We start from the raw sequence: 140,587 nt of genomic DNA on the forward strand, positions 1-140,587 counted from the left end.
ACAAACAAATGAGAAGTGATACCAGCAGTTCATTTTGTTCTAATACAGGGATTTCCCCAATGTGGTCATATGAGGCTTTTAAAAACGATTTTGTGCTTTTCACCACTGAGGTTTACAGATGCAGATTTAACCTGTGAACCTTGGAGCACCTCAGGGAAGTGTACTTGTCACCTTTCCTTTGTCCTCCACACACATCAGACTTCCAGTTACAGTCTTTACACCTTTCCTTCCCACATCCATTATCATTTCTAACAACCTTTTGAAGCAACATCCAAAATATTTTTGTGCATTCAGTAAAGTTCATTTCAGAAATATTTTGTTGTTTTAACCTTCACTCTGATGGGAGACTTTTTAAGAGCCGATCTGTCTTCAGTCAGAAATGTTTTACGTGTCACGAAAAGCAGAATCGAAGAACGACGACCACAAATGATGTACGTGGGAATCAAACTTCGAACCTTTACTTTGTTAGCACTTACTTCATCTTTGACATATGAGCTTTGGAAACTTGGTAATGACTTTAGTGTGTTTGCGTTTTTGACACATTGGTGTCATAACCACAGCGTTGTGTTTGACGATCACAGAAAAACCTGCTTTCAGTTCCGTTGTTTCTGATTAGGATCAAATTTAGAGCTTTTAATTGTGTTGTCCTTCTACTAGATACTCAAAACTCCCTCCAAAAATAAATATTTCAGGTTTACAGCAATTCTTCAAGACACACAAAGATAAATAAGATGAAAGGTAAACTGGAAAACTGAACTGGATGGCATTCAGAAACAGGCAAACAGACTGGATTTGGAGGAAAATTTACTTTAATTTAATTTAAATTTAATTTATCTTCTCCTGATACAAGGAGGAAGATAAAGTTTAACCCTAGCAGGTGAATATTTAACATGGACATATGAGGCGAGGTCAAATCTACAGGAAACAATAAAATTAATCCATTTCAAATAAAACAGCCTGAGACAGAAACTAACCAGAAACCAAACAGGAACTTTACACCCAGCAACACAGAACACCAAGGCTGACCTGACTAAACCACAAGATATTTACAGACCATGACATTACAAACTTGAACTTATTTATTGAGAAAACTGCTGCCAACCAAAGATTCCCATACATATATATATATTAGCTCTATATCACCACAAACACCTCATGCCAACGGTTAGGACTGATGGTCTGAGGTTATTCTGCAGCTGCTATTGAGCCGACCAAAAAAATCCCCTGCATATCGGAGCGTGGTAGAGTCAAAAGGCCGTCTACCTGAGAGCTGAACCTTGGCCCAAACAGAACAGCAGTCAACAGAACTGCTACCCCAAATACAGCAGCGTAACAGAATGGATTAGAAAGAAAAGGATCAAGGTCTTCCAACGGTCCAATCAATGTTCAGACCTGATTGGACTGCAGCGGCGGGACGTTGGTACGTCGAAAGGCCCGCCTTTCGTTTTATCACTTCAATATTCCAGGAATTACAAGACGATCACCAGAAAATTACAACATGTTGAATAACATGAACGGCGTAGCGCCTGCTGCTGTTGTTTCAACCTTCAGACCTCCCAGGTCTTCTGGTTCTGGTTCTGCTCTGCATCCCCAGAACCAGGACCAAACATGGAGAAACAGCTTTCAGCTTCTATTCGCCACGAATCTGGAACAAACTTCCAGAAAAGTGCAAAACAGCTGAAACACTGAGATCCTTTGAATCTAGAGCAGGGGTGTCATGTTTGTTTTGGCCCCAATCAACTTTATAAAAGCTCTTAAAGGGCCGGTTGTGCCAGCATGTATTGATGAAACCTGTTCACAAACTGTTAACATGTCAATAAAATTGAATAAGACTGAACATCTTTTCAGTCCCTCCAGGATTTCAATAGTTTTTGTCATGTTTTGCATTGAAAATCAAAGCGTTTGTGGTACTAATTTGGAAATATTTGTAATATTTGTGCTTATTTATGATGATAAATGTGACTTTTTATTACTCGCTGTATAAATCATGGGCTATAATCTGACATCAGTTAAGTCTGAAACAGATGTTTATGACAAGAAAAAAAGTTTTTGACAATTTTTAATAAAAATCTCCCACTTATGAGTGTAACAAAGCGTGGGGATTTGTTGATTTTGTATTAATTTCCATGATAATTCTGATTGATATAAGGGAGTGATTGATATAATTTGGCAGTAAACAGATAAAACTGCCTGGATTTGATTGATAACATAATATTTAAATACTCTTAGTGTTTAGTCGAGAATCTAGAGGGCCACATAAAGAGCTACGGCGGGCCGGATTTGGCCCACAGGCCTTGAGTTTGACAAACCCCACCTGGTTATTAATAAATGAAACATTAATCAACAATCTGATGTGTAACGATGGCAAAATGTAACATTTCAATTGTTGTATTTGTGTTTTTATGATGTAAAGCACTGAAATGTGCTGTACAAATAAAGTTTGACTTTGAATTCGCGGCCTTGTTCCGGATCCAGGAGGTTTTCCGGTGAGCTGTTTGCTCTCCACATGTCACCATCTCAGCTGTTTAATCACTTCTCAGCCTGATAGCCAGTTAATATTGGCCGTCCCTCCCACCAGCTCAGAGTAATGTGAGCTGATGGGGTGTACACACCTCTGCACCCTGCAGACCATCCCGACTCGCTCCACCTGCTCCGAGTCTTCACCGCCATTTTTTATTAACCAAGCAGCAGCAGGGCATTATTGATTTTGACAGGAAAACACAGAAGAAGAAGAAGAAGAGCTGAGTTGTTCATCTCAGAGAGAGGAGCTGTCACATCCCACTAATGAAACACTGGATCTGTTTGTTTTCCCTCCACACGCCTCACATGTCACATCCGGCCAAACACAGCCTCCATATTAATGGAGCTAATTAACTCTGCTTCTGTCAGCTATCGGCTTCTAACCGAGGTGACAGCGAGGAGCTGAAGGCTGCTAATAACTCAGGAGGATAACAATGGCTGACAGCGAGGAGGAGAACGAGACCTGTCCCATCAAATCCACTTATCTCTCTGAAGGAGGGGAGAGAAGCAGCCAATCTGCTCTCTGATGCCTTATTGGCAGCAGCAAGTGGGCCTTTATTCGCCAGAGGCTCTAATGATGAGGACCGGCCCTGCGAGGCAGAGCAAGTCCCCAGAGACCCTGAGAGCCCAGCACCCTGAATCTGGACACATTTATCTGAGCGCCGTCGCTCTGTGGAGTCAGGAGGCCCAGCTGCTGAATCAGGGGCCCGTAATTATCAATCATGGAGGAGATGGAGAGCCGCACAGGAGCCGTTTTCATAAAGAGGTGCTTAGGGCCGCGGAGAGGTGGGTGGGATTAAATCAGAACGATATGAATGCTGAGAGATCCACCCGTCACATCACAGTGTCATCCATCTGCTGATGGTTTCTGTTTTTTTGCTTCTCACCTCGACATGATTCGCTCAGAGACGACAAACAGCCGAGACCGAACGAGAGATTGAAGGGGCAGTTTTATGTGTTTTCCAGGCACATTGTGGCATTTTATAACTCAATCAAGTAACAATGTCACCATCACTTATTATGAAAGTATTAAAGAAGCAATTAAGCTACCACTGCACTGAACCCCATTGAAAACCTGCTGGTTATTCCACCAAATATTGATTCCTGATCTCTTCCTGAGTTAAAACATTCGGATCGTTGTTTCTAAATTAACTTGTTTTCTTTGCATTATTTTAGGACTGAAAGCTCTGCATCTTTTTCCTTTTTTTGACCATTTCTCATTTTCTGCAAATAAATACTAAATTTTTGTCTTCAGAAGAAGAAGAGCTGAGACATGTTGTCAGTGGTTCACAAAATGAAAGAGCAATGTTCATTTTACTCAAACATATATCTATAAAAAGTAAAATCAAAGAATCTGATCATTTTAAGTTTATATATCAAATATGACTGAAACATTTTACGTCGTAATTTAATGTCTTAAAATTGGGCCTCTGTTGCTTTAAAAACTCCTCTGGAAACTTAAACTCCGCTTCGGGAAATCATCACAACATAGATCCTCTACTGACACTTTAACAACATCTTTACGATACGCAGCTTTACGATGCACTCAGCAGATGACCGGTTCCTCCAGGTATTTGCTAATTACTGCTGACTAGTCTGAAGGAGCTGCTCTGTGAGGTGGAATCGTAGAAACTGCAGCTCTGAGGAGGAGCTGCACCTTGAAGGCGGGGCTAGGTCCACCCAGGCACTTGGAGATTAAAGGATATGTCAAACATGCGTTGAAGAATCAAGCAACACTCCAGATATGTTTCTAATTTGGGAATAACATGAAATGAAGTAAAGCTCAAAAACTTACATTTCATATGAATCTGCCCCTTTAAGGCTTTAAAGGGTTGAAGTTCTTTTATAAAGCCCGTATTTCAGGGTTAAAGAAAAATCTGCCAGCTTCACTGGCAGATTTATCATAGTGTGACTTTTTAAAAGGTGCCTCAGCGTCAGGAAGACATTAAAACATCCAGCTACAATTAAAAGTTAAAATATGTCTCAGCTCCAACACAAATAGGAAGATTTAAACGTCTTCTGATCCTCACTTGGAGGAAATTTGGAGTTCAGTCGCAGGAATCGCACTGAAGCCAAATCCTTGAACACTGATCTGTTCTCAGCACAACAACGATGTAATCTCAGCTCTCAAAATAAGAGCATCAAGTGTGTGTTTAACTGAGAGTAAACGGCTTTCCCGACTCCTGCAGCTGCATCCAGATGTGACGGATGGGAGAGAGGAGAGAGGAGACGGCTGGCAGCCGGCCTGATTAGGACGAGAGCAGCCGAGTGGAAAACTCATTAAACTGGATATAAGCCTCTTAATCAAATCAATAGCCAAAGTAACTCCAAACTGATAAGCCTTATCAAAGCTGAAGTAAAGCTGCCGCCTTCTCGCATTTTAATTATGACGAGGGAGACTTAAGAGTGAAAAACAGACCAGAATCCGAATGTTTGAAGGAGCCAAAGAGGACAATAAATACTGAGAATGACGTGCAGACGCCTTGAAAAGGAGAAAATATCATTTATACTGAAAAACACAAAAGTATTTTAGTCTAATTTCTAATGCAAATATCTTTGTACACCTGAAAAAAACAGCAAACTACTTTACAAGGAACTTTTCAGCAAGATACAGGACCTTGTTTTAAGTTAGTAATTTCTCTATATTGATGAAAAAGTTAAAAATTACTGACTTAAACCAAGTTCTTATATCTTAACAAATGATTGCTTGTGAGTTCGTTTTGCCTTATTTTAAGTGAACTAACAGTGAAAACTACAATGTTGTAAAACGTCTCCAAAAAGTTCAAATTCAGAAATACTTTATTAATCCCAAATGGAAATGAAATGTAGTAGCTTATTCATTCACATATTTATGTGTTGTTTCTATGTGATTTGTTTATTTACTTTGGGTATTAAAAATGTCTTTCAGTTCCAGTGTTAGATATTCAGTATAATGCTTATTCTTCTTTCAGAATGTGTTCTTGCATTATTATGCCATTAGAATTAGAATTATATTTAATTCTAATGGCATAAAAATACTCTCTAACTAACAATGTTATTGTTTATCACAATAACTTCTGGAACAATTTATTGTCCAGTAAAATTTGTTATCATCACAGGCTGCACCGTTGCCCTCCTACCACTTCCTGTCATCTTCTTTGTCATTTCCGCCAGTAGTAACATCCGGTCGTTGATCATGTGACTATTGCGAAAAAAGAGGGCTTTTTAAAGATTCTATATGCCATAAAAAGCCACATCATTATTAGAAAAAAGTGTTTTTTTTTTATTATAAATTTATCCCCAAATGGGCCTGTTTCAAGTAAGCAAATTTATGTTGTAATTACAATTTGCGGGATTATACAATCAATGCAAACAGATGAGCTGGTGGAGACATGCAGTCACCTCGCTGCCTGTGCAGATGTCTTGTTTTGTATTTACTTTCTTCTTGTATCACACACACACACACACACACACACACACACACACACACACACACACACACACACACACACACACACACACACACACACACACACACACACACACACACACACGACTGCAGCATCTGTCAGCTTCACCTCCATCTTTTCCCACCGTTCAGAAGCAGCTGCAGCCGCTCGGGGATCCGGAAAGCCCTCTGTGCTGTAATTAATTGAGGGGAGATTACACGCTCCTCCAACCATGTAGTCTGTCATCAGAAGCCATTACACATTGATATTAGACGCTTCTCCACGGTGTCAACAGCAATTTGGAGGGCAGCTCAGGCTGAGTGGGTGTGAAAGTTTAGGCCTGATGTGCGCTGGGGCCAATTTCCGGACACGCGTGTGTTGGGATTGAGTCTGCAGGTGTATTTATAGCAGAGAGGGGTCAGTGCTCAAAATGCCACGACAGATGGGTCAGAATAATTCACTCCAGACTAGAGATTAGAGTTAATATTCTGAGTGCATTCACCTTTTTCTGCTCTGTCAGTCTGGCTCATCTACACGCAATAAGCTCAGTCATATTTTCTGTAGTGCATGTCTTAATATATATGTCAATAATAATGATAAATATTTTGCTTTTATATTTTTTGTATTTATTTTCCTAGAATGTACTTATGTTTATTTATTCAATTAGCTAATATATGTGTATATTTTTTTAAGCTGAAGTGAACAGGAACTCAAAAAGGTCAAAGTTGAGGGCTGAATGGTCGTATGGGAAGACAAAAGTGCCCCAAAACTAAGTGCAAAATTAGAAAATAAACATAAGAAAAACTGGATAATAGTATAGTAAATGTAAAAACAACAACAAGAAATTAAACACAAAAATAAATTGATTAGATTTAGTTGGACAAATAACCCACAACCAAACAGATCAGTACATTACGTCAATGCTTAGATAAAAACCTAAATAATTTAACAGTTTTGAGAAATAAATATATCAACAAACTCATTATTTAAGTATTTAAATAAGTAAATAAATAGATTAGCTAAGATAAGCAAGATTAGCTAACTAATTATTATTACTTATTACTAATAAGTAATTATCTACTTATTATTATTACTTATTCCTAATAAGTAATTATCTACTTATTATTATTACTTATTACTAGTAAGTAATTATCTACTTATTTAGCTAATCCAACTATTAAATAGCTAGTTAAGTTAGCCATATAGATGTTAAGTAAATAAACTCATTACCTTGCTAAGTAAATAAATATATTAGCGCACTATTTAACAAATAAATTGATAATTTAACTGTTTGGTAAATAAATCAGTAAATAAATTAATTATCTAAATTTATAAATAAATAGATCAGCTAATTATTGAAACATCCCTTCTCTATGCAGAACACTAAACATCTGCACATCAAGATTTGTTGAATTAAATTCTTACATGTTTGAAATTATGAGGGCCACTGAAAAAATAATAATAATTCAGACTTTTGTCTCAGAATTTTGACTTTTTTTCCTGTTTATCTTCCATATTTGAGACAATTCTGGATATTAAAGAACAGAAAGAGCAGCTGTGTATTGTTTTATTTCTTTCAATAAAACCATTAAACAAATATTTCTACTACAGATCCAGATTATTTTACAGATGCAAACCAAACCAGAGAATCTGAGCAGAAACAATAAATCATGTTTTTCCTGCTTCCCCTCAGAAACGTGTTTGACTCCTGAAATCCTGATATGGATCTGGATAATTAACTCCAGCTGAGTGCAGAGGAACCCCGGCTGCAGGCGGTTTGTTGGCGATGTTTATCTGATTGTAACGCTTTACTTTTCGCACGCGGCGAAGAGAGAGAGAGAGACTGCAGAGCAAAAGCAGCAAAGTGACAGGGAGAGGCAGCAGCAGGGAAGACGAACGGATTGGAGGAGATTTATCTCGCAATAAGAAACAAAGAGGACTTCTTCTGTTCTGACGTTTTTACTCCTAATGAGGTGAGTGACCCTCCCTCTGAAGTCCCGCTGATTAAACACCGAAACCAGCAGAATAATGGGATTAAACCAGACAAACACAAGGAAAAGCAAAGCAGAGCGTTTCATTGTGCTTCACATTTGAATTGGAATTAATAAATTTCACAGTTTGGTTTTAATCTGCATTTAATAATCATTACAGTTTATTAAAGACGCAGAATCCCTGAGCTGTTAGAGACTCAATCTGCAGTAATTAGGATAAAACTAAATGAGTGCTTGATGGCTCAGGAAACACCTGAATCACCAGCTGCTAATTACTACAGCTGCAAACATGGCTGATGCTCATCACCATGGCAACAGCCCAACAGGAAGTTACCAACAGGAAGTTCCTCCAAGAGTCACCATCAACAGGACGGAGAAGAAGATGGACAGATGGAGGAGGGCTGGAATCAAAGCTCCATCCATCCATCCATCCATCCATCCATCCATCCATCCATCCATCCATCCATCCATTCATCCATCCATCCATCCATCCATCCATTATCCATCCATCCATCCATCCATCCATCCATCCATCCATCCATCCATCCATCCATCCATCCATCCATCCATCCATCCATCGTTAAACTTCTGCTAGATTAAAATAAATTATCAGTTTTATAATTATTCATCTTTTCCTGGTTGATTTTATTTGAAAACCTTCAGACTCTCAGACAAACACATCCTCACCTGAGCAGGTTGTTAACCCACAACAAAACCAAACATGTCACTAAATCAGTGAAATGGACAGAAGTTGAAGATCCTATTGATCTGAATATTTACCAGGAGTTTGCTAATGACTGTTTCTTGCCTTTAAATGCAGAATGAAACCCTGATTTATTCTGTGTTTATCAGTGACAACTCCTTTGATCAGCGCCGGCTCCTCTCGTACTGACGGTAAATAAAACATTAGTGAGTTAAAGCTGCGGCAGTAATTGGTTCAACAGTGATGGGAGATGGGTTTCCAACCTGACACGCAGCGGAGGTAATTACACCTGAGCGCTGCGCCGCAGACTGGCCGACATGTCGTCACGTTTCCAGCGCTGACGGCATGATGAGAGGCGACGACAGAAACACTGAGCCGCGCTGACAGCGGAGTAAACAAACACCATTCATCTGTCCTCACTGGAGGAACAAGCTGACCTTTTTAAACTCCGAAGACAATTCAGTAGGGAGCGATTTAAACATTTCAAAGTTTAATCGGCTCCAATTTGAAGTGTTTTCTTCTTAACTGACACCTTTGTCTTGTTTCAACCCTCCATCATGATCCCCAGGAGGAACAGATTAAACATTTTAGCAGCAGATTGTCTTTTCAAGAGTCTGACTGCACACTTAAAAGATGGTTTGAAAACACAAAGCAGAGAGATGACCTGCTGACCTCATTCACATACATGAAAAGCAGCGCAGGTATGAAGAAACGTCTGCCATCTTTTTTTCGGAGGAAGTGAGAAGTCTCGGCAGGAGTTCATACTATTCATGTCTGCAGACCAGAAGGCTTGACTTCTGAAAAAGACAAATTTCACAAGACGTTTTGGTGTGTGTGACTGACGGTGAAGATGTTATGGCATGATCTCACTTTAGTTGTGTGTCCAAGATTGGGCAGAACGAGCCACAGAGCAGACATGACGCTATCAGGAGCTGCAATTCTATTACAAATGTGCGCAGAAATATTCCCATAATGTTAAAAAAACCCCACAATTTTGGCAAACTGAACAAAGAAAAGCAATTTAAATCATATGAGAATAAGTTTGTTCACAGTAAGTCATTAAAATAATACTGCGTCATCATCCTCCAACTACTTCCTGTTCTCCTCTTTGTCTTTTCCGCCAGTAGTAACATCCAGTTGTGATGAGAAAAAATTGGTTTCTTAAAAATACACTGATCTTGACATGGATGCTGAAGTACCCATTCCTTTGAGTGTTAAAACATCTTGCGAAAAGCATGTGGTATTTCAAAATTTTTATGTTTCCAATAAGCTAATTTGTTTTGTAATTCCAATTTGCGCAATTTTAAGATCAGCAGAAACACAAATTCTGAAAACATTACTGAGTAATTTCAGCTTAGTTTAGTTTCCAAGATCCAGTGGAAAGAGCTGCAGAGCGGACATGACATCAGCAGTTGCGTTTCTATTACAAAAGTGCATAAACCTTTAACAATAGAAAAAAATAACAATTTTGCAAATGCAGTGTTTCTGTTAAATAAGAAATGCAATTAAAATGAACATGAATAAGTCATTAAAAACATGCAGAGTCATCATCCTCCAGCTACTTCCTCTTGTCTTCTTCGTTGTTTCCACCAGTAGCAACGTCAGGTTGTTGATCACATGACTGTTGTGATCTGAAACAAGTCTTTCTATAAAGTTTTACAAAATAATCTAATTTCAGTTCGAGGGAAAATCCACCTCATCTTAGTGCAGAAAATATTTTATCAAAATATGTGTTGTTTTTTTTGTTTTTTTTAGAAATTGGCATGTTTTCCACTACACTAATTTATTCATGTAATAAATAAAAATGCAGCTTTTGGGTGAGAAGTGGCTTATTATACTATTTAAACTACTTGTATTATGTTCTGTAACAACAGGTAAGAGTCAGTAAATCATGAGATTCTTTTGCATTGTCTCTTATTTGATTTTTGTATTTTTATTTTTACCTGCAGAGAATAAATGAACTGTTTTATGAAGCAGAAACTCAAACATGAACAATGCAGCTTTTGGAGGAGCAGACTTGTGAATGAAGGACAATGACAGTGCGATCCCCCCTGACGTTCAACTGCTGCCACCTGGCGGTGCATCGGGATATTTCAGATCTTTCTGAATAATCCAGCGCGTCACTATAACTATAAATCACTGATTTTAAGTCTTTCACAAACATTTAATCCATCAGGTCTGGTAAGAAAAACTATCAAAGCAACTTTAAAGTCAATTTTTTGCTTCTTTTAGCGCTAATACTATTAATTGTACAAATAACTGACAATTCTTTTATGATATTTATTTTATGACAAAAACGTTTTTGCAAAAAAATCCAAATTTGTTTGAACAAATAGTAAACTAAGAGCTAATAAAAATACTTAGTGTTAGTCCATACTTTTTCATACTTTTTACTTAAAACAAATGATGATTATTTGTCCAAAATACATGAATAAAAAATGTAAGAGGAAGTGTTTCAAAATTCCTGTTGGTCTTCATTGATTTTTAATCTTAAATATTATATTGAAGATTTAACGAAACAAAAAAAAAGTCAAAATATCCTGCTTTTTTTTTTAAAGCAGCATAATCTATATAATCCCCTATTTACCATTTTATGATGTTTCTGTAAAAACCTTTGAACTGCCTTGTAGCTGAAATACAACAAAGCAAATAGACTTTGAGTCTAATTTACATTATTGCAGTTATGATGGATTATGATGTAATAATTTTCCAATTCATGTAAAAATCTAGAAAACCTCAAGAGTCATCAACTTATCTTAATACTACAACATAATCTAGCAAATTAGAATATTTATTTGTATGACTATTATATGTTCTTTGTACATTGCTGTGTTGAAGAAATATTTTTCTGCTGTTTATGCAAGAAAATGTAACAAAGTCCTAAATATGAATTGCTTTGACATAGTGAACATTAATGTCACTCAAAAAGAATGAAACCCAGAGATTAAATGACTTAGTTGTAATTCTTTTTTTATTTTTTTAGTTGATGTTTTAAGCATCTTAAGATTCAATTTGCTTCCATCTCTTTCTGGTCACCTTGCATGTTTTTTGTATTGTTTTAAGTCTGTTTATGCTCAGCGATGCCTGGATTTCTCTGGATCTGCAGACACCAACATTTTCCCTCTCCAATTGAAGAGTAACATGCCCAGACCTGCATGTCTCCCTCCTTCTTGTAAATCTGAATAAACAGCCTGACGCCATATGCTTTGGGGAAATCTGCTTATATTATTAGAATATGGGGGTAGAGATGACTGTACCAAGGTCCTGCACGCTCGTCTGATCATGAACTTGACAGCTGCTCCACGGACCCGTGCATGGCCTGCTGAACACCAGCTTGGCGGGCATCATGAATATGAACGGTAGACCAACACCCTGACAGATTTCACTGCGTTACTAGAAGAGGGGAGGGGTCAAAGGTTACAGCACACTGTGTCACGGCCCAATGGAGTCTGACATGTGGAGAAAACTCATCCTTTCCAGCCGGATTGCTCATCTCAGGATGCAAAATTAGATCCATCGGAGATTCATGAGAGACGTCTGACAGCCGGCCTGTCAGACTGTGTGATACGGCAGCGAGTCGCCTCTGCATCATGCTGCTCACATGTGCATGTAAAAACTGTCAGGCTGTCATGGCTTAAACATGATGGAAATCACAGGAGATGAAGGAGATGCACAAATATTCAAAAACAAACACAAACACAGCCTCTTTGCACAGTCAGACAGAGTTTTGAACTGTATTTAAAAGAACAGTACACCTTTAGAACTACAAAACATGAAACATGTAGATTCCTGTTCGCTTCAAGAGCGTTATATCACTTAACGTCACTTTTTCAATCCTTTAAAACTGTATAAATACAAAAAAGGGCCGTGAGCCATTTATTTAAAAAAAAGACTACAATTCCCAGAAGGCTTCATCCTTCTGCGCATGCGTTCTAATACCATAGCGACATAAACGGTTGTTTTCTGTAGCAACCGCGCCTCTGAGAGGAATAAAGTCATTTTTAAAGGTAAGAAGTGATTAAAAAGTACTCAAGATAGTAAAGGCGGTACATTATAGTGAAACATACACTTATGTATGTTAAAAAGGTCACATTTGACCTTCAATAGGCGATTGAATGACACCGTTAGCTTCGACGTTAGCTTCAGTCTGATGGAGATAAACTTGAATGAACCATTTACTCTGTAAAATTTCTGGAATTTTATTAAGTTGTTTACAGATCAGGATAGATATTATATGAGAAAATATAGCAAAAGGGAAAATAAAGTATCTGCGTAATTTCCAGAAGGTTCCATTAATTTCCATCCTACAATCGTTTAATTTAATCATCCGTCCATTTATCCATCTATTGACCTGTCAGAGAGGAGTTTCTCAAGTGCATAACTCTCAAAATAAACTCGCTGTTCAATCCACAAAGGAATTGCTCTTACAAATGTGCCTCCATAAGGAAATAAGAAAACGTTTCAACGTATTATTCTGATGTGTTGTTACTAGAAAGACATGATAAGGCGAGTTTTGTGGAAAGTTTATGTCAAAGTCTGTCTGTGATGTGTCTGTAACACATTGATATTGTTCAATTTGTGGTGAGGAAGACTGCAAATTTGTACTCAGATTGCTTATTTTTTATTACAGTGCACATTTAGAGCTACAAATCATTAACGGATATAATTACATGACTATTAGGTTAATTGGTTTCTCTAAAATTTCCCTATGTGTGTACATAGTTGTTCGTCCTGTCTGTCTCTGTGTTGCCCTGCGACAGACTGGTGACCTGTCCTGGGTGACCCCGCCTTTCGGCCAAATCCTTAGCTGGAGATCGGCACCAACACCTTCCAACCCCACTAGGGACAAGGGTGTTTGAAAATGGATGGATGGATGGATGGATAATGGATGGATGGATGGATGGATGGATGGATGGATGGATGGATGGATATCCACATATCTGTGAATCCAACAAATGAAATTACATCAGTATTAGTTCTTGATATTGATTATAGTTTTCGTAATGAACAAAAACTAGTGAATATAATCCAACTTCAATTCATAAACCCTGTCATTATTAAATGTTTTAACCAACTAAAACATATTAACTCTGGAAAATAATGCACAAGTGTATCTGAAGGAGAAATGGTGCAGTCTTCTTATCAGATGTCACCATGTATGAAATGAAAAATAAATAGAATGAAGTTAGGACGGTCAAAAAAACTCAATCGTTTGTGTTTATTATAGTTCCTGAACTTGACCTGTGGTGTGTTTGTGCTATTAAGGGATGGATGATGTGGACTTAAAATCTTGTCTTAATATTTTAACATATTTATTTCAATAACAATGAAAGTGATGATAAAAAGCATTTACAATGTTTAATTCTGCCTTTTTGTGGCAGTAGTTTGTTTGGGTGGGACTGTGTTGCACTTGTGTCAAAGCCGTACAGACTTCAACAAACCAATAAAATAAAAAACTTACCAAACTACTTCAAAACAACAGTTTGAAATCAGCAAACTAGCAATAATTTTAGTTTTTATGGTATGTCGACATCATCATGGATAGCAGAGGTCTGCAACTCCAATTCTCAATGATTTGTGTGCTGCAACGCTTAGGTGTGTACCCAGGGATGGCCCAAGGCATAAGCAAACCGGCCATGTGTGTACCTGCTCTAACAAATGGCTGAAGTATCTCCTTAGTATGCAGTCAGGTTCTCCAGAGTCCTGCTAATCACCTGGTTATTCAGCTCAGGTGAAGTAGAGACACTTCTAGAAGTTGCAGGACATCTGATGTAAAGTTTAGTGTTATTGCTGTTAACTTTGCATTAAATACTTATGAAATCATGATAAACTTTGCAATAATTCCTCAAACCCAGTGCTATTTCTGCTGTTTGCTTTGCAAATCAGGTGGAGCTAGTTCAGAGGAAAAACTGAAGCTGTCTACAGAGAAATCTTATATTAATCTAAATGTTTGTGTTTGGATGATGTCTGCGACTGAAATGTGAGAATTTGAAGAAGGTTGTATTTGTTTTCAGATTGGAACATGTCGTATGTCCTTGATGAGACGGCTTCAGACCTCCCGGTCAGAGACATGACCATCAACTTGTCCCGACTTACCGCCGCTCCACAAAGTGCGTCACGACTCCTGGATAATGTGTGCACAGACTTATGTGTTGATAATAAATTAACCACATGATAAATTAAATGAGCCCAGTAATTTCTATTTCCATCAGTTATTGCTCTTCTCTTTTCTCTCTTTTTCAAACAAAAACTGGAAGACAAAAGTCATCCGTCTGATTTATTTTAGATATTTAAAATGTCTTCCAGGTCCAGTGTCAAACATTTGTTACATTTTAAAGTTTATGAGAGAATCTGTCCTTTCATTATTATAGCAATACCATCATATTACTTTAAAATGGTCTCAAAACAACAATTTTATCGTTTCTTCTGGGACAATTAATTGTCCAGCAAAATTTTTCCATTATTATAGTTAAAGGCCTACACATGTACAGTTCTTGTTTCTACTGTTAAAGTTCAACCAGCAACTGGACTTATACATCAAAGTGTATTTTCAGTTATCTCTTAACATGTCTGCTGTTTCCCTTCATTGAAATGTTAAATACCCAGGCTGAGGTCTGACGTTTGTGTTGATGTTGTTTCCACGTCTGCAGATCTGAGTGTCCATCAGCACGCCCGGGAGAAGCAGAACATCGGGAAGATGTCCAGGGATGAGCTGGAGGACCGCTACCTGCGTCTCCTGGAGGAGACACAGCAGCAAAAACAGCAACTTCACAAACAGAATGACAAGATTAAGAAGTGAGACCCGCACCCCAATCAGTGTCACTGTTTTCAAATGGATCTGTTCCACATAAAGGGGCTGACCTGGTTTTTATCTTTCATGCTTGCTAGTTATTTTTCTCAGTGTAAGCAATGTGTATGTTTTATAAAAGTGGAGTTCTGCAAGGCAGCTGCTTGGGATCTGTTTTATTTTCAGCCTGCTTTTTGCCCTCCATCAAGCCACAATGGCAATTTATGCTAATGATGCCACAATATACAGCTCTGGAAAGAATGACAAGCCCACTGCACTGAAAACCTCATAGATATTCTACCAAATATTGATTTCCGAACTTTTCCTCAGTTAAAATATTAGTATTATCCTTTCTAAATTAGTATAAACTTGTTTTCTTTGCATGATTTGAGGTCTGAAAGCACTGCATCTTTTTCATTATTTTGACCATTTCTCATATTCTGAAAATAAATACTAAATTTTTGTTTGGAATTTCAGACACATGTTATCAGTAGTACTTCTAAAAGTAACTTTTTCCCAAAAAAGTTACTCTAGTAAATGTAGTAAATCTGACATTCAGTAACACTGCGACGCCTGACCAGGTTGGGCACGAAGCTGATGAAGCTGGTGAAGGACCGCGGGCGGATGGAGCAGCTGGCTGCCGGCACAGCTCACGCTGCGACCCGATTCAGAGACGTGGAGATGGAGGAAATGGTCGAGGAGCTGCAGGAGAAAGTCAGAGCGCTGCAGGGTGAGAAGGAGGGTCTGAAACAGCGCCTCTTGGTGGCTAAACAGCAGATCCTCAACTCCTACAGCCGGAGGCAGACGCAGTATGAGCACGTTCCGTCCCGGGTGAACTCTGGCCTGAAGAAACTCAGAGACGATGCTTCATCTCCTGCTCGACCAAGAAGTGAGTCCAGGCTGCCTGCAAAAAAAAAAAAAAAAACTGAATCTGTTTAGTAAGGATCATCTAAATCTATTCATTCCAAGCCAACTGAATGGGTTCGCTTCAGATGGTTTGAATCTGTTAATTCAGAACCAGTTGAACCTGTTTAGTTTCAACCAGTTGAACCTGGTCAGTAATGATTACCTAAATCAGTTCAGACCACCTTCATCTGTTCAGTTCAGACCATTTGGTTCTATTCAGTCAGGATGACAGAAACTCACTCAGTATGTCTTTTCCCCAGGTGGGAGGAGTATGGAAGCAGGCAGGAGACCTCCGACTGGCCAGGTTCCTCGATACGGACACCACCTGCTGGAGGAGGCGAGGGCCGAGATCCGCAACCTGTAATTCCTGTTTGTTTTGCATCATTACCACAAAATCATTAATTATGTCTCTCATTCTATCATCTGAGTCATAAATTCCATGTTTGTCTCAGAGGTCTCTTGGTTGACAATGACTAGCATTGTTTCTAGCTGTCAATTTATCAACGTAACACGCTAAACCTTCAATGTATCCCTGATATGTAAAAGAAAGAGGGATGCAGTGCTTTGCTACTAATTGTCAACATCATGACAACTAGATAACAAGGGCAGAAAAAAGTTTTAATTCAGAAATAAATACCTAGTGAGAGAGGGAAGTAGTTTGGTTACGCTAGCTTGACTTTGACAACCTATTAATGATCGCAAAATAAACATCAAGCATAAAAACATAAAACTATAACGAACTGAATGTAATTTTTGGGGGGTTTTTTTGGTGTTAAATCTTGATACAGTTGCTATGGCAATGAGTCAGTGTGTAGCGCAGTTGACACAGAAAATGAGAAAAACGTGGTTTTGCATTGTTCTTCAACGGTTTTTCTGCTTTGAATTAGTAATACCTAGATCTCCAGGTTTAATTTTGTGAACAGCGCGGTTATGGACAGCATGTAAAAGAATTGTCTTTTTGCCTTCCAGCGTTGTTGCGTATTTGCAAAACGTCCGATCTAAACAATAACATGCAAAGGATTTCTTACTTTAACGAAGAAGCATCTGTGTGTTTGTTTGAAAATGTTGAGGAAAAGCTCATTCAGAAATGTTTTAGGAGCTGTAGTGAGTGGATGTTTCCTGGTGCTCCAGAGACAACGTGGTGGAGTCTCAGCGGAGTCGTATGGAGGAGCTGGAAAGAGCTTCAGATGATCTGAAGGAGGAGCTGAGGAGGAGGGAGGAGGAGTTCGAGGAGAGGCTCCTTCTGGCCCGACAGCAGCAGACTTCCACTCTAAAGTTGGTTTCTTCATGGAGGAGAGCTGCCTGACTTCAGCCGGAGCACGGGGATCTAAACACACCCTGTTTCCCTTGCAGGTCGCAGGTCAGCAGCAACGTGTCGATGATCAAACTGCAGAAGCAGCTGGCTGACAGATCCAACACCGTGACGGAGCTGGAGAACCGATATCGGCTGTTGCAGGAGGTGAGAGGTTTGATCTAGGATGATCAAACTTCATCCTAGATCATCTAGGATGAGCAAACATAGAGAGAAACAACCAATCAGAGTGAGGAGGAGGGTCTTAGTGCTGCCAATCACTCTTATGCTCACACCCTGCCCCTTTCTCTTTGCTCTGCTACATGCAAACAGAAATTAGCTGTTAAGGTAATCTTTATTTGATTGGTTTTTTTCAAAAACAACCAATGAGAGCCAGGAGTGTCTGAGCTCTGGCAATCATCCTCATGTACACACTGCTAAATGTGGCAATGAGGTTTGACCCCCAAAATTTCCTTGGGTCAAACCAAGCAGCTGAAATGTTTCTTCTCGTGAGAGTTAATGCCAGCATTCAGCGCCGCAGCAGGAGAAACCGAAGCTCCCCTGTGTTCTCCAGGCCCAGCGGACCATGAAGGCGAGTAACGACGCGGCGATGGCGAAGGTGGATGAGTTGACGGCCCAGCTGAAAGCCGAGCGCCTGAAGAATCTGGAGCTGGACAAGCAGCTGCAGACCATCAATGTCACCAAGATCCTGGTGGACCAGGTGAGATGCAGAGCCATTACCGTGGTTGCAGGCATTCCGGTGAGCGCGCTCAGTAGCCTCCGTGTTTGCCGACAGTTACAGGAGCGGATCAGTGACCTGGAGCAGGAGAGGGAGCTGCTGAAGGAGAGCAACAAGAAGCTACTGAACAGGTGAGCAGCGGAACGGTTGGTTTATAAGAGTAAAAAAGTATTTGGTAAAAAGTCCACTCAAGTACTGAGTGACTGATCAAATTATCATTTGATATTTAAAAATTACATCAGACAGATCATCAAAATTATAAAGTTAAGTGGAAATGTTGGTATTTTAAGGTCCAAAAATACAACAATTCATATAGGCAAAAAAAAAAAAACTAATTCAGGCAAGAGAATTGCCTGAAACCGAGGTCTGAGCTCAGCTGTGTCACATCGTCATCGCCTCCGTTTCTCGTTTTGTCCGCAGCGCCTTCGATGTCTCCCAGCAGCAGAAGTGGCATTTCCAGGAGCAACAGCTGAAGCTACAGATCGTCCAGCTGGAGACAGCGCTCAAGGCCGACCTTGTGGACAAAAACGAAATCTTGGACAGGATCAAGTCTGAGCGAGGTCTGTTCCCGTCTCATAACGTCAACCTCCAGGTTAAATCAGGACAATAAATGGCGTAAAATAAGTAAATCTCTCTGACTGATTTAGACAAAAATGAGCAGCTGACAGAAGAAAACCAGAAGCTTCAGCTTCAGTTTCTGGAACAGAAGCAACAAGTGGAGAAACTGAGTGAGCGTCTGAAGCTGCAGAGCAGAGTGAGTGTCTCCACCAAACCGTAACCCTGAGATTTGATCTTTCAGATGATAAATATGTTTAATCTGACGCTGCTCTCTTTACAGGAGAAAGATTACACCGCGGCTGAACTCACAGAGGCCCTGCTGCTCATTAAAGTAAGAAGATCAAACATTATCCCTCCAAAAACACAAAATATGACCAAGTCTATCAATCACATTTTCATAAAAACACAAAAATACAAAGTCACATAAACAGTCAACTATTGAGAAAACAAGTAAACATTACATCATTACACATCAAAATGTTACTTAATGTTTCATTTGTTATGGTTCAAAAGCAACTCTAAGATGTTTGGTTTTTAGCCTTGATTTAAAGGAACTCAGTGTTTCTGCTGTTTTGTAGTTTTCTGGAAGTTTGTTTCAAATTAGAGCAAATATCTTAGTGCGCTTGAATTAAGACCAAACGAACTTACAAATAACATTTAGCAAGGCACAGGATCTTGACAGTAATTTCTTAATTATGATTATAAATGAATGAATCCACTGACAGATTATTGTACTGATAACAATACATTTTTCCATGTTATATACAAAATAATCTGCTAATGGATCAAACACTTTTTCAACAGAATTAAGGATTTATTGAGCTAAAAGAAGCTCATATATCTTTCTGAAAAGTTACTTGTAAATTAGTTTTAGTTTAAGTGCACCAAGATACTTGCACCAGAAACTAGAGTGAAATTTCTTGGTGAGATTTTGTGTTTTTGCAGTGATCCTACTGATCCCCCTGAGCAACAGTAACATCCAGATCTTTTCTCAGAAGCAGAAGTGTGAGAAGAGAGGAGATCTGTCCTTCCTGGTAGAGGTGGATGAGGACGGGAGCAGCGCCCAGCAGGGCTCCATCAGGGAGCTGCGGGCCTCTCACGCTGAGACCATCCAGGAGCTGGAGAAGACCAGGAACCTCCTGAACATGGAGAGCCAGATCAGCAAAGACTACAAGGTGGAGAAGCACACACTGACCAGCAAACATAATTTTTCCTTCAGAGTTTAATCGAGTAGAACACAATAACTCTGTTCCATGTTTTCTGTTCTGCCTGTTTTCTGTTCCATCGGCCTTCAGGTGGAGCTGGAGGCAGCTTTACGGAAGATGAGCAGCGATAAAGTCGTGTTTGAGCAGAAGCTGGAGCGTCAGATTCAGCTGCTGGATGCCAGAGCAGCAAAGATCTCCAAGCTGGAAGGTATTCATGGAAACATCCATCTAGTTGGATTTTATTTCAATTAATCAGTGTCAATAAAACCAGAGGTTACTGTGTAGACAAAAGCCTGAACTTATCTAAATACAGCTAGCTAACTAAATATTCTAACTGAATATTTAGCTCCAAACTAAACATTTAGCTCAAAATTAAATATTTGCTTTTAGCAATTGAGCTAAATATTTTACTTCAAACTAGTTTTTTGTGGAACTCCAAACTAAATACTTATAGCTACCTAACTAGATATCTAGCACCAAACTAAATGTTTGTTAAATTGCTTACTAAATATTTATCAACACACTAAACATGTAGCCTTATAACTAAATATTTTGCTTCAGCTAGCTAACCAAATATTTAGTTTGCTAATTAAATATGTAGCTCCAAACTAAATAATTTCTAAGCTTGCTATCTAAATATCTTGCGAATATTTAGTAGTTATTTTGTAAACTACTTATTTAATTGGCTTATCAAATATTTAGATTGAAACTGGGAAATTTATAAATAAATTACTAATGTTGGCAAAAAAAATATTGTTTTAAAAATGAGCCTCTTTTATTATTACAGATTAAAAAAACTAAATTATTAAAGAATCTGAATTTCTAACATGAATTTTGTTCTCAAGTTGCAGTTGTATCCTTAAACAATGTTTGTTTGTTTACTAGAAGCAAACAGCTGATTCTGATCGTCTCCTCCTGTGCAGCCTTTCAAACTTCAGGTTTCAGTTTCTGCTCCTGCAGCTTCGATGATCCTCCAGCTGAGTCTTTGTTCTGGTTCTGCAGGTCAGCTCCGAGACATTGCTTACGGCACCAAGACTTTTCCCTTCAAACCGGACATGACGGCTGCAGATGAGGCGGACTTTTCCGATGAAGACGTCCATCTGGACCGAGGAGAAAACCTCCTGGAGCTACAGATAGTCGGCGCCTCTCTGACTCCTCCGGCGCTGCAGGCTCTGGGTGACGCAGAGCCCTCCACCTTCTGCACCTACTCCTTCTATCTGTTCGAGCCGCACGCCACTCCAGTGGCGACGGGCCTCAGCCCCAGGTACGGCTTCACCTCCAAGTACGTGATGAACGTGGACGAGCATTTGGTGGAGTACCTGCGCCGCAGCCCGGTGAAGGTGGAGCTGCACCAGGCGCTGGGAGTGGAATGGAGGACGGTGGCAACGGCGCAGCTGCGGCTGCAGCAGCTGCTGGAGCAGCAAGGGAAGGTTCACGGCAGCATCCCGTTGGTTGGTGAGTGACATTAAAGATTTTAATAAATGTTTCCAGAGGTCATGAGAGGTCAACCAGCCTCATCCAAATTCTTCAAATCAGACAAAATGTATCTAATCAACTCGACTATGTTGGGCAGTAATAATTTTAATTTATGCTGCTTTTGCTTTGAATATGTTGATGACCTTTTCATGAGCACAAGTCAAACTTTTTAGTCAGTTTGGCTTTTCTGTGTAAAAAGTAAAAAATATTTAAAGTATTTTTACATTTTTATCAGGAATTCATGAAGATGCCCGAAGCTTCGGGTCCCTGGAATACTGGCTGCGACTGAAGAACCCGATAACAGAGACGACCAGCGCCAACCGAGACAAGATGAAAGCTGGAGACCAACCACAGGTCATCCATCAGAACATCCGTCCGTCCGTCTTTCCTTCCTCCCTCCCATCCGTCCGTCCGTCTAGCTGTTGTAGCTTATTCAGTAATTTTCAGTATTTTTTCTCCTTTCTTTTATTTTTCTAATTCAGTCACCGACCGGCGCCAGCAGGAACGAACTCCTGATCTGCGTCCAGCGATGCCGAGGCCTTCGGTCCAGGAGCTCCAGCTCACCGAGTCCCTACATCGTCTACAAGTTCTTTAACTTCCCCGATTATCCGACGGCCACCGTGGACGACAGCAGCGAGCCGGAGTTCAATGACCTCAAGTCCTACTCCGTCCTGATGGACGATGACCTGGACCGGTTTCTGAAGACAGAGGGGCTCCAGTTCTACGTGTTCGATTACAAAGAGGAGCAGCTGGATGCCTACCTGGGGAAAACCCGAGTGCCGCTGCTGTCCCTGACCCGAGGTCAGGAGGTCTCAGGTGAGATTTATGAGGGATTTACTGGAATTCAGGTAAATAAAACACTTTAATAATCCTGAGTGGAGTTACTCAGGGTTACTGGGCCAGTAGCGCAGGGCCCCGATTTATGTTTGGTGGAGCCTGAAAATATTTTCCTTTTCTTTTTTAACAAATACGTGTTTTCCAAATATTTTTTCAAATATTAAGCCGTATTATTAGTAGTATATCCAATGTTCACGCATGTAAAAGTTATGAAGCTATACTAGATTTTACACTGCAAATACACAAAATCTTAGCAAGTATTTTGGATTTAGTTTCTTGTGCAAACATCTTATTATACTTGAAATAAGTAACTTTTCAGCAAATAGGAACTTGTTTTAATTCAGTATTAATGAAATGGAGCTAAATGTTTTAAGTTTTTCTGTGGGAAAAGTGAACCAGCCTTGCTTGTTGTTGCTGCTCATTTTGGTGTGTTTTTTTTTTTCAGGTATGTTTGAACTTGCTGATCCCTCTGGAAAACCCGCCGGCAGCTTAGACGTAACGCTGAGGTGGAAGTCCGCCTACTGTCCCTCAGCGGGGATCACCGGAGCTGCCGAAGAGCCCAGATTGTTCCCAGAGCATCAGGCTGGAGAGCCGGTCGATCCTCATCAGGAACAGATAAAAGTTGAGGTGGAGAAGAAAGTCGGATGGCGGGAAGATGTTGAAGAGATGCTGGAGGAGGAGATGGAAAGGTTTAGGAGCTCTGACTCTGACGCTGCTAAGGTCAGACATTTACCTTTAGCATCTTTGAGTTCACAATCAATGTGCAGAGTTTCAGACAGAGAAAGGTGTTATGCTCTGTTTTGACATTAGGTGGTACTGTCCACAATCAGAGGACAGAAGACGCTGGAGCGGGTCGGATCAGGGGCCAAACGGGTCACGTTTGTTGATGGGACACCTGAAGAAGAAAAGGTGAGCTCTGTGGTATCCGTTTTAACTGTTTTATCCGCAAAACTCTGATTTGTTCATGAAGAACCAGAGAAACAAACAACTATCAAAACAGAAAAAGTACAAAATTTGGTATGTAAAGGAGACTTATTACTCAAAATTCACATTTTACAGGAAGTTTGTATTTCCATTTGGGTTTCCACTGCTTCACTCCAAACGTTTTTTGGCAGTAAGTTAATGTTTTTGGTGTCTGGAAAAGAGCCATTTAGACAACCTCCCAATTGTTAAGTCACATTCAACGGAAAATACCTGCTACTTAGCAACCCACATTGAGCTACAGCCCGTTAACTAGCAACCCACGTTGAGCTACAGCCCGTTAACTAGCAACCCACGTTGAGCTACAGCCCGTTAACTAGCAACCCAAGCTGAATTCAACATAGCAGTAAAGCGCTGTACAATGGCTGCTGGAAAACACAAGTGCCTATAGTTGTTGACCATCCAGAAACCACTTGCTGCTTTCATATTGGTTGTGTAGGAGTCTCTGCTAATGCTTTTCAAAGATGTATGGTTGTATAATTGTGCATCTGTTCGCATCCAGTTTCCTGCGATTGTAAATGTTGAGTTTTCCATCAGTGAGTAATCCTAATTTAGATTTAAAGTGACAGAAAACCCTGAAACAACTCTGAGCAAACTAAAATCTCATTATCTACAGAAACATAAAATAAACATGTTTATATAGACCCTATACATATCCTAACCTGTTTAAGGAACCGCAATAGGCCATCTTTATTGCCTAAAGTTCACTTGATGATATCGATTAAGCCACATTTTGTTTATCACAATGCTCCCATCGCCGTCTGTGAGCTTTAGCATCCTGGCCAGTAAATCAAAAACAGCCCAAGCATAGTGTTGGGATGCAGGATTGAATTTTAATTGGATTTTATTATAGCTAAAGTTTGAAACACATCCACCCTTTGCAGTTTTGATATTGAGCAAAGAGTCGGATATTCTTTGCTCTTCACGAGGCTTCAGGCCTTCGTCTTTTATTTTCAGTGTATAAAATAGTTTTCATGTTTCTTTCACAGTTTAATAAGCAGAGCTCAGCAGAAAGTCTTCCAGAGAAACAGAAGACAATGTTTTCACCTGATGTTCAGGTAAACCCAAACATGAGTTATTCTAACAGTGGCTGTTGTGAATGACTCGTCCTCAGCCTGACCTGTTTGTCTGCACAGGCGGCGCCCAAAGCTCCTCACAGGACAGCAGAGGAAGGCGACGATGAGGAGGATGAGTCTCATGTTTCCGAAGGGCAGCTGGTTCAGGACGCGCAGTCCTGCTCTGACGACTCCGACATCTCTGAGGAAATCATCGAAGGTTGGAATGTTGCTCATTAAAAAAAGACTGAATTAATATTTTCCATATTTCAGGATGAATTTAGTTTGCTTTTTATTTATAATAACTTCCAAATAAAGAAAATACAGCGATGGAGCATCAGTCTGAGAAGAATTCAAGGGCTTCGTCTTACAGAGCAAATAAAAGCCAGAAAGTTTGATGCTTTGCCATGTAAATAAAAAAAATATTCTGACTTATGATGCAGAAACACGAAATCTTACCAAGCATTTTTGTTTAGTTTCTAGTGCTTATTACACCTGAACTGAAACAAAACTAACTTACAAGTAACCAAGTAAGGCAGTTATTTGTAACAGTTTCATCAGCTCTTTTTGGCGACTGTGAAGAACCGATGGCAGTAGAGAATCATTCATTAATTCCCCTTATACTTGTAATTTGCACATAATTTTGACTATTTTTTTTTCCAAGGTTGCCTTTTTTACTTGTAAATTTGTATCTAAAAAGAATTCCAGTCCATGTTAGACAGATATTTCCATGTGAATTATTTGCAAAAAATCTTTGCATTTTTATATAAAATATGCAATTTTCATTAGTACATTTCTGTCGTGATACAAGTCTTAAATTTTATTTATAATGGTCTGAAAAATGATAAAATTTTAGTTGGTGAAACCTACAAAACTCTGTTTAAGCTTTTTTAAGCTGTTTAAGCTTTTTTTCCCCTGATATTTCCTCAGAATAAATTGAAAGCATAAAAGTTTTTTGTTGTTTTGATTTGTTCCAGATGTGGCAGAAGCTCCAGCTGCTGCTGAGCCGCAGGGAGCGTCCGACAGTGACGACTGCATCGTTCAGGGACATGCAACACGGAGGAAGGTCAGTGAACGCCACATGATGTCATTTCACTAAGGACGTCCAAAATGTGGCCTGGCATCCATTTGTAGCTTTTTAAATATCTTATTCTGTCCTTTTTTTTTCAGGAAGCAAATGTCAGAATTTTTAAATAAAAGATGTGGAAAGATGACGCCGTTTGCGTTTTAATTTTATTGTTAATGATCCAGGTCTTGTCCCAGGTCTTGTTGCTATGCTAAGCTTATATTAAAAATGTTTCCAGCCACAAAAAAGCCACAAATAGCTCAAATCTTAAGCCTGACTTGTTAAAGGAATTGTCCAAAATATGGATCCACCAATATGAAAATTTGGCCCGATATCGATACCCGATATCAATATTGCTCTGAAGGCTGATCACCAATATTTACAGATATCATAGGTATTTTTCTACTGTTCTGACACCTTCTGGAAAAAAACTACCAGAGACAGATGACAACAATATGGGCATAGACATTGATTGTTAATTTTGGCCCAGTTTTATTTATTGTGCCGATACCGATATATTAAAAATGACTAATATTGGCTAATACTGATGTTAGTATCAATATATTTTTTGCATTCTTAGCCCAAAACCTTTGTTGTTACATTTTGGACCTACAGTTGCTTAAATATTAGTTCCACTATGACATGTTTTATTAATTATTTTAAAAAATGTCAAATACAATATGTTTTTGCATTTTTATTTCCCATCTGAGTGTTAAGTTCACAGACTTGTGATTTAAAGGATTAAAGATGTCTTATTGTTAGATTTTATTCTGTTTTCTGACATTTTAAAGCACTAAACTAACATGAACTCCAGTTTTCTTATTCAATATCTAATTTGTTTTGCTGATAACTTCCATGACGAATTTTAAACAAAAACATATTTTACATGTAACAGCTTTAGTCTGTGAGTTTGTGTTGCAAACTGAACCATATAGTTAGTTTTTAAATCCAGCTGCAGCTTCTTTAACCTGATTCGGTGAAATGATGTTTGGTTTTCAGCTGTGTGAGCGAGTCCGGGTGGAGGTGGTTTCTCTCAGCTTGACGCCTGAGTCTCGGCTGGCGCGGGACGACGCCGTGGTGCGTCTGTTTGTGGAGTACAACTTCCTAGATCTGCCCACCGAGGAGACGCCGCTGTCGCTACCCAAACCGCCGCTGGGCCGCAGCATCAACTTCAACTACAGCAAAGGTCTGTGACTCCTGGATCATGCTTGGTTCTGTTCAGAGACTCTTGAGTTTCAGTTTTCTTTTTGAGCCAAATTCAAGTTTCTGATGCTGAATTTAAACAGGAAGTTTGTTCAGTTAAAGATAGAAAATGGATTTAAGTCTACGTTCACATGCAGCCTGAGGTGACCCAATCTGACTTCTTGTCAAATCAGATTTTTTGGGCCAAAATTTAAAATTAACTTTATATTTTGGTCCATCTGATGGTGTAATTTTTAAATATTAAATGACAGTGGACCTTTTACCAAATACTGTTTTACTCTAGCTTGAGTAATTTCTTAGATGACTACTTTTTACTTTTACTTAAAATGATATTGAACTTTTGTCTACTCTGCCACCTTTGACTAAAACAGACTGTAAAACAGATCTGTACTTTGCTAAAATCAGTTTATTTTGGTTGAAATCTGCAGCTGTGCAAATTGAATGTGGACAAATCCAGATAATTTTTTTTTACTGACATAAAATTCTAGTTTGTACTGATAACCAGCAGTTAAACTGGTTTAAATGTACATAATTTTACAAAAACAGATAAAGCCAACTTGTTTCACAGTTTGAGAGCGTAATTACAACCCCAGAAGAAATCCCGTTATGCTTGTTGTGTGTCTGTTTGTAACATTTGTTTGTTGGATTGTTTGTGTTTCCGTAGTGATTCTTGTAGACGCAGAGAACCACGCAGCGAGGCGACGGCTGCTAAAGGAAGTCCTGCAGGGCCGAAACTCTCAGATGGAGAGGTAAGAAATATTATTATATTTAACTAAAACCAACAAATAACAAAAACAGGAATTGAGAAAACATTTCAAAATAAATGAAAACAGTAATTAAAGGGGAAAAAAACTACCACTAACTGGAACAATATTGTGCATTTATAAAACTTCTGTCGAGTATTCATTACCCATTTGATGTAAACATAATCACAATACTTTGACCTTTTAACCAAAGTATGAAAAAACTAAAGCTACTACTGCAGCTAATAAAAGCTAAACTAAAACTAAACAAGATGTAACTAATAAATCCACTCTAAAAACTAATTAAAACTAACTGAATGAGATGAACAAAAGGTTACAATAAAATAAAACCGTAATGAAAAACCCAAAACTATTAAACCCATGGCGGTCAGGAAGTGAGAACAGTGAGACAGGAAGTGACATCGAGATGACTACCCAAGTCCGCTATCTCTAACCAGATTACAAGGATTGTAGTTAGAATGGAAATATGTTTTTTGCGTTGTATATTATGACAGAATGTATACATAATAATAACAGCATAAATGTCTTCAGGGAAGTGAACATTTATTGATTTTAAGTCTGTTGGGAGGAGCTTTGAGTTTAAACAGGTTCATCTCCATATTATTGTGTTTTTCCAGGAATATTCCTGTTTTGCTCTGGAAGTGTTTCATTGTTCAGTTAATGTTTTTCTTCTTCGTTGAGTGAATAAAACATGATTCCTTGATTTGGCTGGATTTTCCTCCAGCGGGATCCGGAGATCAGATATGAAGGAAGGAAACCAGAGCCAGCTGTTAGTCTGCCAACGAAACAAAAGAAAAATCAACAAACCTGCAGGCCAGCTCCCAAGGAAGCTGCTTTGCCAAAGAGATTGATATTTAAATATACAATTTAAAAGTTCCTCCAAACAAAAAACAAATCATCATGAGTCTCAGTTTGATCAGTTTCTAGTTTTAATATGAAATTAGATTTTATATCTTCATCCAATAGTTGAATGTATGGAAATTTGCCCAAATTATACACTGTTCCATCTGACACTGTTGAATTTCTCTAGACAACTGTTTATGATTTTCTACTACATTTGAAACCAATCCCACATTTCAGAAAGGGAGAGACAAATGTTTGTGTCACTCGCTGCATTTCTGTTACAAATGTGATCAAAACTTTGTTTATATTCTCCTAAAGTAAAAAAACCCCAAAACTTTGCAATTGCTGTGTTTTCATTAAATAAGAAACACAACTAAAATCACACATGAATAAGTTTGACGATGATCATGATGATGCATCTGCCAACAGAATCCGGTTCACGGTGGTGAGCGAGCCGCCGGAGGAAGAGGAGCAAGAGAAGGAGTGTGAGGATGTGGGCGTGGCCTACCTGAGGATCCCAGAGATCCTGGAGAAACAAGCAGACATGATGGAGGCCAGCCTGAGTGGTGAGCACACACACACACACACGCGCACACGCACACATACACATACATACATACACATGCACACACACACACATACATACACATGCACATACCCACACACGCACACACACATACACACACACACACATACACACACACCCACACATACACACACACATACACACACACACACTCAGAGTAAAAGGACCATCATATTCAGCTCCATCATTAAGATCTACCAATTACAATTTGTAAAGTGGACTTGTTTCAATATGGCCGCTCTTTGCCTCAGCGGTAGCAAGATGTGGTGAAAACATGTTTATTTTTACAGGAAGTCACACGTGTAAGAGTTCATCTGAAATCAGAGTTACATGCAGCGCCTACAGCTCTGAACTGAATAAATTAAAAATGGTGTTAGCTTGTGGAAAGTAGAAGATAAATGATGTCTATAAGAGCTTTTGAAAATGTTTATGGGTGCCGCCATGCTGAAATTCCGACTTGCTAACTAGAACGTTGTTATGTCAGGTCTGATGTCAAACCACTTCCCAGGTTTACTGGAAAGCAACATGACTCAAAGATCTGTACATTTTTATATTCAGATGCCTGCTTTAATAAATATTTTAAAGATTTTAAGAAGCTTGCAGATCTTTTTTCACCAACAAACTGTATTTCTTCTTATTTACTGTTTTTTGATGCAAAATCTGCAGATCTCTCAGTTTCTTTGCTTATTTCTGCAGCTGTATTTCCCCTCTGCTGCTCATTATCTCCATGTCTCTGTGTCTCTGCAGTGCTGGACGTGGAGGACAACAGCCAGGTGGTGGGACAGCTGACCGTGTCCATGGAGGGCCTCCAGGCTCTACGGGCCATCATGGAGGACCAGGACCTGGAGTGAAGCCGCAGCGACCCAAACAGGAGGATTCGGGTCGCTGTTCTGTTGATCCATCAGAACAAACAGAGAGTAAAGCGTCCTGGTTTTAAAACATCCAGGAGAGACTTTGAACTGCACAGTGGGAATCAACCAGTGATTCTTTCAGCGCCAGAGCCTCAGCTGACAGGAAGCTCTTAGTAAATACAATCACTCCTTAATTTGTTAGAATCTCTGGTTCGTTTCCCGTCTTCAGATCTCTTGCTGCCAATCAGACGAAGTCAGGACAGGATAATGTCAAACACGGCGTTCTGCATTTTCTGCAGTCTGTCAGCTGTTTGAACTCAGGTTAACTGCAGAAGCTGCTATTCTGCAGGTTGGAGCAGCTCCTCTGGCAAGTCACCGACAGGTGAGGAAACACTTGAATGTTTTACAGTTTCACTTCCGATGACGAGAAACAAGCAAAACAATGACTCACTTCATTTCATGTTTTCATACCAGACTTGGCAAACAGTCTCACTCTGGGCCTTAAACTACTTTGAAAATAATTCTTCTAATAAATGTTTCTTTGGAGTCCAAACATGTCTGTTGTGGGAAATGTTATTCTCTTTATTTCAAGACAAAGCACACAAGTTTTAAAAACCTTGTTGAAAGTAAGACTGGAGGACATTGGCTGAAAAACCTATCAGTTGATATCAATAATTACTGATTATTCTATTTGTTTTAAACATCTGAAATATTCCCAAACTGGCGATGTGAACTTTCCTCTTTTATACAGTTTTCCTCCACGCCGTTGTTTTTATTTTTACCGTTTTTGAGGAATGGTGGTGAAACCTGAAACTGTTGCTGCGCAAGTTACTCCACAGGTTGTTGCTAGGCATCCAAGGAGTGAGTGAGTTTTGCTAGGTCACCAAAGAGGAAGTGAGTTAGTTGATATCACCAACCAGCCTACATCTCCCAGAATGCTGTCGGTTCTGGATCAGAGTTCAGTGATTATTGCATAGATTGAATATTCAATCTATAGAATTGGATATTTTTCATATTGTGATAGACATATTTATTATATGTCTATCACAATAATTATATGTCTATCACAATATATATTTTTACTGATTTACTGTCCAGCACTAAGTTTTAGCTAAAGAATTTAAACATTGAATAGTTTTTCTGGGATTGTGGGAAAGTTTAGTGGAGCAGCGTTTTCTTTTCCTCTGTAGAAAGGGAGAGTTGCAGGTTGGGTTGCGCGCGTGGGTGTGTGTGTGTGTGTGCGTGTGTGTGTCGGGCAGCGGCGGCTCAGTGGGCGGCAGGATGTCGGCTCCAGCTGACCAGCATCAGAACAGCAGCAGGAGAAGCAGAACCAGACGAAGGCGATCCGGAGCAGCGGCAGAACCCGAGCCGGACGGAGCCACTTCCACTGCAGCAGGTAAATCTGACCTGAGAACAGTTTCCCTCTGAGAATAGAGAAGATTCAGTTGCTTTTACTGCAAAAGACACGACATCAATTAATAAAAGACTGACTTTATGTTTTTAATTCCTACAATAACAAGACATAAAATACAGAGAAAGAGTTGAATAGTTGTGGTACATTTCTGGTGGGTTTGGTCCAGAATAAAAATTACACCACAAAGTGTTTGGAAAGAGTAACTGAAGAAAATGTTCTACTAGATCCACTGTGGATTTCCCTGCAGCTCTGAAAGAACTGTTTGTGATCTGGAACTTCTCATCGGTAATCTTTTGTCATTTTCAGTTAAATCTGCATTCAGTGAAGTTTTACAATAATGTCATTATTATTAAACATTTCAGATTCCCCAGTTATCATAAAAAAGTCAAAAATATTCAGAAATGTTTTAATAAGCTATAAATGTATCATAACTCCAATAACTGCTGTGCACAATATTAATTACTCTGGGTTCGTTGCTGTTATGAATGAAAAGTTTGCATGTAAGAAATTAATTTAATCTGTAGTAGATGATCCTGCATGACTTGGTTGATAGTGATAAGAATCAAAATATTTGATAAGAAAATAAGGATATATTTCTATATTCAACAGGAATGTGGCCCCACCTTAAGCACAGTAAAATCTTTATTTTCCTCCTTTTAAGCGTTTCTCCAAACATCTTCAAAGGTTTGTTTTTTCTAATTAGCGCTGTTGCAAAGCTGGACAAAATCAAAAATGTGATGTTTTAATACAGAAAAATGAAAACTTGTGAATCAAATCTCTGATTAAATGATAATTTCAACAATATTTCTCTTTTCCAAAGCAAATCCATCAGTCATCAGTAAACCTAATCAATTGTGTTGATCGGAGTTTTTTGGACATAAAACATGAGCTTTCCCGGTTCTGGTGTCAATGATGGCGGTGTTGTCTGCAGCTGATGTTGCCATGACAACGACCCGCTCTTCTTTGGTGTGGAACCAGCTGGTGCTGAAGGCTGAATGAACCGCAGCAGCAGTTTGGAGTCGGGACGCAAACAATCAACCAATTCACGATTAACTGTCGATTGCTGGTTTATTGATTTAAAATTAGTTCCAATATATTAACTTCCGTTCAGACCGCCTTTTAGAGTTGTAGTTTGTCATCCTTAAACGAAGACAGTTGATTCATACAGAAACAAAGATGGCGGCCAGAACAGGAAAAAGGAACGGCCCAAACTGAGTCCGGCGTTTGATGCAAAAAGCACTTTATGTGGTTCTGTTTAGAAATATAAACACTCGGCAAGCTGCTTAAGTGAACTTTGATCTTAATATCGCTTAATATCTGCAAACTCCCACAAAACACTTTGATCAGGAGTCATTCACACTTTTCTGACAAAAACAAATGACTGCAATTTTTCTGATGAGTGTCTAAATCACTTCACCAGCCCACAGTAACTCCTGACCTGGTGGATGATCATGACTGAGTGGTGCTGAAAACCGCCTGCATTATGTCATTGACTTTAGAGCAGAAAGCTTTTGTTTGAGGCGCAGCTTTCTAACCTACATGTATATATTTGATCCTACGCGGATTTCAGAAAATTATCTTGTAACTTTCAAAGCATCATTGGTGAGAAATAACCAGTCAGGAGTGCTGAGATAAACATTTGCTGTATGAGAGACGAAACAAAAACTTTAAACATATGCCAAATTTGAAACTGACAATATATTGTCAAAAACTGTCTGAAAGTAAAAATAATTAAAGGGGACCCATGATGCAAAATGAAATTAAATATCATTGTAACAAATTTAATAAGTTATTTTAGAATAATAATTGGGTCTCAACTGCTGCTAAAAGAAGCCCAAGCACTTAAAAAATACCCAGCTATTTTTTAGTATAATAAGTCACCCTATAAGCAGCTTTCCCACCAACAGATCCAGAAACATTCTAAGGTTTTCTTTTATTGTAGAGCTGACTTAGTTTGTTTCTGCACAGCTGCAGCCTCCCTTCAGACACACAGATCCACAGATCTCTGTTATCCAGAACAGAAACGTTCCTGTGTGATCTGGCCCTGAAACGCTGAGTGCAGAGCAAAGGCCCAGCGGCCAGCAGGAGAAAATGCTACTCTCTCAGGATGGCGGCTGTGTGCTTTGGACTGTATTCAGCTCTTTACTCAGTTCACATGAGAAGAATTTGTTCTTCAAGAAAACACATTCAGATCCAATCACATCCTTAATGTTCCCATGTTCCTTAAACTACTGAATTTCTGTTCATTTTGAAAGAAATCATTTTATAGCTGCTCTGTTCAAACACTGAAAGAAAAGCAAACAGAAGAAATCATGTTAAACAGAATCTGATATTTTTTATCTTCAGACTAAACAAACACCTTATATTCATTTTGGAATATTCAAATTCAAACTGTACTGCTGATAAATTATAATTGAGCCAGTTTCAGTTTTTTTTTTTTTTTTACCATTCTTACACAATAATTCATACGCAAGGCAACTTTGAATTATTGTATATGAATAAAAAAAATTCAACTTGACATCCTTCAGGATGTTTTATCTGTTTTGACAAAAAACATCAACACAGATTTAGATTAAAAAGCTTTAAAATTAAACAGTTTTTTTTAAAACCCAGTAGTGAGCCGCATGAGAGTGTATTTCATCAGCAAAGATGTTTAGTATTTTATACTTTATTTATGTAGCAATTAGTAATAAAATAAAAGTGTCCTGAGACTGGTGCCTTGAGGGACCCCACATTTGATTCCTTTTTGGTCATATTAGCAATTAGCAACTGGTCCCAGCCGGCCAAATAAAATCTCACGCACTTTTCCAGTCTGGATCAATTTAAAGTGGGTCACCAGTGAAGAATGAGATGAGCAGATAGTGATGCCTGATATGGTGGATAAACCTTTCTCTACACTGAAGGGTTTTAATCATGAGTGTGGATGAAGATTCCCGCTGGCTGGAGTGGGTAACCAAACAGTTTGAGACCATCGCTGGAGACGACAAAGAAATCGACATCGACGAGTTTAAAACTGCGCTCAAAGTCAAAGAGGTAAGAAACAACCAAAAGTTTGATAACAAAACTTGTTTTACCACAGGGCAAAAAGAGGCTGGTCTTTTACTACCAGATGTAATCAGGGTTTAGATTCACAAAAAAACTGAAAATACAACAATTATATCCAGTTTCTTTCTTTCCCTGTAAAAAATAATTGTAAAAGTTGCGTGGAATACACATCAAAGCGCAGATATTTCCGTTGACTGCAGGGAAACTCATGGCGCTGTTGAAGGTCCTTCATGTTCATGCTGCTTTATGATTGTTTCCAGGAAGCTTCGTGTTTTCACAGTTTGTTCTGATTAAACTTTACTTGTTTCCAGTCTTTCTTTGCCGAGCGTTTCTTTGCTCTGTTTGACTCGGATGGCAGCGGATCCATCAGTCTCGATGAGCTGCTCAAAGCTCTGAACCTCCTCATCCACGGCGACGAGACCGACAAGCTGCGCTTCCTGTTCCAGGTCTACGACGTCGACGGTGTGTTTGCACTATAACCGTAAACAGTGAAGGAAAGGCAGAGATGTACAACGGCGTATTAAGGCCTTTGTAGATATTCATAAAGGAGGTGTACATTTTGGACAGGGTAAATCCCAGCAGATTTAGAAATGGATAATAATGTGGAGATACCGATGAACATATAATAAATATCTACAATGGCAAGAATTTGGATGGAAAAGTATTGTAAGATTCTTTATCACACCTGCACAGAAATGCCACTATGATGGAAATCCTCCTGCATGTTGGAGAAAATGTAGAAATCAAAATGCAACCCATTATCACGTCTTCTGGGACTGCCCAATTATAAAAGATTACTGGAAAGAGACAATAATCAATAAAAATAAAATTAAAAAAAGAAGAAAAAAGGAAAAACCACCATAGTACATAATAAGCCATGTAGTGCGAAGTAAGCGGAAATAAAATAATATTAGCAACAATGGTTCCCATATGTAGTTTTTTTAGGAAACAAAACACATTTTCTGCGTACTTAGTGGTAATTTCATTCATCCACAAAGACCTTCGCCTTATAACAAAAGATGAAAGAAAGAAAAAGAAGAAAAAAGGAAAAACCACCATAGTACATAATAACCCAGGGAGTGGCAAATAAGCATAAATAAAATGATATTAACAACAAGGGTTGCCATATGTAGTTTTTTAGGTTAGAAAACTAATTTTCTGTGTCCTTGGTGGTCATTCCTGCAGCCTTAAAAACGGTTTCTGTTTTCCTTGCACCAAGATCTTGTAATAAAACTTCAGGTGGGCAACTTTTTTCTTTTGGAAGTTTGACAGATCGTTCACTGGGACTGCGCTCTCTTCCTGGATACTGTCTCCAATTGTCGTCTTCTTTAAAACCAAACATAGGTCTTCAGAATCGACCATCTCTGTTTAAAAGCAAACTTCTCCAGCCGGGGAAGGATCGAAAGGAAGAGAATCCAACTCGTCGTTACCAGGGTCTTTCCCAGCCGGGGAGGTTTGCTTCTTAATTGGAGACAGATTGAAAAGAAAAGAATCAAACTCATCGTAACCTGAGAAGCAAACTTCCCCAGCCAGGGAGGTTTGCTTCTCAGTCAGGGAAAGATCGACAGGAAAAGAATCAAACTTGTTACCAGTGAAGCAAACCTCCCTGGCTGGGGGACAGATTGAAAGGAAAAGAATCAAACCCATCGTAACCCGAGAAGCAAACTATCCCAGCTGGAAAGAAAATTGTCAAAAAGATCGTACCCAGAAGAAGTGCTCTTGTCTGTCATGTCTTGATCCTGAGAGCTACCTCTTTCGTCTTCTCTGCCAGGAAATAACTTATCACATATTTTCCTCATTCCAGTTGTAACTAAATAGCCAACACCAAAACCGAGGGGAAATCACATGCCGACTAACATTTCTGCCATACTGACAATCCTTGCGATAAAACAATGCTGAGGTTTGAAGAGCTAGCTAGTGTTTTGAAAGAGCTAGCTAGTGTCAAGCATTCATAAACTCAGGAGTTCTTTGATGTAAAACCACATTTTTTTCTAGAAAATTTCTAAGATTAATCTCAAATTTTAAATGTTTTTCTTTTTTTCTAGAATGATTTTGAGGTTAATCTCAATTTCTGAGTTTTTTTTTTAATTCATAAATTGTCAACTTTCAGAAGCCAGAAACTCAGACCTGATTTATGTTTGCAATTCTTCTACTTTTCAGGCTCAGAAAAGCCCGTATTTTTCAAGACAATTTCTAAGATAAATCTCAAAATGTAATAGTTTTTCTTGCAAAGTTTTGACTTTCAAGCTTATAAATGTTCTTATTTTTTCTAGAAAATGTGAGTTCAATCTCAAAAATTTCGATTGTTTTCTTGCAAATGGTTAACTTTTGGAGTTCATAAAATTCCTTGTTTTTTCTAGAATATTTCTGAGTTTCTTGGCAGAAATGTAAAATGTTGTATCCTTTTTGTGCTAACAGGCAGCGGTTCCATCGACCCAGACGAGCTGAGAACGGTTCTGAAGTCGTGTCTACAGGAGAGCGCCATCTCTCTGCCAGAAGAGAAACTGGACGACCTGACACTGGTTCTGTTCGAGTCTGCAGACAAAGACAACAGCGGCTCCATAACCTTCGAAGAACTGAAAGCTGAGCTGGAAAACTTTCCGGAGGTGATGGAGAATCTGACCATCAGGTGAGCGCGTTGTTTTCCGCTCTGTGATGTCATAAAGATGGGTGTTAACAGCTGTCGTCCACAGCGCCGCTAACTGGCTGAAACCGCCTGATCAGGAGCAGAAGAAGCCTCAGACGCCCCGGTACCTGACCCGGGCCTACTGGCAGAACAATAGCCGGAAGCTCCTGTTCCTGTGTGGCTACGTTCTGCTCAACCTCATGCTGTTCATCGCCGCCATGTTGTACCACCGCAAAGGCGGCGGCTGGTTCATGCTGGCCAAGGGCTGCGGCCAGTGCCTGAACTTCAACTGCACCTTCGTCATGGTATGGCGGAAATATCGTCACCAGTTAGCGCCGTTTCTACTTAAATACAACAAATACAAACATTATTTCTGCTAAGGCTGGTAGGTTAGGTCAACATCTGAAATTATTGTTTCAGACTGCATAAAATGGAAGAGCATTAGAGCCACTGAAAAAATAAATTACATTTTGATTGTAAGTCTGAATTTTGACCTTTATAGTGAAATTCTTCAGAATTCTGACTCTTAGTTTTATAAATTCGAATATTTCCTCAGAATTATTTTTTCCTGAGTTCTGACATTTCTTATCAGAATTCTGACTTTTTACATCAGAACTCTGTTTTTTTGTTTTGCTTTTTCAAAATTCTGGTATGTTACCTCAGAATTCTAACTATTCCCCTGAGACTTTTGACAGTTTTTTTTCTCAAAATTCAGAATTTTTTCTTAGAATTAAGATTTTGTTTCTACAAATTCTGACTTTTCCTTTCATAATTATGACTTTTAATCCCAGAATTATGAAGTTAGACCCCAAATTCCTATTCTGTGTCCATATATATCAAAATCCCCGCCCCCCCAAAAAACCATACATTCTTATGTGTATGTCAGATATGTTGCTTGTATATGAAAAATAATTACATAATCTTTTCTTCCGTGTTACAGGATTTGTAAACCTTCACGTTATCCACACTGAAAACCCATTTCAGATTTAATTAGTATATTTTATGACTAGATTTGTTTGATGGTGCAAAAACCGTTTTTATTCAGAGAAAAGTCGGGATTATGTGATTAAAGTCATATTTTTTTCAGTGGCCTTAATCGCTTTTCTTAAAAAAAGATTTGTTTTTCTTCACCTGATCATCGGGGGTCTGGAACCTGCAGCTTCAGACCCTCCAGTGGCTCTTTGGACATTCCACAATGGCTCCTAATAACATGGCTGAAATACTGAAGAACTTACTCATGTTTTTTTACTACCAAAAAGTACACTTTAGGAGTATCTAATAGAACAGTTGCATTGAATTTCCACAAAACACACATCCAGTAGGTCTGTCTAGGTTTAGTGAGCCTCCACGTCATCTGAATCAGTTGTCCCATCTCGTGTTTGCGTGTGTTCAGGTGTTGATGCTGCGACGCTGTCTTACGTGGCTCCGGGCCACCTGGGTGGTCAGAGTCCTTCCTCTGGACCAGAACATCCTGCTGCATCAGATCGTCGGCTACGCCATCCTCTTCTTCACACTCGTGCACACAGCGGCACACATCATCAACTTTGGTACTCAGCATAAACACGACCTGATAATCAGTAACGAGTTTTTTCAGGGTGTCCTCACATCCTTGTAAAAAGTCTAAAATGTATTTATTCTAAATAAATGATTTAAGTTGATTTTTTTAAAAGTAAGTTGTCTTTTAATATGTTAATCACGGATCTTAAATTTTGTCCTGACATGACAATTTAATCCTGTATTTTGTGTGTATTTTTTCTGTCCGGTAGGACGAAATATTTGGGCCAAATTAAGGAAATAAAAATAACAAAATTACAAGAAAAAAGTGATAAGACAACAAAGTCAAAATAATACAAGAATAAAGCAGTAATAATAGGAGTAGTAAAAACACCAGAATAAAGTCATAGCTGGAAATTTTCAATCAACCTTGTTTCAATTTGAAAATAAGATTGTAGTATTACGAGAATAAAGTCGTAATTTTGCGACGTTATTCTTCTAATAGAACTTTATTCACATAATATTGACATTATTTTCTTACTTTATTCTCATTATTTTAAAGTTTGAGAGGCATTCAGACATATTTATTGCGTTTTTATGTGGCTGTGAATCATGTTGAGTTCAGGCGACCGTTAACTGACTGCTAGCATACACTTGCTAACTAGCTCGATGGCTAGCTTGTTAGCTCATTTCCGTTTATCTCGGGAAAGTTCGAATTTATCGGCAGTTTGCTGGACAACGTTCGTTCATTTCAATTGATAGATCTCAAATTCTACTCATAATTGTCTTTAAACGTTTTAAAATGTTACATTTGAGTTTGTGAACCCTGCAGAAACCCTGTTTTTACAAAAAGCTAATTACACTTTGACGCCTTGTATCTCAGCCCGGAAGTCGCAGAGCGGGGAGTTCAGCCTGTGGGAGTACCTGCTGACCACCAGGCCGGGGATCGGCTGGGTGAAGGGGACCTCGTCGCTGACCGGGGTCATCCTGCAGCTGCTTATCTGCCTCATGGTTTTCTGCTCCAGCACCTTCGTCCGTCGCAGCGGACACTTCGAGGTCTGAGTCTGTAGAAACTTACCCTGACCTTTGAACTCCTATTTTACTCGATTAAAATTTCGCTTCACGGACAGCTCGGGCTTTCTTCCGTTTACAAGGATTCCCTCCAGTACAATTTTTTTTTCGAGCCAATCAGCGAATGGAAGAAGAAAATTGTGACTCATTATGACTTGATTTTCTTTGTCTGTCTGTAGTTTTTGCAAGTTTTAGCTGTTCACTTTGTGATTGTCATACTTCCAAATATTGAATTAACATTAACAGCCATCATGGAGGATGGTTGCTTGCATATGCAATATGCAATTTCTGGTAAGCTTCATGGCATCCAAATGGCCCTTTACACTCATCATAGTCAAAAATTATCTATTGGGTAATAAGGATGGGCGATGAGGACTTAAAGTTTTATCAGGATACTTTGTAGAAATATAAGGGCGCACTGATTTCAGTTTTCTGGCCGATGATCAATTACGATCTTTAAAAAGCCTCACCTGCCAATTCTGATTTTGGCCAATACCAATTTTTTTGTTTCAAATGTTAAATATAGAAAAAACAATTGCTGAGTTGGTAACAGCCCACTGTTACCAACTCAGCAAACTATTGTTAACTACAAACATGACCTGGTGGGCTGGTCCTAACAGGAGAGCAGAAGAGGACAGAGATTGATTTTTAGACCTTTGCCAAATGAGATAAGATTGGGAGATAAGATCAGTTTCACATTTCAGAATTGGCCGAGCATCAATCTCCCAAAATAAAGGAAATCAGCAAAGACAAATTGGTGCACCCCTATTATAAACAATAAAATATAAAATATCCTCATTAATTCATTCATCTGAACCCTAGTCATACAGATTAATGTGATTTGTATCACTGAACTGCACACAATGACTGCATTGAATCATATTTTGATTCAACGTTTTTGAACAAACAATGGAAAAAATAGGAAAAATTTAAACACAGAGAACACGGACATTTTGGAGATTTAACTGGGATTTACTGTGAAAAACCTGTTGTGTTTCTTCCAGGTGTTCTATTGGACTCACCTGTCTTACATCTGGGTTTGGATCCTCCTCATTATTCATTGTGCAAACTTCTGGAAGTGGTTTGTGGTTCCAGGCTTCGTCTTCTTGCTGGAGAAGATCGTGGGAATCGCCGTGTCTCGTATCGGAGGCCTTTACATCGTAGAAGTCAACCTGCTGCCATCCAAGGTGCACAAAACAAACGTCCACTCCAGTAGTGTCCTGAAGTGATTGCAGGCAACAGAAATAAGATTTTCTATTTTAAAATCATGAAATTTGTGATTTTTTTTTTTAGAATCTGCCCATGCAATATTGAAGATTTTCCTCTTATTTACATTTTTCCCCATTCCTTTTTCCTGATTTTCCTTTTCTATTCTTTTTTTAGCCATTTTTCTTTCATTGGGGGATAATGAAAGAAACTTTTCCCCCTTTTCCTTTATTTTCTTTTTTTTTCATTTTTATCTTTATTCTTTCTGTTTTTTTAAAGGCACAAGTTGATTTGACACATTCTGATATGTTTGGTTAATTTTAAATACATAGCAAATGTTAACCACATAAATCATTTTTACTTAACAATATAATATATTTTGCATATTTTTATGTAGCAGAGATCAGACTGATAATGTTTGAACCAATCTCTTCTTGCATTTTTCTGTATCAAATCTGCTCTCTGTTCCTGAATTAACCAGGTGACTCACCTGGTGATCAGGCGACCCCAGTTCTTCCAGTTTAAACCTGGAGATTACATCTACATCAACATCCCAGTGATTGCCAAGTACGAGTGGCACCCGTTCACCATTAGCAGCGCCCCCGAGCAGCCAGGTGTGAACAGACATTCACCTCCTTTCTCATTAAAATACACCTGAATCCTTTCAGGAAGTCAAAACTTTTCTAAAGTTTAAATTCTCAGCTGGTCACATTCAGTTTTGAAATTTGTTTGGATTTTGTCACCAATAAAAGTACCACTTTGTGACTCAGAAAGCATAATAACATGACTTGTCTGTTCATGACCTCTGACCTGCAGACACTATGTGGTTACATGTGCGCTCCATGGGCCAGTGGACCAACCGGCTGTACGAATACTTCAGACAGCCAGAGAGCCAGGCGGTTTGTCCCAAGCGGCTGGCCACCAGTCTGCGGAAGCGGCGCCAGGAGAAGAGACAGCAGGTAGGAACGTCTGGACGCTCTGCAACTGGTTCCAGTTGTACCCAGAACTGGAAAATTCCAACTTCCCAGCTGGGAAAAAATTTGGAAAAATGACACAAGTGTACATCTTTGAAAAACAGAACCAACGAGAATGGAGTAAGTGGTTTCTGGATGATAAGTCAACAACAAAACATCTGCCTTTTCCAGCAGCCATTGTACGGCACATACACCAGCAAACCCAGCTGACCAAAGGAGCTGGAGCTCACTGGGTTGCTAGGTGACGGGTGGAACTCTGCTGGGTTTGCTGGGTAACGAACAAGGCCTGCTGATTTATGACGTTACATTATGGAGGTCTTTAAAACAAGTAAACAACAGCAAGATGATTTTTTAATTGCTGTGGTGTTTTTAGAAGCAATTGAGACCAAATTGTTGTTATTCTACAATAACTCCTTAATTAAACAAGTTATAACAATATTTACTGTCCCTTTGGGATAATAAAGTATTTTTGAATTTTGTTTGAATTAAATTGGACAATAACTGAAACACAGTATTTATCACTGACATCTGTGCTCCTCAGAAGGACCAGATGTTCCTCTCCTCAGAGTCACAGAAATCTGTGGCTTCGAACCAGGTTGACACCATTGAGCTGACGATGTTCCGGCAGAACGGGTCGCAGTCCGGATCGGCTTCAGACCCAGAGATTCTGGTGGAGTTACCTCTGGAGGAGCCTGAGCTGACAGAAAGAGGAGAGGTCACACCGCTCAGAGAGGTCAGAGCTGCTGACTGGCTGGCTAGATAACAGTACCGGTTCTGAGACAGATCCGAAGGAGAGGAGACGTTATGCTAGAGGGGCGTGCCTCTAACACCCAAAATTACACTGAAACACTGCAGGTTTTTAAAACGGTTCCTCGTTTAAAAGCATCCCTCTGTCAGAAAATCAGCTGAGTGCAGCATCGCTGTTCAGAGAAGATCTGAACTATCGGTTTTCAATCAGACTATCGGATGAAATCTGATAAAATCTGATTTCATCTGAAGTTTAAATGTAAACAAGTGAAAAAATATATTTGGTTTATTTGTATCAACTGACATCCATCCATCATCATCTTACAAACATGTTTTTATTACAGCCTAATAATCTGTAGGGAATCAGTACAGTGTATTGTAAATGTAAACTGTAAAATCCTCTCTGTTTAAAGATATTTTAACTCTCAGGTCTGATCCTCTGCTTCTTGTTTTACCTGCAGGTTTCTGCCAAGGCTGGTGAGAATCACCGATTCTGCAACATAAAGGTACCAGTCTGATACCTGATAAATATCTGCACTGTTTATGTCGATTCAAAGTGTGAAGATGGTTGTGAACCGACAGAAAATATTCCTCCCTATCTCTGTTTTATGATGTTTCTGTTTGGAGTTTAGATGGCTTACATCATTATGCCGAACTGTTGCATAACAATCCGTTATTTCATTTTATTTCAGCCAGAGACTTTTAGATTTTATATGATGGAACAACACAAACGGCTGAATAACTGTGCAGTGATAAGATACGGTGATGTTGCAATATCACAAAAAGTGTATTTGTCAGGACTGATGATTCTGAGGAGAGATGCGGCTATACGATATTCATATCTGTATCGATCTTAATATTGAGAAAAATTCTAGATCGAGTATCAGTGACGATGTTCCTGATCTATAAGGGCAGATCTATTCAGTCTAATTCTATGCTTTGTGTTCTGAGTGGCGCCTTGCTTTATTTATTTATTTGACTTTACATTTAAAATTCCTTATTATACTTTCTGAACCATTTGAAGGAAGATTTGTTGCAGTTTAATTTTACATGTTTTACAGAAGTAAATAATATTGTTTTTGTCAGTTTTAGTTGCTTAAAGAAAATAAGCATTTCAAGTCAACTCAGTGATGTATCGGCGATACCAAACCTCAGCTATCGGTATCAGATGTGAAGAAAGTGTATTGGTGCATCCTGAGTTCTGAGTGTGTTTGTTCTATGCGTCAGTGTTACGTAGATGGACCGTACGGGACTCCGACCCGGCAGATCTTCGCCTCGGAACACGCTGTGCTAATCGGAGCAGGAATAGGAATCACGCCTTTTGCCTCCATCCTGCAAAGCATCATGTACCGGTGAGAAAACCCTCCAATGCTCAGTCCATCCCCAGTCCTCTGGTCCATTAATCCAGGTTTAGAGTGGAGTAATCACATTTCCTCTCTGCAGGGCTTCCTGTCTGCTCTGATTTTAATGAGAGCCACCTGTCTATAACCTGGTTGTTGTTCTACCTCAGGTACCGCATGAGGAAGCACACCTATCCCAACTGTAGCTCCTCAGGGTGTGAAAACGTTAAAGACAGCGACATGAGGCTGCGTAAGGTGAGAACACGTCGTCCTTCAGTCTGTCCTGAGACATTAACACGTCCGATCTGACGTGTTTCCATCTGTTTCCACTCTGCAGGTCGACTTCATCTGGATCAATAGAGACCAGAAGTCCTTCGAATGGTTTGTTAGTTTGCTGACTAAGCTGGAGATGGAGCAGGCGGATGGGGAGCCGGAAGGTGAGAGTAAATACCTGCAGCTGGTCACAAAAAGATGAGCTGATTGAGAACTACACTGCAAGGATGAGGAAAGAATGGATACAGATGTTATCATGTTATGAAAACAACTAGAACACTTACAATTAATTGTTGATTAAAGATATAATAAATTAAAATTAGTTTCAATCCATTGATGTCTTTTAGTCTTGCAGTTTGGACGCCATCCAGCAGAGGGCGTCAATGGTCATCCTTATTCTCAGCCTAGGAACAAAGATGGCGGCCATACCAGAATGTGAAAAAGAAATTGTCCAAATAGAGTCCAATTTGGGATGAAAATGCACTTTATGTTATCCTGTTCAGAAATATAAACATTCAAGAAGTTCCTTGAATGTTTATTTTGGCTGAATGAGTGCTATTTGTCACCTTAATAGCGCTCATTCAGCCGACGGGTTTCAACTTCTCAACCAAAAACTACTGACATGTTCCAAAGATTAGAATATGATGATAGAAAAGCAAAGTAGATGTTGGAGAAAAAAAATTAACATGATGGAAAAAACACAATGGCAATAATCCAGGATTTAGCATTCCTTCAAGGCCAACCACAGTTCTGTATGAATATTTCTGTTCATTGGGGAATTAAGTGTTTCATATATTTTATTCTTTTCATTTTTATTTTTCTATTCAGTAATATAACAAGTTCCTGTTTTGCAGTTACATCACAGCAGCAGCTCAGCTTTCATTGACTCATAAATGTCCATGTTGTTGCATCGTTTTGTCATCTCCTCAAAAAGGTTGAAGTCGAGTTTATTAACACAGCTGCTGTTTGCCAGGTCAGTTCCTGGAAATGCACATGTACATGACCTCAGCGCTCAGCAAGAACGACATGAAGGCCATCGGCCTGCAGATGGCGCTCGACCTTCTAGCCAAGAAAGAGGAGAAAGACTCAATCACAGGTCTGAGGACCAGAACTCAGCCAGGCCGACCCGAATGGGAGAAGGTGAGAATCCATCAGAGGATGATGATGATTCACTTATTAAACAAACTATTAGTTCATGTCTGACATTTGTTCATTTATCTCAAAGGTGTGGTGCTGAAAAAGATTGAAAACTTAACTTTTAAAATGCTTAAAAAGTTCTTGAATTTTGCTGAGGGGAAAGTGAACGAACCATCTGTCTGGTCTTCAGTTGTTTGTTTTTCCATCTGTCAGGTTTTCCAGAAACTGTCAGAGGAAAACAAAGGAAAAGTTCACGTGTTTTACTGCGGCGCTCCGGCTTTGGCTAAAGTCATCAAAGCTCAGTGTGAACACTTCGGCTTCAACTTCTACAAGGAAAACTTCTGAGGATGTCTTTGTTCGTTTGATTTTATATTTCTATTAGCATAAAACCTGACAGAACACCAGCTAAAGGAAGCAAACTGCAGTCCCACTAAAGATTTAAGACTTTTTTACTTAGAGTTAAGTTTTAGGGATTAAGTTATAATGCTTAAAGTCTGCTCTGTAAATGGAATATGCCTAAATATAAATTATGGTTGTTGGAATTAAAAGTGATGTTTTTTTTTATTTAAAAAAATAAAAACCATAATCCATAAATCTCAGTTATTCATTTTTTACAGATAGTCTTTATTAAATTAAATAAATGGATAAATTACACACATTGATTCAGTCTACTTTAAGCATTTCTTTTCCTGGTATAATGCCTTGCCTCTCATTCCTCGCAAACCTGTCATCATTCCTGTAAGCTACGGCTCTCTTCCACACTTTTTCCTTCCACTCAACTTTCTACCGCTATGTTACAGCACAGTAAAAAAACAACTTCTTGAGCAATGATCTGTGGTGACTTGTGAAAGTCCATAGCATAATTTTGTAATCCACAAATAGTTTGAGTTTATTTCTGATTAATTTTATCACTAAAATGAAGGAACTTTTAACGCTAATCTAATTATTGGAATTAACCTGGTTCTACCCGTATGTCTGTTAGTTAAGATAATTTTTTTTTTGCTAATCTTTTTTTTTTTGTGACTTATTTTTAGATTACATCAGTCGATGATGTGTAAACCGTTTGACTCTGATTTTATGCAGTCCATTTAAGGAGCGCCAGTCGACTAAAGAGCAGTTTCTCTGATTAACAAAACAGCCTAATTTTCTGGTAGCTTTATTGTTTGAGAATTCGTGCCGACGGCATACACCAAGGTCAACGCTAATATTTCAGATTTGGGCCTTACGTTGGTGATTTATATTAAAAATATCATCCTTACATTAGTAGAGTTCGATTACTCGGCGATCTGGGTGCCAACCTGCGGAGTTAGCCTGGTTAGCCGTTAGCTGGATGCGCAGCAGCAGAGTGCCGTCTGGCAGCTATCAAACCATCGGACCAATGTCTAATAAATTAACCTGGATTTGTTTTACCTCGTTGGAGACGAACGTTGGCCGCTAATCTTCACGGAGCCTGCCCAGCCGTGTGACCCGAACACGCGGATGTTTCTGTCTGACGGTTTATTGTTCAGCGGCTAACCGAAGCTAGCCTGTTAGCAGCTAACCCATTAGCAGCTGATGTGAAGGTAGGCCGAGCTCCGATGATTTGGCTTTAAATGCGATTTTTCTTTCATTCTGTGATTTAAATCCTGGGTTTATACTTTAATCTTTTACTATAGATTTTTATAATCAATATTTAGAAACACTGGATATATTTAAACATCAATTAATGTAGGTTTTAACTACATCTAAAGGTTAGCTGGACATATTGAGCTAACATCACCAGATTAACGATTACTGGTTTGTTAGTGTCTCTTAGATTAGTTAGTGGCTTTGTTGTAAATAAACTATGCTTGAGTGACTCGGTACATTAAACTCCAGCTGATGTTGACATTTATAAAGTTTTTAGGTATTAGAGAGTCGAAGTTAAACACAAACAGTATGCAAAATGGATTTATTCAAACCTTATTTCTCGGTATCACACAAGAATATTCAAACAAAAGACCAGCAGCAGTAAATAATATACAAATTCAACATTTTTGCGTAAAACTATAACTCTAAACAATAAAAAATATGTCTTTAAATACTGTGAAATGAGATAATTTCACATAAAGGAGAGTTTTTCTTCAGGTCAACATCCCAGCTTGCAGAAACTGTTCCTGAATCAGATTCTTGGAATCTGGAACCTCCTGTTACTTCTGCCTCATGGCAGGAGTAGGAAATGATCTTCTGCTCCAACATAGCTCTCTTCAGAAATCCTGGATGGCTTCAGATCTCTTCTGGCATCATGCTGAGCTCATCAAATCATTGTAGCTGCCCCACCATGATGCAGAAGTTCCTGGAGCCCTGATGAATCTGTGATCAGAATCAGGATCCTTTGTTTCCAGATAAGAAGTAGGACATATAATTTAAAAAAATAAGACATAAATTAAGTGAAGAGGGCAACACATCCATCTCAGGTAAATCAAAGTCTGTCACCATAAGTAATACATCAATAAATTGCATAATAAATAAAAATAGGTATGATACAGTATTTTCCATTTGCGTGTATATTTTGTAGTTTGCCTAATGGTTAATGTAATGCTGGCCTTTAATATTGAAAAGCCACCATTTTGAAAAATCCAGCAAACTTTTGACCCGCAGTACAATATGGTTAGTTTGACTCTTAATTTTGTTACAAAAGTTCTGACTGGAAGTTTTGCTTGTGTTTTCCGGTCTGAGCTTAATGATTCCTATGTTGTTTTGTTTAGACGTCATAATCTATTTTGCTTATTGTTTCAGTGGTTTGGTTGATTTATTTTGCATATTTAAAATGTGTTCCTGTTCCAGTGATTGTGTTCCTTTTATTAATACTGATATGTCGCTCATTTTTACTGGAAACTGTTTTCTTTCCAGTTAACCAGGAATTTTTGCTGTTTATCTCTGATTGACTGTAATAGTTTGAAGCCTAGATTGAAATCAGATCTTTGTTATAAAATGGCCGCTGTTTGGTCTGATTGGTTCACTTTGATTTATGAAGTAAGACCGGTCATAAGAATATGGTAGTTGTTGGGAAATGTAAAGTGTTGGCTCATTAGCTATTTTTTAAATAATCATAAAGCTCCATGTCCGAGTTATTACTGCATTTTCTCAGCTATAATGGGAGTTCGGGTTGATTATAATTTCTTGTGACTATTGTCCTCCTGATCAGATTTACTTTCTTTGTTACCGGAAGATGCTGGGAATGTTGTTTGCTGATTTCAGTTTTCATGGCTCACTTTGACCTGCAGTCCTCAATCCAGACATTTATTTTAATTGAAATAAAAAGTGTCCAGTGTTGTGCGTTTTAGTCATGCATCGACAAGTGAGAAAAACGTCATTATAACTAAAGGAAAATGCAGATCGTCCATTAACTCGGTTTGTGCTTTTCAGATGGGATTAGGAAGAAGTTGGAGAAACTGAACAGAAGGTAAAAACCTTAAAGTGAAAAGCAAAGCTACAGTCTGGCTAGGATTTAATTCAGGATCTTCCTGCTGTTTCTCTCTGTGTGAAACTTGTTAATATTATTATTACAGCACCTAAAGTGGAGGAAAATTCCTCCCTTAATGTGATTTACAGTCACATTAAGGGATCTGCACTGACTACTCATTCAAATAGAGCAGTGTGTTACGGACAAAAATGTTATATTTCCATTTACGTTATATTTCTGCTATTTCAATAATTACATAAGCCTGTCACAATAAGCTATCCATTAATCACCTGATCATTTAAAACAAACTTAATAATTTTCATTCTGATATGTTTTGAAGGGTAATATTGATAATGTTTAGGAAGGCCAATAATCCATTTTATTTATGGTTTCTATTGTGTGTGTGTTTTTTAATAGTTTCATTGTTTTTATGGTTTATTTTGGATACATTTTACAAAATCAAAATGTATTGGTTTTTGAGAGGGAAGACTTGTATCATTGACATTGACAATTTACGTAGACATAAAGTCTTATATTGCAATATTTTATTGTCCAGTAAAATTTATCATGTGACAGGCCTATTATCACAATATGATTTCAGATTAGCACTTTTCATTACAAACTGCAATGACAAATTAAAATAAACCTTAACTACTAATAACATTAAAAGTTACAAACCTTTCCATTAAGCGCTGTAGATCAAAAATAAACAAGATTAAAAACATATATACTTCCTAATCTATTGGTTTGATGATGAACAAAATAAATTTGCAGCTGTTTAAGCATAATGTAATTATAATTTACACAAACTGGTTGCAAAATATGTCACATCACATTATGAATGTGTTCTGCATTCACATCACAAATAAATCGTTTTTCTCTTTTCTCTTTCAACCAAAAACTGGATGACAAAAGTTCTTTGCTTTCAACGAGTCCAGCTTTTTTTTTCCTCTTTTTTTTGGAGGACATTTTGTTTACAGAGATTTCATAACTTATTTTATTTAATATATGCTTATTTATTTTGGATATTTGAAATGTCTTCCAATATTGTCGCAGTAACGTCTGGAACAATATATCGCCCAAAAATGTATGAGTTATCAGGCCTAAATATATTGATATTGCAACTGTTATGCTCAGTGCAATATTTTCTCATATTCTGCAGCCCTGCTTCTCTATCTTGTAAAAATACTTAAATGTTTTTAAGTATTTTTCTTAATCAACTTCTAAGCTTTTTTTTTTTATCATTTCTGTCATTTTTTTCCTCAGTAAAATATTTTACTTTTACTTCCTTCCCTCTCCTCTGCCTGAGATTGATGCTTTAAATCCAGGTGTTACCCCGATTCGCCCCGCTCTCTGAATGAAACCCATATGCTTCGGCGGGGTCAGCGAAAGGTCACGCATTAACCAGGTTCAGCTGTGTGGCTTATTCTGATCTTAGGCGCTTTATACCGACGTGTTTACTCCTTAATCTGGCGGTGACACATCATCTGGCGACACTGTTCATTCCTCAGCTGATACTGAGTGGTAGCGGTGTGTGTGGGTGTGTGTGTGTGGACAGGAGTAAGATATGCCACTCTAAATAAAGCTTTGTGTTAATTTCAGATGGGATCAGTTTTAGAAGTCAGGTAGGATCTGTTCGTGTGAATTATGTCAATAATCAATAAATCGCTTAATGGCATTTTGTTAAAACAAGCTCAATAATTACCATTTGCATGAATTTTTGTCTCCTCTTAATTTTTCTCTTGTTTCTTCCAAAAACTGGAAGAAAGTTTCAGTCTTATGCTTTCATCTCAACTAAACCTTTTAATTTTTAAGGACAATTTCTGGATATTTAAAATTTCTTCCAGTTCCAGTGTTAAATGTTCCTCAGAATTTAAAGTTTATTGGCTTTGAAAACGTGTACTTTCATTATTACATCAATATCACAGGGTTTCCCCCAGAAGACTTGCTAAGCCTGGTGGCCCGCCAGGCTTATAATGCACTATGGCCAGTCCTGTATCATTATATTATTTGAAAATGATCTCAGAACAACAGTGTTGTTGTTTATTTCAATAACTTCTGGGACAATTTAGCTGTAATATATTTCTTGTTTTTACATGGTCAATAAGCAAAACAAAATTTTATACTGATTCTGATAAATATCAGAATGTTGTTTGTTTTAATAACATTCTGATATAATATTCTGATGAAAATGCTTTCACATGTTTGCCACATTTGAGAAGAACAAAGTGAAAATGCCTTGATTCTTCATCTTCATGTAGATTATCTCAGCAACAAGAACAGGAAGTGGGTCAGTCTTGAGGAAGTTTTGTCTTATTTAGCAGAGTTTATCACTGGTTCCATGCAGGTCTGCTTTTGATGAATCTGTGGTTCTATTTACTCTAAAACAAAGTTGCAAGTGAAAAATGTGGTCAGAAGATTTTAATTTGTATCAGTTTTGAAAGCTCAGGCCTTTAACAATGAAATAACAAAACGGTATGCCTGAATCAATCTACCTGGACCCGTGAAACGAGTTTATTTGGCTCACAAATGGCCCCTGAGCCACACTTTGGACAGCCCTGAGCTAACATTATTTTTACAGCTGATTTTGAACTTTTCTCCGCTTAGGATCCTATTTTCTTTTTGGTTTAGAAAAGAACAGAATGAACATATTCAGATTTTTTTTCTCCTTTTTGTGAAGCTGCTGAACTTTTATATCTTTTTTAAATAAAATTTTCCACCTTTAATCAAATATCTGGAGCATATAGATAATAGAATTATGGTGAAAATATTTTCTGAATTGATTTGTTTCTGTCATAGCCTGGCTTCTGCATGGCGACAACAGACTGACGGCAACAGGAGAGAGCAGCCAATCAGCTGAGGCCCGCCCCTTAGCAACATGGCGTCCCGTCAGAGGAACTCGGTCCGGATCCTGTCGAGCCGGGAGCGGGGATCCCAGACGTTCGGCTCGCAGCGGCTTCTGCAGCTGCTGGTGGAGGAGAAGGTCCGCTGGATGAAATGGCAGAGTCAGGTGGGTTAAAAAAGTTCAAGTCCCAACAGCTTGGATTTAATTAAACTGGACATCCTCAGCACATAAATGCTGCAATCAAGTGCAGCCTTCCACCAGACTCCTAGTGTTCTCCTCATCATCCATTTTGAATGGCAATAAACACAGAAATATATTAATGGCTTCATAAAGTAATCTGGGCATCCAAACAAATAAAAAAATACTTATTTTATTTGATCACGCAGTGTAGCAAAATGTATATTATTTTAACATGTCACTGTTTAAGTTTAAATTTTTTTTATATCATTTTTGTATTTGACTGTCAGATTTTATTTTAATTTTTGTTGTTTTTTTTTTTCTGCATATTTTGTATTTCTTTACCCTCGTATTATCTTTCACGTTTTCACGAAGAATCAGAACGAAAAAGAGAAAATGATTTTAAAAAATTAATCTTCAAATAAATGGAAAAAGAGAGGAGGAAAAAATAAATCAATGTATAATTAAAAAGTGACCAAAAATAAAGTACAAAATGCATACAGATAATAGATAGATTAAAAAAATTACATTTATAAAATGAAAAATGGAAATGAAATGGAAAATTTAATAATACAAATCATTTTAAATTAATACTGTTGAAAATGATAAACACTGATTCACTTAAATAAACAGGAAAGTGAAATCAAAATTATTTTTATCAAGTCATTTATTCATTTTTATGTTTATTGACCGATTTTGTCAAGATCAGTCCTCCACAGCCACCTGTAAAGGTCTCATATTTTTCAGCCATCTTGTTTTTTGTTATTATTAATAGGCCATTAATTTAAAGAGTTTGAAATAACAGATGTTTTAGGATTATTCATTTATTCTGGATTGAGTTTAAATGTTTTGGTTTGTGTCTCTTCTAGAAAGTGGAGCTTCCAGACAGCCCTCGATCAACGTTCCTGCTGGCCTTCAGCCCGGACAGGTCACACACACACCATGCATGGACACACACACACATACACACGCATGCAGACACACACACGCACGCCTTCAAAAGACTTTTGTCTGCACTACAAAAATGCTTTTAAAAACATTAGACCAAAGCAAACTCTTGGATTTTAGATTAAAATATTAAGCTTTTAAGCTTTGATTGGCTTTTTATTTCTACATTAGCATCCTTTGTCAATTAGATTTCATCTGTCAGAAATTAAACCTCTTAACTTCTTCCTCCGTGGTCAAGATGGGCAGCGACAGAACGAGTGAGGTGAATCAAAGAGCCGTCTTCTGGCAACCCAACCAGAAGATTTAACCCTCCAAAACGCTGCGTCACACTGAGGCTTTAAATAAAAACATGTTTAGTTTTAGTTCAGACCTATAGGAAAATATGAAATGGCTCTGAGTTCCAGAATAATGAATAAAGTCTCCATGTTTTCGGTTATGCCGACTTAAATGTTAAAACCAAATGGATCATTAATGATTGAAACTGCCTCATTTGTCCCTGCAGGTCTTTAATGGCCTCCACACACGTCAACCACAACATCTACATAACGGAGGTGAAGACTGGAAAGTGCCTCCATTCCTTAGTGGGCCACCGAAGAACCCCCTGGTGTGTGACCTTTCACCCCACCATTCCTGGCTTGGTGGCTTCTGGGTGCCTTGATGGGGAAGTCCGCATTTGGGACCTGCATGTGAGTGCAGAATAAATTGAGACTGTTTCAGGAAATCTCTTCGTCTTTGTCCAGAAAGAAGTTAAACTAAGAAGACATTCAGTACGACTAGAAGGAATCCTGAACCAAATAAAGTAAAACTTTTTTTAAAAAAAGTGAGAAATGTTGCAGTTTGAGATTTGGATCAGATCAGATTTGGTTTGGATCATCTAAAGTTTTACTTTTTGCTTGCAAATATTATAACAAAAAACAGACTTATTTAATTTTGGGCTGAAACGATTAATATGATTAATTGATTATTGAAATAATTGTAACTAATTTACAAATTCATAAATATTGACTGGAACATGTATGTCAGAAATGGCTATTTGATGAAAAGCAGTACATTCAGAGCAGGAATAAAGCCAAATCTGTGCAAAAATATAAATATGTTGTCTGTAAGTAAGTTCTACCCAGAACGTTTCTTGGAACATAGTTTTAGCTTCACCGCTGCAAATTCTGTTGAAAATAATCTCCTGCTGAGCACTTTTTGTCATCCAATTATTATCGAATTATTAATAATTTAATCCAAAAAATAATCATCAGTTTAGGTCTGTGTTGATGTTAAGCCAAGCAGAAATGACTGAACAATTTAGATGTTCATGTTAGAAGTATTTTTGCTTTAATCTTCAAGCATACAGAAAAGAAATGCAGTGTTATTGCATTTTAGGCAATAAAATGTTTCTTATTTAAAAAAGAAGTTGAAAAAAAATACCAAAGGCACCATTTCTTTTATCTAATTAATCATTTTTTAAAATAATCTTTAGTTTTATTCTTCTCATTATCCAACAAAAGTCTTAATTCATAATGTTACATTTAAAAATTCATGACATTATTCTTACATTGAAAAACAAAAAACTTGAACTTCTCGTATCGTACCTTTAACATAAAATTTGTCATAAAAAACAACAATATTTCAACTGCATTTATTTAAATCAGAAACGTCTGAATTGTGACTGAATGAAAACGGGAATAAAAGCATTAAAAACATACCAGTACAAATAGTTTATTTCCATTCCTTTATCTGGCTGAACTGGGTGATTTGCTTTCAGGGCGGCAGTGAGAACTGGTTTACGGAGAGCAACGTGGCCATCGCCTCTCTGGCCTTCCACCCGACCGCCCAGCTCCTCCTGATCGCCACCAACAACGAGCTTCACTTCTGGGACTGGAGCCGCCCGGAGCCGTTCGCCGTGGTCAAGACGGGCAGCGACATGGAACGAGTGAGGTGGGTCGCCACGATGCGAGGCCGGGAACCCAACCGGAAGATTTGAGCCTCCAAAACGCTGCAGCACACAAAGGCTTTAAATAAAAACATGTTTAGTTTTAGTTCAGGCCTTTTGGACGTGAGCTTCTGTTCAGTTTTAGGTGAGCGCAATATTGCCCAGAAATGATATATTTTTTAAAATATTTTGATAAGAGACAATATTCCACATTTTCTGCTTATTCTTTTTTTTGGGAGGGTGAGGAGAAGGAATTTTATAATATATTTTTATTTTTAATACACACATGATATATTTAATCAGTAAAAGAAAATAAACTAATTTGGCTAAAAAAACCCCATCCTGAAATAAAAATGCATAAATTAAACAAACTGTTGTGGTTCAACAGAACATTAGTTGTAAATTTTCTGTTGTGATGACAAAATCATAAAACCCTTCATTAAACAAAACGACAAACTATCCCTTTAAATAAAAGTGTAAAAAATAAAAGTCCTGTTTTGTTGTTTGTTCCAGGTTGGTGAGATTTGATCCTCTGGGTCACAACCTGCTCACCGCGATTGTGAATCCGTCCAATCAGCAGGTGAGTTGTGCAAAAATTCCCAAATCTTCTGGCATGTTGCAGTTTCACCGAAAGACGTCGACTTTTATACTTTTCAGTTTATTTCTGACCCTTTAGCTCAAATCGGCAAGAAGGCTTTCATTCCCTGCGCTCGCTCTTAATCAAACTCCTTACCTTTAGATTGACTGAACTCGCCTTGTTGAGTAACTTTAAATATAAACTAAAATGTCTTGAGGCAGATTGTTTTTTTTAATAGCTTTTCATTTTCTCATCTCAATGGATATTTTTATCCTGGTAAAATAAAAATTAGTTCTTAACATTTTTCTTGTAATTTTTCTCCAATGTAAGATGGGAAAAATATCATGCTTTAAGTGAAATAATCTTGCAGATGAATTAGCACTTTTTCATCAGTATTAAGGAATTATTGGCTTAAAACAAGTTCATTCCTTGCTGGAAAAGTTACTAATAAGTTAGATATTCATTGTGCTCTAAGATATTTGCCAAGTCCAGAAATACTTGGAAAGATTTAGTGTTTTGAAGTGAAGTTTTAAATTGGTGTTGATCGGTGTTTTTTAATTTTAAAGAAAATCTTCATGTTGGTCATTTTCTCGTTTGATGAGTCTCTTCTGTCCCAGAATGAGGAAGACTCTGAGGTCCCGATGGACAGCGTGGAGATGCCTCACTTCCGCCAGCGCTCCTTCCTGCCTTCCCAGCCGGTTCGCCGGACGCCAATCCTCCACAACTTCCTGCACATCTTGTCATCTTCTCGTTCCCCGGGACCCAACGTTGGAGCCGAGCAGCAGCCGCCGCCGCCGCCGCGGCCCGTAAGCGATGGCGGCAGCGGAGACAGCGAATCGCCCGGCGGTCCAAGCGGGCCCTCGCTCCCCGGCTGCACCCAGCACCTGGGCATGATGTGCATCTGCACCCGCTGCTCCGTCAGCCGGAAGCGCTGCCTGCAGACCGGCGCCTCCACAACGACACCGTCGGTTTCCACGGAGACGCCAACGCTCTCCATGGCCTCCACCTTCTCTTCGGCCCGCACGGAGCCGCGGCAGCCCTCGGAGCGGCCGTCCGCCTTCACCTCCGTCTATTACAGCGCCGGCGCCTCCCTGAACCCCATCATGCCGAACATTATGGAGCCGCTGGGCTCGGCTCGGCCCGGCCCGGATTGGACCCGCAGCCTGCTGAACATGCGGGACAGTGCGGCCGGCCCCGCCATGCTTCCTCCCAGAACCTCCTCCTCTTCCTCTGTCAGCCTGCTGTCGGTGCTCCGCCAGCAGGATGGCTCGTCCCAGTCGCCGCTCTACACCTCGGCCTCCGAGGGGCGGGGCTTCCCCCAGCAGGGGGAGCCGGGGAGCCGGGACGGCGCCGGTACGAGCAGCGGCCACCACCCGTTCTGGGACGGCGGCCGCGGCTCCTCGGCCTCCTTCCGGAACGTTCTGCAGTGCAACCTGAGCCGCTACTTCCTGGAGATCGACCGCATTGACATCGATCCGTCGCTGGGCGGCAGCATCGCCGATGGCAACCAGGAGCCGAGCCAAGAGCTGCTAAACAACAACATGGACCCGGACCGGCCGGGCCAGTCCTCCTCTTCCTCACCAACCATCATCCACTACCAGCCGCCAGCACCGCCGCCCGCCGCCCACAGCCTAGAGAACAACGTGCCGCCACCACCGCCGACCTCCAGGGGGCACCACCTGAATCGCTGCCGGGCCTGCCACAACCTGCTCACCTTCAACCAGGACTCCCAGCGCTGGGAGCGCACGCACCAGACGTCCTCCACCACCTCCTCCTCTTCCTCGCTGGATCCTCCCTCTTCTTCCTCCTCCTTCCCCTCGCCTGCCGCCGCCTGGCAGCCGGAGGAGAGCAGCAGGACGCTGGAGACCCAGGAGAGGGAGAGGAGGGCGGCGCCAGAGACCAGCGAGCAGCCGCCTCTTCCTCCAGGAGGAGGAGCGGTGACGTTCCCGCTGGCGCCGCCGCCCAGCCAGGCCGCCGAACAGACAGTGGGCCTGGTGTACAACCAGGACACGGCGCAATGGGAGAGGGTGTACCGGCAGGCCACCGCCAGCCGGGCCGTCGAGCCGCCAGAGGCCTTAAGCCAAGAAATGCCTGTTGACCCGCCGGACGAGGATTCCCTGAGGAGGTATGGCGCCGCAGTCGGCTCCAGTCCGGGATCAAAGTTATCGATTAAAGGGGCAGTATCCTGTAAAATTAACCTTTTTGAACTTTACATCATAATATGATGTTATTTCCTCAAATCATACCTGGAATGTTGCTTTGATCCTTTAATCTCCATGGGTGGATCTAGACCCACCTTCCAGGCGCAGCTCCTCCTCAGAGCTGCAGTTTCTGAGCTTTCATAATGTTCTCGATTAAAAAGCAAAAGCAGGTATTTATGGGGTGCTGATTGTAAACAGTCAAACATTAATAGCAAGCACTTGTTCAGCCAAAGAGGAATAAAAAAATCATTTGTCGACTTATATTTTATAGTTGTTAAAAAATCATAAGTAAATTTGATCTAACTTGAATTAATAAAAATGTAAGTCATATAAAAAATACAGTATCATTCATAGATGTATAAATGTCAGTTTCAAAATAAAATTGTATTTTAGTTGCAAACAAAATGTCAATAGTAGACGCGGGTTCAGTAGCTGTAGATGGTCTCTAACCTAATATCAGGAAAAACAGATATAAAAATATTATCGGCCCTTTCAGTGTCATTATGTTGTGGAAATTTTTCCATAAAACTGCTTCAAAACAGCACATAATTTCTTATATCTATTTTTGGTTTTTATTGAAGTCATTCAGAGCCATTTTGAAAGGTCCAAAGATCCACTAGATTTAGTATTTGAGGAAGGCCAGAAAAAGTCCTAAATCCGTCCAATTTTCTATTTTAACACTGAAGTTCCTCCACGCTGCAGAAATCCCGTTCTAACAACGGTCTGTTCCCGACAGGCGGCTGCTGGAGTCATCCCTGCTGTCGTTGTCTCGATACGACATGTCCGGGTCCAGAGACCATCCCATCTACCCAGACCCGGCCAGGTACCACACAGCTCTCACCTGCCAGACTTTTATTCTCCAGCGGGATAGAGCTGTTTATCAACAGGACTCTATCCAGATAAACAAAAACAAAACTGAAGTTATTATCTTTGGACCTAAAGAGGAACGATCTACAGTCAGACACAGCTTTAGTTCTTACAGCTGGAAACAAGAAATCAGACTCGAAATCTGAGATTGAGCCTTCAGAGACGCATAAAGACGGTTAAAAGTTCAGCCTTTCCAGGATTAAAGGACTAATAGAGAAACTCTTCACAGGGCTGCCTAAAGAATCAATCAGATCCAGAACACTGCTGCTGGTGTTCTGACTAAACCCAGAACATTAGAGAACATCACCCAGTTCTAAAGTCCTTCCACTGGCTCCCTGTTGTTCAGAGAGTAGACTTTAAAGTACCGCTATTAGTTTATAAAACCACTGAACGGCTTCGCATCAAAACAGATTAAAGATCTGCTGTTGTCTTCACAACCTTCCAGAACCTCTCAGGTCTTCTGGTTCTGCTCTGCATCCCCACAACCAAACATGGAGAAGCAGCATTCAGCTTCTATGCACCACAAATCTGGAACAAACGTCCAGAAAACTGCAAAACAGCCGAAACACTGAGTTCCTGTAAGCAAGACTAAAAATTAGGGATGTAAACTTGCATGTAAAACTGATCTTCTCTACCTCATCAAAGGTCTAAAAATCAGCCGCTGTCCCTTCTGCCCTGCAGTGAGAGGCCTGGCTGACTGACCGGGCCCACCAGCTCAAGTCTCCATGTTTACAGTTAACAATAGTGACCCCACAGTTACCAATTCAACAACTTTCTTGCTATATTTAACAACTTTTCAGACTAAAAACATCGGTATTGCCAGGTCAAAATTATTGAAGATGGGCGATTTGGCCAGAAACGCACCCCAACTAAAAACCCACCTGTTTAGCTTTGCCTTTGATTAGTAGTGACTGGACCATTGGTTAACTTATATGATGTGTGTCACGGATTTTTATTAACTGCCTAGTTGAGCATTTTCTATTGAAATAAACCTGACTGTGTTTGGCTGCAGAGGAACCAGTCTGTGACCTGAAGCGCTTTGTTTGCTCTGCAGGCTTTCTCCTGCAGCCTACTACGCTCAGAGGATGATCCAGTATCTGTCCAGGAGGGACAGCATCCGTCAGCGCTCCCTTCGGTACCAGCAGAACCACCGCATGCGGACCATGTCCACGTCCTCTGATAGCCCCACCCCCAACCCGTCCAGCACCATGGACAACAGCGACGTTGACTTCGAGGAGCTGGAGTTAGTGCTTACTTTGTGTTTAACTTTGCCGCAAAGTCACGATTCCTTTAGGCAGGATAAGAATCTGGAATTTAAGCAGCAGCTGTAAAATTATGCTGCAGTTTTGTGTTTTATTAGGCCTACAAATAACAAAAAACGAAAGTTACATATGTAACTACGGTTCTATGAATCCCGGATGACCGCCAGAGGGCGGTGCTGAAAGCACTGAATGTTCCCTTCGCGCATGCGCCGTTCGAGTAATAATGCCAAAAGAGTCACACCTGTGACATATCGGATGATCAATCAGAGGCTATATAGCATGACGTCATCCGATGCTCTGTTCCTACAGAATCTTCTCGCGAAATGCAAGGATTCTGAGTGACAGAGAAGCTCTGGCGGTCATCCGGGATTCATAGAACCGTAGTTACATATGTAACTTTCGTTCTATTTCATCCCTACTGACCGCCAGAGGGCGGTGCTGAAAGCACTGAATGACGAATACCAGCGATGTCACAAGGAATCCGAGCACGCACCTCACTGAGAAGGCCCAGAAGACCCTTGCAAGAGAACCTGGTCCAGAGGATGAGAGGATGCCACATTCACGTTGTAAAACCTAGTGAATGTGCTCGGAGAAGCCCACGACGCAGCAGCACATATAGCTTCCAGTGGAACTCCTCTCAAGGCGGCCCAGGAGGTGGAAACGCTCCTGGTAGAGTGCGCCGTCACGCCGACTGGCTGGGGATGGTGCCCCGCAGCGTAGGCGTGGCAAATGACATCCACAATCCAATGGGAGACGCTGTTTAGACAGAGGACAACCCAATCGAGGGCCCCCATAGCACAAGAACAGCTGGTCTGAACGTCGTAAGGCAGCAGTGGCTGCAAGATAGGCCTCCAGTGCCCTCACTGGGCACAGCAACTCAGGACCATCACCAGCGTCCCCTGAGATGGGCCGGAAACGCGCCAATTTCAACGGCTGGTTACAATAAGAAGGAGAAAACACCTTTGGGGCAAACGCCGGTTCGGCCACAAGGTGACACCAGAGCCATCCGAACTCCACCTCAGCACGATGGACTGACAGAAAGAGCATGTAGCTCACTGACCCTCTTAGCTGAGACAATAGCCAACAAAAAGGCAGTTTTACATGACAACCATTTGAGGTCCGCCTGAACCAGAGGCTCATGGAGGGAGGGGGCACGAGCACTGAGGACCAAGGACAGGTCCCAAACTGGTGCTCGCGGGGCCAGTGGAGGGCGCAGCCTACGAGCACCACGCAAAAAAAGAGAAACAAGATTATGGCTCCCCACTGTACGGCCATCAATCTCAGCATGACAAGACGATATAGCTGCCACATAGACCTTAAGTGTCGAAGGGGAGCGGCCCTCATCAAGAAGGGACTGAAGAAACTCCAAAACAGTGGGAACCGCACAGGTGACCGGATCAACATTACGGGCAAAACACCACCGGGAAAACAGACGCCATCTGTTGTCATATTGCTGACGAGTGGAGGATGCCCTCGCACTCAAAATAGTGTGCCTGACAGGAGCCGAATACCCAGTCAGCTGCAGTTCAAGCCTCCCAGTGGCCACACCCACAGCCGGAGGCGGTGAGGATTGGGATGCCATATCTGACCCCCCAACTGAGACAGTAAATCCCTCCTGGGCGGGAGACACCACGGGACACCGTGACACAGACTCCGTAGAAGTGGGAACCACGGTCGTGCCGGCCAACACGGAGCTACCAGCAACATCCTGTGGCCCTCCTCGAGCACCCTCCGAAGAGTCGGCCAAATCAGGGAAAGGGGTGGGAAGGCATATAGGAGGACCCTGGGCCAAGGATGGGCCAAGGCATCCTGGCCCAGGGCACCGGCGGCCCCTGTAAGGGAAAACCACAGAGGGCAATGAGTCGAGGCCTCTGTGGCGAACAGATCGACCTCCGCCTGACCGAAAAGGCCCCAGACCAGGCGGACCACGTCGCTGTGGAGGGACCACTCTCCCGGAGCCGGCGCCTGTCGGGAAAGGGAGTCTGCTACCTGATTGCACAACCCCGGTAAGTACACCGCCTGCAGGGTGGACAGGTGAACCGATGCCCATACCAGGAGATCCTGGGACTCCTTCAGAAGCTGCGCTGACCTGGTGCCACCTTGGTGGTTGATGTGGTAGACAACAGAGGTGTTGTCCGACCGAACCAGGACATGTCTCCCCTCCAGGCGGGGCAAAAAATGCCTGAGAGCCAAATGTACAGCACGCAGCTCCAACACATTTATATGCCTGGAGCGATCCCGCGGACACCAGCGGCCCCGAACCGCCTGGTGTTGCCACACAGCGCCCATCCCACAGAGCTGGCATCTGTCGTGACCACCTCTCTGCGACACACAATCACACCCATGGACACACCCCTGGACAAATAGGTCCTGTCTCGCCATGGACTCAGGGCGCGAAGACACAGCCATGTCACCACGAGCCTGCGGTGCCTGTGAAGCCTGGGATCCAGGTTCCAGCTGTTGACCCACCTCTGCAAAGGGCGCAGCGAGAGCAGACCCAAGGGCACAACCCGAGTAACCGATGTCAGTTTGCCCAGCAGCTGCAAGAAGGCAACGTAAGGAAGGGCCCTGCCCAGCCTGAATCGACTCACCAGCTGGAGAATGTTGTCCACCCTCTGGACAGACAGGTAGGCCATCATGGAGGGAGAATCCAAACGCACTCCAAGAAAAGTGGTTGTCTGCGATGGAATCAGACAGCTCTTCTCCAAGTTCACCCGGAGGCCCAACCGGGACACATGAGCGAGCAGGCGACTCGTATCGTGAGAAGCCTGCTCTCGAGACGGGGCGCAAAGAAGCCAATCGTCGAGGTATGGCATAACCTTCATGCCACGGGCCTGCAGAGGAGAGAGGGCTGCCTTCACGCATCGAGTGAACACCCTCGGGGAAAGGGAGAGGCCGAACGGGAGCACACGGAACTGCCAGTGGCGACCCCGATAGGCAAACCTCAGAAAACGACGATGATCTGCCGCAACAGGTACATGAAAGTAGGCGTCCGTAAGGTCGATTGAGGTAAACCAGTCCCCCTTCGTCACGGCGCGAAGAACCTCTGCCGTCGTGAGCATGTGGAACGGCAGGACCTTTAAACACTGATTGAGACCCCTGAGGTCCAAAATGGGACGAAATCCACCAGTCTTTTTCGGCACGAGGAAGTAGGTCGAATAGTAGCCTCTGGGTTGCCGCAGAGGATCCACCGCCTCGAGTGCACCCTTGGCCAGGAGGGCGGAAAGCTCCTGGTCCAAGGCCTGAGCTTTCACCGGGTCGGTGATGACGGTCTCCCTGACCCGGCGTGAGATGTGAGGCCGCCGTCGGAACTGTAGCCGGTATCCATGGGTCAGAGTGGCAACCACCCACGGATCCACAGCAAGAGCAGCCCAGTAACTGAGCTGCCGATGAGAAAAACGTCCGACGGCCGGCCCGGTGGAGTCACTTTCTCTCCCCAAGGCCCCTAGGGGCTCTGTGGGTGGGGCGGCCAAAGTCTGCGGCCCGGGAGTGCCTGGCTGGTTGACGGACCGGCCCACGAAAATCCCTCCTGGACCTCTGCTGCACCGCATGAGGCCGAAATCCACCAGGCCGATCACACCCCTGAGGCGGCGGCCGAATGCTGGGGCCAGCCGACGGGCGCCTCGGACCATGAGGAGGAGGGGGCATCCCCCTGCTGAGGCCTGAAAGCTGCTGCCTAGTCTGCCGCGCCTGAACAGAACGTTGCAGTGCATCCAAGGCAGCAGAACCGAATAACTCCCCTGGCACCACAGGAACATCACGGAGGGTCCTACGGCATGGTTCAGTCAACGTGGACTGAGCCAGCCAGACCTGTCGACGAGCCTGGACTAGAAAAGACATCACACGCCCAAGCTCCCTGGTCATCAACGCAAAGGCCTGAAGCGCTGCATCGCTAAAGCCAACAGCTGCATCAGCCCCACTGGCATCCTGAAGGGACCCAGAAAGGGCAAACATGAGGTGCGCCAAGGAATTGCCAAGGCGGCCAGCACGCGCTCCGGCATTATATGCTTTACAGAGGAAGCCATCCGTAATACGACATTGAGCCCGCGGGCACCGAACATCATCACGCAGGGCCTCGTCAGGGGACACGATGAGCGAGGCAACAGCAGGTTCGACTGCCGGCATGCGATCCAAGCCTGCCGTAACCGACTCGTGCATAGCTGCCAACACCCGACCATCGGCGGAGAGACGTGAAAAGGCCCTAGGGTCCCGCCAACAAGCATGCAACTCCCTGAGGTACTCCTCCGATGGAGGGACAGAAAAGGGGGTAGGGGCACGTCCGCGCCTGAAAAAAGCACTGCCAGGAGCGGACTCCGTCATCTGCGGGACATCCAGCTGCAACTGCCCCAAGGCCATACGCATGACGTCCTGCATGGAACTGCCACCAGAGCCACTAGCCGCACTCTGAGACGAAGAGCGTGAGCCGGTCTCCGAAGCGCGGGATGACTGTGCGTCTTCCTCCTCATGCCGAAAGTGAGAGGCAGAGGCAGCCAAAGACAGTACATCCTCCTCCACGGCCAACTCCGGCATAGGCGGGGAAGAGAACCCATCCATGGAAACATCCACCTTCTGAGGTGCCTGAAGAAGGGACTTCATCTCTGCCAATTCCGCAGACAAACGCTCAACCATCGTGGAAAGACCCTGGTCAGACTTAGCTCGCCTCTTCTTAGGAGGAGCTACGGAGGCTGCAGCCTCGGTCCTGCGCTTAGAGCGCCTAGCCGTGGCAACCTGCCCAGAAGGTGGAAGGTCACCGTCACGCTCTGGGCGTAACTGGGCCAGACGAGCAACCCTCACAGCATGGGGCATGTAGCTGCAGTTCATGCAGGGATCGCCCGACAGGGCCTCAGCCAGGTGATCATGCCCGAGGCAGGCAGGGCACCGGTCGTGCCCATCATCCGCCTGAAGCACAGCCCCGCAATCCGCACAACAGTGGGAGCTATCCATAGCGCCGCTGTCCCACCACAGGCAGACAGAACCGACCACGATTGGGAGAGGGGGCGGAGAACGCAACCGTCACCAATCACAAGAAAAGAGCAACAAAGGAGCTGACACCGTCAGCTATGCCCAGAACAAAGGGCAAGGAAAAAATCAAATCGGGAGAGGGGGCGAAAACGCAGCCGTCACCAACCAAACCCGGAGGGGCAACACGCAGCCCAATCCAGAACAGGAGGCTTGCTAAGATCGGGAGAGGGGGCGAAAACGCAGCCGTCACCAATCAAAGCAGCAAACGAAGTCAGGTGAATCCCACACAAAACTACAAACACAAGATCGGCTGAAACTGGGAGAGGGAGCGAGACGCTACCGTCACCAGTCACAGAGAGATGTTTTAATAATAACACAGACCAAGAATGGGCGAGGGGGCGTGAACGCCGCCGCGGACCAAAATCCAAAAACTCGGGAGAGGGGGCAAAAGGGCACCCGTCACCAATCAAAGCAAAAAACAAACCGGCCGAAAGGTTCGGCTAAAATTGGGAGAGGGGGCGAGACGCAACCGTCACCAATTAAAGCCAAACGGCAAACTGAGAAAGGCTAACACCGTTAGCGTAGCTCCAACAAACAGTACCGTGAATCGAAGATCCGTCGCAGCCCTAGGAGGGCGACACACCGCTACTCCGGCCAACAGGCAATCGGGCTTCCAACGACGGCGAAAAGATCCAAAAGGCCGATGCCATGCAAAGCGAACCGCACGCGAGAAGAAAAGAGGAACAGAGCATCGGATGACGTCATGCTATATAGCCTCTGATTGATCATCCGATATGTCACAGGTGTGACTCTTTTGGCATTATTACTCGAACGGCGCATGCGCGAAGGGAACATTCAGTGCTTTCAGCACCGCCCTCTGGCGGTCAGTAGGGATGAAATAGAACTATTGTTTCGGTTAGACATATTTGCATATTTGAATCGGAAATCTGCAGACAGAGGTAAATTAAATTAAACCTTGGAAAGAGCAGCTATACTTCAACATAATTTTACTCAAGTAAAAGTAAAGCAGTATTTGGTTAAAAAAAATTCAATTACTCAGTAAATGATCAAATATTTAATATTTAAAAAGGACATAATCAGACAGACCAAAATATAAAGTCGTGACAATTTATATAAATAACAAAATCAGGCAAAACAAGCATTTCAGTAAAAAGCTGCAGGTGTGTGTCTGATGAGTTACTGGTTAAAACTAGAGCTGAAACGATTCCTCGAGTGATTCGAGCAGCTCCATTATTAAAACTTCTCAAAAAAATTTTATCTGACTCGAAGCTTCGTTAAATTATATTTTATTATTTAGCGCCCCGTGTTCTGGCCGGATTATTACTTGCGCTGCGCAGCTCTCTACTTCCGCCTGAGTTATTGGGGAAGCTAACTGTTAGCAGCAAACCGTCCAGTTTTCGGCCTGAGAGGATTTTATTGATTGATGATGATGTCTGGGTCTTTGTCGTTTTCAGGGGATGAATAAGCCTCCTTAAAATAAAATAAATACTTCATAATAAAATTACTTATGTAAAAGTAAAAAGTACAGTGTAGTAAAAATACTTCTAAAAGTAACTTCTTTTTTTTTCAAAAACAAAACTGCTCAAATCTAAGTGAGTAAATGTAACTAGTTAATAACATAATAGGACTACAGTTGTAGTTTTTAGATGAAACAATTGGAAAATCCTGTTTTCTAACGGTACAAATGCTGACATGAATCCAAGATTTTATTTATTTGTCATGTTTCTAGAACATAATGAGTCTCTGTGACAGATAACGATTATTGTAGTAAGTTAGAAAATAAACATTTTATTTTCTGGAATTCAACAACACATATTTCTTTAGTGTATGCTTAATTACTGGCAGTTAAAAATATTTCTAACATCAACATGTATAAAGTTTCTCCCTCTCTGATTGACCTTCAATCAGTGCAGTGTTGGACTTTACTTTAATAATTAGATTTAAAAAAAAAGGTGCTTAATTGCAGATTTATTTATTCTTACTAAATTTGTACCAGGTGAAACTAAAACGTCTGGGTAGAACACATTGACAGCTAAATACAACATATATAGATTTTCTGTACAGTTTTGGGTTAATTATTGCTCTAAATATTTTGTTTTTCACCAAATGAAAGTGTTTCAGTTCTTCACAAACAGTTTAAGGAACAAATACGAACCTTTCCTGTTTTCCTGCAGTGATAACGGAGACAGAGCGAGACACAGGACACCACGGAACGCCAGGATGTCGGCTCCGTCGCTGGGGCGATTTGTCCCACGGTGAGTCCGTTATACCATTAATCCCGGGTTGCATTTGGTTTCCACCAAATGCTGAAATAATCTGGTTTGGTCCTGCAGCCGCTTCCTCCTCCCGGAGTATCTGCCGTACGCCGGGATCTTCCACGAACGAGGACAGCCGGGTCTGGCTACACACTCGTCTGTCAACAGAGTTCTCGCTGGTGAGGGAGGTTAATCTGTTTAAAAATTTAAAACATTCGCAGATGAGTGATGCATTTGAACCGCACCGCTTTAACCAAACCGAGACCTGGTTTCTAGACAGACCAGAGTTTGATTCACACCTCACCAAACAAACCAAACGTTTTAGATAAGCAAATTAGACTTTGATTAAAGTGGATCAAGCAGACCTTGATCTGTTTTCTACTCCATTTTTAGGAGCCTCTATTGGCGAAGGTCAGTCTGCGGTCGCCAGCAACATCGCCAACACGACGTACCGCCTGCAGTGGTGGGACTTCACCAAGTTTGACCTCCCAGAGATCAGTAACGGTACGAGAACTCCTCCATTCCTCCTCATTCCCCTCATTTCTTCTGATCTCTTCATATTTTTAAAACTTGTTAAGAGTCCAGTACCAGGGATGGTAACTTTTTTCCTCACACTTTTGTATGTATGGAAACGTCAGTCTCTTGGCTAGAAGTTGATAAAAAGTATTTAAGTTTATGTCAAAGGGCAGCAGCACAGATGTTAGTGGCAAAAAATATTTTGGTGTTTTTTAATTTAATTAAATTTGTATCGATTTATTCATTTGCAGTTTAACATGCATTAAAATAATTCATGATCCTAAACTGTGTCTGGTGAATTTCTGGTTAAAATATGTTTCTTTCTCATTCAGTGGGAAGGAAGTCCAGAAATGATACTCAGGATTAGAGATCCTTCATAATAAAATCACTCAAGTAAAAAGAAAAAGTGCACCGTAGTAAAAATATTCGTAAAAGTAAATTTTATTTATCTATTTATTTTTCAAAAAAGTTACTTGAATGTAATTGAGTAAATGTAATAAGTTACTACCCAGCTCTTGAGTTTGAGTTAATAAATGTTTGTGTTTCTTGTTTACAGCCTCGGTCAACGTTTTGGTGCCAAACTGTAAAATCTACAACGACGCCAGCTGCGACATCTCCGCAGACGGTCAGCTGCTCGCGGTCTTCATTCCCAGCAGTCAGCGGGGTTTTCCTGACGAGGGCATCTTGGCCATCTACTCTCTGGCGCCGCACAACCTGGGAGAAATGCTCTACACCAAGAGATTTGGTACGCCGCCGCCACCAACCGCCACTTCCTCTTTCCTGACTCCGCCCCCTGGTTAAAGCTGTTGTTCCCCCCTCAGGTCCCAACGCCATCTCCGTCAGCCTGTCCCCCATGGGATGCTATGTCATGGTGGGCCTGGCGTCTCGCAGAATCCTGCTACATCCCTCCACTGACCACATGGTGGCGCAGGTGTTCCGCCTGCAGCAGCCGCACGGTGGAGAGACATCCATGAGGGTGAGAAGAAGAAGGGCGCTCCGCTAATGAGGGCGGAGGAATGTTTTTATGCATTTCCTGATACAGACAAACTTAAAACTTATTTTGAAAATATTTTCTGTTATGTTTTTTTTGTTGTTGTTTTTTTTTTAGAAAGAAAACGAGCAACAAAAAAAAATTAGACCTCCTTCTTTGTTTCAATCTTTGGGATATAAAGTTTATTTCCTGAAGTTCAGGATGTTTGTGGTTCTCTGCCTCCCAGATGGTCTTTAACGTGGTTTACCCCATGGCTCCGGACCAGAGACGCCACGTCAGCATCAACTCGGCCCGGTGGCTGCCGGACCCGGCCATGGGTCTGGCCTACGGCACCAACAAGGGAGACCTCGTGATCTGCCGGCCCGTGTGAGTCCAACACCTCCAACTCTGCCTGAATGTCACAAATCTGAACCAGAAAACACAAAAATTGTTGAATGTTCACATCATAAAGCAGGTGAAGAATGGTTCTTCCTGTCAGAAACTAATTCTGACCAATCAGAACCAAGGAAGGGCGTCATTTCCTGTTCCATGGAGAGAGGAGGAGATCAGATTGTTTAGTATCCTCAGGTTTGTCTGTAAAATCATTCAGAACTGAAGGATTTTTTATTTGTTCCAGGTTCTGAATATTTCTGAAGCATTTTGGGATTAAATATAAGCCAGATTTTGAAAAGTGTCGGGGAATAAAATGTAGAGTCAAAATATAAATGAGAATTTCCAGGTTTTATTCTTTATTCACTGTCATTAGCATCCTTTACTTTCTTTCCTGTCTTCCTTTTTTTAATCTGTCCTTCGTTTCTGTAATCGTTCTCTTCCGTCTTTGTTTTCTTGTTGTTTCTATCATTCCTTACATTATTCCATATATTTTCATGTTTTCTTATTCCCTCTTCTGCTCTCTCGTTCTTTTTTTTAATTTTCCTTTTGTTTTCCCGTTTTTGTTTTTTCTATATTTTGTCCTTTTTTCTTTGTCATTTTTCCGTCTTTGCTTTTTCCTTTTTTAAATTTTTTTTCTTTCCGTTTATCCCTCTTCCTCTCTGTTTTTCCTTTTTCTCTTTTTCCTTTTAGCTGTTTCCAGTTTTATTGTTTTTTGGTTTTTTTCAGTTTTTTCTCTCTCTTCCCATCCTTCCAGATCTTCAGTTTCATTTCTCAGACGGTTTTTTGTCTCTGCTCATCATTCGCTCTGACCTCCATCATCTCGATGGAAACTTAAGCATCATGTGACCCCGCCTCCTCGTCTCCTCCATGTAACCTCGTTATCCTAATGAACGCCCTCACAGGAAGAACTCTGAGTGGAAAAGCCCATTTGGATCCGCTAACGAGGCTGTGAACGGAGTGGTTCCTTCCTCCACGCTGCAGACTTCCTGACTGGACGCGCATTAACCCGGGACGCCTTTCCGTCTGTTTGTGTTCAGGTTCTACAGAAGCGACGGTGAGAGTCCCACCGAGCCCAGCAGCGAACCGCTGTTCTCCGTCAACAACAGCGGAACCAGCCGGACACGAGGTTCTGACAGACCAGGGTGAGCGCTTCAGAGGCCGAGTCGTTCTGGATGTTTATGTGGAAACGGGGGCGGAACACACACACACACACACACACATATTCTCATTTTTGCCCCCTCGAGATAGCTTTGGCCCCCCAACTTTAAAAGTCTAGCTCTGCCACTGTGTGGAAATGAATATGAAAATTATTTTATTTTCACTAAATTATCTAATTATTCAATCCCTCCAGGAAGCTGCAACTGCCAGTGTTGACGCAAATTCTCTCATAATTTCCAGAATTTGTGTGGACTTGGATTTTTTTTTTTCTTATTTTTATCTTTATTGATTCCCAAAGAAGCAAATTTTACAAAACAGTGATAAAATCACACACTTGATGGGAAAAGACAATTAGACGTGTGCATTGATAAACAAAACAACTGATACTTTTACAGAGATTTTAACAAACAATTAAAAATAAATAGTAAGAAATATGAAGAAATAAACTATAATACAAATATTAATATAGTATTCAATAATGATGGGTGTAGGCTTGTCACAATAATCAATAAGTCAATTAATATTATGACAAATAAATACAATTATTTTAATTTGGAGGATTTTATAGTTTTTTTCTTTCTCTTTCTACAAAAAACTGGATGATAAAAGTCCTGAAATAAGGGACAAAACACCAAACTGAAGACTTTTCCCATCCAGATTTTGGTAGAGAAAAGTGGAAAACAACAAATAATGCAAATGTAAATTATTGAATTTGTTTTTATTTTTATGCGATTAATTAATTTGTTGCTTATTGTGGCAAAACTTTATTCTGGTCAATCGATTCTTTTTTTTCTCTGCTTTGCTGTAATACTCAGTCGTAGAAAATAACATGATGTTTGTGGATTAATGAGACAATGAAGTATATATTAATGTGAAATAATCTGAAGTTTATGGAACAGATTCAGGTTGATCCTCGGAGTGAATGAGTGAATCCTCGGTTTGTTTTTCCCCCAGACCAAACCGCTCCGGCTGGAGGCTCGACAGAGACATGGGACTGATGAACGCCATTGGTCTGCAGCCCAGAAACCCCGCCCCCTCAGTGACATCACAGGGAACGCAGACGCCGATCGTCCAGCTGCAGAACGCCGAGACGCAGACGGAGAGAGAGCTGCCGGAGCCCGGCGCGTCGCAGCAGCGCCCCAGTACGAACCCACTCTACTTCCTCATCCCAGCACTTCTAACTCACCTCAAGTTTTCAGATTAGTTTGTGTTAAATCGTCCAGATGAACCGATTCTGTCACAATAATCAGTAAAATCAATCGCATAATAAATAAAAGCTCAATTTTCATTAGCATGTTTATGGTTTTTTTCTCTCTTTTTGCAAAAACTGGATGATAAAAGTCTTCAGTCTGGCGCTTTAGTCTCAACTAAACCCTTTTTGAAGGACAATTTTGTTTCATAATTCATTTTATTTGTTCTTTCTGTTATTTTATTTATTTTGGATATTCAAAATCTCTTCCAGTTTTAAATGCTCATAATTTATCATAATATTTTATCTCAATTTCAGGGAAAGTTTATCGTCCAGCATGATGGCCGATCCGTTCTCCATATCTCTCAGAACCGGCCTTCGGTTCTGTTTGGTCCTGATGGAGTTTTTGTCTCTCCTCAGGCGCTGAAGCTCCATCTACGAGTCGAGCCGCTCAAGCGCCTCCAGAGGTACCAGAGAGCAGCGCCGGCCAAGATGGAGTCCGGACCGAAACGTCCACCGAGTCGGGCGGCCTGGCAGCCGGTAACTGACTCACCGTCTGGCTTTACTGTCTCATGCTCTGGAGGATTGTTTTCATAAAGCCACATTGAATTTAAGTCGTGTTGTCAGGTGTCTGCATCTTTAAAACATCTTAAATGAATTTCAAAAAATGTAAGTTGGACCTAAATTCTTCTCCAGGATAGTTTTTGTATTTTATTTGTTTTTGTTTTTTTGTTTTTCTCCAAGTTTTTTCTGTTATTTGGTTTTTTCTGTTATTAATATATATTTATATTTAAATACATATGTAATTTGAAGAATTATATGACATTAAAAATGTATGTCTTTATATAAAATTAAATGTGTGTATATATATACATAAATATATTTCACTGGGTTTAAGTCTATGCTTAAACTCGGTGAAACCTGCAGGAAGAAACGCAGCGAACTCAGATCACGTCGGCGACCTGCTGATGGTCCGCCGGTCGTGATGGAGGGATGAATTGAGTCGTTTCTCTTTCAGGTCCGGCCGAGTCCGCCGAGTTTGGTTCCGGAGAGGACGCCCTGGCCCGGATCCGGCGGCTGATCGCCGAGGGCGGCATGACGGCCGTGGTGCAGCGGGAGCAGAGCACCACCATGGCGTCCATGGGCGGCTTCGGCAACAACATCATCGTCAGCCACCGCATCCACCGGGGCTCCCAGACGGGCCCCGGGGCCTCCAGGGCCCCCGCCGACCCGCCCCTCCTCGTCCCCCAGCCCTTCCCGCTCCGCCCCCTGCCGGCCGCCGACCGTCTCTCCCCCATGTGGGGCCCCCAGGTGCTGCGGGGCCCGGCGCCATCGGGGCTCTCCGTGGCGGTGGACATGGACGACGTCTTTGACGGCGGACGGAATGACGACGACGACTCGCTGCCCGGACCTTCCTCCTCCTCCTCCCTGCTGCTGTCCCCCCCTTCTTCCTCCTCCTCATCCTCTCACAGCCCGTTGCCCGGCAACGGAGGCAGGCCTAACAGTTACCCTGGTGACCCGTACAGCAGGTAGTGCTCTGATTGGCCCAGAGGAGTAGAGTCCGGCGTGCTGCTTAAAGCCTTAACTCTCGCAGAAACAGGTGCTGCTTTGACACTGAAGGCCCCTTCCTCACCCTGCCTCACTCCTCTTCCTCACCCCTCTTCCTCACTCCTCTTCCTCACCCCTCTTCTTCACTCCTCTTCCTCACCCGTCACTCGTTTCCCTCCGCACTTTTCGATCCAGGCTGAAGCTGAACTGCGATCATTCCTCCCCAACTTCTCCGCTTCGAAGTGCCAACTCTGAGGCGGCGATGATGAGGAAGAGGCGGCCGCTCACCTTCCTCACAGATTGTCCGCCGCGCTCGGCGCCGTGTGACGTAGAGGCTTAAAGCGGAGACTGAAGTGTCCAGTGCCGAGTTTTTGTTGTTCACGACTCTTTGGATTTTGGTTTGGGGAGGAAAGTGGGAGTGGGGAAGTGAGTGGGGTCAAAGGTTATGCGTAGACACTCCTGACTGCAGACTGATTGGACAGATGAGACTGAATCTGCTGCGGATCATGGAAAAAAAACCCTAAAAATTTTGTTTTCTTTTTCAAAAGAAGGAGAGCAATCGTTTTCCCGCCAACGGGGGAAACCACAGGACTGTTGAAGCCCCGCCCCCCCATCCTTCTTAAAACCCAGTTGCACTACGGTGTGTTTTGGTGCTACATGAGCCTGAACAGAAGTGTGTGTGCGCGTGTGTGTGATTTTAATGAATGACTGATTTCATCCATCATGTCTGTTTGTTCACGGTTCTGTTCCAGAATCCGGTTCGTCATCCAGACGAAACCGAGTCAAAATCCACAGCAGGATATCAAAGCCAGGCTAATAAAAAAATTAAAATTACAGGAATAGTGTTGTAACATTATGAGAATAAAGCTGCAGTGTCATAACTTTATTCTCATAGGACCAGACTAGGTGAGAGAAACAAGCCCATACCCGAAAAGTCGCAATATTGTGAGAAAAAAGTTGTAATATTACTGAAAGTTGTAGAAGAATAAACCCTTAATATTACAAATAATTACCATGTGCGTTACTATAACTGTCTACTACGACAGATAATGCTACTATGGCGTTATCTGTCGTAGTAGAGCGACTTTAGAGAATCATATTACAAGAACTTATTCTCGCATTATGACTTTATTCTCGTTATATTACAGTTTTATTCTCTTGTTACGACTTTATTCTTGCGATAATTTGAATTTATTCCTGTAATATTGCAAACTTTTTCTCACTAACCCATCACTGAATTGTTTTTTCTTATCCTGGCCCTGATTCTACATCATAAAACTCATCTAGAGTCCTAGCAGAACCTCATCAGGAGCAGAACCGCAGACCCGGTCCAGGAAGGTCTGTATCAGGAGCAGAATTGGAGCATAACTGCTGATCGGATCCGGGTTGAAAACTCGACTTCTGTCTCCTTTTAAAAAATTACTCCTAACAAATCCTGTGTCCTGTGAACCGGGCTCTGGTTCCGGACCGGGTTTGTTTTTGAGTCAGAACTTTCAAAGGCCCAATCAGGTTTCGTTTCCCGCCCTCTGAGAGCCGGCCAATCTAATCATGGACTGACTTTGTTCCTGATCATGTGACTGATCCGGTTGTTTCTGCAAAGCAGCGCTGAGTTCTCCTCCTCAGCATCCGGTTCCGACCCAATCAGGACTGTGCTGCAGGAAATCCGTTCACGGCAGCATCTTCCAGCGGTTCTGATGGACTCTGGACGTAAACAGGATTACAACCAGAACTTCTCCTGAATTGATCCCACCGAGCCGGCTGGTGTCGTCAGTGTTCAAACTGAACTTGGACTGTTGAAGTTCTGGTTCTAATCGGATTGGAGCACCAGCCGAAGCTCTAAGCGTTTACCAGCTGATCTGGAGTCAGATTCAACGTAAGAAACTGGAGAAGTGCCCTCAAAGCATCATGGGATTTGGAGTTCAGTTCATTGAAATTAGAGCAACTTAACGCCTCCAGGCCTTCATCCTCTTCCTCCTCTGCTGTATTTTGGTACATGTGACGTTCGGTACTGATCCGCGTGATAGTTAACATGCCTGTTACCAGGGCGACAGCAGAACCTCCTGAGCTGACTTGATTGGTGAACGATTTGGACCCAGTTTCTCTGTGTGTGTGCGTGTGTGTGTGTGTGTGTGTGTGTGTGTGTGTGTGTGTGTGTGTGTGTGTGTGTGTGTGTGTGTGTGTGTGTGTGTGTGTGTTCAGGTTGCGGAGGGATGAGTGTAAACGCTGAACGGTTCTGCTGTGTCAGGATCCCACTGTGGAGTTCGGACGGCTCCGACGCGACTCTTTGACTTTTAGACGTGATGTAATTAAAGAGCTTTGAGAGTTTCTCTGTGATGTGACGAATGTTTGTGTCTTATCCACACGATTCGACACATATTTCATTCATAAAATACAAAAACAAAAAATTAGAAATATGCCTTTTTTTTCCCCCTTTCTTTTCAGCATTGAATCAGTGGTGTTCAAAGTGTGGCTGCGGGCCGTGTGTGGACCTCGGACTGAGTTTGTGTGGCCCCCTAAACTGCCGCTCAGTGATGATACAGAAAATGGAAACTTTATTTGCAACCAGGACAAAATTATTACTGACATGGAAACTTTTAAGTACGACACAAAGTTTGTATCTTTTTTATAAACAAGCTTTTATAAGTAGAACCAAGTTTATCCAGAGACTTTTCCTAAAAAAACTGTTTTGCTGCACATAACTCAGCTTTGAGTTTGTCTGACTGCAGCTGGCATTTAGAAAGGAGGTGACGAGCAAACATACTAAATCTTTCTCTTTTTTGAGCAAAGGTGAATCCTTTTCTACAAAGGTCATTTATTTCATTTTGTTTTTTTTTTACTATTTCCTTGACCCAGTTATGCTCCATGTGACAAAACGTTTGTCTTAAACAATGGAGTTCTTTCTCTATTTTGTCCCAAAAATCCCTCACAACTGATTATTTCTTTCTTATTATTCCAGATCAGGCCAAATTCATTTCAAATAACTGCATTTCTTAAGTTCAGATTTAGTCAAACTCAGTTTGAGAATATTGCGTATCTAAATAATCTCAGCTGATTTCACAGTCATTGACGCACTAGCAATTCTCTTCTAGATGAAGCATGTGGGGAAAGTGGAGAGGAACACTCCGCTTGTAACAGGAAGAGACACCCATCAGAATCCAGCTGAGATTCGGGGTTGAGACAAAAATCAACAGGACTTGTAATGTGTAAAATTTTGCCATTATCGCCAGTATTTACAGATATTTTTACAAATTTCTTTAAAAACTGTAAAAGCGCGTAAAATTAAATCCAGGTCACACCTAAACGTGTGTGAGTTTAGAAATATTCCTCCGATGATAAAAACATTCTATCTCAATTTCTTGTAGTTATGTCAGAACTGTCAAATCAGAGTGATCAGACGGTCCTTTGGATGTTTTGTCCGGTTGGGGAACAGAATCACAGCATTTCTTACGTTTTCAGCTGCTGTAGTTTGTTTTCACAACAATCCAAACCGTTTGAGAAACTTTCAGCAGGAAGGTTCTGTAGCTGAAGGCGAGTGAAGAAGGCATTCCTGAGGTCAAAGGGTCAAACCATCAGGGCTTGAGAGGAGGATGTGAGCTACCCTCACCATGGCAGCACCTGCCCAACGGATCAGACAACGGCTTGGTCCTTTTTTTCAGAGACGACTGTCCATGAAAGATTTCCTTAACAAAAAGAAGAACTGTTGGATTCCCGTTTGGCAGAAACCCGTTAAAGGAAACCTATTTTGGGGTTAGTGTGGATCTGTGGTCTATTCAAAACATGCACAAAATCATTCTTGGTGACATTTTAGTTCTGACAACTTTGACCTCCTTTGAGGCCTCCTGTCACTTTAAACACTAAATCCAAATAAGCTGCTGCTGGCCACGCCCCCCAACTCAACGTTTACACTCGCACATAGAAAGGGCTGTAACTACATCTTTGAAAAGCAGAAGTGGAGCCTCCTATGCAACCAATAAGAAAGCAGCAAATGGTTTCTGGATGCTAGGTCGACAAAAAACATTTGTCTGTTCCAGCAGCCATTGTACAGTGGCAGAACCCGCTATTATCTAGCTTGTGTTGCTAAGTCACAGTATAGTGTGACTTAGCAACCAGGAGGCTTTTGAAATGGCTCATTTCCCAAAAACATGAACTTATTGCCAAAAAAACCCTGTTTTTTAAATGTTTGGTCTGTTTTTAAATAGAATTATAAAAATGCATAATTGTGAGTTTTAATTGATGCGTCCCATTTAAAAAGAAGATGGAGGGTCCTGGAAATGTGCGTTCTGGACCAGAAGAACCAAGCTGAGGAGTTCTTTTTAACACGGTAGTGGCCGTGTTATGGCACGGGCCTCTGTGACTGCACTGTAAATATCACTTGTTAAAGTTACATAAATATATACAACAGCTTTGCAGAACTTTCTCATTAATTTCATAGGATTTAGTCACTTTTTATCAATGATCAATGATATTTCCACTGATCAGGTTTTATATTAAAGCTTATTCAACGTTTGTCTTTTTTTATGTGTATTTCTATAAACTTTTCATGGCCTCCTGCATGAAGCTGCCTGCTGCTGCTGGGCAGTGATGAAGATGATGCGATGAATCCGCCTGCCGTCGGCGTCGCGGCCCTCGTGAGGCTGATCTGAGGTCAGATCAGGCGGCGGCAGCAGAGTCCGCAGGGTGAGGCTCTGACGATGAGGAGGGACGGACTCTTCCTCGCCTCCTTATAAGCGGCTCTGAGTGAAGGCGACGCCGATCAGCCTGAGCAGCTGCAGCAGCTTCAGAACCAGGTGAGATTTTCACTGATTTATTCCATTTATTTAAATTTCCTGCATTCAGAAGAATCAGGAAATGTTTTAACTACATTTATGTCTTTCTGTATAATTATTAAAATGCCACTTGACCAGAAATTATTTAGAAATGATCAACTTTTATTTAACCCGATCAAATATGTTTTTTAAATTGATTTCCTCCACTTAATGTGGACGTAGCTCTCCTTTGGAGTATTGAAATAATGTCTGTATTTGAAACTAAATCAGCTTTCAGACATTAAAAGTTGTGAATAAGAAGATTGTAGTTATATTTAGCGCTAAACATTGTGTAAGAAGACAAATGAAAATGAAATCTTAGCTGGAGGGATTTTGGAAAAATAACTGCAGGAACTATAAACAACAACAAAAAAAACTCTGATCAAAGTTCCTGTTGGATTTTAATTCAAATTAAATTTAATACTTTTTTGAACCCAAAAATAATTTAATTATTGGGCTTTGTGCATCTTAAGGTGCTGAAAGATGGTAAAGCAATTGATGTAATTTGGCACTGCACAGATAAAAACAGCTTTAATTTGATTGAGAAAATAAAACTTGCAGTTGTTATTTTGAAGTTTCTATTTATGTTTAGTGGCCTTCAATGTTAAACTTTGACTGCACAAAGTTTCACTCTCACAACAGCAGAAAGAACCTGCAACGTTTCCGATCATCCTGTCGATTAATCGTATTAAAATGGCACATTCTGCAAATCTTTCATTTAAGCCTTTTTATGCACTGTTACAGTAAAATAAATCAATTCCTTTTCTTAAATCAGAAAATGTACATTTACTAACTGAAATGCGGTGTCAGAGCATTTCTTTAGGCGATGCTTCGTCCTGGATGCAAAATACTAACATCAACATGTGAAAAGCTACAAAACTTTATTTTAAACGTATGTGTTTTATGTTGCGTTCTGGTTTAATTTCTGCTCTGAGTGAGTTATTCTTTCACCAATTGGCCTTTATATGAGGATATATTCCAGTTAACGTAATCAATTACTAAATTAGTTTTCAATTATTGAATTAATCGATTGATCAAAATTAATCTGATTAATAAATTCCTAGTCAGTTTCCTTTTCTTGTGACCTCTGACCCTGACGTTGGCGCTCTAACAAGCCCCTCAGAGGCTCTGGAAGAGGAAAAGGTCCTCAGAATCACAGAATACTTCAGTTAACGATTAACTGATTGGCGATTAAACCGATTAATCGTTTCAGCCCACATGAAGGCAGCATTATGCCTGGGCTCACGGTGCCTGTGCCTGCAGGAAGCCTTGCCCGGATGGCTGACCCCGCCCCCAACGCCTCCGCTTGGCCCCGCCCCTCTGTGAACGCCTCATCCCAGGATCCAATCAGAGCCCACAGCGCCGCCGGGCTGATCCTGGTTTTCATGGTAACCGTCTCCCTGAGCATCCTGACCGTTGTGGGCAACACGCTGGTCATCCTGTCCATCAAGGTGAACCGCCATCTGCGGACCGTCAACAACTACTTCCTGTTGAGCCTCGCGGCCGCCGACCTGTTCATCGGCCTGCTGTCCATGAACCTGTACACGATGTACCGCCTGCGGGGCCGCTGGCCGCTGGGGGCCGCGCTCTGCGACACCTGGCTGGTCCTGGACTACGGGGTGAGCAACGCCTCGGTGCTGAACCTGCTGCTCATCAGTTTGGACCGCTACCTGTGCACAACATGGCCGCTCAGCTACCCGCTGCAGCGCACGGGCCGCGTGGCGGGGCTGATGATCGGCGGCGCCTGGCTGCTCTCGTTCCTGCTTTGGGCGCCCGCCATCTTGTGCTGGCAGAGCGTCGGCGGCCGGCGGGTCATCCCGGACGGACAGTGCTACATCCACCTGCTGGCCAGCCCGGCCGTCACGCTGACCACCACGCTGACGTCCTTCTACCTGCCGGCGCTCGTCATGGTCGGATTGTACATCCGGTTGTCGGCCGCCAGCCGCCGCAGGCTGACTTGCCTTCAGGCGGAGCTGGGGACGCCCAAGATGGCGGAGCCGCGGGGGAAACGCTTCACCTGGAAACGACGCAGCTGGATGACCAGGAACCGGGGCTCGGATCTGACTCTGAACCAGCAGGGGAGTCCGGCCAACAGCTGCAAAGGCCTGGTAGGTGATCCACCTTCAGTACCACACTCATAAAATCTACATTAAAAATGAAGCCATATTTCCATTACAAATTAATAATTTCAAAAAGTCAAAATGAAAATAAAGTCATACTATTATGAGAAGTGATAGGATGATAATTTCATAATAATATGAGAATAAATTCATATACTGGAAATACATTTGTAATATTTTGAATAAAAAGTTATAGTTATAATATTTTAAGAGCAATGTAATAATGTTATAATAAAATCATATTTCCAGAATAATGAGAATAAAGTAATGACAGTGTGACTTTAGTCTGCTAATACTATGAGTTTATTTTTTTAATTATTTCCTCTTTATTCCAGTAATATGACTTGATTTTTGTTTTTTTGTTGTTTTTTTTCTTTGGATGGCTCTAAAACTCAGACCAACTTTGTATCACATCAGTCACTTTTTAATTAGAAGTTGATTCTGCTCCCCTATTAAAGTGAAACTTAAGGGGCTTGTTGTGTGTTTTCATTTCTAAAGAGAAGCATAAAGTGCATTTTCCATCCCAAACCAGACTGGACCGTTTGTCTTTCCTGTCCATCTTTGTTTCTGTATCAATGGCTTCTCCAGCAGCGCCCTCCACTGGATGGCTGCCAAACTACAACACCAAAAGAAGGCCTGAGCGGACTTTATTGGTTAATCGATTGGAACTCGTTTTAATTTATTCAACAATTAATCAACAATTGTTTGCTGCTGCCTGTCAGTTTGAAGGAACTGTGACTTCACAAATCGAACCGTCTGTCTCATCAGCAGCCGCTCTCCAGAACCTCCTCATGTGCAGCGGGAGACGAAGACGCCTTATCGATCACCGACCTCCATAGCTCGGCCTCCGCGGCGCTGTCCTCCTGTCCCAGCTTCCGGTCCCAGGAGCGCAGGAGGCGGCGGGTGATGGCGCGGGAGAGGAGGCTGACCAACACCGTCCTCGCCATCTTGCTGGCCTTCATCATCACCTGGACGCCCTACAACGTCATGGCGGTCATCGCCGCCTTTCGTCACATCCGAATCCCCGACGCTCTGTGGACTATGGGCTACTGGCTGTGCTACGTCAACAGCACCATCAACCCCTGCTGCTACTCGCTGTGCAACGTCACCTTCCGGAAGACCTTCTGCTGCCTGCTGAGCTGCCGCACCTGGAAGCTGCACCAGCGCTGACACAGGTGAAACAGGATCCAGGTGTTTACCATGGCGCACTAGTAGATAGAAGATGGAGTTAACTTCTGCTAAATGACTCAGAAAATGTCAGAGTCTAAAACTTTCTTCTTTCAAAACTCTAGAAAATTTCTCTGAGCTTAATCTCAAAATTTCAGAATTTTAAATTCTATGTAAATTAGCATCATGTATTTTGCCACAGAATATTATTAGATAGGAAAAAATGAGTAAATTCTCTTGAAAGAACTAAATTCTCCAAAATTCTTACATTTTTTAGTTATTCAATTTAACAGACCATTTTGACTTTTAAAACTCTAATGTAAAATTTCTGAGATTAAAGTGAAATTGAGTTTTTTCACGCAAATTAAAAAAATGTCCATTGTTTTTCTAGAAAATTTGTGAAGTCGATCTCAAAATTTCTGATTTCTTTCTAACAAAGTTGCAACTTTTCAAAGTCAGAAAGTTCTAAGAATAATCTGAAGAATCAATCAAATATAATTAGAAATTTGTGCAGAATCTGTTCAGTCAGGAATTTGTTCAGGTTCAGGAGCTCATGAAGAAAACTTTTGTAATTAATTTAAAAATCCTTTCGAATCAACAAGTTGAAATTTGAATCTGTTCAGGTTTGCATCTGATCCGTCAGCCTGACAAAAATCACGTTGCTTTAATAAACAAACACACAAAACGTTTTCACCAAAACAATGTACAGCATTTATTTGTTCATTTGTACAAGTCTTATCAATAATCTGTAATTCCAAAAATAAACTTTCCCTCAGTTCAGATGTTGAAGCATCAAACTGTGGATGATCTGCAGGATCAACTTTTCCCCTAAAAACTTTTAAAACTACAAGAGGGAGCATTAAACTACCAGCTACCGAAAGAAGGTTATTCTGATCAGCTAAAGCTTAAATCCAAGGAAAACAGGAGAACATCAAATCAGAGCGGGAATCAGCGAGTCGGACGGGTCAGTTTGAGGACAGGAAGTCTGTTTTGGAGTCTCTGGTTTTAAATTTGAAGAACGGAAGACGATTGTTCAGCTGGAGGAGGAGGAGAAATCCTGTCGTCTTCTGGTTCGCTCTCCCTCCTTCAGTTTGATTTCTTCTCCCCTGAAGACGAAACAAAAGTTTAAAGCAGAGCCACGCCTTGTTGCTAGGAAAGGGTAAAAGCATCGATCATGTGACCAGTTGGAAGGAATCGCGATTTAATGAAGTCTGAAGGTGGCGAGGCTTTTATTTCTAAAAAGAAAAAGGTTTTCACTTTTAAATGTGAATTTAGTTTGTCATAAGTTTAAAAAGAATTGTTTTTAAAATAACAGATTTTTTTTATTTTAACATGTCAATCATGGTATGTAAATTTTCACCCAAAAACTCAGAAATTTTGGTATTAATCTAAAACTTTCTGAGCTCAAAGAGTCAAACATTTGTCAGGAAAAAAATCCCAAATTTTTTTATTTATCTCAAAAATGTTCTACGAAACATCAAGACGTTTATGGGCTTAAAAAGTCAACAATTGGCAAGACAATATTTTGGGTTAATCTCAGAAATTTTCTGGAAACTGATGGAAATTTCTGAGATTAAACTAAAAATTTCTCGAGTTTTTGTTTTGCACGTTTTTGACGTTTAAAGCTCAGAAAATTCCAAGATGTTCTGTAAAATTTCAGGAGTTAATTTCTCACTAATTGCTTTTTACTTTTTTAGCGCCCAAAAAAGTACTACTAATCTACAATTTCAGATTTTTTTTCTTTTGCCCTAACACAACGCTGCAGTTTAGCAGTAAAACTGTTTTTTTCTCATTGAAAGGAAACTCAATATCCTGAAATGTGAGCAGATCTATAAGCTGGCGACCAAACGAGTGATGAAACCGCCTGGCTGCCGCTGCAGCTGCTGAGGCCTCACCTCTGGTCTTCTTGGGTTTGTGGGAGCAGGGCTTGGACACCTTGACGGTGCTCTGGCAGTCGGCGTTGAACAGAGCTCGTTTCAGCGTTCCTGACCGGCTCTTGGTGTTGGTCCCGGCGTCGCAGGAACTCCACGCTCCGAACTTGTACTTACAGTCGCCTGAGAATAAGAAGATACAATTACAGACACAAAGTTTTCTTGCAATCAAAGTCTAAATGTAAAGATAAATGTTCAGTTTAGTGTGTGATGATGTCACACACTGATTTTATTTTTAATTAAACTGCTTTATGTTCACAGGTGAAGCTCCACATCTACAGTTTGTACATCAAATTGAAGTTTTCTGTTCAATTGTGCAGAAACTAAAACTTTAATTCACTCCCAGTATTATATTTTAGCTTTGACATTTTCTTTCCAAACTAGAAAACCCAAGTTTGGAAATCTTCCGCATAAAAAATGTTGTTGTTTTAATTAAGAAAATGTTTTTTTTTTAAATCTTTTTAAATTTCATTTTTATAATAAAATAAACAAAAAGGCTACAAGAAATTTAAATTTTCAGTCATAATTATGCGATTCAAAGTCATAATTTTCTAATAATCTAATAATTATGATTTTGTATATTATAATTTTCACTTTATATCTCATAAATTAGATGTTTAAGGTTGAAATCTTGACTTTGTATCTCAAAAGTATGACTTAATTTTAGAATTATGATTTGGAATGAATATAGTATTAATTAATTAATACAAAGTTTTTTCAGTTTTTTCTGTATTTTGCGGTTTTTCACTAACAATGTATCCTGTACTTTGATGTAAAATAAATTTCTATTAAAAAAATTCAGACTTTTATTCCTAAAATTATTTTGACTCAAACGTTGACCACCAGGAGGCGCCATCCTTCACTTTACTGATCTTAACTTCATTTCCAAACAAAGGACAGTTATTAACAACATTAAATCTGTTTCCTGTCCCCATGTGGAGCTCATCTCCTCCATTATTCCCGCCCCCTTGCGCTGGTGACCCCGTGACCCCTGAGTGTGTGAGTCTCACTGATGTCCTTCTTCCAGTTGCAGGGGATCTTGCAGTGGATCTTGTCGGTGCGATCTTTGCAGGTCGCCTCCCTCAGTCCGTCTCCACAGTCTCCGTTATCCGGTACACATTTCCCGTACCGGGTCTCTGCCGCGGTGCATTCAGAGGCCGGTCGGGATTTATCAGGTTTCCCACCTGCAGAGCGGAGAAACATGACATCATCATCATCATCATCTCCTGATATAAATGTTTCTACTTCCTCCAGGCAGATTTCTTGAGTTTCTATGTATTTTTATGCTCTGATGTTTTCATCCCAAAGACAGGGGTGTCCAAAGTGTGGCGCGGGGGCCATTTGTGGCCCTTGAATGGATTTTTTTTTTTTTGGTCCCCAAGCATCCTAGTTTGGGGTCTTTCATTTTAGTTAAGTTTTATTTCATTGTGACTTTTTGTCAAATTCAATTAGTTTTAATTAGGTTTTAGTGTGTTTGCTAGTTTTTATTAGCTGCAGTAGTTTTGGTTTCTTCACACTTTGGTTAATTTTTAGGTGAATAATTAATGAATACTCAATAGAAGAAACCTTTTTCTAAAAATGTATTCAGTTATTGTTGAACAACCAGCCGACTGTTGCCATAGAAAGTTTATTATCCTAATCCACAACTTCCAGGTGCCAGCCGCCTTTAAGGTCAGAATTTTGATTTTAAAAAGTCAAAATTCCTACAAATTGTTTTTTATTTCCTGTGAAGCGAGAACTGAACTGAGCAGAGCAGGACGACATTTAGAGCCGATTGCGGCGGCGTTTTGTCTCACCTTTGTGGTGTTTGGCTCGTTTGTTGGCCTCGACGGCGAGCGTGAGCGCCAGGAGCAGCAGCAGCGTCACTGAGAACAAACTTCGCATCCTGCAGAGACTAAAACAGGGAGGGAGACGCAGTCAGGGTGATCAGCCACGGAGCAAAACAGGCAGAGATGATGGGGTCGGGGGTCGACTCCCTGCAGCTTACTGAGCTGCAGCTGCTGGATGCGTCAACACAAACACAGACACGTGCACAGATGTACAGTCAGGGGGAGATGCCCCACTGCAGGGATTACTGAGTGGGCTTAGTGGGCCCAAAGGGGGTCAGGGGGCCCGAGTCACTCAGATTCACAAAACAGCGAGAAAGAGTTCACAAAGAGACAAAAAGCTTGTTTACAAACTCAGAAAAATGGATTATAAAGAGAAGAGGCTGGCAAAGAGCGACTCGATACGCCACAGAAAACCTCAACAAGAGGAGACAAAAACAAAGAGGCAATTAACTCCTGAAAAACGATTCCAAAAGAGTTTAAATGAACACAAACAGGGCTGGATTTCACTGCATAAACAGGCACATAACATAAAGCTTAAAGGGGGAAAAACGCTGCATTCAACCCAGTTAACCTCAACAAGACGACTCCAAACAGACACAAAGAGATGGATGACAACTAAACACTGACTCAGAAAGCCTAAAACATTCTGCAAATATGACAAAAACCTGAGAAAACCAGACAAAAAGAGATGGATGATAACTAAACACTGACTCAGAAAGCCTCAAAAGAAACAAAACTGCAAAAAAACAAGCAAATCTGACATAAAATGGAAAATTAAATGATGTGAATCTCGTTATGTTTTATAAAGCAAAACAATGAACTACAAACTGAAACAAAGGAAGAAATATCGCAGACAATGGAAAACGTGTCTGCAAAATTCACTGAAATACAGAAGCAAAGCAACAGAACAAAAAACAACCTAAAACAGCATTTATTACAAAAAAAATATCATGTATAAAACATTAAATAAAACCAACAGAAAATACAAAACACAATAAGACATTCAAGGAGAAATTAGAAACAATCAAAAGTTTTTGCCAAATAAGAAAAAAAGACTTCTACAGTCTGGATCAGAGGAAACCTAAAATCAGCCATGGAGACAAATTATTAACCAGTTATTGATCAGAATCGGGATTTTAGAGCTGAAATCTGAGTTTTATCAAAGCAAAAGTTCATGAAATAACTGGATTAATGAGATTATGGACAGATTTTGGAAAAAAATCTGGATCCTGAACCAGGTTTCATTGGAAAAACAGCACAACTACACAATAAACATAATTTATAAAATTATAATTTATAAAACATCAGTTTATTGAAGGTCTCACCTTAGTGAACTTAAAACTTATTTAAAAACACAGTTCAGCCATAATATAAGCCAAAACGAGACACTGTTATACAAAGTTAAAAAAAAAAAAAAAAACTAAAGAAATTGAGGAAATAGTAAAAATTTTGAAAGAAACTGAGTTGTTGAAATTGTGAGATTTTCAGAGCGAATCCTTTCATTTTACAACAGAACCATAAGGAACCAATCAGAGCTCTTTAATTCATCACATGACTTTCAGGAAGATAATTTCAAACTAGTTTCGCTTCAATGAATATTTTTGAAATTAGGGTTTTTTTTACACAAGCAGCCAAAAGAAAAACAAAAACAAACTTCAGACATGAATGTTTCTTAGTATGCAACATAATAATCACCCCTGAGGGTTAACAATGACACAAAGCAGCAGAATAAATGAAAACAGAAAATATTTATAAAATATTTAAAAGAAATACAAACAGAAAGACTAGAAGACACGACAAGTGAAAGGAAAACCTCCAGCAAGACTCAAGAGTGAAAATAGCATGAAGTGTCGCATTTTTAGAAAATTACAGGCATAAATATTCTGTATAATTCATTTGTATTTGCATTTCCTACATTAGATTTAACAGCCACCAAACCAACCAATAACAAATATTCCTCCTGCAAAAGATGAGGAATCAGGACTGTAAATAAAACACACACTGTTTTTAGCATGTCTTAGTTTAAACTGGTGTCTTGGACCAAATTCAGAACAATAAATGCATTCAGGGTTATTTTTAGGAAATATTTAAAAAAAGTAAAAGTTTTCATTAAACGACAGTGAAAACAGCTTCTCTACAGAGAAGGAATTTATATTAAAACAGATTTATGAGAGACTTAAAACTCAGGATGTTTCTGTCACATGGGAGTCTAAGCTTTGGTTATTATTAAAAATATTTAATCATAACAAATCCCAAATTTGTAACGTTGAAATGGCAAATTTGGGTTGTAAATTTGCGATTTAGAAAAGAGACAAAATAAAAACTCGGACAGAAAATTTATTTTTCTACTTTTCAAACAGTCTGATCAGTTTTGTTCTTGTTTGAATTTATTTTCCTTTCCATTAATGCTTGAAACAAATCAATAAACTAAAACTAAATTATTCACATTAAAGTGGCAAAAAGACAAAATAATCCAAACAAAATCTGTGAGGAGATTCGTTTCAGTAACTCCTCCCTGAGTTATCAGAAGAAATGCATCGTTCCCGACCAAAAACAACCAATCAGAGCCAAGACGAGGGTCTTACCGCTGTCAATCATCCTAGTAAATTAGCTCCTAAATGAGCTAACGATAGAAAAAAAAAGACTGCTACAGGATAACTGGTTAACTGCAGTCAATGGTAGCCATGGCACCATTAGCATTCATGGCAGGATCTGCACATAGAGGTTGATTGACAGCACTAAGTCCCGCCTCCTGGCTCTAATTGGCTGTTTGTAGTTTGCACTGGGAGAAGACGAAGGAGTTTGATTTTTTCAATGATTATCTGTCTCATACCAAACCGTGACAGCAGTTTCAGCAAATATGGAAAAAACATAGTTTTTATAAAAGTGACATATTGCAGCTTTAAGTCAATTATTTTAACATATTTATTGAAAAACAGAAAACTTTCGAGATTAAAAGTACAGTACATTAAAAATACTCCAAAAAATACTTTTTTTTTCTTTTTCAAAAAAGTTACTCAAGTAAATGTTAGTACCTAACTCTGGTACTTTTTACTTTTGATTCAGTAATTTTATTATGAAGTAAAATTTCTGTTTTCTTCCCAATGAGTGAAAAACAAGTTTGTTGTTGTTTTAATAAACAGATTTGAATTAAATGTTTTTTTGTTACTTATATAAATTATTGTTATTTTGGTCCTTAACATACCAAATTTCCATTTAATTTGATATTTTGGTCCTGATAATGTCATTTTTAAATATTAAATGACTGATCATTTGTTGCTCAGTACTTGAGCAAACTTTTTGCCAAATGTTTTTTATTTGAGTAATTTTTTGTATTTTACTTTTACTTGACTGATGTATGTTGAAGTAATGCTGCTCTTACTCTGTACAGGTTTTGGGTATCTGCCCCCAGAAGTCTCCTGCTGATGGTTTCTAACAAAATAATCTTATTTTTCAGCTTGAAGCCTCCTGTTGTCACTCTAATCTGATGAGGGCTCCGTCCGGCCGGACCAGATGGTCCAAACTGGGACCGGGTCAAATCTCCTCCTCCAATCTGAGGCAGTTTAAACCCAATAATCTGAGCGCGGGGGTGGCTGCAGGATTATGGAAGTGGGCTAATGTATGCAGAGCGTGTTGCGCCGCCAGCACACGTCCTGATCCGTGTTTCTGCAGGACGATGGATGCTTCAGATGTGAGCAGGCTCTTTGTGCTGGGAGATGACAGACTCCTCTTTCATGAGAGCTCTGCTTCTCTTTCACATGTCAGCTGGCCTCCTCTCTCCTCCCGCAGCCTTTCATCGAGAAAGAACCGGCTCTCAGCAGGCCTCCAGTCTGCTCCGTACCAACGAAGAAGAGGAGGAGGAGGAGGCAGGGGAGGCTGAAAGAGCCCTTTAGATTCCCCCTCAAAAGAATACTGATTCATTGGAGCAAAACAAAGCCTCCTCTTGCCTGGTTTCACTTCTCTAAAGCTCAACACAGATTCCACGCCACCTCCGAGGACCCCAAGCTCCCCCACTGGTCCTGGGGCCTTCGCCTTCGTCCCTGAATGGGGGCCGATTAGCATGAGAAAACAATCAGATCTTCACATGAAGAAAAGGAAACGGGATGCTCCCTTTGGTTGGAGGGCAGGAACAACATTTAAAGAACTTCCTTCTGGAATTTCGAGGTTCATGTTGGAGAAGAAAAAAAAAGTGCCCCCGAATAAAAAACGCCACAAAAGTCCCACGTCCCTGAAGATCCTGATCCAGGATGCTCTCGAAACACGTCTGATTCCAGGAGCTTTATCATTCCCGATCTCCTTCTTCTTCTCCAGCCAGAAACTTGAGTTTCCGGAAGGAAACTGTGTTAGTATTAATCAGTTTATGATTAACTGATTAATGGTTCATTAGATTAAAATTTATTTCAAAAGAGTAACCAAAAATGTCCACTTAGACCTTTTGTTAGTGTTGCAGTTTGGCCGCCATCCAGCAGAGGGCGCCGCTGGTCACCCTGAACACACTTTAATACAGAAACAAAGATGGCGGCGGTTCTATGCCAGAACGGGAAACAGAAACGGTCCAAACAGAGTCCGATGAGAGCTGAAAATGGACTTTAAGCGGTTCTGTTTGAAATATAAACACCTTAACTCTTTACGTTTCACGTGAATGTCGCTTATTCAGCCGTCAAAAAGTTACTGATGCGTTACGAAGGCGAGGAAGTGGAGAAAAACAATCAATATGCTAATTAACAAATTCTGGAGCAACCAAACAGCATGAATGTCTCTCATGACGTATTAAGAGCTTAGCATATTTTATTTTTTCCTCTTTTACTTTTCCAGGTAGCAACCTATTTGGTTCCTGTTTTGTTATTTTTTTAGGCATGTTTAACTTTAATAATGCAGCGATTTTCAGTTTTTCAGTTAGTATTTAATACAGTGGACACAAAATAATGTTAAAATGTAATTATGTATTTTAAATTGAACATATTATGAAATCTGTGGCTCTATGTGGTGGAAAGACAGTCGGTAATCAGAATTTTAGGAAAATGGCCGCTTATCAACTAATCGTTAAAATGAACCGATTAATTAATTAACTGGACTTGCATCCTTATTTAGATCTTTATCTGATTAAAAGAAAAACAAACCAGGTCAATTTAAAACATTTATCTCCTGATTGCTCATAGGATAGTGCAGGCCGATGAAGTTCTGCATCAGATCTTAATAACTTTGGCTTCAAATTACAAAGAACCAGTTAACGTTTTTATTAAAATACAGATAATAATTTTAACCAATATTTTTTTCCTGCAATTTTGTTCCGAATTTTCACACAAAAATTACATTAAAAGTAATATGCTTTTATCTGAATGTGTTTTAATATTCATACTTTTATATATTTTATTTTTTTTATATATCTTTTTTTACATCCTAAAAATAAAACTTTAAAAACTATTTTTCAAAAGTAGGAATGCTCTAAACGAGTTTTATTTTCTGTCCAGAGAGGAAAATGGCTCTTTAGGAAGGAAATGTTTTATATTCCTGATCTAATCCAACATTTTCCAAGAGTTTTTCCAGAGGAGCAGCTGCTCAGTGAGTCAACATGCACCGTAAACATTTCCATCCGGAGAGAGAAACCCATCCCCACTTTGCATTCCTACTCATTTATAATCATTACTTTTTTCTTTATGTCCATTTAATCGCCATTCTTTCTGTTTTTTTCCCTATAAATCACCATAAACATCATCAAACTGGAACCAAACCAGGAGTCAGAGACACATGTGAACAAAAGAATCAGCGATTAAAGCAGAAAAACTCATTAATTCCTCTAAAATGAAGCTTTTCCCCCCTGTAATCAGAGACATTTCATTAAAAATGTCCCTGTGATGAACTGAGTGATAAACGCGGGGATGAATCCGGAATGAAACCTGAATCCGGATGGAAACAGACTTACGTGTTCAGCTCAGAGGAGAAGCCTGTCGGGCTGTGGAGTTGTTGCTTTCTGTCTCCGATTCAGCCGCAGCTTCTCAACAACCCCTCGGACGCGCGCGCGCGCACTTCGTGCACGTGCACGTCGCTGAGCGCCGACCTCGCGGTGACGTCACCCCGCTGCAGCGCAGATATAATCTATGTTTGACGGGAACGCCCGCTTGATACACTGAAGCGGGACTAAGTTCACTAATGATCCGGAACCGGGATCCGGTTGTTCTACCAGACCCCCAGCAGTCCCGATGAAGATCTAGTTCCATTGATTATTTCACTATAAGATGGGAAAATTCAGTTTAAAGGAATTGTTGAGTATATCTTGTTGAGAAATTACATCTAAGTTAGTTTTGTCTTATTTTAATTGCATTAAGATATTACCACTAGACTATAGACCAAAAACACTTGGTAAGATTGTGTACGTTTGCAGCGCGTGAAGCATGGAGGTGGAAGTGTTATGAAATGCCACTGAAGTTGTTTCTGAGATTATCTGTCTGGAATCAGGAAAACACTTTTTTTCATCGATATATTCTTGAAATTAGTGAAAAAGCATCAGCTTTTCCTACAGGAACTGGTTTCCTGAAGCTGAGAGTGATCTAAGTGAGTCATTTGTGTAGTTTTGTTGTTTCTCAAATGTTTGCTGTTGTGTCTGAAGGATCTTGTCCGGTTTTCCGGAGCGTCTGTCTCGACCCGGCCGGATCCCGATGGCTCAGTCATGCGTTCGGCTCTTTGTTCCCGTCTGCAGCTGGGAGCAAAGCGCAGCAGGAGGCAGCCGGGTCATTCAGCCCCGCAGGAAAAGTTGTCATTATTCATGTCTCCTCCTCTAAATGAATTCCTGAAACATTCCCTCTAAAGTCCCAAACAGGTTTGGACCCATCGCCCACCCTGCAGAACCCTGGATGTTTCACCCAGTAATCCCAGTTTCATCACAGCAAAACATCAAATCTTACCAATTTGTTGTTTTGTTTTTTCCACTGCAAATATCTTTGAATGCTATTTGTTGCTGAAAAGTTACTTGAACGTTAGTTTTGTCTTATTTGCACAGAAGAGAATTAAGGCGACTAAAACAATTATTGATTTTAATGTCAAAGTTAATTTGAGATTAAAATTCTTTTTATTCTCAGAATTTATTGTTTCAGAATTTAGAACTTTTCCTCAAAATTTTGACTTGCTTCAAAATTCAGATTTTTTCCCCCTCAGAATTAGAAATTTGACTTTAATTTCAGAATTTTTATAATTTTTTCTCAAAATTTTGACTTCAGTCCCACAATTTGAATAATCTCAGAATTGTGTACTTTTACACGTTTGTTTCTTAATCTTGGGCATTTATCATTTAGGCTGAAATAGGGGAACGTTCATCAGTTTTGCTTCATGAAAACCAAATAATTTTGTTGCCGACATGCTTTATTGCAGGTCACTCAGAAATGGATGAAACCAAACAATCCTTACATGAATATCTTACAGTGATAAGAGTCTCCTGACTGCCATAGAAGCTCGTAATCATTCGGCTGCAGACTCTGGATTCGGCTTCTTTTTAACAAACTAATGGCTTTGCGGGTATTTACAGTCCACAGACATCAAAACAAAAGCTCTCCACTGTAACAGACAAGTAAAACATTAAAAACTGATTACAGGCAACGTGAGTTTATCTCTACAATCTGATCATAAATATTTAAATTCATCGCTGTCTACATTAAATATCCAAACATTTATTTGTTTGCAGTGAACATCCAAAAGGTCACTAGAAGCTTAACAGAAGACACGTTTTGCTTTATTGGACATGAAAGCTGCAGAAACATGAATGCTGTCGCTGTTGGTCGCCAGCAGCTGCGTCGCTCTCTGTGCTTCCTTGTGGCTGGGAAATAAAAACTAGTTTAAGTTTGTTTTAGTGTCCACAAGCATTTTGTGTCGGGTCTGAGCTTCCTTCAGGCAACCGGATTCATCAAGACGCCTCGTCTCTCATCAGTTAAAGCACAAAAAAAAAACAAAAAGAGAAGAAGAATCCATCTGGCTCCGACAGCAGAGAGGATCTGTTCAGTTTGCATCCCGACAGACGGAGCTCTGTGTAGAACGAGAACCAAAAAACCCCAACAGAGCCGGGAGGAACGAGGCGTCCGGGTCACACTGCTGTCTCCTGGTCCTCTCTCTGGATCATCTGGTAATGTTGGCAGTTCTCCAGGTAGTTGGCCAGTTCCTGGTCGTCGGCCTTGGCGGCCCGATGTTTGGGAGTGTCGCCCTGAAAGACGAGAGCAACGGGTGTCTTTACTTTAGCTTGTTTAAGGATTCCTATTAGTTTCTACTGTAATATTCTTCTACAGCACAAACATTACAATAGAAATCACACTAGGAACATCCTAAAAAAAGGAAAATAATTAAATTATGAAGATGAACTGGTACTAGAATAGTCAAATTATGAAAATAAAGGTGAAATAATATGAGGATAAAGTTAGAATATTACGAGTAATACTATTACAAGAATAAAGTTAAAAGTTGAGATAATATTAATAGTTGAGAATAAAGTCATAATATTATGACTATATTCTTATAATTCTATGATCTTACATATACTTATTATTTTTGATATATTCTGAACTCTATTCTTGTAATGTAACTACTCTCTTAATTTTTTGGGGAAATATTTCTGTTTTACAACAAAAAGAAAAAATGTCCCAAGATTTCTTAAAAACAAAAAATCAAAAATACAAACCAGTCACCTCAGCAGTATTACGATTTAATTTGAAAGTATTAAAAACAAAAAATAACCAAATTTTTTAAGGGTCTTTTTAAATATTACATGATCACCACAATGATTTTCTGGGAGCCTAATTTCTAGGCCGTAACAATAAAGGCTCTTCTAATTTAAAACCATGAAACAGATCCGTCTCCAAACAGCAGAGCTGGTTTGGGACTTCCTGGGCTAACCTAGCAGTTAAGCCAACTACTATGACAGGAACTGGTGATTTACTAGGTATTGGCTAGGCTAATGGCTAAGCAAACAGCTCGACTCACTGCTATGGTAAGAGCTAACTATAGCTGACTGTTAGACAAAATGGCAGGCTAATTTAATAATGACTTGGCTAATAGCTGTAAAAAACCCTAAGCTAACTGCTATGCTAATGGTTGTGCTAACTGGCAGGGGAATGGTGAAGCTTTCCAAGGTTCTGCAACCAGGTGGATAAAATGCTAGGCAATAGCTAGCCTAGGCTAATATCTGCAACTGTAGTTAGGCTAACTGCTATTGCTAGCTGAACAGTTAACAACATACTTTAATAAAAGATTGAGTGATTAACAAAATATAATGTAATGATCATGCTATCTAAAAGGCTAGCTGTTGGGATACTGGCTGAGCTACAAGCTATGCTAACAGGGAGGTTAGCAGCAGGTGAATGATTAAAGATAAAATAAGAAAGAAACTTTAAAGCTTGCATTCATCTGATTTATTCAAGTGCAGGAACAGTAAGCTAACACCCAGGAGCAGGGAACCGTTCTGAACTCGAAAGTTAAAGATAACGTGACAAAATCTGATCTGTTCATCTGAAAAAGTAGCATGAGGACAAACGGATGGAGGGATGGATGGAGGGATGGATGGAGGGACGGATGGACGGATGGATGGTGTGAGAAATGGAGGAGGAAAAGCCTCTCAGCCCGTCTGAACTCCTGCGGTGAATTCCCGCTCAGCACCAACTCAGGACTCTAAATAACACATAAACTCTTTATTTGTGTAGCGGAGGAGAAAAAGCTCAGATTATGGGCTGTTTCCTGTTACCACTGGCTTCACCATGGCGACGGTGAGCCAAGGCTTTTGTGTGTTGAGGATGAAGGCCGGGGAATCCTGCAGAGCTTCGTTTCTCACTGACACACAACATTAATCACTTTATAGAAGTGGGTCAAATACTGCTGGAGACCCATTTAAAGTGCGGAGGCACGGATCGGGCTGGTGGCCGCCGTCCTGCCAGCAACAAAAAAAGAAAAATGGCTTCATAGAGCAAGAAGCAGTTGCTGAAACACTTAAAGATTTTCAGAAAAATTATCAAAAGAAGACAAAAAAGGAGGAGATCATCTGGCCAGAGACGAGTAAAAAACAACTACATTAAATTAGCACAAAGTAACCAGAAATTGGATCAACCAGAACTTCGGAAAGAGGAAAAATATTTAACAAAATTAATGCCATGTTTTTTTGTTTGCTGTTTTTTCCCCGTCTTTTCTTCTTCTACTAAAAATATCTGTGTGATCCCAGATTAATTGAAACAAGCAGTTTTAGAGAAAATATTAATCATAAAAATTAGAAAATAACTGCCAAGATTAAACAAAAAATAAAGTATCGTTTCCATTTTTGCTGTGACACCACTTGGTTATGTTTTTTTTTCCTTGTCGTAAATGTACCAATTTTAATGTGCACTTCTTTTTGATTTGTTTATTTTTATTTAATCATTTTTGTTGTTCCTTCTCTTTCTAATTGGTTGTTATTTTGTCAATCAAAAAATCATTTTACAAAGCAGAATAAATGTTTTGGTGAAAGAGTCGTGTGGTGAATCTCCAGGTGAGTTTACCTGCAGATCCGTCTTCATGAGCGACGCCCCCGCCTCCACCAGGAAGTGGCAGATGCTCCTCTGGCAGAGAGTGGCGGCTTTATGGAGCGCCGTCTCCCCTCTGGAACAAAACCGGGAAAACCAGATTCACTTGGAACGTTTGGGCTTCGTTTGGACAGAACAAATACGAAACTTCAGAACAAACTCAGACTCACGTCTCCGTTTCTGCGAGGTCCAGGTGGGAGGCGGGAACTGATGGGAGACGAAAACAAACTCAGAAACTAAAGCTACAAACTCTTCAAAAATAACGATGAGCGTTTGATGAAACGGAGGAGAAGCGATCAATTGAAACTGATAAAGGCAAGGCGAATTAAAGAGCTAAGTCTTTATTGTGTCATTCAGACTGAGGTGAAAAACCTGCAGATGTTTTACTGGAAAATTATCAAACATTCCTGCTTCATTTTTATCCCATCACATCTATGAAGTCCTCAGAAAGTTGGAGGGAAAAAAAAGGGGAATAAATAATCAATTTTACATTTTAAATAGCGCCCTGGGCAACTTCCCATACAGCAGATTTAAAGCTGCCACTCAAGATTTCCTGACAGCTCAAAATAGGAGCTGTGAAGCAAATACAGCAGACATATCCTGCTTTTGTTGCCATTGTGACCTCCCAGGGCTAAACCCAACCATGGCCGCCAGTTTTCTGATTCAACAGCAGCTTTTGGAGCATCTCACCGTTTTCAATGAGGTACTTGACGACGTCTTTGCTGCCAGTCTGGACGGCGTGATGCAGCAGCGTGCAGCCGTCTGCATCCTGCAGCGCCAGCTCCGCCCCCTGCTGGTGGAGCTCCGTCAGCTGCAGGAGGAAACAGACATTTAGAGAGAAATCTGCATCAAAAAAAAGCTGCTGAAGCTATGCAATGAAAAAAAAACTTCAGGTTAGATTTTAATGGAAGGAAAATATTTTGTGTAATGTTTAGACGATACTTAGCTTTGAAACTGCAGACAGGTGAAGCCTAAAACTCTGATCTAATTTCTGAATCCAAGAAAACCAATAAAATACTAGAGAAACTACAAAAATGTATCTTTTTTTTATTGATTTACAGTAAATATTAGCAAAAAAACAAAACAAAAAATATTTTTTTGAATATGTATGCGAAAAACAAAAATAATAACTATGAGATTGTAATTAAATTTGATCCTTTCTAACTTTTTAAAAATTAGATATTTGCACAAAGCAAAGAAAAACTTATATTTTTTAAGTTCTGGATCTACAAAATCCAGTAAAAATGCATTTTTTCTTCACTCCAAAGCTAAAAAAAGAAAGAAAAATAAATAAAGAGATTTGATACTTTCTGTTTTGTTTTTTTCTTTTTACACTAAATCTTAGCACATAAAAAAGAAAAAAAATATAATTACAGAGAAAAACTATCAAATTGGTGAAAATGTTATAATTTTTAATCTTTCTAAATAGAAAACAAAGTTTGAAAACTTTTTTATGTTGACAATAAGTTCAAGATTTTACCAAACAGTTTTTACCAATCTGTGTTGAGCAATAAACTTTGAAATACAATATTAGCATTTGTGTTTCTCCTTGTGGGAGCTTCAGGTCCCGGTTGCATCAGTGGAGGAAAAAACTGGAGGATCAGCAGGAAAAAGTCTCAGTATTTCCTGGTTCCTCCCAGTTTCAGATCCGATCTGAGGTCTGCAGACTCACCCTGCTCAGGTTCTCATTCTTCACGCAGCTGATCAGATCCGCATCTAAAAGCAGAAACAGATGCAGCCTTGAAAACCAAAGGAATAGCGCCACCTAGTGGTCACATCTAGGACATACGGTATTTAAAAATGTTTGCTTTGTTTTTGCATCATTGATAAATGATTCCTCTGGACTGATTTTGTGAATCAAATAAATTCGGACAAAACTACGACTTTTAAACTAAAATCTATTTACAAAAATGTTAGATGGATTTTTCCGGTTTTCTCCTGTTGTCTCATCAACTTAAACTATGAACAATTTGTTTCACCCAATTCTGTATTAAATTGCTTTATTAAACTTTAACTAAACATCACATGAAGACTAACCTAGATCTTGTTTTTATTTTCTATTTTTTGCTGAGAAAATACTACAAAATATTTATTTATTTTTCCTGTTTTCATCAAGCCCAAAATAAGTAGAAAAACATGTAATTTTTAGATCTGCGATCCTTTAAACAACAACAAAAAATCTTATGTTTAACTGTTTAATTTTTAAAAAAGTACATGCCTAGTTTATTGTTGACTATGTTAAAAATCCATTTTTAGTTTTTAAAAATTATATTTATTTGAACCACAGGGCTTTTGGGCTGAAGATTTTGGTCCAGGTGACAAAACGTTTGGACGTCCATCGTCTAAAGTAATTCAAGCGTTAATTTAAGACCATAATGATAAAGACAAACAGATGGAAAAAGCACTTTATGCGGTTCTGTTTAAAAATATAAAAACTCTTCAAGTAACGTTTCACCTCATCAACGGTCATTCAGCCAAGCAGCACGACGAAGCAGCATATTATTCAGAGTGTAGCCATTTATCTTATGGAAAGACATCAGCCCTCTTGATACTAGAGACAATTCTGGATTGTCAATTAATCCTTTAATAGACAAGGACGTTATCGATCCTTTGTCGATCAATAACATCGATCAACCTTAGATTAACTCACCTTTTTCAGGGTCCTGTGAGGTAGCAGTGGAGGTTCTGTGAGGAGACAGACAGAATCAGAACCAACCCGGATCAGAGTGAGAAGATGTCCAAAGTTGACCTTTGACCTCCATTGAAAAGTCAACCAGAACTCCACCCAAATACCACAGTGAAACCCTTTAATACTCAGGTAATCCCTGTTCCCACACCACAACATGTTAGAGCCAAAACACACAGACTGCTTTGGTCTGAACCTTCCCAGCGTGCATTTGGTCCATTATTTTAAATAATCTCCAGAGTTTTTATAAAACTAAGACGCCGTTTTCCCTGCGAATATCTTCTACAGCCTGTTCTGTTTCTGTCCAGAAGGTGACTCTTAAAATGTATCAGAAAAGTAAACATCTGATTTTTAAAATGTATTTTTCCCCAAATTTAAAAATGAATTAAATTAATAAGAAATAAATTATAATAAAAAAACTCAAGTATTTTAAAAAGCATTTTTCCTAAAAATGTATAAATCAATTCAATATAAATATTTTAAAAATGCATTTGATTTCTACAATAAATGAACAAATTTTGTTTCAATTAATTAATTAAAAGATAGAATACTGAAAAATATTTATAAATAAGTGTAAAGATGAAATAAACATTAAAAAAGTATTTGATTTCTCAGGAGTTGCTTAAATCTATCCTGCTCTCCTGTTTTCTGGAGTTTCTCTGGAAGCATTTTTGTCTGCAGGACGTCAAAAGCAGAAACTGTGAGAAGTTAAAACCAGAATCTCAGTCTGACGCATCGACACACAAACACATCGTCAGAAATGAAGGCAAAGCCGCTTCGCCACAGCATCACATCATCTCCTCCTGCAGAGCTCAGCTTGTCTCGCAGAAAGAAGATGAGACGCAGAAAGCAGAACCCAGAGCAGAGGAGGAAATGGGAGGAACCAGGAGGAAACAAGAAGGAACCAGAAGGAACCAGGAAGAACCAGAAGGAACCAGAAGGAACCAGGAGGAAATGGGGAGAAACCAGGAGGAAACGGGAGGAAACAAGAGAAACCAGAAGGAAACAAGAGGAACCAGAAGGAACCAGGAAGAACCAGAAGGAACCAGAAGGAACCAGGAGGAAACGGGAGGAACCAGGAGGACAGAGACAGGTTGGTCCTACCTAACAGCTGGTCTGAAATCAGCCGCGGTCGAAACGGAGCGATTGACACTGATTATCTTTGCTCCTCTCCTTCACATCACAGACAGGAAACAGCAGACATGACAGCGGGAGAACGTTAGCGGGACCGGCAGGCGGCTCTTCACTTCACACACGACACAGACGGAGCCGCTCCAGCAGGGGGCGCTCTGGACTCACTCTGCAGACGGTCAGGGCTGGAGGAAGTTCTCAGAAACTGATCTGAGTCCGTTTGTTTGTAGAACTGGTCTGGATCAGAACCACCAGATCATATCTGATGGCTCATTTTCTCTAAATCAATATTCAGTTTCTCTTCTAGTGATTAGGAAATATTGTCAAGGTGAACATGAGTTTATCTTTGCTCATCGTTTGAGCTGCAAACTAGGAAATACAAACAAGTTTTAAACTTTAAAACTTAGATTTTTTTTATAAACAATATTTAATTTATTTAGTTCTAGTTTCAGTCAAACGGTTCTGGAGCATTTGGACTTCTCAGAGATCGGTCAGAGTTTTTCTCTGGACTAAATCCGACTGTTGTGTGACTCGGACCAGACTGCCGAGAGAGAACCAGTCTCTAGTGTTGAACAAGTTCTGGTCTCAGAACAGAACCAAGACTCGAGAACCAGAAGCCAGACTTGGATCAGAACCATCACTCCATTTAAAGACCAGACCAGAACCAACGATCCAGACTAGAACAAACGGTCCACATCAGTTCAACAGATGACAGCAACTTCTGACTGCTTGGTCAGGAAACTGTAGCAGAAACGGAGCCTCTAACAGCTCCAGGTACCAGAACATCGGACACAAAAACTTCCTCCATCCCAGCTGTCCAGAGCGGCGGTGGTGTGTGTGTGTGTGTGTGTGTGTGTGTGTGTGTGTGTGCGTGCGTGCGTGTTTACCTTTGCAGAGTAGTTTTAGGTGAGGTCTGGGTCAAAGCCCCTGACACCGAACTGTCACTGGAGATCCTCTTCCTCTGCCTGAAACACAGACACACACTCTTCACTGTGTGTCCTCCAGTTGGTCCTCGGCGGACGATCGATCATGACTGCGTGACCAGCGCAGAGACAGATGAGCGTCTCTGTGGCAACAGCACTCCAAACAGCAGCTGGAGTTCACTTCATCACAGATCTCTGCATTAAATGACTCCCCCTCCTATTATCGGAGGCGATGAGCTGCTACAGTACCAACTTCCTCCAACAGGAATATTTGGATGGAACTGCGGTCTACAGCGGTGGAGCCCGAAGTCGGTCCAGGAGTGCCGGCGTCCTGCATGTTTTAGTTCTTTCTCTGGTGGTAGCGACAACCTCCTCAGCAATAAAGAGACTAAAACATGCAGGATGCTGGCCCTCGAGGGCCGACCACTGGCCTATACAAAGCATGGTCATTACATAGAAAATCATTCTGAGATCATGATAAGAATGCTGTTTGGTCTGAACTGTTTTAGGACATCTTATCACTTTAAATCCGAATAAGTTGCTGTTGACCCCTCCATCCCCCCTCGAAACTCAATGTTTACAGACCTACATGAAAACGCGCAATTATACGGCCGTACATCTTTGAAAAGCAGAAGTGGAGCCTCCTGCTCAACCAATAAGAATGCAGCAAGTGGTTTCTGAATAGTAAGCCAGCAAAACACTCGTCTTTTCCAGCAGCCATTATAAAGCGGTCAAACTGGGGTTGCTAGGTAACGGGCAGGACTGTGCTGGGGTTGCTAGGTAACGGGCAGGACTGTGCTGGGGTTGCTAGGCAACGTCACAGTGCCTGATGAAATGTGACTAACGGGAGACGACTCATTTTCCAGGCACCAAAAAAACACTGACTTATTGCCAAAGCACATCTGGGCGTTTAGAAGCAGCAAAGACCCAAATGGAAGAACAGAATCGTGCAAAACTTTGAATTTTGGATAATAAATTCCCTTTAAAGGAGTTTTTAAAATAAGTTTAAGATACAAGTCTGTGTTTTTTCAGCTTTAATCTTGATAAATGTCAAACTAAAATGACGTTCCTGGACATGTTCTTAGATTTCTGCAGACGAATCAGAAAGAGACTCACCTGGGAGAGGCGGGTGACGAGGGGGAGGAGGGGTAGGAGAACTGGTCCGGCATATTGGGGGAGGTTCCCACAGTCTCCTTCGCCACCAGCTCCGGGTCCAGGATGTAGAGCTCATCCTGAGAGATCTCCGTCACGTAGTTCAGGTGTTCCTGGGGGTAAAAAGTGAGAAAAACATCAAGTCTCACATCAACTCAGATTCAATTTCAATTTTTATCATCAGGAAAATTGTCTTTAATTAAAGAAGTTTGGTAAAAACAAATATATATGTGTACATAAATGTTACTTCTGCACTGATGATTTGGTGATATTTAGAAATATCCAATAATTAATGGAATTTTCATGACTAAATTATTTGCATATTTTTTCTAAGAGGATATCTAAAATATTAATCTTGGGAAGTTGAAATGACTCGGCGTAATGCTGCAGTGCAAAGTAGCCAATCAGGGAGCGCCATTCATTCTCCTTGGTGCTGATTGGTTGAAGAGCAGAAATTGTCCGACACTGTATTGATACGTCCAGCAGAAAGAACATTTTGGCGTTTCATTTAAATTGGAGAAATTAAAATGAAAGTATTTTTAATCAGTCTTGCTCAGAGTGGACTGGACTCATCCAGAACCTCCACTGGGTTCTGGTTCTGACTGTCATGGACCAGAATTAAGTAAAAATATAGAGCTGAGTCTTATTTAACCTCGTATCAGTAGCTGGTTTGTGATCCGTTGAACAAAGAAAACACGAAGGTCATGAAGGTCTCAGAGCAGAAACCTCTGGTCCTACCTGAGCCCGGTCGATCCTGTAGAACCGATCTGCAGTCGTACCTGGAAACAGAAAGGCCGGTCAGGACGGGTCAGGACGGGTCAGGATGGGTCAGGACGGGTCAGGACGGGTCAGGATGGGTCAGGATGGGTCAGGACGGGTCAGGATGGGTCAGGACGGGTCAGGATGGGTCAGGATGGGTCAGGACGGGTCAGGACGGGTCAGGACGGGTCAGGACGGGTCAGGACGGTCAGGACGGGTCAGGATGGGTCAGGATGGGTCAGATGGGTCAGGACGGGTCAGGATGGGTCAGGACGGGTCAGGACGGGTCAGGATGGGTCAGGAATGGGTCAGGACGGGTCAGGATGGGTCAGGATGGGTCAGGACGGGTCAGGACGGGTCAGGATGGGTCAGGACGGGTCAGGATGGGTCAGGATGGGTCAGGACGGGTCAGGACGGGTCAGGATGGGTCAGGGTCTCAGGTGAGATGTTGTGTGTGAGGCTTACAGTCCAGGAAACACCAGTTGATGGAGAGTTTTTGTGACGACAGACTCTCTCCTTTCATCTCGTCTCCGTCCTGCAGGAGCAGAAAAAGAACCAGGATGAAACCCGGTTCTTCCAGACTCCTGCCGGATCTGCTCCACCACCACCAGGTACGCACCTGCTCTACTTCCTGGTCCTGGTTGTCCTGGAGACGCTCGATGTGCAGCCGGCACATCTCCAGGTCGCTGTCGCCGGGGACGACGATGACTCCCAGCGGCGTCGCTGCACAAACGATCGTCAAATTGATCATCTCTGGGTTTGGATTGGGGTGTTCAAAGTGAGGCCTGGGGCCATTTGTGGCCCTCGGAACGAGTTAATCGAAATCGAAGACTGACTGAAAGTTGGTTTGCCAGGCTGTCGATGTCGATGCGCATTTAGGGGGGACAATTTTCAACCTCTTTCAATAACGATACCGACAATTTAAAATCCTAAAATGGAAATTATAATGTGCAACACAAAGTATTCATTAAGGTTTTCGTTTTTATTTTATTTTAATAGTGAAAGTGACAAAAACATTCATTAAAATGCAGATTTGTTCCTAACAGTTTAATAAACTTAATTGTTTTTGCTGAAAAGATACAAAAAATATCAAGAAAAAGGTAAAAACTACCTAAAAAGTTTCAAACATAAATTGCTGGAGTTTTTTTTTGTTTTTTTATCTGGCAAATCTGAAAGACCCTTTTTATGGTTTAAAGGTTATTTGTCGACAAAATTTGCTTATATTTGCTTATTTAATTAGACATTCTGTGCATGTTAAGCAGGTACAAATAAAATGATTTTCCAATTTTAAACGTGACATTTTTCAGCCCTCGTGCCAAAACGTTTGGACGCGAATAATTTAAATTCTTTAAAATGAATTGTTTTAACAAAAAAAAATTTCATCTTAAATGCAAAATGTATATAGTTTTTACTGCTCTGAGTGAGTTTTTCTTTCAGCAAACAGCATTAGTCTGTATACTAACGATTAATTGATCACTAAATTAGCCAGACGATTACGTCAATAATCGATTAATCGCAGCTAAGCGGATTAATCGACTTCAGTTTTAAAGTGAGAGGAGAATAAAGCCAGCACTCACAGGCCTCCTTCAGCTGGTCCTTGTCGTAATGCAGAGCCTCGTACGCCGCCATGCTGATCCGGTTCACTCTGATCTGCAGCTTCTCAGGAACCGGCTGCTGGCTGCGCACAAACACACACACACTGACATTTACACACTAGCCTAAAGAGGACACACACACACACGCACAACGTTTCAAGAACACAACACGGACCGAGACAAGCAAGAGCTACGCCTCCGACTCTCATGTTTAAGAAAAAACCTGCTGATGTCCAACTGTGCACTGCAAAAACACTAAATCTAATTTTGGTCTAATTTCTAGAGCAAATATCTTTGTAAGTTAAACTGATTTGAAAGTAAATTTTCTGCAAGAAATAGACACTTGTCTTATGTAAATAATTCCTTAATATTGATGAAAACGTACTCACTCCACTGGCAGATAAATTAACTTGTAACATGGGGGAAAAAAACTGAAACAATCTGCCAGTGGAACTAGTATTTTTTTAATCAATATTAAGGAATTATTTACTTAAAACAATCTCCTACATCCTGCTGAAAAAGTTATTTTTAAGTTAGTCTTGGTTCAAGTCAACTAAGATTTTTGCATTAGCAATTACATGAAAAATACTTGGTAATATTTTGTGTTTTTGCATTGTACTCACTGATTTTTAACTTTAAAATGATCCATAATTAGTTACAATAGACTTTGTACATTTTAGATGTAAACACAATACTGTAGGTTTTTTAGTTTTTATGAATGTTAATAAAATATTGTCACACAAACGTGTTGTTCACGCTGCAATGCATTATGGGTAAATGACTCTACAGGTCCGACTGCGGTAGCTCCGTCCAGCCCAGCGATGAGTAACGTTGTTACTCAACCTGAGCTGGTTGAAATCGATCAAATTCCAGTACAGAACAGACCAAACCGCGTCATGAACCCAACAGGTGCAAAAGTGGGTAAAAAATATAAAAAAAGAAAATTTTTTTGAAGTAATTATAGTTTTGGTGCGTCACAAATAGCAATTTTTTAGTTAATAGGAAAATTACGACATATCTAGGCCAACATGTTCAACTAATCTTGGATCCCTTTAAATTATTTGGGGCTTTGGAAATGGGCTAAGAACATAGCCCTGAGGCACTCCGTTAATAACACATCAACTCCTCCTGAGTTTAGCACCGTTCAGTCCCGACTCTTACTCGTTCAGATGCGGCATGGAGATTCTTCTCTTGGCTTTCTGGACCATGTTGGCCTGGTTCCGAAGGTTGATGCGGATGATGGACGGCGCCAGCTTGCAAGGCTCGCCGTCCACCTGCATGGGGATGGACTTGAAGGTGGTGAGGGTCACCTCTTTGCATTGGTGTAGACGCTCCCCGTGGCCGCCCACCTGCAGCGTCGCCTTCACACAGAACACAGGGAAACATGAGCGGAGTCATAAAGCGATGACACTTAGAGGGGCAGTATTATGCACAGGATATGTAAGCTGTTATAAGTTGTTATAAGAATACTATATATCAAATATGACTTACAAGAAATTTGACTTTGCAATTTAATGCTTTGAAATTGGGCCTCTGTCTCTCTAAGAGTTCCTGCTCTTTCTGAAACTCCACCTTCAGGAAGTCATAGCAACATGGCTACTCTAGTTACCCATAAATAACATTTTATCAGTGTTGCACTGAGAAGTAGCTCTTAAAATGAGTTCAGCATATGCATAGTTCCACCAGCTGTTTGCCAATTGCTGCTGGCTAGTCTGAAGGAGCCGAGTTGCAGGACAGGTTGCAATCGCAAGTTAACTTTGCAGTAAATGGTTAAAATGCACTGGTTTGATTAATAAAATCATATTTAAGCACACAACAGTTATTTTGAAGGATCTATTTATGCATAACTCTGGAGTATAGACGGCCCCATAAAAAGCTGTGGCGGGCCGGATTTGGCCCCCAGGCCTTATGTTTGACTGAAGAGCTTTATGTTTTTATCTAAATTAAGGGGATTTTATTGTTCTTCTTTGCCAAATCACATACCAGAAGCATTTACACCTAAATTGAAAAATTTGCAGCCAATTCTATGTGATCGCAGTGATTGAACTTTGACCTCACCAGAGAAGTCATGGTGAACCCGATGACCTCTATGCAGCCGTCATCGTGACGCTGAGGTTCAAAGTCTTGACTCTCACTGGGGTTTCCCCAGGGAGTGGTGCCGGCGCAGTACCTGCAGAACAAAACAAGAACGATCCGAGGAGTTTAAACGACAGAGGCAATGCTTTAATGCACTGTAAAAAATATTCCTCTCCTGTTCCACAACCTGGGAATGTTGAGGAAGAGGAGGCACTGCAGCTTCATCTCCTGGACTTTCGTCGTCAGATCTGTCCCGTCACACTTTGAGAAAATACAAACGGGGTTAAAGGTGAGACGGCCGTAATTAAAATTGCGACCAGAACACAGTGCAGATAAATAAAATCACAGCTCAGCTGAAGTATGTCAGGGAAATAAGCCTAGAAATATTTCAATAAAAGAGGGGAAATGACTGAAAAACAAAAGATATTGAGCAAAAGACGCTGGAAAACACAAAGGAAAACCTGCAGCTTCAGAGAAAATCGTATTCCAGCTTCTGCATCCTTATTTTTTCCATTTTGCTGCTTCTAAAACATCAAATTTCAGGACAAAATTTTCACTTGCTGTGAAAACTTTTACTAATCTGCTAATCGCAAAGCTAACGTTTTGTTTAGCCAACTTCGAAACCGTTTGGTGAATTTTCAGTTGAATAAAGTTTGACGTCTGTGTTGTTTTTTGAGTAATGAGTAGTTTATAAGCATGCTCTTATTTTGAAATGTGTCAACATTGTTTACACTGCAGTTCTGTTTCTACAACAACATATTAGGGCAAAGTAAATAAATACATTCCTGCCAAAAAGCAAACATTTTGAGATTATTTTTAAGCATTTTCAAACATAAACAAGACAAGCTCTCAGTTCCAAAAACACTTGCTAGAAAAAAAAACATGAATTTTCAGATTAATGTCTGGTAATTTCTGAGTTCAGAAATTTAGTTTTGTTTTGGACTTTTGAAACTCAGTTTTTCTGAAAAATTTTTGAGTGTTCTTGCAGAAATTTAACGGCCTGCCATACGTTTCTTTTCCTCATATTCTCGCTAATTTTTTCCCCCCAAATAATTTCATTTAAACATGTATTTGTACATACAGGAAGAAAATAAACACAGACAGCAGAGGACAAGATATACACATGAACACAATAAGGTATGTAAATTATGTCAAAATTAAATTTGCGGTTGATGGTTGGAGTCATTCAAGTTCATGTATTACATTAGCAATTATAGGTTAGTTAGCAGTTATAATTTGGTAACTGAGGTTTGCACTTTAGCATTAACTTCACCACAAAATGAAGGTGCAGCTCTATAGCATTAGTGGAACAAATGTTTACAATTTTGAAGAGAAATACTCGTTATATATCCTGTGGCAGCAGTGGTTGTGTCAGAGCGAACATGAAGCTGGTTAGCTGGGATAATGCATCTCAGAGGCTATAAAAAGGACAAAAGAGATGCAGTAACAAAGCCTGCTGATGTTATTGAAATGAATGAAACTTTGTTGTATCTCGTCGGATACAAAAGGCTCTGCAACGTCACCTAAATGCGTTTTATTCTCTCTGAATGCGGGTTTGTTCAGATGGAAATAAAACCAAAACCTGCGTCTGCAGCAGCGTGTCAGACCTCAATCTGACCCGGTGATGGAAAATGATGCACAGAGCGAAACACTGGTTCTCTGAGCTTCAGGAATGAAAACCAGTGGCTATTTTTAAATGCTGCTCAGTTCTGAGGAAACGGCATAAAGGAGAACCTGGTCGCTGCCAGCACTCACCACCACTCTGATGTGTTTGGCCAGGTCTTTGGAGCTGCCGCTCAGGAAGTCCGAAAAGGCCGTCTGAAAAAAAACAAAACACATATGAATGGATGTAAGACGTTTCCGAGGGGATGGACTGAAGGAAGCCGGACTCACTCCAGCGTAGAACATCTTATTCCTGAAGCGGCTGTTGAACTTCTCCGGATTGGCCTCTGAAAACACAAAAAGGAGAAAATGGGATTCTTGGTAGGATTATAGTATATTTGGTATTTTATAAAAAAACAGCCAGCAATTAAAAAATATATTGCCAACAACTCAATCTTTAGCTCAAACTGAAGTTCTGTGCTTGACCAAACTGACTGCTGACCACAGATGCTGTGTATAAATCCTGATATTAACACCAAACATTTCCCACACAAAAAACACAACATTCAGTCCATATCATTATCATGTTTTTAGGCTTGATGTTTATAAGTGGAGGTTAATTAGTTAATTTAATCAACTGATCTACTGATGATCTGTCAGAGACTTGGTGTTTAGGTTCCCATTTTTTATTTTTTAACCGTCATCAAATTCCACAGCACATCTACATGATAAAGTTGTCAAAGTCATGCTAGCTTAGTTGGTCTGCTTCTCTCTCTATTTTTTATTAAACATTTTCCTGACCTTGTAATCTAGTTGTTGTAGTGTTGACAATCAATAGCAAAGCATTGTCCCTTTTTCTTTTATATTTAAAATATAATACATTTCAGAAATAGCGCGCTATGTTGACAAGTTGGCAGCTAAAACGAAGCGCTAGCCTGCAAAAAGGTGACACCAGTTGATTGCTCAACAATAATTAAGTATATTTTTGTAAAATTGTCTCTTCCTTTGAATTCTGCACATAAAATGAACCAAAGTATGAAAATAGATCATAGAAACTAAACTAAAACTAACCAATAATAACTAATAATATCTCATTGAAAATTAGCAAGGAGACTCCTAAAACAAAAACTAACTAAATCAGACACAAAGAAAAACCCCAAACTGCATTAACCCTGGGCTGGACTGACCTCTGGATTCATGGAAGCCCAGTGTGACGTGAGCGTCGAAGCCCAGGCTGAAGTAGTTGTTGAAGACGTCGATCGGGAGCTGAAAAGCAAACGAAACGTGACGCAGCTGAGGGAACGCTGGGTTTCATCTACGCCGAACCGGATCTGACCTTGTCGGTCTGCTGCTCATCTCGCTCCTCGGGTCGAGCCTCGGCGTTCGGTTCCACGTTGAGGTTCCACCGATCCAGCTGGACGACGTTCCCGTCCTCCACGTGCGACAGGATCTTGGTGATGGGTTCGTCGGTGTAACCCTGAGGGCGCAGCACAGCAGGATGACTGGAAAACATCTTCATTTATGCTCAACCAAAGTTCACATTTCTAAACAGGGCTGAAATGATTAATCGTGATTAATTCATCTACCATCTTAGAAACTAATTGTTAAATTAAGCACACAGAGTGAAAAAAGTTATTTATTGAGAGAACAATAAACTCAGATGAGCAATGAAATCAAAACTGTAGAAAAAATAATATACATTTTGCATTTAAGATTAAAAACCCGTTTTGTCTGTAAATATGTTCAGACAAATTGCAATTTCAGCTTCACCTGGTTCAAATTTTTTTTTTTACATTTTCCTATTCAATTATTAATTCAACATTAATCAGCCCAACACTGTATTGATGTGAAGTCAAGCAGGTTTCGCATTTATTTTCAGCTCCACATTCAAACTTTTAAAGTTGCCGATTAATCGATCATTCGGATGATTAATCAAATAATAAAAATTGACACAATCTGCAGATTTGTTATTTAAGCCTTTTTTATACAATATTAGAAATAGATTAAGGTGTTTCTTTAATGAATCATTTGCAGCAAAGTACAAGAAAGGTTTTTTTTTTTTATCTTAAATGCAAAATGTATATATTTTTAGTTCTATTTTGCTTTAATTTCTGATCCGATTGTGTCGTTCTGTCAGCAATGGCCTTTTTGGAGTCTGTCTGCTCCAGATAACGATTAATCAAATACTACATTAGATGATGAGTATTTCAATAGTGGATTCATCGCGATTAATCGTTTCAATCCATCAGCACAATTGATCCAATGTTCACTAAAGGAATACTGTAACTGCATTTTAGGCAATAAATTGTTTATTTTATTATTTTAAAAAGGAAATGAATTATTTGCTTATTTACATCTTTTGATATATTTCTAATATTATATAAAAATCTGCAGAATGTGCCATTTTTAATCAAACTAATTGATTAATTATCAGAATAGTTGGTAACTAATGATCATTAGATAAAGAATAAAGAAAATAAAAGCTGAAGCGACTGGACTCACCCCTCCCCAGTTCAGAGTCCTGGCCAGGTCGTTCCCCGTCCCCAGAGGAAGGATGGCGACCGGAGGCTGGGGGCGGAGCTTCAGCTGGTCCAACACGGACAGGATCCATCCCACCTGAACGGACAGAGGTCATGTGACCACAGGATCCGTTTCATCCACAGCTCTGTTTTATTCACGTTTAACTCACGGTGCCGTCGCCGCCGCAGGCCAGGATCCGCAGGTTGGGAACTTTGGAGTACATTTCCAGCCTGCAGAAAACAAAGAAACGGATCTGGATTAAATGTTTGAGGTTCCAATGAGGAATTACGACGAGTGAGGAAGATTGTTTACCCCTCTCTGGGCCCTCCTTTGGTCAGGTCAAACACCTGCCGAGGGTTCAGGTACCACATGAAGGACTGGATGATCTTTGCTCCCTGAAAAACAAAAGAACACAAGAAGAAGACGGCAAGTCAGCTGCTGAGTTATAATAGTTTTTGGTGGCAAAAATCAGAAAAACAAACAGAGGAACAGATCAATGTGTAAAGATATTACTTATTTATTCATCTTTTAACAAGTTGTTAATGAGTTTTATCAATACATTTTGGCCCGGCTGGTTCCTGAGAACATTCAGGATCTTGATATGAACCAAAGTGAAAACTACCTGATTCCCGCCGCTTTTCGGATTAACAAACACCAGCAGAGGCTTCATTAGCTGGGAGGGCAGGGGCTTCACCAGGAAGGGCTTCCAGCGGCCATCTTGGAGCTGAAGGGCGACCAAAAGATGGGAAAGGGAGCAGAAACATGATGCAAAACGCTGCGTTCAATGACTGTTTCAAGCTGCATTCAGAGTCGCGATTAGCGGCTCTTTGCTGACCTCTGCTCCCTTCTTGGTCGACTTGTTGCACTTCAGCGACGTCCGTTTCTTCTTTTTACTGGATTTCAGAGACGTCTGCAGAAAAACAGAAACTATCAACAACTGCAAACTTTTCTCTAGAGCAACTGATCAGTCTTTAGCACCAGCCCTCCCACTGATCAATAAAAAATGAGAAGATTTATGGTGGAGGTTAGACTAGAAATTCAATTTAAAAAATACTTTATTGATTCCAAAGAGAAATTTAATAAATTAATATAAAGTCAGCTCTAATTTATTTATTTATCTTGCAGCAAGAACAAAATAAAATCTTCCATGAGATTTCAAACTGGCCTGGAGATCCAGACCAGTTTCAAGGATGATGGTCTGGATCCCAGACAGGGGAAACAGGAAGTAGTTGGGAGGTGGGTTTGGAGTTTAAAATCCAGGAAAACATTTGTGTAAATACCTGCGGCTTGCGGACTCTGATGATCCATGTTGGAGGGACGATGACGGCGGCGTGGGCCCCCAGAGAGCAGCACTCCTCTATCTGCTGCAGCATGAAGCACGTCACCTTGTTGTGATACTGAAACGGAGACGGAGCGTCAGCTGGCAGGAAGTCACCTGCTGGAGCTTTGCGTTAACGACGTTAACTCACCGCCTGTTTGCACCACGAGCAGCTGATGGCTACGATCTCTTTGCTGTGAAATGTAAACTTCTGCTGGAAGCCCTGTTGGAGACAGGAACAGTTGGAGGAGCTGTCGATCTGAAACTCGCACGTTTGATTCCAGTTTCCTCTCCTTGCACAAGTTGCCCGTTGACCGACGGTCAGTATGACTAGAAAACTGCTAAATTAATTCATTCTTTGATTTAGATTCCCATGAGTTGCAGTTTTCTGTAGTTTAAGTCAAATAAATGTCAGAGCTTTTCTTGAGGTTAGAATCTACAGTGTGTGACATTATTACTGTCAGCTCATTATTCTGATGGAAAATGGAGAAAAAAACCTCAAACTGTTACATTGTAAAACCAGAAACAAGTTGTTTAAAGTTTGAATGGTTGTTTTATAAGTTGAGGTGGGAAATGTTACACTTTTTCCTACATTTTTAAGCATCTGCCAAAAGTCAGACTGTTCTTGTTCCTGAGATGTTCTGATGAACTTTTGGTTTTTCCAGAAATGTGGAAGGAGCAGAAAACGGAACATTCATTCACTGCTAAATGTCCCCAAACCAGCGATTTTATACGAAAAACAACTGTGAGAAGAAGAACTTGTGAAGAAAATATGTAAATCTGGTTTAGAAACAGAATGAAAACTCATCCCGTCAGAGACCAACCTTCCCACACTGCCGACACTTCCCTGTCTGCCGTCTCCTGTGGACCCAGTGATGTCGAACGACGTTGGCCTGGAGAACGAGACGTTTTCAGAGCGTTATTTACCTCAACGTTACGTCAACAGTGAACACTTTCAGATCGTGAAGACGCGCCGCTGACCTCCCTGACGGCTCGAGACGCCGGCTCCCTGAACGACGGTTTGCACCTGAAGTTAATCTGGGCAGAGGACAGAAACCTTCAGCTGAGGAGGAGAGACGTCTGAGACGACGTTCTGACCTGGAGCTCACTTACCTTCTCTAGCTGCTCCATGCACATGACGTGCACCGATATCTTACAGCCAGCACATTTCATCCGTGGTACGGACTTTTGCTGGAAAAACAGATCGAGTTCACGGTGAGTCGGGGACGTTTTCCCAAACCATGCTTAGGGCCCCGGAAAGGCTTGGGCCGGCCCTGATAGAGCCGCTCCTCTTTTCCCGCTGGGACCAAAAGCAAACCAGTGGAGGTGAACTCACCAGAGACTTGGCGACGCAGAACTGTTCTCCAACGTAACAGAAGTCTCCAGAAACGCTGGCTTCGAACCAGATGTGTTCCCCGTACTGGGCGTTCTCCTGCAACCCAAAATACACAAATACTTTTCAGGAAGTGAAACTAATGTTGTGTTTTACTGAACACAACTCAGCTGTGTTTTATTTCTGAATGAAAAGTGACTTACGCTCCAGTCGATGGTGCTGTTGGGCTGCTGAGAGTCCGTCTGTCCGGACGCGTTGGATTGAGTCGCAGCGTTCTGCAGGCCCGACTTGGCGATGGCTTTCCTGCAAACAGCAGAAGAAGAAAAAAAAACTCTGAGAAAGTTTCTTTTACATCAGGCGTTAAAGCAATTCAATATGAATTGTGAAAAATGTTACCAGAGCTAACGTCATTTCAGTTACATAGAAATGTCTTCCCATCATTACGAGATAAAATAAAATGTATGAAGTAAATTATTGGAAAAACTAATTACTACAGAAGTAGTGATCAGTAATGTGCTGTGCTAAACAAAATGTACCTGCAACTGATTTAAACAAGGCAAAACTCTTCTAACAACAGTGAAATAGTCCTTTAATTTAGTACCGATTTGAACAAAAACTATCATGTTTCTCAGTTATAATTTCACACATTTTTGTGAAATTCTAACCGAGAAGAAACATTTTTGTTCATACACCTTTCAAAATTTTAAACTGTTGAGCAAACCTTTGAGCAAGATTTTATCCATCCTTACAGCATCGCTACATTTAGAGATTACATCATCACATATAGTCATCAGTCCAAGTTTTCACTCCTCGGTTTTCTGTGAAATAGCAACCAAGGCAAAGTTCTGTCAGTTACCTAGCAACCCCGACAGAGTTCCGACCGTTACCCAGCAACCCCGACAGAGTTCCGTCTGTTACCTAGCAACCCCGACAGAGTTCCGACCGTTACCTAGCAACCCCGACAGAGTTCCGACCGTTCCCTAGCAACCCCAGCACAGTAACTGCATGTTTCCTCATTGTGATTTACCTCACAAAATTTTGTGGGGTAATGATCATGTTTTCTATAGACCGATCCTTAACTGTTCAATCGTAATAGATCACCTTTAAGTTCTTAAATATTTGGGTTTTGGTCACAGAGCTAAATTAGTGTGGACTACATACAGCAGGAAGGCACTCAGACTCTCCAGGCGGGAGTCGTAGCTGTGGGGCCCCAGCGGGCTGAGGGGCCCGGGGCCCCTGTAGAAGGCCGGGTGGTTGAGGTAGTAGACGGAGCTCTTGCGGCAGGGCAGCGGGTGGCCTCTGCCCGGCCAGGGGCTCCCAGCCTTGGAGATGGTGGAGATCTTCCTCCTCTTCCTCTGGCTGGAGCCGCGGTAGCAGACGAACGGGGACAGGTCTCCGGCGAACACCTGGGAGGAGTTCCTGCGAAGGCAGCGAGGGGCCCGGATCAGGGGCCGCGACTGGGACAGAACATCCGGGGGCTTCCTCTGCACTAGCAGGGCGGAGGTAGAGAGGGAGGAGGTGGAGGCTTCGTCCTCCTCTTCTTCCTCAGGCAGCTGCTCCGTCTCAGACAGAATGCTGCCTTCTGATTGGCTATTGCTGGAGTAATCGCTGCTGTCGTCGTCTCGGTCCGATTGGAGGCTGCTGGAGCGGGAAAATGCCGCTCTGTTGTTGACTCCGCCCCTCACTTCCACCTGCTGTTCACCTGCGGGAAGCCCCGCCCCCAGACCGCCCTCCTCATCCTCCTCCGCCATCTGGATGAGGCTGGCCAGCAGCATGGACGGCCCCAGCAGGTGGGTGTCAATGGTCCGCAGCTTCCCCACCTTCTTCCGGCACACGGCGAAACGCGGGTTCAGGCTGGGCGTGGTGGTGCTGGACCGCCGGCGGCCATGTTTTCTCTTTGGCGCCGGCGGCTGGACGGTCGAGCGTCGGCGCTGCGTCAGGGCGGAGGATGGGAGGCCCACGCTGGAGCGGCGGCGGGCCTTACTGGTGGGGATGGCGACGCTGGGCCGGCGCTGGCGGCAGGCAGCGGCGGTGGGGTCCCCCTCCAGGGACGCTTCCTTCCTCCGGAAGTGGCGACGGAAAAATGTGTCCATGTTGGTTGCGGACGGGTCTCTTACGGCTGTTGGTGTAGAAAATTTGCTGAGTTACCGGAACTGATCTCAGTGAGAGGTAACGGTTGGCAATTATCATATCGTTTATCACGATAAATGATACGATTTTGATTTATCATTAATGAGAATTAAAACTCCTAAACTGTCTGAATTGTTGGGATTGTTAATGTACATCAGTCTTTTGGACCACTGGACCACCTCTTTCAGTCGCTGCGTTTTCATTACAGGTGTGAGCAAAACTTTGTTGGTATTTCGTTAATGTCAAAAGAAACACGATTTTTCAATTCCGGTGTTTCCATTAAATAATAAGTGCAATTGAAATCACGCGAATATGGAAAACATGCTGCGCCATCATCCCCTGTGACTTCCGGTTACTTCCGGTTGTCGATCACATGACTGGTGTGATGCGAAAAAATTTTTCTATTACAATTTTGCAAAATACACCAATTTCAACTCGGCTGAAAAACTGCTTCATCCTGGCACCAAAATGTTTCCTGAAATGCCATTTCTATGAAGCAAATTTATTTTTGTATCTCCAGTTTGCAGAAATGTAAGGATCAGAGGTTAAGAGCGGTTGTAAACAGCATAATGGAGGAGCATTGTTGTCAGAAAAGTAGAACCTCTTAAAAAGACAGAGGTCCATTTTCAAGGGGTCTAATTGCAACATCAAGTTTCTTTTCATTTATTAACCACTGATCGATTAATCAAACTAAAACTTTTATTTAATTGAACCATTTTTCATGCAATATTAGAAATGCATTACACAAAGCCAACTGTGTTTTTATCCTGAATGCAAAATGTATATAATTCTTAAACAGCTTAATTACTGCTTTTAATGTGTTGGGTTTTTTGAATCTGTACACTCCAACTGTTAATCGATTACCAAATGAGTTGACGATTATTTCAATAAACGATTAATCCGATTAATCATTTCAGCCCTACTCGATTATGCTTTAAAATGTCACCAGTTGCCTGGAAAATACGTCACGCTGTCCCTTTAAGGCTGGCTAATCCACAGGTAAATGACCTGACATGTTTTTGTCCAACAGGTTCGCGTTAAACTCACATCTCAGCAGAATGCAGGACCAGGCAGCTTCTTTCTCTTTTCTGTTTCTTCTGCTAAGGAAGTTCGTGTGGTTTGGTGAAACCGGACTGAACGCCATTTATCTGAATTTCCCCTGAAATCTTTGAACTCCTTCCTGTGGAAGCAGAGGACAGTCTGCTTCCTCCTGGTGGCGACAGCAGCTCTCTGTCTGCTCCGTTCATTCAGGCTGAATAAAGGTCTCCTCATGTTACAGAAGCACCTGATCCCTGTTCACCTGGAACATGAATTATAAATTGCTCACGGGAAGTGAGGCTTTCACTCCTCTGGAGAATCAGCACGACGACAGGAAGCTGTCATCGCCTCAAACCACAACTGTAATTAAAGCCACGACAACCTGCTGCTTTCCAGGCCTCCGAACAGAAAACATCAGGAATCTGAATTTGAAACGCCACCGTTGGCGTTCTGAACGCTCAGGCTGAGGCTCGATGATCCACACATCATCACCCATCACCGCAAAAACAAAAACTCACCAGTTACTCTTGGTTCTAGTATTTCAGTACACTTGAAATAAAACAAAAATAACTTTTAAGTAACTTCTCAACAATATATAGAATCTTGTTTTCAGTAAATAATACCTTAAAAAGTACTTATTCCACTATCAGATTATTTTTCAAAACGTCATAAGTGAAATAATCTTCCATTAAAACTAGTGCATTTTATTAATATTAAGGTATTTACTGAAAACAAGCTCTTGAATCTTCCAAAAAACATTACAGGAGCTCCTGTATTTCAAGTTATTGAACTTGAAATAAAGGAAAAACTAAGATTTTTTCACTACACAATAAACTGTGAGCCTCTGTACAGATGTCAAAACCTCGAGAATCAAACAGAAATCTGTCAGAAAAAACTCAGAAATGGTGAAAAAATGATTAACAGAAGAAAAAACTGCAAAAAGAGACAGTAATGGTCCATAAAAAACAGCAAAACGCCCAAAGAACCCAAAAGAACCAACCCAGAAAGAAGCTCAACAAGCTCCAAAACAATGCAAAAAGATGCATCATGAAAAAGTGACAAGATGGCAACAGAACAAGTCGAGTTAAAGAAAACAACCCAAAGAAGTAGAAAAGAGAAAAAACAAGATGTGAAACAAACTAAAATCAAGTTAAAGAAAACAAAATAATCTGAATGGATTATCTTTAAGAGGACAGAATGAACAAAAAGAAATAAACGTCCAAACAGACGAGTCAACTGAAACACGGGAGGAACCTGGACGGCAAGTCGCTACTTCCTGTTCTGCCACCCTTGGTCCTCATTTAGAGAGGGTCACCAGTATCACCAGTGTTCCCAGTATTCCCAGTGTGTCTGCAGCAGTGGGTGTGATCCCTGATCCCTGCTGGGTTTCCTCGACTGTCGGTTCCAGCAGATTAGCAGGAAGACGTTATGTGAGCGTCTGCCGGCAGATTATCAGGGACAGCAGATATTAATAGGCCCTCGTCTTCTTCACTGTCACTCTGCAGCCTCACCTGCCCCCCCCCCCCAGTATGCCCCTCTCGCCTGCTGCCCCCAACGTGTGCCCCCGTCACGCCTGCCCCCCTCCACTCCCCCGTCTGCCCCCTCTCGCCTGCTGCCCCCCCCGTCTGCCTCCTCTCGCCTGCTGCCCCCCCTCGCCTGCTCCCGTCACGCCTGCTCCCCCTCTTACCCGTCTCACTTGTTCTTGAACTCGTTATCTGTGTCACCATCTAAACCTGTCACCGTTTCACCTGTTCCAACCATTACCTGTCTTACCTGGTCCATCTCACCTGCTACCTATCTCATATGATAATCATCTAAACTGTCATCTGTACTTCTTGTTCGCTTCCTCACCTGGTAACTGTCTCACACCTTACCTATTTCACCAGCCACACGTCTCACCTGGTAGTTTCACCTGGTTTAACTCTCACCTGTTCCAACAATTATCCATCTCACCTGTAAACTAGTTTTGATTCGCATCCAAAACTGCAACATTTGTTACATTTTCAGGTGGTGCGGTTCACTTTCACATTGCACCGTCAAATAATCCAAACTTATTTACAAAGTTGTTTCCATCTTTGCCAGTGGGGGCGCTATGCCAAGAACCACTGAAGGAAACCAGATAAAAACCTCAAAAGAAGACACTGAGCGCAACTTCCTTACAGTTTTGAGACGTTTCTAAAAGCGATTCTAACTGGTTATAATAAATATGAAGAATGAAGAAAAATGAAGAAATGAAGATTTTATGAAGAAAAATCTTCTAAACTAATTTATAAATACTTTTACAATAATATACCTCAAATTGTGTTTGTATTTATGATATCCAGCTTCATTTTTACATATTTCACACTCACTGTTTAACATTTTGCATTGCTGCCTTTGTGTAAAACATAAATCAATCCTAAGATTAATAATCTGTAGTGCAATGAAATATAAAGCCTTGAATTCTGCGTCATGTGGGAGATTTTTTCTGCACCAGGCAGAGCTTGTTTTCATACATTTGCATGATTCACAGCGCCTCTCTTGTTTTCTGCCTCTGTATTAGAAAGCTCCGCTTTGCCTCCACGTTTTTCCAGGCGTCTGGATCGTTATCTGCAGCAGCACGAAACCAAACAGTTTTATCAACAGTAAACTAAACGCCGGCTGCTTTTTAATTATAAAACCATTGTTGCCACTGCAGCTGATGAAGCGTCTGACGCCTGATGTTGAAGATGCAACAAGTGAATGCACTTTATAAGTTATATTTTACATTAAATCCTATACTTAAATGGTTATATTTTTATTTCAACTGTTTTATAGAACATATATTTAAGTTTAGGATTTTTTTATCTTAATTTCTGTGTTAAAATAACCAATAATCATCTCTCTCTGCAACATTTGTGAACACAAGAAATTTGGTTTTGGTTCCATTTTGCTCTCATGAAGATATTATGATAAACCAGGAGGAACTGTTGGTAAATGCAACAGTTTCCACTTTGCTCTCAATTTTAAATCTAAATATATAAGAAGAGAAACAAATGAAAAACGTAAAAATAATTCAACGTTTTCTTTTATCATTTAAAGTTTTTAACATTTGTACCATTTGTTTCTTTGGAAAGGACTTTCCGCTCTGAGTTTCTGTTTTCTTGTTTCTAAAACAATTTTCCTACAACACCCAGAAATAATAAATTTTAAAGCATGAGACAAGATCTGAAAGTCAAACTTTTCGATTTTAAGCCAATATTTTGTCTCCTGCTTCATTAAAATTAGAAATTGCAAAGTTGCAGGAGCAGCAGTGACGGTTTTAAGGGTTTGATCGTATCAGGAATGTTATATGGCAGCAAACAGGAGCATCAGAGGATCAGGAGAGGAAATCTGCCTCATTAAACCCGAGATCGATCTGCCAAGAGGCAGAAACACCGGCTGAGATGGTCCAGTGGTATTAAAATAAATCAAAACACCAAACAACAACAGAATAAAAGGATCTTCGCAGCTGAATACAACCTGACAGGCGGTGGAGAGACGCTGGATCCTGCGCAGATGGAGACCAGAGGCAGCACTGCGTGAACGCACAGCGAGCGGCCGGTTTACATAAACTCTGCGGACTGAAAGCTGCAGCTTCACCTCAGCTTCCCTCCGCTGAGCCGAGCCGCTGATCCAGGACCAGCTCCCTGCTTCACATGTAAATAACCCAAACTCATCCCGATTTAGCTTCCTGGCGGAGGAGACCAGAGCTGATCCAGGGTCAGGTTTATGTTTGAACCCAGAGCGGTAAGCAGTTCACCAAGAACTGATCCAGGGTCAGTTCACTGTGTACCAATAGAAATGATCTAAACTAGGCCCAATTAAGATCCTGATCCCGAATGTTCCCAAAGGTCAGAGTTGATGAAAACCCAGTAAACTGTACAAATATTAAACTGTCAGTGCCTTCAAATTAAAGGTGACCTATTTTACTTCCTTGAACAGATTAGGACAAAATGCTGGTGGTACAAAATATCTTCATTACATTTTTTTTTTGCATAAAATCATTTTTAGATGATCAGATTTTAGTCTAATCAGTTCTGCCTAGTTTGAGTTGTTTTAGGGCGTCTTGTCTCTTTAAATCCAAATAGCAGCTGTTTGACACGCCCCCCAACTCGACTTACACACACATGAAAATGGCTGCAGACAGATGTGCAGCTATGCAACCTTTGAAAAGCAGAAGTGCACAACCAACAAGTCAACAACCAAACCCTTGTCTTTTCCGGCAGCCATTGTACAACAATAAATCCAGCTGAACAAACGTGCTGGAGTTCAGCTTGGGTTGCTAGGTAACGGATGGAACGCTTCTGGGGTTGCTGGGCAACGGCGCAGCGCTTGCCGATTTGCTGTTTTATTGATTTAATTTTCCATGAACTTATTGACAACAAAAAGGCTAGATGTTTTGTTTTTTAAGTCCCTTGACTGTTTTTAGAATCAGTAGAAACTCAAATATTAAAACATGGAAAACATGAATTTTCAATAAATATCCAACATCTTTTCACATTAATCAGTCCCTCCAGGATTTTGCGATTGTTTTTGTGATGGTTTTTTGTAATCACAATCCCAGATTTTGTGGTGCTAATTTGGTGATTTAAGTAATTTTGCAATATTAGCGCTCAGATGACAGTAAATGCAGCTTTTTGATAGAGTCTGGACTATAACTGGACATCAAGTAATACTAAGGCAGCAGTGCAGTAGAAGAAACACTGCCACCTACAGGTGGGAGTTGGCCTCAATTAAACTCAAAGTTTTGACCATTTGTGAGGAGAAATTGTAATAAATTCACAGAGATTTGTTGATGTTTTGTGAATTTCTCAGCGGCTGATCCAGGACCAGCTGATCTGCAGCTGCTTTTTATAAATCGCTCTTCAGTAAAGATGAATGGAGCCGCCGGCTGCTCCAGCAACTCCTCATTAACACTTCAAGGCCAAAGCTCGCTGCTGCATTATGGATCCAATTAGGGAGAAAAATGACAGGAAGCGAGGCTTCATGTTAATCTGTCCAAACACGACGTCTGACTCAGACAGGACGCGCGGGTTAATTAGAGGCTCTGGTTCTGGTTCTGCTTCCAGATCAGCCAATCTGATGGTTTTAAGGCAGAAAACATCAAACTGAGTTCAGGATGCTGCGCGATCAGACCATCATATTGATTAGTTGTTTTTTTGTTTTCCATTCTTCACCAATTCACTCCTTGGGTTTCAATGGTTAAAAATGAGCCGCCATCTTTTACAGCTTCGCTTTACTTGGACTTGAATCCAGTTCAACTCCTGTTGGGTGCCTTCAATTTAAAGGTGACCTATTTTACTTACATTTTTTGCTCAAAATCATTTTCAGATGATCAGATTTTAGTCTCATCAGTTCTGCCTGGTTTGAGTTGTTTTGGGATGCGATTTTACTGAGTCGCCGTTCAGTTCAGTAAAGTTCGGTTCTGAGCCGCCGTTTGTTTTTTCTGCTGCTGATTGGCTGAAACTCCAACAGACTGCAGTTTCTGCTCCCAGTGCTTTGACTATTCCATTGTGCATTAATGCATATTAAGGTAAATCTGCTGCTGGAACTAATAAAATATTTGCATTTTTAGAGGGTTTTTCATTTATTCTTGGACTTTAGCTGTTTCCAGGCTGCTGCAATTCCTAAAATAACAGGGACTAGTTTATTATTATTTTTTAAAAACAAATTTCTGTTTTTTAAAGAGAGGTTACATGTACTTTCCAGGTATATTCTGCCTTTTTATTACACAATGTATATATGAATGAAAATATGGGCCTGTCTCTCTGAGGAGCTCCTATGATTTCCCTTTAGCAACATTTTTAAACCAGTTTTATATGTTCTGTCTGCAGCTCTGCCCTGTTGAACTGATGATAAAACCTTCAGTTCTTGCATCCTGACCATAAAACAGCGAGCGCTGCTTCGTCCACAGGCAGCAGGAATTCATTTGAGACTCTCTTCTCGCTGCTATGTTTCAATTAGAGGACAGATTTGAAACCTGGAAGAGGCTTAAAAGATCAGCAGCTCCCATTGGGTCGCCTCCTTCTGCTGCCTGGACACATTAGCGTCAGATGCTAACAGGAAGGTGTGACTCTCGGATCTTTTCCTGAGCAACGCTTCACTGGGAAAAATGGGAATTTACTTCTTACAAGACGAAAATGTTTCAGATTTCAAACGATAAAAACAACACTGAAGAAACCAGGATTAGAAATAGTTGTTTCTGCTCGTTTATTTTGGATATTTAAAAAGCTTTCCAGTTACAGTGTTAAAAATGTTCGTTAGAATTTAAAATTTATTGATCTTTGAGAATGTTTTCCTGCGTTATTATTGTGCCATTATCATGAAGATGGTCTCAAAACAATATTATCGTTTATCGCGATAATTTTTAGGACGATTTATTGTCCAGCAAATATGTCATTATGACAGACGTAGTTCAGCTTAAACGTTTTAAAACATCATCTTCAACGTTCTCAAAATGTTCATTCCTCATGACGCCACCTGTTTTTGTTAAAGCGCACCAGTCCCTCCTGCAGTAAAACACTCCCACATCATGATGCTGCCACTCTCGTACTTCACTGTAGGGATGGTGATCTCCAGAAGCAAACACCAAGATGCTGCAACCAGTTTTTATTTTCCAGGAAACAGCATAGCAGTCGAAACACTCAGTTCTAAATTTGTTCTCATTTTTTAGAATTTACTTTGACTGTTCCATCTATCCAATTAATTGAGAAATTATTCATTTTAGTCTGTAGTCCAGCTTACTAATTCATATAATCACTTTATAAATGACAGTTTTATGTCTTTGTCATATAAAGCGCTTTAAATGATCTTTTTCTTCTAATTTTTATGCTTCATTTCTTATAATTTATGTCCAATTTGATAATTAAAGGGACATTTCACAACTTTTAAAGCTCGAGATCAAAATCTACCACAATAAGTTTTATAAAAACGAGACAGAATTATCCAAAACAGACACTTTAGAGCAAATTTGTGAACTTTGAAACCTTCATCCTGCCTTTAAAATCTCAGAAAGTAGCACTTTCTGAGATTTTAGAAAGTCTACTTACTTACTGATCAGAGATCAGCAGATAAAAGTTCATCACAATTACAAATTTTGCTGGATGATAAAATGTCCCAACATTCATTGCACTAATAATATTGTTGTTTTAGAAACAATTTTCTACTGATATCATGGCATAATGCAAGTTCACCCACTAAAAGATTAATAAATATTAATTTTGTATAGAACACACTACAGTGGAAGTTTTCGATACAAAATAATAAAACCAAAAACAATAAATAAAAACACACAAAACTGAAAATAGATTTAAGAAACAAAATTATGTCAGAATAGAAATGATCAAGTTTATTTTAATTTTCGATTAATGGATTGCTTAAGCAGAAACACTTAAAAATGTTGATATAAATTTTATTGTAAAAATTATTGTTTATATCAGCTTAAAACAAAATGTAGAGTTTTTTTCTTTAAGGATAAAGAACAGTGGTGAAGAGTATAAATCTAAGCACTTCTTAAAAACTGCAGCACAAAAACAGTAACACAGTAGAATAAGTTGATAAAAAGTGAAAAAAATCATAATACCAAAAAGACTAATAATAATTAAATAAAATGAAACAGAAAGGTCACAGTATCAGGCCTCAATAAAAATAAGTTTTGAGAAGTGATTTTGATCCAGGCGGCTCTGATCCAGAGTTTTAAGACGATGAAACCCTTTTCCTCACTATTTCAACCTCGTCAGTATCCGGTTCCTCGTAATGCGGCTGCATCTAGTTGCAGGGAAACTGATCCCAGATCAGGTGAGAGTGATGGATCGGCTTTCTGATCCAGTCAGACGGGAGACAAACCACTGAGGAGTCAGTTCAGACCAGCAGCTATATGGGTTTAACCAAAACAGGACCGGCTTTCTCCTTCCTGCCTCCCAGGTTTGTTTTGCAGTTTTTGTCCCTGTGCTGCCATCTAGTGGTCAAACAAGTTACAGCCCATCAGCTCAGAGCGTGGAGGTGTTCCTGGTTCCTTTCCATCCTCTCCTCCTCGGAGTCTCAGCCTCCCCTCCGGACCCGGCTATTTTTAGAAACAGGGCAGCGAGTGACAAAGATAGTCCAGGAAGTGGGCCTGTGTAATCCCTGGGTTCTGACGGCCTCACACACGCTGTAATGGGGTCAGAGGTCGTTCTGCGGGTCCGTCCCGCTCTGACGGACCTCATCTGCAGAGACGGTTCTGACTCTTATCTCAAAGTGGCGCGTTGCTGCAGTAACCCAGTTCCTCTTATAGCAGAGAAAACCACCAACACACACACACTTATATTTCTGACCGTATTAGGAAATTACAGTAACCTCCATTTGCTTTGGTAACTCTTTGCTCTTCACCATGACTGACACTTACCCTTAATAGGAAGGAAGGAAGAAAGGAAGGAAGGAAGGATAAGAGAGAAAAGGAAAGACAGGAAGGTAAGACAGAAAAAAGGACAGAAAGAAAAAGACAGTAAAAGAGAGATAAAGTCAGAGAAAGAAAGAAAAAAATAGAGAGAAAGGAAGTAAAAAGATTGAAATAAAGAGAGAAAGAAAGAAAGAATGAAACACACAGAAAAAGAGAGAATCTGAATCTGTTTTAAGTCAGTAATGCATCTGTGAATCTGTTCAGCCTGGAAATTTGATCAGGAAATGATTCATAATTGGAAATCTGTTCATGAATCACTTCAAAGTCTAAAATCTTGCCGGGAAAAGAATCAGTTTGCAAAGCCGTTAATGTTAGAATATTGATTAGATTCTGCAGTCAGTTCATAGTCAGAAATCTGTACGAAGTCTGAAATCTGTTCAGGAGTCTATTCAATGTCCTAATTTTGATCAGAACCTGGAATCAGTTCAGGAATCTGTTCAAAGTTGGGAAATTAATCAACCCAGAAAAACAATCTGTTCAGAATTTAGGATTATAATCCATCAATTATCAGCTTTCAAATTGTTCAAGTTTAAAATCACTTTCTTACTTTGTTTTTCGTCACATTGTCCTTCTATTGACAAAAGTTCACTTTAGAAGATAAAAGTCAGGAGCCGTGAGCTTCCTGGCTGTGATCAGAACCAGATCAGAACTTGTGGTCCATTTAAGCCTGAACTCATAACTTCACACACAACTTCCTCACATGTTTAGCAAACATCTGCCACACAAAACCTCTAAAGCAAGCCGGACCCGACCCGAAAGCGTCAAGTTCCTGCAGCGAGACGCCGGCGTGCGGCACAAGCCCTGCTGACTTCTGGGTCTCAGGGTTTCAGTTTGTGACCTGAGAACTGGTTCAAAGTCGGAGCGGCGGGAGGAAACAGGGCGGCGGCGCTTTTATTAACCTCCAGCTTCTGCAAATATTTACCTCAGACAGAGTCACTCAGCATGTGAGCCAGGCGGCCTGGAAAATCTCCCAGGATTCATTTCTGCTCAAAATGCAGAGAAAACGTTCCATATTTCAGATTCTTCATGAGTTTATGATCAACTCTGGCTGGTTGCGTTTTCTGTTCCCTTCGTTAATGAGCTCCAACGTTTTTCAAAACGCAGCTGCACGAAAACACGGCTGTTGTGTATTTATAGAAGTGAGCTGCTTTTCAGTGGAAACACCAGGGGAGCGCAGATGGTTCATCAGATCTGGATACAAAACGGACAGAAAATCCTGAAAATTACTGAAAATCCTGAAAGTTTGGGTCAATTTGCCCTTAAAGCAGCAATATCTGACTTTGACCAGAGTGAAAAATATTAGTTGAAACTGTCATCATGTCATGAAGATTTGATATGAGACAGATCATCTATTAAGAAAAATGTATTAGCCTTCACAGTGCTAACTTTAAACAACCAATCAGAACCAGGGGGCGGGTCTTGGTGCTGTCAATCATGTCTGTTTACCTCTCCCTGTCGTGAAAGATAAGGCTAGTTAGCATCGTTACCAAAGATGGTGGATAAACAGTTCCTGTAATGGTGAGTCGTTTCTCTGACATCAGCACATTTAGCAGCATATAAGCGAGATTGATTGACAGCACTAAGACCCGCCTCCTGACTCTGATTGGTTGTTTTTGGTGCATTTCTTCAGACAGCAATAGTAGCTCTGGGAAGAGGTGGAGCAGATCGATTTTTTAACAGATCATCTGAATCATAGTTTATGATTTAGATAAAGTTAATAAACTTTGCTGGATGAAAAACTGTCACAGAAGTTTTTGCAATAAACGACAATATTCTTTTTTTGAGACCATTTCCAAGCAAATGGTCTCAAAATGGCATAATAACACAAAAACATTATCAATAAACTTTAAATTTTAATGAACAATTAACACTGGAAGACATTTCAAATATCCAAAACAAAAACAAGAGAAACAACAAATGAAATGAACTATAAAGTCAAAAAACAAAAATGATTAGTTGAGACTAAAGCACCAGACAGTTCTTGGTAGAAAGAGAGAAAAACAATAAATCATGCAAATAGAAATTATTGAGCTCAATTTAATTTATCACAGATCTAATTGATTTATTATTTATTACGACATAGCATCTCCCAGTCATAAATGCTAAGGCTAGCTACCATGGCCACAAATGATGGCAGATAAATGTTTTTTCTGTATCTGCAAGTTGTTTATCCGCCATTAGCAGCTCATTCACCATCTTAACTGACAGCACTGAGACCCGCCTCCCGGCTCTGATTGGTTGTTTTTGGCATCGATCGTTCCGCAGATCATTTATCTCACATTGTCACAACACAGAGACCAAATATGTGTCTTTTATAAAAGCTACGAACTGCAGCTTTAAATTCTAAACTAAGCATGGAAATCATTTCCAGGATGGAAGAAAATCTCAGTCCCAGTCACACCCGTCTTGCCACCTGACACACAAAGTCCAACAAATTTCTGAAAGCATAGCCGTCATGTTCCCGTATATAAACAGACGAACCTGTAAGACACAACTCAGGGCATAAAAAAAGACATCATGTCTGTTTTTTTTAGCGCTCTGTCCCCGCCCCAAGCTGTGACGTCACAGCAGGTGTTTTCCATCAGGTGTGAGAGGTCGAAGCCCTGCAGTAGTATGAGAGAAGCCAGTGGCAGGGATTCGGTTTCAGGCTGAAAGAGTCAGAGCTCAGAGAGCGAAACCCGATCCGCCTGCGGATCAGAGTTCATCTCTGAGGAAACATGGCAAACCCTCAAACATTCACACAAAGCACACCTGAAACGATTAGCTGGATTAATCGTGATAAATAGATTAAAATCAACTAATTTAGTAATCGATTAATTGTTAACCGGAGTATAAAGACTCAAAAAAATCAGTTTGATAAAAAACAACTAATTTAGAGCAGTAACTACTACAAAATAAATATACAGTCAATGCAAAAACCTTTGACTTTTAGAACAGAATTATCTATGACAGTAAAGCTGCATCTGGTTGCAAATACATTTAAAAAATACAAATTGTGTCTCAGTCTCACAATGAAAACTATGATGGGAACAATAACTGAGAAGAGAGAGAAAACAGTCATTCAGACTTTGAGTCAAGCTGCTTTCTTGTTATTTTATCTTGGTGATTTTCAGACATTCACAGTCATATTTTCAACTGATTGTGGTCGATAAATAAAAGAGGGAATAAACGTCCGAACAGCCTGGGGGTAAATGATGGAAATATTCAGGTTTAAATCAGGAATATCTATAAACAAATCGCTGAGACTGACTCACATCTAAACCAGGCCAACAAACTGACTTCTTAACTCGGGTTTCAATGAAGAAGTAAGTTTGATTTTCTTCAGAGATATGACAGAAACCAGCACAGGCCAGACTATTAATTTTATTAGTTGTGAAGCAGTTTTTCTGATGTCAGTATCACATTTCTTCTACAATCAGCTTTTAGAAATGTTATTTGTTCACATAACAGCAAAAGGTGACATAAAAACAAAGAATGCATTCCAGTCAGGCTTTTTAAAGATCGGTAATCGGTCAAAAAACTGCATCGGTGCAGCTTTAGTTTGGATCATTGGACAGAAATCAATGTGAAAGTGAATCGCAGAATCTTTGTCCCCTAGATCCGAGTCCACTGGAACAGAAAACACCCAAAGTGTCACGTTAATCCCTGATTAAATCCAGATTGATGTTACTGCTCAACCTTTTCAGGTTCAGAGGAAAGTCTGTTTGTACCGTAAACACCATGAATCTACTGAAAGGCATAACAAACGCCTGTTTGCAGGCAAACAAGCAGCTTCAATCAAAAGGGCAGAAACTTCTCAACAAATTGAGGAACATGGCCGCTTCTTTCCTCTTCAGACAAGAACTTCAATCTCATGCAACACAAAGTTACAAAACGTCTCAAAGTGTAGCTGAGATCTAAGAGCTCAGCAGCAGCCTGTCAGTCTGCGATCAGTGGAAACAGCCCAGAGTTTTCACCTGCAATCAGGGGGAGACAGACACGACCTCCACCTGACAGAGACGAGCTCCTGCCGAAATCCTTCAGGATCACAGCGAGCGAAGAAGAGCTGCACTTCCTCCAACTGTCAGCAGACATCAGCCAATCCACCCGCGCTCCAAAACAGAACAAATATCCACCAGCACAACTTCACACAACCGTTTCATTAGAATTGGCTTTTTAAGCAAGAGCAAGTTGTTTTCGAAATGAGATTCCAGAGAAATTGGAGGAAAAGAGAAATCAGAATCAGAAAAAAAGATCAGTTTTAGGGCTGAACAAAGCTCTGATGGCATCAGTGAGAACAGAAACCAGCCGTTTGGACGGCTCAGTGCTCGTCTGTTGAACAGGTGATGACAGAACAGGTGAGATGTGTTCACAACGCAGCATTTTGAAACCCAACTTATTCATTAAAACTGAAAGCAAGCAGCTTATATCCAGTCTGTCTGATCATCACTGATAAACACTCCGAGAACTGCCGGTGATTCAAAAATGAGGAATGAAGAAGGAGAGCAGATGAGAGAGAAGAACCCTCTGTTACTATAAAAATTAGATTTATTTTGAGTTTAGCAATAAACTCCAAATTAAGGAAATAAATCTGAGTGTCGTCGACGTAGAGCGTGATCAAAAAAAAAACAAAAAAACAATCATGCAAAGAATCTTAAAAAAAGGGACACAATGTTTTACTATTGAATGTCAAAACTAGTTCAGCTAGTGGAAGTGAACAGAACCAGCAGCGGGACTTGTTTATAGGTGTCCAAACGTTTTGCTACTTGGGCCAAAATGATCAAATCAGAGCTACTTCAGCGCCAAAAAATTTTTAAATAAATAATAGAAAGACTAAAATAAAATTAAGAAGTTAGATTGTTTTTTATAGGAAGATGTTATTTTCACTGTAGATCCAAAACTTTAAAATAATTTTACTAGGGTTCTGGTTGTTACAAGAAAAACATTTGAGTCACTTTCTTTCAAAATTGCTATTTTTAGCCAAGTTTATCATAACTTATTATAAAAACCCTGGTTATAAAAAGACAAATACTTTGTGTTGTACTTAACATTTTCTATTGTAAGAAACAAAAATTGGTTAGAATTTGGCCTAATTTGTATTATTCTTAGATTGAAGTTTGGGGTCACAATAAAATCCCTCCTAAGGCCAAGTGTTTATTAACAGATCAATAAGACCTCGAAGAACCCGTAGGATCAGCGCCTACAATCTATAGCACCATGTTTAAAGAGAAGTGGGCCGGGAACGCAGCCCTGAGGTACAGCACAGATCAGAGAGATAAAAAAAAAAAAAAAAAAAAAAACTAACCTGCAGATAAGCTGAGATGAAAAATACCCTCAAAAACCAACAAATTGATAGACAAAAGAGATAAAGTAGAAAATGTCAGATGAGCTCAAACAAGCCAATAGGCAAGCAAATACCCATTCATACAAAAACACAGAAAACATGTCAATATCATCAACATCTCTGCTCAAAACAAGAGATTATTATTAGTTTAATAAAGATTTTTGTTTATCGGGCAGTTTTTTTATGTGCATTAATTTAAGACTCCAGACAATGATAGAGCATCATTTGGGCCCATCTGGTCACTTCTACTTTCTGGAGGCGCCGCTGCAGAATGAATGTGAGGAATGACTAACATGCAGTCACGCAAAAACGTGATGTCAACTCACAAACAGTTGAAGGTTAACATCAATATGGAGATAAATGTCACCGTGTTTAAACATCAGCAGCTCCTTTCTTTACTAAACTGTGACGTCTGATCGTTCAGAGTAAGGACAGAGAAAGAAGAAACACGGAAAAAATTGGAGATTTTCACCTCATTTGCTCAGATTGTACAATAATCTCAATCAGTTTTAACCAGTTTGTGTCAGAAGTTTCAGCCTAGTAGCTTCAGATTTCAGGAGTTTATGTTTTTTATGGGGATGTTTGTTTTCTGAAAGAAAAAGTTTTGAAATTCAAAGTCCTGTTGCAATAAATCAATTAATCGCATAATAAATTAAAGCAAAATCAATAATTTGCATGATTTACTGTTTTTCTCTTTCGACCAAAACCTGGATGAAAAAAGTCTTCAGTTTGCTGTTTTGGTCTCAACTGACCTTTTTTTTTTTGTGAATTTTGCTTAGAGATTTTATGATTTATTTTGTTATTTCTGTGGTTTTTGTTTGTTTTTGATATTTAAAATATCCAGTGTTAAATGTTTCCAAGAATTTAAAGTTTATTGATATCTTAGTATGTGTTCTTACATTTTTATGTCATTATCATATTATTAGTAGTTTCAAAACAACAATATTATCGTTATCACAATAACTTTTTGGGCGATTTATCGTCCAGTAAAACCTGGACCCCCCCAAAAGCAGGAAGTGGTTTAATGTGAAGGGGATTCTGGGTAAAACAAACTAGCATCTAATATTAGCAGCGGAAATAAAAGCAAAATCCTACAAAATATGATGTCATTCCATTTTTGTTTACGTTTTGTGAAGAAGGAAGTTGAGCTCAGTGCTTCCTTCAGTGATTCTTGGTGCAGCGCCACCACAGGTGCGGAGGGGAACAGGTTTTTCAAAAAGTTTTAAACATTGCAGTGTGAAAGTGAAAATGTAACGAATGTTTAAATTTTTCTCCCCAATTGAACCGAATCTATCAGGTGGGAAAACACTAATAATAGGACCAAAAAAGAAAAACAACTGATCTGAAAAACTTGGCCTTCAGTAGTTTACATTTCCAGTAGCAGCAGCCAAAGGAAGCGGCAGCGCCGTTCTCCTTTGGATCCGTCGCTCGTTTCTGGAGCGGCTCAGGAAGCAGCAGAGGAGGAAGAAAGTGAGGAGGAGGAGTGGAGTCTACCTCCCCATCCTCGGAGAGAGCTGCAGATTGAATCCTGTTCTCCGGAGTCCATCGCTCCCAGCAGGCACTAAAAATGAGCGCCTTTAATTAATTGCTCTGCCAATCCATTAATAGCAGCTATAATTAGAGGACCATGGGAGATCGCTGGCAGATTAAACGATCCAGCTGAATGAACCTCAGGTTGCACTTGTTACCTTTTTTACTCACCACAGAGACTTTCTAGGACCTCATATTGTTCTTTCTAACAGACCGCTACGCTTCATACTTAGTCATACTTCATATAAGTGTGTTTTTCAGCTACTGCAACAAATTGTGAGTCTCTTTAGTACAATAAAGGCAAAACCTTTTGGTTTTTGACGGCTCCTGCTAACCATGATGACAAAAATCCAGTTTGTGACTAAAAAGCATGCTGCTGTGTTACTCAGAGGTCCCTGCAGATCAAGGAAGTCTCAGATCTGGGAACACATGAGCTCAGACACGCGTGTCCTCTGCTTGTGAAGGGCTCATTTAGAGCAGCACGCATGTGGGTCATTCCAGCAGGAGGTGAATCTGTTGGGTATTTTCCTCATTTAATGCGTCAGTTTAGAGTCAAATAACCACTGGGTGGATTAAAACTAATAATAATAGTAATAATTTTGCTATTTATTGCTTAAATTTTACCCTGAAAACAAAGTTGATGCAGTCGATTAAAAGCTTGTTTCTTTTTTTAGCATTATTGCTGGCTGGGGGCAGCATACACCTTTACTGAATAAACAGCGGAGAAATGCAGTAGAAATAAAAATACTGAGTTTTAGGGGTTTTTAAATGTCATTAATTTGAATTTATCATAAAAACGATAAATCAAAATCTTATTATGATAAGAAATTTATCACGATTAATGATAAATGATACGATATATGGCCCAGGTTAACTGCTGTTAGCAGCAAGACCCTGGGTTTAAATGTTCTGCCTGAGCATCCACCAGTTCTTTCTGGGTACTCCAGCTTCCTCCAAAAACATGACTGCAATGTAGGGCTGAATCGATTAATCAAGATTAATCGATTGTTGAAATAATTGCCAATTAATTTAATAACTGATTAATTGTTAACCGGAGTTTGCAGACTCAAAACAAGGTAATTTTGTTGTAAGAACAACATATTCAGAGCAGTAGACAAACCAAAATTGCATAAAAATATATTTATATTTTGCATCTAAGATGAATAACCTGTAAACTTGTTCTACCCAAAACTCCTCAAGTGGCAGTTTTAGTTTCACCTGGTTATTGCGTCCAGGCAATAAAACGTATTTTTATCCTTTTTCTAAAAAGAAATTTGATTGTTTGTATTTTCATCCTTTAACACACCTGTATGAAAATAAGCTTAAGAGATTTACAGAAAAATCTGCAGAATTTGAAAATCATTTTATTTAATTAATCGATTAATCATCACAATAATCGATACCTAAAATTAATGGTAGCCCCTCCATTAGTCTCTAAATTGGCTCTGTGTATATGTTTGATTCCCAGTGACGGACTGCTGATAAACGACTACAGATGGCGGATTGATGTTTCTTCCAGACGTTTCCCTTTGCGAAGACAAAAAGAATAATAAAAGTTACTTCAGCTTAAATCAGGTGTCCAAACTTTTTGTCACGTGGATCAAACTCATCAAGTCAAAAGTTTCATGTGTTGAGAAAATTTAAAGAACTAAAATCAAGAGTATAGAGTAGTTTGTTGATTGTTTTTGTTTTATAGGAAATTAATGTTCATCACAGATCCAAAATCTGAAAGGATTTTACACGTTTGCTGTATTAAAAGAAAGGAATCTGGATTTTAGCTTCTCTTTACTTTGTTAAAAAAATTATTCCCAGTAAAAGAACAGGATTAGGCTCCATCAAACGGCTAGCCAAATTTAATAAATTAAATAAAAGCTGATTTTGGTGCAACAAAAACTCTCTGGATGTATCAGATTATTTATTGTAAAAGATTGTTTATCAAAAACATGTTTTTATAAGTGCACACATAGTTTAACTTTTTTATATCATAAGAAAATTATATCCGTAATAATTTAGCCCTAATCCTAATCCTACCACCTGTGCTTGACGGGCAGATAATTTTTTTAACTGAAGTAGGAGGCCACAAAAATGTGGCGCAGGGACCACAAATGGCCCCTGCGCCACATTTTGGACACCCCTGGTTTAGATAAAACCCATCTGGTGCAGATTGCATTTTATCACAGGTGTTTAGTTTCCCATTTCTGACAGAAGCTCACAGAAAATGACTGTCTGATCTTATTCAGGTTTAGCTTCACCATATTAGCATCATGTGAACCATTTCCTCTAAATTTATCTTTCAAAGTTGCGCCACTCGCATCGCATGTTGAACGAACCACATGCATTATAAAGCCTCAGTTCTGATTGGTCCATTTTATTTAGTTTTACTATAATCGCGTTTCCCCATGAGGGGAGCAAATGTTGTAATGCTTCATGAAACAGGAACAAGATTCAGATGAAATGCTTTAACGACCAAACACTTCAGCAGGTTTTAAAAAGCATAATTCATGAGAAATATGAGAAATGTAAATGTGTTCATTAGAAACTGATACTCAATTGTCTCCATAGGACTTCATCCTGCATCCAATAAATATGAATATAGACCAAAAATAACTTAATGAATGGCTTTAGATGTGAAAATTAAGAAATTAAAAGGTATTTCTGTGGAGGAAGTAGAAAAACCAATCAAGTAAAATCAATAAATTTTTCTTTGTATCAATATTTCAAATATTTCCACCGACATAAAATTCACACAAGATGTCGGTAGCAATCCAAGAAATCGACTTAGATTAGAAATCAAAACAATTAATCCTCAAATGATGAATGGATGAACACAGAAGGAACAGAAAGAAGTATTGAACAGATACTAAAAGTATTGATGCACCGATATGAAAATTTGGGCCGATACCGGCATTAAAGGGGCAGTTTTAAGTATGGCACAAAGTGCAATTTCATACCACAATCAAGAAACTATGTTGCCTTCAGTAATTATAAAATTCAATAAATATTAAATACGTCTTAAATTAAATTAAGCGCCTTGAAATTGGGCCTCTGTCTCTTTAAAAACTCCTGCTCTTTTTGAAACTCTGCTTTCAGGAAGTCATCACAACACCTCTCCTCTTTCAACCCTTTAACAATGTTTTTACCAGCGTTTCACTGAGAAGTAGTTGCTATAATTCTCAGTTCCACCAGATGTCTGCTAATTGCTGCTGGCTAGTCTGAAGGGTCTCTCGTTTGAGGTCCACACAGGCGTTTTGCATTGCTGAATGGTTGCAATGGAGACTAAATGATAAGTGTCTGATATGTTTTGGTCCTTTTTGGTTTTTATTGAATTTGTTTCAGGTTAAAGTAAAAAGCAACAACAGCTCTATGTGAAAAACGGACAAAAAAGAGGTCAGGAAACTGAAGCGGTTGTTTTTGGACAGCAGGTTTCCAGATCTGGTCTAAACAGCATTTACAATCTTTTTATAGTTTCTGGTTAAAAAAACCAAAAAACAAAAAAAAAAAAACCCCACAATAACTAAAAGAAAAACACCCCCAAGATCAGATCATATCTGTAACCGTTTTCACTGAAACGCTGACTCGCTTCAGCACTAAGCTCCAGCTGGAAACATCTGGATGAAGATGAAAACCACAGCAGAATCGTTTCTCTCTTCCTGTGCATGCAGAGGTGTCCGCCGACTGTCACAATTTCACTGTTTACCAATTCATAAATCTCCTTCGCACTCATTTTAGAAATGATCATCATCATCAGGGAAACATCTTTCAAGCTGTAACTATTCAGAGTTAATCTGAATATGATCGCCTCTGCTGGATTTTTCACATGTAAACCTCCAACTCAAAAGTTTCCAGTAAATTAAAACTTCAAGCTCGTTGTTTTGGAGCGTCTGAATCAGTATTTAATTACACAAAATGGCAAAAGGTGATGAAAAGTTTCCGAACCGAGCCTTAAAACAGCAGAAAACAGCGAAACTGAAAAATGTTTTGTAATGCAAACTGATCTGATGGGAACACGGATTCATAGAAACTAAACTGGTGACAAAACGTTTAGTTAGTTAATAATAGAGAGCGGGGGAGTCGTATGGTAATTCACACAGAGCGCTGAAACGTAAATGAAACTAAGTTCAGATTCATTACCTTCTAAACATCCGGTCTCAACTACAAATGGGCTTCATGTTGTTCCATCAAAGAAATAACGTAAAATCCAATAGATAAAATAATAAATCAGTATAATATGTCTGATAAAATGTTGATAATTTCACCGAACTCCAATACAGAACCACAAAGCATTCTGGGGGATGTAGGCAGTTGAAATGCTTCAGCAGCTCAACCTCTCACAGCGAGCTAAAAAATGTTGGTGGAATCAACTGATTCTCTCACTCTTTGGTTACCAAGCAACAGCGTGTTGAGTACGCGCAGCAGCAGTTTCAAGTTCCCCCCAAAGTAATCGGCAATGTTGCCAGACTAGGCCGGTTTCTGCCCAGTTTGTTTTGTTAAAATTCAGAACGTTTTCACAACGATTCTTTCTAAATAGATGTCACTGTGCGGCAGAAATAAAATGCAGTGTCACTGCACTTATCTTGTTCGTTCATTTGTTTTGAAATGGCTAGTATTTGTTGAATGTGACATCATGAATGTTTAGTTATTGGTTAATGAAGTGTTGCTAGTGTAAAGCAGAGGTTTCAACATGATTTAAAAAGACAAAAAAAACAAAAAACAAACAATAACTCCATGTTGTTTCCAAAGAAAATTGACTAACACTTCATTATTCTCAAATATTTGAAAAATGTGTGGATTTCAAAAAGTCTTAAAATGATACAACTCACATATATAATAGTAAAATGTTTGCAAAACAACCATTAATTAAAAAAAATAAGAAAAATCTTTAGACGTCCCCAAGCAGATTGGAGCCCTGGGCTACTGCCCCAACGTCAGGCCCAGTTTATGAATAAAAACATGGCCGCCACCACCAATACCGTTATGTTTTATGCCAAAATATTGTGCATCTCTAATATAATTGTAGTTCGACTACAAAGTTAACATAGAGGGGAAAAAAACATCAATAATTTATAAGAGGAATTAATCTTTTAAAATCTTGAACACAGAGGAATTATTTTCCGTATCAGGTTTTCATATTTATCCAGAGCTCAAACACACAGAGCCAAATTTCAGGTTTTCTATGAAATCTGACATTACTGATGACCGACGGATCAAGCAACCAATCAAATTCCACAAAACAGCAACAAATACGCAATAAATGTAGTTTATTTTTATCCACAGTAAAATAAACCTGCATACTGCAAAAACACAAAACCTCACAAAGTACGTTTGGACCAGTTTCTACTGGAAAATATCTTAATACGCTTAAAACAAGACAAAACTAACCCACTAGTAACTATTTAGCAAGATTTAAGCGCTTATTTTAGGTAATTAATTTCTTATTTCTGATTTCAAAAACATATGAGATCTACCAGCAGATAATTGTACTTATAACAAGACATTTTTTATGTTTTAAGTGGAGCTGTTACTTTTTGATCAATATAAATATTATTGTATTGACTTACTACACTCAATTTTCCTCAAAAAATATATAAAAAAATATAAAATATATATAAAACTTCCCATCAGAGTTACCTGCATCATAAAACAACAAACCAGCTTAAATTTTCAGCCCTCAGTCAGTGGCAAAGTTATAATAAAAACTAATTATTTCAGCATTGTGTCGTCTTTTCTGAATGAGGAGAAATTCCTGGGTTGTCATGAAAACTCTCCGTTTCAGGCTAAACTGCTGCTTTTCCTCCAGACGTCAAACATGTGGCTGCTGCGGCACCAACATGCTGCAGCATCACAGCTGGATGCAAATCGTAACAGGACCTGCAGGTTATTTATGGCCCGACATCTTCTGCTATGATCACGGTTTTACTTTCATTACTAAATATCTTTTTTTAGCTCCTAAAGCTAAGAAAGGTAGGGAGGAAAACACTTTTAAATATTTTTTTGTTCCCTCGCTGACTCAGCTTTATTCTTCTTTCACATTTAGAAAATATTAAACTAAATCACATGGACGTTCTGCAAAAACACGGATCGCTCAGTCAGAGGCTTCTTCAGATTCACTGTAATACAGACTGCTACAGCAGATCTTTCCTGACAACTGTCATCACCATGTACAATAAGTATTTGAAGAATTTTAATTAATGTGAGTAACAACATTTAATTTCCCTTTGGGATCACGTGATCAGGTGTGTTTCTTCCTCCCTTCAGGCTTCATTTCCGGTTATTTAGTCTAAATAAAAATTTCTAAGTATTAAACCCTTTCAATTACTTTTTCTAATATTTGTCAGTTATCTTTACCGGTAATTGTTTTTATGTAAGAAGTTTTCAGTCATTAAAAATATGTTTATATTGCGTTTTCCACCGTCTGGTGCATATTTCTGCTCACGCTACGGGATTGAACGGGTTCAGAACATTTTCTTTTCCGAGTCAAACTGAATTAATCTTTTTTTTTCAATCAATTTTTGCCCAATCCAGTTTAACAACTGACATACAAATAAGTTTTCAGCATAGAATTTTGTGTTTTTGCAGCTGTTCTCTTTTTATTTTCTGAAGAAAATGTCTGATTCCTGCTCAGATCACCCGGGTCGACAGGTTCAGCCAACCTGTGTGTATTTGTTGCAATGCTCCTTGTGTGTTCATGTTTGTTCTCGTGCAATAAGTTAAATAATTTGTTGTAATTACGAATGCAGCCGATCACTAACTGGTCTTTTAAAAATGCCTGTCTGCCGATTCTGATTTTTTTTTATTACCATTATCTGAAATGTCGCTCAAAATAGCAAAAGCATTGTTGAATTGGTAACAGTGATGTGACTATTGTTAACCGTAGACGTGCAGACATGAGCTGGTGGGCCGGTTTGTCAGTCAAACTCATCTCACTGGAGAGCAGAAGAGGTCAAAGGTTGATTTTTAGATCTTTGACTTCACATCGGCCAATTACCGATCTCCAAAAAGAATGAAATCGGCTCATAGTTGCAATGCTACTTATTGTGTGTTCCCATGTTGCAAGTGAAATAATCTGCCACTGAAATTATAACTTTATATCCACATAAGGAATTATTGACTAAAACAAACTTCTACAGCTTGGTGAAAGTTAGTTTTACATTAAATCAAATGTACTGAGATTTTTGAACCAAGAATATTTGCTGAAATGTGTTCTGGTAGCATTTATGATAATCTTCTAGGTTTGCAGTTGTTCTCTTTACGTTTTGTGATAAAAACGTCTAATTCCTGCTCAGATCTGTCCAGTTTACGCTCTGTGACCCAGTGGGTTTCACTCGGCCATGTGTGCATTTGCTGCAAAGCCGCATTTCTCTTCAAAAAGGAGCAGAAAGGAGGAACTCACTTCTTGCAGAAGATCCTGAAGCCGAAGGTCTTGCTGTTTTGCTGGCAGCTGGGCGCCGGGGCCTCGGAGGGCAGCTCTGCGTTGGAGGCTGAGGAGGACGATGCGGAGGTGACGGGCTGCTCCTCCTGGTCCTCCTGCTGCTCCTCCTGCTGCTCCATGTCCCCTTCCTCCGCTCACAGGCTGGGCTGGTCCGGGGTCAGCTGCTCCGGGCCGCACGCAGCCATGCTGACAGCTGCTCAACTTTCCACTGACAGCTCTCAGACACAGGAAGTGCAGCTTCAGATCTTCCGCGTGTCAAGCAGGAAGCTGAAACTCTCAGTTGTTTGTTTTGTTGTAGCTGAGGAGGTGGAGGTAGTTGGGGTAAAATGGGGGGTTGTTGGTTTCTACGCTCACTTCCTTCCTGGTCCTGACTAAACCTCCCAGCCTGAGGAAGCCTCTCTCCTCTGCATGCTCTCTGAACACAGCTGCATATCCAGGAAGTTTCCAAACAAATGAGGAGGACAAACTGGGGGCTCCTCTTCCTCCCGGTTCCTCTTCCTCCTCCCGGGTCGACCTGTTGCTGCTCCTCTTCTCACTTTGACCGAGTCCAGCGTCTCTGCTGCTGAGCTTCAGTCTTTTCTCTTGACTTTTTATCTCAGCTCTCTCCCTCTCCCTCTCCTTTTCCTCCCTGGCTCCGCCCACAGTCCTGCTTCTCGGCTTCCGATTGGCTGGTCACAGAGAGGGAAGCTCTGCCGCCACCTGCCGGCGCCCGAGTCGCCCTGCAGGAGCAGAAAGTAGACCTGAAAAGAAAGGCAGCGAGAGGAGGAAAGTGATGAACTCATTTTTCCAGGAGACTCGCGTTTCGTTTTCTTTGTGTTTAGTAAAATCGGAACTAATCATGCTGCTCCTCTTCACAGCATGAGTTTGCTCCTCTTCGCTTGGATCGCATCTCTGCAGCGCGGCTCGGTTTGCCCTCCCACATACGTTTTACATAAAGATGGTAAAAACATCCCACACTGCAGTGAAGCAGAGGTCGCGCGGCCGCACCGAGACCCACGCACGCTTCTTCACCGCATGCACGTGGCGGCTTCATCCCCCGGGTTCCCGCTCCGAGGAGGAACCGCACCGTGAAACGAGGCAGGTTATTTTTGACAGCCAATTAAAACGGAGGTGCAGCGGGCAGGAGGACGTTTAGCTTGGAAAAAAATATATATATATCTCCCACATGCGCTGCGGAGCACACGAGGCTAGAAATCATCAAAATAAAAGAACTAAACAAAAAGCAACAGAAAAGATGAAACATTTCCAAATTCTCCAACTGTATCTGCTTCAGTTCAGAGAGGCACAGCTCATAAGTTGACACAGTTTTGTTGCACAAACAGCCATCAAACACAACACGCCGACTTGTGGCGCCCGCTTTGGCCTGGCGCCCCCATGCATCACATATAAGGGCCAGAAATGACAGCGATGAATGGCTCTAATGGCCTCGAGTTTCCATTAACCATGAAACTGCTCAAATTAAAATGACTAAAATAATATCAGTTAATGGAAACACAAATTTCAAACAAATTCGGCATTTTGCCCTATGATGAGGTGGTTTTTGAACCATATGGAAATATTACATGTTAAATGAGTCAAATGATCAACAGCAGGATATCACTACTGGCGAAAACGCTGAAGAAGATGACAGGAAGTAGTAAGAAGATAATGTTTAGTTTTGTTTTTTAATTATTTTATTTTAATCATCCAGCAAGAACAAGTCATTGATTACAGGGATAACAGCAAATGCAGTGTTTTCCCGTCTCCCCATCTTGTTGCAAATAATAGAAATAACAATAAGAAAATAAAAAAACAAAGTAAAAATAAACAAAATACAATATGTTTTGTTTTGTTTGTTTTGTCAATGTGTTGAATCCATAGCTCTTCTTTAAAATGGCCGACGATATTTCCCCAAAACGCCACTCCTAAATGTTAAAGTCTTATTGCTCCAACACCTTAACGTACGTTAAGCAGCCAGTGGACTAAAGCGCAGGGAATTATGGGTAAATACAACCAAAACAATGCTTGTGTCTGGCAGGAGAAATGACTCATGGTTTTTGTGGTTTTTTTAACCAAAGACAAAAGACAAATCCTACAATCACTAAAATCTGACACATTTTTGTTTACATTTCGTAAAGGAGAAAATTGCATTCGGTCTCTTCTTCTGAGGTTGTCGTAGCATTTCCTTCAGCAGTTCTTGGTGTAGCGCCCCCACAGGCGATGAGGGGAAAACATTTTTCAAAAAATGTGGATCTTTTGACACGCTGCTGTGTGAAAGCAAACCGCAGCAGCTGAAAATAAACAAATGCTGTAATTTTGATCCACAGTCTACTACTATCAAGTATGAAAAAACTCTTTAAACTCAAAAACTCGTCATGGATCAGAGCACAGGGAACCTGCTGTCAGCGCGGATCAGAGGAGCCTCTGGTGGATCAAACGAGTGGGATGTGAAGCCTGTTCGGGCCCGGTTCGTCCCACATAATCACATCATGCGGAGCGTCTGCAGCTGGGCAGGGACAGATATCTGTCCTGCAGCTCCAGCAGGACACACTCACACTCTGCAGGTAATCCCATTACTGATCCCTGTAACACAGAACCATCATAAACTACTGTTTGATCCTCAATTATTACATTACGCATAATGAGTCAATGAAACGTGTTCAGAACCGAAGGAGCCGTAATCGCAGAGAGCAAACTCACATTTATTCATTTTGAAAAGTTAGGATAGCGAATCATAAAGATATTTAATATCTGAACATTTCCTGTAACTAAAACAACAAAAACAAAAAATTAATCTTTAAAATACTCTTATTTAAAATGTTGAATAAATTAGGACAGATCTCCAGTGTAAATATCTTAACACACTTTAAAGAAGATAAAACTAATATAGAAGT

The 140,587-nt window shown here is 40.5% G+C and overlaps 6 protein-coding genes across 13 annotated transcripts; 4 read left to right on the forward strand and 2 right to left on the reverse strand.

The window, feature by feature from the left end:
* The first annotated feature begins 12,572 nt into the window (after positions 1 to 12,572).
* Positions 12,573 to 30,444, forward strand: rpgrip1l (RPGRIP1 like). Of its 3 annotated transcripts, XR_008606667.1 has the most exons (28): positions 12,588 to 12,649; positions 14,238 to 14,373; positions 14,657 to 14,752; positions 15,293 to 15,437; positions 16,011 to 16,318; positions 16,596 to 16,695; positions 17,467 to 17,610; positions 17,689 to 17,794; positions 18,201 to 18,347; positions 18,423 to 18,496; positions 18,786 to 18,925; positions 19,013 to 19,119; positions 19,204 to 19,254; positions 19,919 to 20,098; positions 20,219 to 20,336; positions 21,131 to 21,583; positions 21,840 to 21,958; positions 22,087 to 22,420; positions 22,887 to 23,161; positions 23,252 to 23,350; positions 24,412 to 24,480; positions 24,559 to 24,697; positions 25,455 to 25,543; positions 26,543 to 26,729; positions 27,411 to 27,495; positions 28,783 to 28,919; positions 29,687 to 30,172; positions 30,265 to 30,444. XR_008606667.1 is itself a non-coding variant. In XM_055041078.1 (27 exons), the coding sequence occupies exons 3-27, from the start codon at positions 14,665 to 14,667 to the stop codon at positions 29,788 to 29,790; spliced, it is 3,798 nt and encodes a 1,265-aa protein (XP_054897053.1). In that variant the 5' UTR covers positions 12,588 to 12,649; positions 14,238 to 14,373; positions 14,657 to 14,664; the 3' UTR covers positions 29,791 to 30,444. The 3 variants fall into 3 exon arrangements, 2 of the variants coding, with proteins under 2 accessions (XP_054897063.1, XP_054897053.1); XM_055041078.1 differs by having other exon boundaries at positions 29,687 to 30,444; XM_055041088.1 differs by lacking the exon at positions 14,238 to 14,373 and having other exon boundaries at positions 12,573 to 12,649; positions 29,687 to 30,444.
* A 582-nt stretch (positions 30,445 to 31,026) lies between these two features.
* On the forward strand, positions 31,027 to 45,652 carry nox5 (NADPH oxidase, EF-hand calcium binding domain 5). The gene is made up of 17 exons (XM_055042148.1): positions 31,027 to 31,186; positions 34,108 to 34,237; positions 34,561 to 34,711; positions 36,668 to 36,878; positions 36,943 to 37,180; positions 38,269 to 38,422; positions 39,253 to 39,425; positions 40,445 to 40,627; positions 41,128 to 41,260; positions 41,463 to 41,605; positions 42,162 to 42,353; positions 42,829 to 42,873; positions 43,595 to 43,719; positions 43,878 to 43,962; positions 44,045 to 44,144; positions 44,954 to 45,120; positions 45,331 to 45,652. The coding sequence occupies exons 2-17, from the start codon at positions 34,118 to 34,120 to the stop codon at positions 45,460 to 45,462; spliced, it is 2,352 nt and encodes a 783-aa protein (XP_054898123.1). The 5' UTR covers positions 31,027 to 31,186; positions 34,108 to 34,117; the 3' UTR covers positions 45,463 to 45,652.
* A 576-nt stretch (positions 45,653 to 46,228) lies between these two features.
* ambra1b (autophagy/beclin-1 regulator 1b) lies at positions 46,229 to 74,688 on the forward strand. Of its 2 annotated transcripts, XM_055032635.1 has the most exons (19): positions 46,229 to 46,679; positions 51,341 to 51,551; positions 52,433 to 52,491; positions 53,014 to 53,197; positions 54,268 to 54,440; positions 54,949 to 55,015; positions 55,630 to 57,137; positions 57,950 to 58,036; positions 59,135 to 59,323; positions 66,500 to 66,580; positions 66,659 to 66,759; positions 66,974 to 67,084; positions 67,653 to 67,841; positions 67,918 to 68,072; positions 68,314 to 68,453; positions 69,497 to 69,601; positions 70,572 to 70,759; positions 71,227 to 71,346; positions 71,825 to 74,688. In XM_055032635.1, exons 2-19 carry the CDS (start codon positions 51,420 to 51,422, stop codon positions 72,337 to 72,339), a joined length of 4,104 nt encoding a protein of 1,367 aa, XP_054888610.1. In that variant the 5' UTR covers positions 46,229 to 46,679; positions 51,341 to 51,419; the 3' UTR covers positions 72,340 to 74,688. The 2 variants fall into 2 exon arrangements, with proteins under 2 accessions (XP_054888610.1, XP_054888620.1); XM_055032645.1 differs by lacking the exon at positions 57,950 to 58,036.
* A 3,703-nt stretch (positions 74,689 to 78,391) lies between these two features.
* Positions 78,392 to 82,348, forward strand: chrm4b (cholinergic receptor, muscarinic 4b). Of its 2 annotated transcripts, XM_055038560.1 has the most exons (3): positions 78,392 to 79,267; positions 80,048 to 80,454; positions 82,246 to 82,348. In XM_055038560.1, the coding sequence occupies exons 1-2, from the start codon at positions 78,392 to 78,394 to the stop codon at positions 80,447 to 80,449; spliced, it is 1,278 nt and encodes a 425-aa protein (XP_054894535.1). In that variant the 3' UTR covers positions 80,450 to 80,454; positions 82,246 to 82,348. The 2 variants fall into 2 exon arrangements, with proteins under 2 accessions (XP_054894535.1, XP_054894529.1); XM_055038554.1 differs by lacking the exon at positions 82,246 to 82,348 and having other exon boundaries at positions 80,048 to 80,604.
* mdkb (midkine b) lies at positions 81,134 to 90,230 on the reverse strand. Of its 2 annotated transcripts, none has more exons than XM_055038582.1 (5): positions 90,130 to 90,230; positions 84,174 to 84,271; positions 83,388 to 83,561; positions 82,342 to 82,500; positions 81,134 to 81,552 (listed from the first exon to the last, which is right to left on the reverse strand). In XM_055038582.1, the coding sequence occupies exons 2-5, from the start codon at positions 84,259 to 84,261 to the stop codon at positions 81,533 to 81,535; spliced, it is 441 nt and encodes a 146-aa protein (XP_054894557.1). In that variant the 5' UTR covers positions 84,262 to 84,271; positions 90,130 to 90,230; the 3' UTR covers positions 81,134 to 81,532. The 2 variants fall into 2 exon arrangements, with proteins under 2 accessions (XP_054894557.1, XP_054894550.1); XM_055038575.1 differs by having other exon boundaries at positions 83,388 to 83,564.
* Positions 90,231 to 91,541: 1,311 nt separating this feature from the next.
* On the reverse strand, positions 91,542 to 138,421 carry dgkzb (diacylglycerol kinase, zeta b). 3 transcript variants are annotated; one of them, XM_055029432.1, is made up of 33 exons: positions 137,676 to 138,421; positions 112,031 to 112,130; positions 111,831 to 111,926; positions 111,608 to 111,685; positions 111,476 to 111,532; positions 111,319 to 111,387; positions 110,646 to 110,717; positions 110,457 to 110,573; positions 110,012 to 110,086; positions 109,799 to 109,900; positions 109,489 to 109,571; positions 109,346 to 109,406; positions 109,159 to 109,272; positions 107,993 to 108,133; positions 107,844 to 107,922; positions 106,948 to 107,003; positions 106,810 to 106,872; positions 105,242 to 105,315; positions 105,037 to 105,148; positions 104,140 to 104,339; positions 102,961 to 103,061; positions 102,003 to 102,106; positions 101,849 to 101,918; positions 101,363 to 101,403; positions 100,589 to 100,737; positions 99,437 to 99,514; positions 98,523 to 98,591; positions 97,383 to 97,417; positions 96,405 to 96,448; positions 95,423 to 95,543; positions 94,903 to 94,939; positions 94,709 to 94,808; positions 91,542 to 92,394 (listed from the first exon to the last, which is right to left on the reverse strand). In XM_055029432.1, exons 1-33 carry the CDS (start codon positions 137,831 to 137,833, stop codon positions 92,278 to 92,280), a joined length of 2,973 nt encoding a protein of 990 aa, XP_054885407.1. In that variant the 5' UTR covers positions 137,834 to 138,421; the 3' UTR covers positions 91,542 to 92,277. The 3 variants fall into 3 exon arrangements, with proteins under 3 accessions (XP_054885407.1, XP_054885400.1, XP_054885391.1); XM_055029425.1 differs by lacking the exon at positions 137,676 to 138,421 and adding an exon at positions 112,989 to 116,496; XM_055029416.1 differs by lacking the exon at positions 137,676 to 138,421 and adding an exon at positions 112,989 to 116,496 and having other exon boundaries at positions 101,849 to 102,106.
* Positions 138,422 to 140,587: the final 2,166 nt, after the last annotated feature.

This window comes from Poeciliopsis prolifica, unplaced genomic scaffold, assembly GCF_027474105.1.
Source record: "Poeciliopsis prolifica strain line A6 unplaced genomic scaffold, Auburn_PproV2 SCAFFOLD001, whole genome shotgun sequence".
Taxonomy (NCBI): Eukaryota; Metazoa; Chordata; class Actinopteri; order Cyprinodontiformes; family Poeciliidae; genus Poeciliopsis; species Poeciliopsis prolifica.

Coding starts and splice junctions, on each gene's coding strand:
- rpgrip1l (XM_055041088.1), top strand. CDS start 14,665: ATGTCGTATGTCCTTGATGAGACGGCTTCAGACCTCCCGGTCAGAGAC. Junction 18,497..18,785: donor AACAAGAAGCTACTGAACAG/GTGAGCAGCGGA, acceptor TTTTGTCCGCAG/CGCCTTCGATGTCTCCCAGC. Junction 19,255..19,918: donor AGGCCCTGCTGCTCATTAAA/GTAAGAAGATCA, acceptor ATCTTTTCTCAG/AAGCAGAAGTGTGAGAAGAG.
- nox5 (XM_055042148.1), top strand. CDS start 34,118: ATGAGTGTGGATGAAGATTCCCGCTGGCTGGAGTGGGTAACCAAACAG. Junction 38,423..39,252: donor GGCACACATCATCAACTTTG/GTACTCAGCATA, acceptor CTTGTATCTCAG/CCCGGAAGTCGCAGAGCGGG. Junction 40,628..41,127: donor TCAACCTGCTGCCATCCAAG/GTGCACAAAACA, acceptor TGAATTAACCAG/GTGACTCACCTGGTGATCAG.
- ambra1b (XM_055032635.1), top strand. CDS start 51,420: ATGGCGTCCCGTCAGAGGAACTCGGTCCGGATCCTGTCGAGCCGGGAG. Junction 55,016..55,629: donor TGAATCCGTCCAATCAGCAG/GTGAGTTGTGCA, acceptor CTTCTGTCCCAG/AATGAGGAAGACTCTGAGGT. Junction 59,324..66,499: donor GTTGACTTCGAGGAGCTGGA/GTTAGTGCTTAC, acceptor GTTTTCCTGCAG/TGATAACGGAGACAGAGCGA.
- chrm4b (XM_055038560.1), top strand. CDS start 78,392: ATGCCTGGGCTCACGGTGCCTGTGCCTGCAGGAAGCCTTGCCCGGATG. Junction 79,268..80,047: donor CCAACAGCTGCAAAGGCCTG/GTAGGTGATCCA, acceptor CTGTCTCATCAG/CAGCCGCTCTCCAGAACCTC.
- mdkb (XM_055038575.1), bottom strand. CDS start 84,261: ATGCGAAGTTTGTTCTCAGTGACGCTGCTGCTGCTCCTGGCGCTCACG. Junction 82,501..83,387: donor CAACTGGAAGAAGGACATCA/GTGAGACTCACA, acceptor TCTTATTCTCAG/GCGACTGTAAGTACAAGTTC. Junction 81,553..82,341: donor CAAACCCAAGAAGACCAGAG/GTGAGGCCTCAG, acceptor TTTCGTCTTCAG/GGGAGAAGAAATCAAACTGA.
- dgkzb (XM_055029416.1), bottom strand. CDS start 113,920: ATGGACACATTTTTCCGTCGCCACTTCCGGAGGAAGGAAGCGTCCCTG. Junction 110,574..110,645: donor GCTCGTGGTGCAAACAGGCG/GTGAGTTAACGT, acceptor TCTCCGTTTCAG/TATCACAACAAGGTGACGTG. Junction 98,592..99,436: donor CCTAAAACTACTCTGCAAAG/GTAAACACGCAC, acceptor TGTGATGTGAAG/GAGAGGAGCAAAGATAATCA.